This window comes from Schistocerca cancellata, chromosome 10 (assembly GCF_023864275.1).
Source record: "Schistocerca cancellata isolate TAMUIC-IGC-003103 chromosome 10, iqSchCanc2.1, whole genome shotgun sequence".
Taxonomy (NCBI): Eukaryota; Metazoa; Arthropoda; class Insecta; order Orthoptera; family Acrididae; genus Schistocerca; species Schistocerca cancellata.
The window spans coordinates 117,180,716-117,281,948 of NC_064635.1; the positions used below are offsets into that span (position 1 = coordinate 117,180,716).

The 101,233-nt window shown below is 42.4% G+C and overlaps 1 protein-coding gene across 1 annotated transcript; it reads right to left on the reverse strand.

Moving 5' to 3' along the window:
* Positions 1 to 2,613: 2,613 nt before the first annotated feature.
* Positions 2,614 to 74,465, reverse strand: LOC126106176 (luciferin sulfotransferase-like). Its single transcript, XM_049912414.1, has 6 exons — positions 74,264 to 74,465; positions 43,699 to 43,798; positions 26,862 to 27,003; positions 19,398 to 19,518; positions 10,722 to 10,816; positions 2,614 to 2,925 (listed from the first exon to the last, which is right to left on the reverse strand). The coding sequence occupies exons 1-6, from the start codon at positions 74,463 to 74,465 to the stop codon at positions 2,614 to 2,616; spliced, it is 972 nt and encodes a 323-aa protein (XP_049768371.1).
* Positions 74,466 to 101,233: the final 26,768 nt, after the last annotated feature.

The following is a 101,233-nucleotide window of genomic DNA, read 5'->3' on the forward strand; positions in this document are numbered from 1 at the left end:
GGACGTTTTTGTTGCAGTGCAGGAAGGAATTTGTTCTTCAAAACATTTTCGTAGGATGCACCTGTTACTGTAGTGCCCTTTGGAATGTAATGGGCAAGGATTACGCCCTCACTGTCCCAGAACATGGACACCATCATTTTTTCAGCACTGGCGGTTACCCGAAATTTTTTTGGTGGCGGTGAATCTGTGTGCTTCCATTGAGCTGACTGGCGCTTTGTTTCTGGATTGAAAAATGGCATCCACGTCTCATCCATTGTCACAACCGGCGAAAAGAAAGTCCCATTCATGCTGTCGTTGCGCATCAACATTGCTTGGCAACATGCCACAGGGGCAGCCATGTGGTCGTCCGTCAGCATTCGTGGCACCCATCTGGATGACACTTTTCGCATTTTCAGGTCGTCATGCAGGATTGTGTGCACAGAACCCACAGAAATGCCAACTCTGGAGGCGATCTGTTCAACAGTCATTCGGCGATCCCCCAAAAAAATTCTCTCCACTTTCTCGATCATGTCGTCAGACCGGATTGTGCGAGCCTGAGGTTGTTTCGGTTTGTTGTCACACAATGTTCTGCCTTCATTAAACTGTCGCACCCACAATGCACTTTCGACACATCCATAACTCCATCACCACATGTCTCCTTCAACTGTCGATGAATTTCAATTGGTTTCACACCACGCAAATTCAGAAAACGAATGATTGCACGCTGTTCAAGTAAGGAAAACGTCGCCATTTTAAGTATTTAAAACAGTTCTCATTCTGGCCGCTGGCGGTAAAATCCCATCTGCCGTACAGTGCTGCCATCTCTGGGACGTATTAACAATGAACGCAGCCTCATTTTAAAACAATGCACATGTTTCTATCTCTTTCCAGCCTGGAGAAAAAAAATCGGAGGCCTTAGAACTTGAATGCACCTCGTAAAACAAGTATTCTCACAGACACCGAACACATCACACAACATTTCAAGCACTGGTTTGGCGCTCGTGCGATCATGGATTCTTTCAGACCGACGAACGTGCTGGGAGGCGGCAGACTGTGCGTACACCAAATTTGGAGGATCGGGTTCTACAGGGTATTGAAACGAGCCGTAGTACAAGCTCCAGACAAGTGGCCCGCCAAAGCACGATTACACATATCCTGCCTGACAACCGCTGCTATCCCCGTCACCTAATCCAATGGAGGCCACTTTGAACATCTGTTGTGACGTGGACGCTATGCTACTCATTACTGTGTTCATAGTCGAATTGTCGTTGTTGCACCCACACTGTCCACTTCGAGACTCATGTTCGTAGGACCTTCTTTCCTTCATTTCCAGTCAGGAATGCGTCACTGCAGTTTGTTTAGTTCCTGTTTTTTTCTCTGATTTCACTTCCAATCTGTCAACTTTCTGCTAAAATACCTTTCTGTACAAAATATCTGAATAATTTATCTAAGTTTTTTGTAGGTCTTATTTGACCCCTTGTACCCAGGGTATAGTTTTAAGTCCTTCAATGTATTTAAGAATTTTGTGCTTGAGTCTAGTTTTAGGAAGCCTAGAGACGTGTCCATAAAATTTTAATCGCCGTTTTCTAATGTCTGCTGCAAAGTTGGACAAGTTCTCAGTTATATAAATATAGAGTGCAGCAATCAGTCGTCCTTTTTAGATTTTATTACGCAAATCCAGATTTAGGCTGGTAACTAGCCATTCTCAATGCACTATTTGCTATTACAATGCATGTAAGCCCATGTTGCATGACATGCATTGATAATAGCAAATAATGTATTGAGAAGGCCAGCTACTAGCCGAAATCTGGGTCTGCTTAATAAAATCTAAAAAGGACGACTCATTGCTGCACTCTATATTTATGTCACATAACAGTCGCTAAGTGCACCCACCTTTCGAATGGAAGGTAACCTAATGAATTTATCAGTTGCTTGACGAGATTGTAGTCTATATCCCTCTTCTGTTTTCTTTGGCTCTAGTCACCTTTTATGTGGACTGTCGGGGTTTCACTGGCATACTGTATTATAGAGCCTAATTTTAGATTTTTTGGACAAGCATTTTTTATTGTACTATTTTAGATTTTTACGTAAGCTCTCTTTAGTTTTTTGAGGGGAATGTTTTTTGCTATTTTCTCTTGACCCGTAGCTTCAAGGAGTTCACCAAAGTATTTAAAATATGGGACTTTATTGATATGACCATATTTTGTAGTCAAGTTTTGGGTGTCAGTTTTTGTGGTGATGGACTCAGATATTAAGAAAACTAGAGTTCATTAACCGTGGCAGCAGTCTAAAGAATTAAGTAATTGCATCGTAAAATGAGATAGAGCAGAAGGATGTAGCAGAAGCGCAGCTTAAACCTCAGAGATTTTTATTTGGCTCGTTGAAGTACATTTTCATTTACTTCATTGTACAATATGCAGTACTTTCATCATAGTGCTTCTTTACTGATGTTTGGTTTTGCTTTATTAGAAGTTTTGTGCGTGGGTGCGTGTGTGAGTGCGTGCATGTGTGTGTGTGTGTGTGTGTGTGTGTGTGTGTGTGTGTGTGTAGAAGTGTCTTCAGCATAGAGATATGGCCTGTACGTGTTGTACCAGAACAGCACTGACAGCTTCTCCGTGGTAGCGAGGTGTGCAATCATCTGAGCCCATCGAAGTCGGACCCTGCGAGGCAGGCGTCCGTCCAGACGTCGACCTTCCGGCGAACGTCTTCAGAGAGTCGCTGCTGGCCGTCGCCCACAGCGCCGCTACGCATGAACCTGAGGCCCTCGGAGGCGGCGGGTCGGAGGCCCAGATCCTGGCGAGCGTTCTCCACCTTCTCCTCGAAGTTGACGGCCTTGTTGGAGCGCATCTCCTGGAAGCTGAGGTGCTCCAGCAGCGCCGGCAGCTGGTCCTCCGGCACCGGTCTCCCCAGGTGGGCGGCCACTCTGTGCACCACCGAAGACAGGTCCTGCCAACAGACCACAGACGCTCTGTGACAGCAGTTGTGATTAGCATCCAGGGCGTCGTGTGGCCACAGTCACACAACTGGAAGGTCCAGCTCCAGCGACACGACGGACCTAGGACGTCCTCACAACTAATCGCAGATTGATTGTAAGAGCGATCACACCTAGCACCAGGGGCTTCCCGTGATCTCAGCTGCACCAGTCAATGGTGCGGCGCCCATCTCATCTGCTGGGCATTCACTCTGGGGCCAAGGAAAACAAGGTCTGTGAAAAAAGCTCAGATGTTCCGTAGTAGCAATTACAACTAGCAACCAGATGTTATACAACGGTCTGCGGGAAAGCAATGCCTTCGAATCTTCAATGTGAAAACTCTTGTAGCTTTTTAAATTTAAAAAAAGAGTTCTTCATCTTTATATGACGATAGTATCTGTTCCCGAAAGAACAGTTACCGTGGATGACCATGCAGCTTTGCTAGAAATGAAATGATAATTAAATGGACACCCTAGCTGCAAACAGGCGTTGATGTACTTCATTTGCAGCTAGGATGTCCATTTAATTATCATTTCATTTCTAGCAAAGCTCCATGGTCATCCACGGTAACTGTTCTTTCGGGAACAGATACTATCGTCAATATAGTTGAAATATGGCTTCCCAGCCATTGACCTTCTTGTGCGAACGCACACGCTATGCCCGAACTCGTACGGGACTTGGTAGATTAATCTGCCACGAGTAATGAGTATGATGGGCAAACATCTATTAGGCGCACTACGAAAGTAGTGGTGTGGACATGTTGGGAATGTGGATCTCACGGGGAGCGTGCAAGGGGTAAGTCCCTGCAGACGCACTATCCTCTGTGCCCGCGGTGGCTCAGATGGATAGAGCGTCTGCCATGTAAGCAGGAGATCCCGGGTTCGAGCCCCAATGAAGTACATCAACGCCTGTTTGCAGCTAGGGTGTCCATTTAATTATCATTTCAGTTCTTCATCTTTATTTTTCATGTCTACATGTTTATTTCTGAATACAGTCACCCTGGCGACGAACACATTTCTCCCAACGAGAGCGGTCGCAGTCGAATGTTCGATTCTGTTGACGGAGCCACGACCTCACCTCTGCTTGCACCGCTTCGTCATTGTCAAACTGAAATCCTCGAAGCTGTTCTTTAAGTTCTGGAAACAGATGAAAATTGGACGGGCCTGTCGGGCCCGTATGGAGGATGATCCATAACAGTGAACCCGTGGTGTTGTATTGTTGCAGATGTTACAGCGCTCGTGTATGGCTCAAATGGCACTGAGCACCGTGGGACTCAACATCTGAGGTCATCAGTTCCCTAGAACTAATTAAACCTAACTAACCTAAGGACATCACACACATCCATGCCCGAGGCAGGATTCGAACCTGCGACCGTAGCAGTCACACGGTTCCGGACTAACGTGCCTAGAACTGCACGGCCACCGCGGCCGGCCGCTCGTGTATGGACTGGCATTGTCATGCTGAAGGGTGCTTCATGTGTGGACAAAGTTTTCTGGTGTTAGAAACTCGATTATAGAAGGCTGTTTCTCACGGAGGGTTGTTGGGAGGAAGAGACCAAACATCGAGGTCACAGTCTCATCGGATTGAGGGAGGACGGGGAACGAAGTCGGTCGTGCCCTTTCAGAGGAACCATCCCAGAATTTGCCTGGAGCGATTTAGGGAAATCATGGAAAACCGAAATGAGGATGTCCGGACACGGGATTGAACCGTCGTCCTCCAGAATGCAAGTCCTGTGTGTTTCTCACTCGACATAGTCACGTCAAGCGCCGCTATGTTACGTGGGAGCCCTCTAATGGCAGAGGGTTGCAACTTTCGCAAGAGAAGCGGGAAAATGGAGCGAGTAATGTGCGTGACGTATAATACGAGTATCTCAATCGATACTGAGAACAGAATAAAAAATTCTGAGCGTTACTTTCCAGCACGCTTTCGTACATGTACTAATTTCAAAATGCACCTAAAAGTTGAAGAGAGTTTCACAATAAAATAAACTTATTTTACATATTCAGCATAATTTCATTCTAATCACCTGAAAGAAATAAAGTTTAAGGAAATCATTTGTGTTTTGCTTTTCTTTGTTTTTCTGAATCATAAATGAAGGCAGTAACTTTAATAAGAGAATTGGCAGTTTAGAATCTAGTTATTTAAAAAAAATAAAAAGAGCCTGTTATTTTGTAATGTTGTGGGTTGGCAGGAGACCAACACAGTAATATTAGAGGAAGCCGAAAGGCACGCGTTTTAGCTCACGCAGGCTGGCGTGAGGTCTGGAACAGGACAAGGAAATTACACTGTAGAAAAAACTGACATAGCTGGTGGAATACTTAACTTTAATCCATAAATGGTGAACATCGCTCTTGACGGTACGTGTTTTACAGCATCAATAGTAACTGGTAATGGCGCCTTGCTAGGTTGTAGCAAATGACGTAGCTGAAGGCTATGCTAACTATCGTCTCGGCAAATGAGAGCGTATTTTGTCAGTGAACCATCGCTAGCAAAGTCGGTTGCACAACTGGGGCGAGTGCTAGTACGTCTCTCTAGACCTGCCGTGTGGCGGCGCTCCGTCTGCAATCACTGATTTTGGCGACACGCGGGTCCGACGTATACTAACGGACCACGGCCGATTTAAAGGCTACCACCTAGCAAGTGTGGTGTCTGGCGGTGACACCACATGTAACGCAGAGAAAGTTTTCATATATGCCTCTAAAAAAAACGCTTGTATTAATTCTGAATTACCGTCTCTCAGCAACCTTGCATAGGTTCAGCATAGGAATCACACAGCTAACCGTTTGCAAATAGCTGTTTGGTACACTGACCTAAGTTTCGACACCTCTGAGGAGGTCTCCTTCAGAATGAAATTTTAAGAAACCCTACTAAATAGTACATCAAGTTTGTCGCCAGAACAAGCTGCCATGTTGGGAAAAGGGCTTAAATACAATGCAATACCTAAGCTGACAGACAAAAATGTTATAGAAAATATGATTGTAGATCTAAAAATCGGCCTTGTTAGGATGAAATTACACGCTTCTCGTCAAACGAGGGTAGCTCATGATGTATGTAGTATTTTTGAGAAACATGCTGCTAAAAACTCTGTCAATATCATTGCGATAAAAAATTGTTTAAAAATGTTAATGTCAAGCTAAGAAAACAATGCCCTTATAACGAAGTCTGACAAAGGAAATTCTTTAATCGTTTCTACTCAGAACGAATATGTGTCGAAAACTTTACAGTTTTTTGAAGAGAATAATGTTTCGGAGCTAGATGACGATCCGACCCCCAAGATACAAAAAGAAATTACACTTGCCATTAATAGAGCTACCAATTTGCTAAAACCGTTTCTTAAAAAACAGTTTATTAATACGAATGCACGAGTCCCAAAAATGAGTTCTCAGTTTAAAGTACATAAAATTCGCCATCCGATATGTCCGGTGCTGCACAGTATGAATAGGGCGTTTCATGAGTTAGCAAGGTTTCCTTACAAATTTTTTTTTAAAATCCTTTGTTTTTCGAAATAATTGTGCTGTCGTTGATAGTCAAAATCGAGTCAATAAGATCAGATTTGCGCTGCGATTAAGATATTACATTGTTTCCAGTAGCAATTACGAGCCTAAATACAACTATTTTGTTTTCAATGGCAAACTATACCATCAGCCTGACGGCCTGACAATGGGTGATCCACTGGCAGGCGTCTTGGCCGATATTTTCATAAATTCGCTGGAAGAAAAATTCTTCAATAATTTATCAGTTGCTGATCTGAGTATTCTGTCGTATTCTCGGTACGCAGACATTTTGATCATATACAGCGGTTCCGTGGAAGGAATTGAAAGCTGTTTTAATAGTCTTCATTAAAAAATCAACTCACAGTAACAATCGTCAACTTCAGTACTTGAACATTAATGTTCCTATTGACAATGACAGACTTTCCTTCGGTATTTTTCGAAAAAACACTAACACAGATAAGATTGTGCCTGCTAGTTCAATGCATCCTCATTCCTATAAAGATGCAATTTTCCATTCAGCCATTCATCGTGCAGTTTCTATACCTTTGTCATCTGACAAGCTTAATGAAAGATGAATTTAATAAAAACTATTGCAATTAATAACGGCTATGATCCCTCGTAAAGACTTCAAAGTTACAACTAACGCTAAAGTGATTACTATGGGCATCAGCGCTTTTTCTGACAATAACGAGTACAAAAACATTTCTCCATTCCATTTTTAGGCCCTATTTCCTGTAGAATTCGTCGTCTTCTAGTTAAAAAGTATGGATACAAAGTTAATTCTTCCACTAACAATAACTCGAAAAAAAATCTTGTTTATAATCTCAAGTCCACAGTTGCTGCTATACACAGTCACATCACACATGTGATGCGTGTCTAGTTTATTATATACGACAAAATGGAAAATCTTTCAGTGTCAGGTACATCATCATCAATTTTCTGCTATATTAGCATGTCCTTTGCCTCTCCATTTTCTGCGATCCATTGCGTCCTTCTTAAGGCTGTTGTATGTTGTACCTTCCATCACCTCATCAAGTATCTGAAAACTCTTCCTTCCTCGCTTCCTTTTCCCTTCTAGATAACTTTCTAAAACTGTTTTTATCAGTCCATCATTCGTTCTTAATATATGCCCAATATAATTTCTTTTTCTTCTTTTTATTACATCCAGTAACTGTCTTTTCTCTCCCATTCTTCTCAGTACCTTTTCATTTTTTACTCTGTCCACCAAACTTATTATTTCCATCCTCCGCCATGTCCACATCTCAAAAGCCTCCAACCTCTCTCTGTCTTTCTTCCTCAAAGTCCATGTTTGAGCGCCATACAGAAGAACATTCCATACAAAACATTTTCTGAGTCATTTCCTCAGTTCTCTGTCCAGACTGCTGCAGACCCTTTTCGTATAAAATGCCTCTTTTGCCATTGCTATCCTTGTTTTAATTTCTGTGCTGCACTTCCAGTCGGTGTCTATCCTGCTTCCAAGATACTTAAAATTTAACACCTGCTCTGATATTTTTCCATTCAGCATAATTTTTTTCTTTATTTCCTCCTAGTGCCAATATTTTTGTTTTCTTTGTGTTAATTTTTCCGTTAGCTTCAGTGGTATCCACTAAATCTTATAATTCTGATCCTAATTTAATTCTAAGTCCTGTAACCTGACACTGTAAAAGAATTACAGCGTCAGGTACAAGGAACATTTGTTTGGAAAAAGAGGCACCAATGTACACGGAAGAGCCAAAGAAACTGGTACACCAGCCTAATATCGTCTAGGGCCCCCGCGAGCACGCAGGACAGCCGCAACTTGACTTGGCATGGATTCGACTAATGTCTGAAGTACTGCTGGGGGGAATTGACACTATGAATCCTGCAGGGCTGTCCATAAATCCGCAAGAGTATCAGGGGTGGAGGTTTCTTCTGAACAGCACGTTGCAAGGCATCCCAGATATGCTCAATAACGTTCATGTCTGGGGAATTTGGTGGCCAGCGGAAGTGTTTAAACTATGACAAGTGCTCCTGGAGCCACTCTGTAGCAATTATAGACGCGCGAGGTGTCACATTGTCTTGCTGGAATTGTTCAAGTCCGTCGGAATGCACAATGGACATGAATGGAAGCAGGTGATCAGACAGGATGCTGACGTACGTACCACCTGTCACAGTCATATCTAGACGTATCAGAGGTCCCGTATCACTCCAACTGCACACGCCCCGCACCATTACAGAGCCTCCACCAGCTTGAACAGTCCCCTGCTGACATGCAGGATCCATGGATTCATGAGGTTGCCCCCATATCCGTACACATCCATCCGCTCGATTCAATTTGAAACGAGACTCATCTGAGCAGGCAGCATTATTTCCAGTCGTCAACAGTCCAATCTCGGTGTTGACGGGCCCAGGCGGGGTGTAAAGTTTTCTGTCGTCCAGTCATCAAGGGTACATGAGTGGCCCTCGGCTCCGAAAGCCCATATCGATGATGTTTCATTGAATTTTAGACCCCACACCTCCCTCCAATACTAAATTCATGATTCCTTGATGTCTCAGAATGTGTCCTACCAACTGATCCCTTCTTCGAGTCAGGTTGTGCCACAAATTTCTTTGCTCCTCAATTCTATTCAGTATTCCCTAATTAGTTACATGATCTACTCATCTAATCTTCAGCAATCTTCTGTAGCACCACGCTTCAAAAACTTCTATTCTCTTCTTGTCCAAACTCTTAATCGTCCATGTTCCACTTCCGTAAATGGCTACACTCGATACAAATAGTTTCAGAAAAGACTTCCTGACACTTAAATTTATACTTGACCTTAACAAATTTCTCTTCTCCAGAAACGCTTTTGTTGCCATGGCAAATCTACTTTTCATATCCTTTCTACTTCAGCAATCACCAGTTGTTTTGCTGCCCAAAAAGCAAAACTCCTTTACTATTTTAAGTGTCACATTACCTAATCTGAGGTAATACTCATCGTAAATGAGGCTCGCAGTAATTTTCTCGGCGTCTTGGAACACGTTATAAACGCTATATCTTTACAATTACATGTTCGTTTTAAATTTGCTGCAGAAAAATAAACCTGGTTTACATTCATCAAAGTTTCTCTCACATTGCATCGTCTGCACCAAAGCAAGCGTAACGCTGATCGAAGGGCAAAAACAAAATAATAGAATACAAAGTCCCATAGGCTTTAACTACAATCCCTTCTTGGAAAGACATTTTCAGAATCCTGTTGGATGCTACAGGTACAATCCCTTCTTGGAAATTTGTTTGCTATCCCTAAATGTCCTTTGTCTTTCTTTTTCACGCCTTTTATAAAAATATTAAAAATACAACACATTGTGTATTTCGGTTTATTTGCAGTGTAAGTGATGCAAAATTTTAAAATAAATCAGTTGTCAGTAAAAGGACTCACCTCCCCAAGACCCTCGGATTACCATACCGCTGCTCCAACCGCTGCCTGGAAACTACGCTGCGTAAATAGAACATACGTCGCACGACCCGCACCAAAAATGCTGCTTTCTTGTAAACGCTGCCGGCTGCGGTGGTCTAGCGGTTCTGGCGCTGCAGTCCGGAACCGCGGGACTGCTACGGTCGCAGGTTCGAATCCTGCCTCGGGCATGGGTGTGTGTGATGTCCTTAGGTTAGTTAGGTTTAAGTAGTTCTAAGTTCTAGGGGACTTATGACCTAAGATGTTGAGTCCCATAGTGCTCAGAGCCATCTTGTAAACGCTGGCTCATCTGGAGCTACCACTTCCGTCACCCCTGTATCTGGCCAAGCCGTGCACTTACCATTGATTTGGAAGATATCGGGTATAATGAGTAGGCGTGGTCCAGTTGTTAGTGGTGTGTGGAAGCTAACTATGCGGAGAAGACACAAGGAAAAGCGCCGAACTGTTTACGTTCCTACGAGAGCACCAGCACACAGCTTGGCAGTGTGACGTAATGATGACGTTATCGACCAATCTCCCATAGCGTCTTGGGCTGTAAATGGTCAAACAACAGCAGCAACGACAGTCATTTTTTTTTTCCTTACGAGGGCAATGGACGGTTTTGTCGAAAACCAGACTTGACTCGACAAGTAAACCAAAGTTGTTTTATGTAAGGATGTTGTCAAGAGAAACTTCGATTTTATGTTAATAATGAGCTGTCAAAAAAGCTTTTGTCGCAGTCTTTTTAACCTGCGTCATATCTAAGAGCGACACGGCTCCCAAAAGACAGCCGACATCTGTGAAACACATTGATGCTCATGTTTTACCTTGACTCGTTTTATGTTCAATATAAGAAATACTTACCGCCTTCATCTCCTCAAAGCTGTAGACGAGTACGTTCGATTCATTCCTCAACTTCCAGAAAGCGAGGACGTGGTCCCAGAATGGGGTGTACTTTGCTGCAAATAAATAAATTGTTACTAAATTACTAGCAATACTTCTGACATTCACAAATTAGAGCAGCTATTACAAATAGTGAAAGAATTATTGAATACTTATTTCAAGTTACATGAAAATGACGATGACAATGATACTGTTGCGTGCATGACATCATCGTCTCAATGTCTTTGAGACGAGTATGGTTATTAGAAATCCGTAACATCCTTTTCCCTCCTGCCTCCCCCCTTCCCCCCCTCTCTCCCCTCCCACATCGCATCCCCTCTCCCTCTGCCCCTCTCTCCCCATCGCCCGATCTCTGCCATCCCTCACTCCCTCTCCCTCTCTCTCCTTCTCTCTCTCCCCCCCTCACTGTCTCTCTCCCTCCCTGTCCTCCCCTCTCTCTCTCTCTCTCTCTCTCTCTCTCTCTCTCACACACACACACACACACACACACACTCAAATCAGTAGAATCATCACGTCTAAAATAATGAATTAAATGAGAGAAAAAACGAAAGACATAAAAAAGTAAGGGTGCCTGATCGGTGCCTGATCGGTGGACCAATAAAGGATGAGCCATCCACTCTGGAACACTCCAACCTAAGATCTTAGAAATATGGTCCACACGGACCTCGTCAACTGCTAAAATGGATGGCAAGTCCCCACTTAAATCTGCTGCTGCCCACTTGTGAGAATACAAAACACACTGTAGTAAAAGATGACGCTCCATAATGCGTACTCCACATGTGCCATAAATAACTGGGTCTTCCGGAGCGAGGAAATGGTGTAGGGAGGACTGAGTAGGACTTGCCCTGTTCACCTCAGTCCACGTCACAGAGTCCCACAATGCTGAGGCCATCGCCCAAGCAACCCAATGCTACGCACTGCTGTGTGTCGCCCTTGTAGGGCCGTGTTGTCAGGGCTGCACTGGCAGCTGAGTCAGCGGTCTTCTTCCCCGTTGACTCAGCGCCACTCCGCTGGGAGCCGCCGAGCGGCCCACTTCACCCTTCCTTGCTTGTGTAGCTGAGATCATGGTGACCACAAGTGCCTGTGATCTGGCATCCGAATCTGTGGCCCTCACCCCAGGCTGCCTCCAGCATGTGTTGGAAGCTAGGACGACTGCCCGCAATAACGAGCCGAAGAGTGGCCCACTGCTGACTGGTTCGATATGGACCCTGCGTTGGCCTCAGAGGGTCGAACCAACGACCCTGCTGTGAACTGGGACACTGGCGACGGCACCTATTTATACTTGGCTGTGCTCCGCTGTTTTGCTAACGCGCCGCTCCAAGTCACGTTCTCACAACACCTAGGTTGCACCAGTGGGCCCTTTCTGCCTGTAACTTGCGCCATGCAAACCACTCATTGCATTTACGCTTTTCAGTGGTTCGATGGCCCTTTGGCCTCCATTCTCCTTCGCAGCCGCTGGTTAGCATAACTTACTGTCAATAGGCCCATGCCTGGCTGTAACTTGCGTGCTCAGAAATGCTGCACTGAATCTAATAACTTCCCTGTCGTAAACTGTGGTGCCGCTACTTTATTCCCCTCTTCGGAAGACCCGGTCCCTGGGTCGAACTTTAACTAGCTCTTAACTTGTTTGGGTCGGCACGTATGGCATATTTCCTTACTATTAGAAAACTTAAATGTGGTCTAGTTCTCCTTAAAACCATGACATGAAACAAAACGTAAAAATTCCTTACTGGACGACCACTGCTCGATCACCCCTTACCTACTCGTCTCACAATACACTGGGACTTGGACTACCGTTGGTTCCCACTTGGAATTAGCTCTCCACCTGATCAGAAAGAAAACAACACATAACAAAGTTGAGGCTGTGATGACACTTGACACAGAGGTGCGCAAAATGATCATTACTTGCCATTGCCCTTCACTATACTGAGCGACATGTTGCAGAAGCTGTTTGGCTGATATTCTCCCCTCTTGCTCTAAAATGAACTGGTTTATGGATCTCAACGGACCTGGCTCCAGAGTTTGATTTAACAAGATCAAATTCTGCTTTGGCTAAAACTCTAAAGTGGCTTCTGACCCGTACAGCTGTGGCTGTGTAACATTCAATTGCGTGACTACTGAAATTGACGCTGGCAGGTGGAAGGTTGGTCCTATTATGTTACACTTAGTTCCATTGATTAAAATTCCGCTCCCCTTGAGCTCTATACGCTTCGCTTCTGCAAATACTCCCCACTCAAAATAACTTGCTAATACTACCAAATTCTCATAGGTATATAAGATCCAGTGCATTCTGACCAGTTGCAAGCTCAATTTTGGTTCAACAATGTCCCTTGGACAGTCTATTCCTTTCCCCTCTGGCTAAAAGTAACTGCACCATGCACGTGTCCCATATTTCTAGCTTCACAGATTTTCCTCCAACATCCAGGATTTTTATCCAAACACAGCACCAATTGTGTCACTACTTTCATCCTTAAATTTACATTATATGAACTGGTGCGATAAGCACTACTTTGCTGACCGAACACTATCGATAACAAAAAATTTAAACAGGAAATCGTGTTGCAGAGCTCTGCTCTAAACACCTGTTATGAACAACAGTGCAAACGCCTCAACAATGGTGCGTGATGAAGATGGGCAGAATAACAACTGGAGTGAAAACTTTACCAAGCGAGGTGGCGCAGTGGTTAGCATACAGGACTCGCATTCGGAGGACGATGGTTCAAACTCACAGTCTATCTTGATTTGTGTTTTCCGTGACTTCCCTAAATCTCTCTAGGCAAATTCTGGGATGGTTCTTTTGGAAGGGCACGACCGTTTCCTTCCCCAACCCTGAAACAATCAGAGCTTGTGCTCCATCTCTAATGACCTCGATCTCGACGGTACATTAAGCCCTAATCCTCCTTCCTTTGAATGGGACCTGAATAAAAGGCATCAGGTCACTGGCTAAAGCAGGGTTCCCTGGACACTTAATCATCAAGGTTGAAGACTATGAAGGCAGAGCACGTGTCGGGCGTGCAGTCCCCATTGGTTCATCAATGAAGGGCGAGAGTGTTGTTTTGGACTGTTACAATGTGTGGGTGTAAGGCGTCTCTAATCGCGATCTTAGGAGATTTGAAGGATGAGCAGTAGTGAGACAGAATCCTCCAACCTGTTGTCCAGCCCTGCAGTCAACATTTCGGCGATTTGTTCGTCCATTAAGATGGTAAAGCACTTGTAGACACTCAGGTGTGAACGGAATGGGATGCCCTGTATATTGGCTGACATGAAACCGACTGAGCAAGCCTGGGACCAGAAGAAGTCTGCAGAAACCCTCACACACTGGATGGTCTCAGAACGTCAGGTGTCGGCAGGGAGGAGCGGGTGCAGCAATACTACAACCAGTTTGTGGACGGCATGCCAATCGGGATCCTAATACGTTATTGCCGAAAGTGTGGAGCAACATGGTTTTGGGTGTTACCCTGCAACAGAGTTTGATGTCAAAGATGAACGAAAATGTGCTCTTTCGAACTAATTGCCATTATTTCAATTACTTTTCACAGTAGAGTGTCATTACGAGGGCTAGTCAAAACGTATGGTCACTTTTCAAATTGCATGGGTAACGTACATTCGACTATCGGTTTTTTTGTTATGTTGGTACACATGTCCCGAAAGTATGTTCACAGTTTCAAGTGTGCAGCATACTTCGTTTGTTTTTGACAGACGGAAAGGATAAAGGTGTCTTAGTGTGTTCGGCGATTTTCGATTATTATAAAAAATGGAGCAAAGAACTTGCATCAAAATTTGTGTGAAAAACAGAACCAACTGCTCTAAACCACTTGAAATGTTGAAAGTGGCGTACGGTGAGTCTGCTGTAAGTAAAAACAATAATGTTTGCAAGTGGTACAAGCTCTTCCAAGATGGCTGAGAAGATGCCAATGCCGAATCTCACTCTGGACGCCCCAGCACATCGACAACAGGTGATAACGTCGAACCTGTGAAGAAAATTGTTTTGGAAAAATACTATAAGATAAGTTGCAGAGGATGTTGGCATTTCGGTCGACTCATGTCATCTTCTTTGATAAGAAGAACCATCGCATGAGCATCGCTCAGGAGCTCTTGAATGAGGTCAATGATGATCTTGGTTTGGTCAAAAGGGTCATAACTGGTGACGGGACATGGTTTTACGGTTCTGACGTCGAAATCAAAGCCCAATTGTTCCAAAGGAAGCATTCCAGAGAGCCAAGACCGAAAAAAGCAAGCCAAGTTCGATTAAATGTCAGAGTTTTACTCACTTTTTTCAGTTACTGTGGCATAGTGCATCACGAATTTTTGCCTCAAGGTCGTCAGTCAAGTGATGTGGAACAAGACAACACATTTTCCTCTTTCCTAATTCCTGTGTAAGGATCTGCCACACAGATTCATGGTTCATCTGCAGTTCATCGCCTGCCGGAGTGGCCGAGCGGTTCTAGGCGCTACAGTCTGGAACTGCGCCACCACTACAGTCGCAGGTTCGAATCCTGCCTTGGGCATGGATGTGTGTGATGTCCTTAGGTTAGTTAGGTTTAAGTAGTTCTAAGTTCTAGGGGACTGATGACCTCAGAAGTTAAGTCCCATAGTGCTCAGAGCCATTTGAACCATTTTTTTTTTTTTTTTGCAGTTCATCTGCTATCATGCACACAGTTAATCGACGGTCGGTCGTGATTAATGACCTCACTTTCTCAATGTTTTCGTCACTGACGACGGTCGCTGGTCGTCCGCTACGGGGATTGTCAGAAACACTTTCCCGGCCTCCTCGAAAACGGGCGAACCACTCGCACACACACTTCATGGACAGTGCTTGATCTCCATAAACACGCACCAGCATTGCATGCGCTTCTTTCGGTGTCTCGACAAGCTTAAACCAAAACTTTAAATTGATCCTTTGCTCATTCATTGTCCTGTCCACAGTTCAGAACCCACGCACTAAACAAGGTCTAACAGGTCTAACACGGAACACACGATGCTCAACTGAACTACGGTGAGGGCAGGCTGTCAACACCGGCTGCTACGCAGGTGCAGCGTTGTGTGTCGCCAGTTTTGCCTGATCGACCGTTCTGACTTCATTCACCGAACTTTATTGTCAGAGGTTGTATTGTGTGCTCATATAACTTCCTGTTTTTCGCGTAGGATAACATGACTGTTGTCGAACAAGATTTCAAAACATGTTGGACATATGTGTCTATCTTCTGCCTCCTCTTCCCTGACCTTCATCATCCCACGAATAGGAAAGCTATGGTCGTCGATCACCCGTTCAGTACTTCACACTTGGGCTTTAGGCGGCTGCAAGGGAACGAACCGAATGGCAAACCATCTGAGTGCCAGAACTCCCTGCCCTAAACCACCATTTTATCACTTTTTTTTACGTACTGTAACGTTCCCTGGCAGCACACACACTATTAATCAAAGGAAATGACATTTGATTGTACTATGTACGCTATGAAGCAATTCGTATGTACTGTAATTGTTTAACAAAAAATATTATTTAATTTTGTATAAAGGACATTCGTTATTATTGTAATATTTTCTGTAATAATATTCTCGATGTATTTATGATTGTAATATTTCTATACTCACAATGTAATTACGAAATATGTCAATATCTGCGATAAGAAAAATGTAAAATACAGCCACAGGGGGGAGTAATGTTGTAAGATTGCAAAGAGACATTAACGGTCGGCAGTGGTATAAATAGGAATACATAATGTGCATTCTTTGTCGTCTTCCTCGAGAGCTGAGAGAGAGAGGAACCTGTGACGTAGCATTTTATGAATGAGTAGACTTCTTTTGTCTGTATCTATCTTTAGCCGCCATTAGAGGAGAAATTACAAACTAATGTAAGTTGAATTATTGTTGTGGTCTAAATATAATTTATCAAAATTGTGTATTACTAATGTAAATTAGCTTGCCCATGTCATCTATAATATTTCTTTAAAGAATTTTCAGCATTTTTAGCACTTATCGCTGGTGTTGCTGGGCTGTGCCGCGACCGAACGATTTACAGCGGCGGCACATTTAAAAAATTGTTCCGCTAAGAAAAATTAACCAAACCCGTAAATCGGGAGCAGATAAAATTAGCAGTGAATTACGAAAATATTTTCTTTTACAGCAATCCTGAGACTGACGGAATTTATTACTGGTTTCACATTTGTGCATTCATATAGTTAACGTTGAAGTTTAACAATCTGTTGGTTCTTTCAATTTCTAAAGCAAATAACTTAAACGTATAGTGAAGTGTGTTTTATCAATGATAATTAAACGTTCAGGTCGGCTTGGCAATATTTAACCATTTTCTGCTAAGAGAGACAGTCTTGTGTTCCATAGCTAACGCCGGGAAAGAATTCAGTACATATTTAAAAAACAACTGCATTTAGAATATGTGTGCCAAGGCCGAAATACGTAAAAAATTTAATTTATACAATTTTCAACTAAATGTTCTTAATCAGTTAATATGAATTTATCAGCATGAGAGGGTTGACTAAGCTTCACGTAATTTTAAATGTGCTTAATTCTGTCTAAATGAATTTTTATTATCACACGTAAATAAGGGATTCTACAACAAAGTTCGTACTGAAAGAAAAAATAAGAAAATATATAAAGCAACATTTTCAATCCCCTAACATACTCAAATCAAATCTATTCATTTTATTATTTTTTTTTTATTTCATTAAAGTACCAATGCATTCAGTGTGAAACCACCGATGCTTCTGCAAGACAGAGACATCTGTTGACACACTGAGGTAATTCTGCAAATGTCCCTCATTGCAGCAGTCACTTATAGCGTTCGCAGGAAGTCGGCGCGGTGATCGTGCTATGTGACATGCAATTTTTTTACAGGGGCCATGTTGAGGGGATCACTGTTAGTGAAACTAAATACATCTAAAGTTACTTTAATGTAAATTTGAGCCTGTACCACTGCTATCGTGAGTAGTCTCTAAAGCACTGGGGCAGTATGTAGTTTTGATACAAAATTTATGACATTTTAGGCGTCTTCTTGCTTGTTATATAGGACTATAGTTTGTTTTAGGCATTATGAGTTGACGGACGTTTCGAGATATGGGATTGTATCAAGGAAAAATGCGAATTTCTTTTCAAATGTATCACATGAAATGACGCTGATTGAGAACTGTGTATCCTAGTGGTTCCAAAGTGAAAACATCTCCTTAAAACAATTGATTGTTTACCTTTTACCAATTTCTTCTTCTATTCGTTGATTTCTGAGATAATGATGTTTAATTTTGTGAAATTTATTAAAATTGTACTCCAAAGTGGAACCACCTTCTTAAAACAACTAAGCGCTCCCTTTCGACTAATTTCTTCTTCTATGATTGTGAACGTTGATTTTGTGAACATTTTTAAAATTATATTTTTTTCATATTGTTGGGATTCAAAGAATAATGTAACTGATTATTTTTTCTCCTTAACATATGAGGCCAAATTGGCGATTTCCTTGTGAGCCCAAGTGCATTGAGAGGTGTGCAGACGATTCATTGCTTTCTAAGCATTTCACGTTCTCCCTCGGTATGGCTATGCTCACTGCACTCTATTAATATGTTCATCTGTACACACCCACCCATGCGACATCCCTGCTAAACAGTGGTAAACAAACTTATCTTTGCTTGTGCCAACAGTTTCTTCAAGTATTGCTCACCTATGTTTCAAAATGGCAGACCCTGCTCATGGTCAGTGGTGCACGGTCCCAGCTGCAAATTTTCTCACAGTTTTCAAGGGCAACACATCTTAGATTTTTCCATATTTCATGTAATTATTGACCAAATTTATGACTTTGTCACACTCTACTCATTACAAGGTATAATGATATGTTAAAAGTTTAATACAATTAGACAATCGTTAAAGTTAGGACCTGTGTACGTCTCTTGAGTCAGGGTAACTCATGACGCGGAAATCACCCAGACTGTATGTTCATCCAGTATTTGAAGATGAGCGAACTCAGCGAGTTCCAACAAACTTCAAAAGTAATTTCAAACTTTTTCTTGCTTATATGCTTAACCTTTTCAGACCTGAGTTTTTTCTGGAGAAAGGAAAATTTTTCTTTATGTGGTAATGCTTCTCGACGATTTTTTAAAATAATTTTAGTTGCAAGATTTATAAAAAGATGTGTACCCGTTTTCAAATCATACTTTGTACACAAAATTTCATTTTTATGGACTAAAATAAATAAATTACAAAATATACTTTATTGTAACAAACAATAAATTATAGTTCTATAATTACCGTGAAAAATAACAATAACAGTATTCAGTTATACAGTGGAATATAGTAAACCAACCAACTCCGTGTGTTCTGTTGGTCACGTTCCCGCTGGGCACTGCTACATTTATTTGTAGATTTTTTCATAGTGATGTCCAAGAGTTGGCAGCAATTGTGAACATGCACAAATGTGTACCTCAGTTTTCGACCGGCAAAAATACTTCTGTTGCTGCTAAGCCACAAAAAAAGCTAATGTACGCAGTTGTAGCCAGACGATCTGAAAGGGTTAACTTCAAATATTTAACACGTTAATTCATTTGTAACCAGACTTTTGAAGCTGTTTCATGGATGGGAGTTCGACTTTTTAAAGGATTAGAGGTTCACTGACGTATAACGAAAACATTCACTTACGTATGTTTTCCATGAAGCACTCTGCAAATTCGTCAGCCGTGAGAGAGCAGCCGACCCACAGTTGGTGGTGGTTGAGGTAGGACACGATCACATCTTTCACGTTCCGAGTCACGTATATTATCTGGAACATTCCAGAACACGACCATGCCGATACAATTCTATTGAAGGAACCATTACCCTGAAATGATCAATACTGATTTTTAATACACGATCCTCTAAGTAATGGTACTGTCTAAATCACGAATTTTTCATAATTTGCTCTCCACTGCATACGTTTAATATTTGTTGAACCACCCGCGTAACGTTTAGCAGGATACATTAGTTAACTAAGGAAGATGTACTGTTTCGAAATGGGGAGAAAATGAATGTATGGTACGAGTAAATGAGGTGATCCATTGATAGGACATCCTGAGGCAGCAAAGAATAGTCAATTATATACAAGTGTGTGTATGTGTGTGTGTGTGTGTGAGAGAGAGAGAGAGAGAGAGAGAGAATGTGTGCGTGCGTGTGTATGTAGGGGGGGGGGGGGTAGGACGTAAAGATTGTAGGTTGCGCTAGTTGTGCAGAGATGGAAGAGACTTGCACAGGACACACTTGCGTGGATAGAGCTGCATTAAAACCAATCTTCTTCTTAGGTCTTCGGTCCTCCGGTTGGTTAGCAGTAGTTCGTCATGGATTTCTGTCTTCGGTTGTCCTGTTGAGAGTGGTATAGGTGTAGGTGGTGCATTTGGTATCCTCCATGATGCGTTTGATGTATTCGAACCTCAGTCTGCCTTTTGTGTCCTTCCTTTCTACTGTCCCTTCAATAATACCTTTAATGAAGCCATCAACTCTCAGTGTACCTACTGTGTCTGATGAGTTTCAGGAGACAAAGCTTCTCTTCCTCTACTCTCTGGAGAGCCTCATCATTTGGTATCTTCTCTACCCAGGAAACCTTGAGCATTACGCGGTGGCACCACATCTCTAAGATTATTATTTTATGTTTTTCTGCTTCTCCGAGTGTCCACGCTTCACTTCCGTACAGCAGCAGACTCCAAACAAATGTCTTTATATGGTCGTTCCTTAGATATTTGTCTGTACAGCAAGACGTGAAAAGGTTTCTTCTCTAGTTAAAATCAGCTTTTGCCTGACGGATTCAGGTAGCAATATACTCTTTTGATTTATCATCCGATGTAATTCTACTCCCTAGTTAGGCAAAGGATTCGACGTTTTCCTGTCGCTCATTTTTCAGTGGCCATTCATTTTACCTTTATTAACTTTGGCACTATAGGAAGTGCTGAGAGTGGTTTAGCATCTAGGACGACGTCGCTTCTAATTCTTTTGCACATTAACTAAACTAATTAGCACACTGTATTTTATTGTAATATTTTAAGCTATGTTGTAACATTTTACCCATTTTCATCAATTTTTACATTTCTAAATACTCTATAATCTTTCATTAGCCTATTTCATACTTTATTATAACATTTATATTTTTACAGTTGTATAAAAGTTATGTACTCTGATATTGGCCGGCCGGAGTGGCCAAGCGGTTCTAGGCGCTACAGTCTGGAACCGCACCACCGCTACGCTCGCAGGTTTGAATCCTGCCTCGGGCATGGATGTGTGTGATGTCCTTAGGTTAGTTAGGTTTAAGTAGTTCTAAGTTCAAGGGGACTGATGACCTCAGCAGTTAAGTCACATAGTGCTCAGAGCCATTTGAACCATTTGAACTCTGATATTTCAATACCTGTAAATTTTGTTCATTATTTTCTCACCTTCTTTGTATATTCTTACAAAGGCTAGATACTGCGATATAGCGTAGTACTGTATTGCGTGTTACCACAATAGCTCTTACAAAGGTACTATTTGAATTTTATTTTTTCGGTTATATGATCTTGATAATATGTTCATTTGCACATGGTAGACTATAAAGGTAAAATATATGCATAATTTTCGGTAACTTATCATCAGTTTAACTACCCACTGAAGATGTGATAAGAGATAATGGAAATTTTATTACATAAACTATTGAAAACAAAACCATTATGAAGATGACGAAAGATAAACTTAAGTTGGGTAGACATTAGATTTCAAAATTAAAATAACTTACGACTCAACAAATAACTGCAGTATAAAGCAAGGGGAAAAAATTATACAAACGTTCAATAATTTCTTTAAATCAGAAATGTGGATAATTCATAACAGAAAAATGACATTCCAGAAGTAATGTAGGATGGCGTGTACGGAGCCATTCCAGAAATGAAGAATGGAGAGAAGAATAAAGATAATGGTGTTTGAACAGAAAGAATTTAATCTCGGTGCAAAGTAGCACACATGGAAATTCCAGAATTATGTACAGACAGACAACTCCACCAAAGGCGTGCCTGAAATTATAAAATGGAGTAATGAGTAAATATTTTTATCAGTCGAGTTAAATATTCTGTGAAAGCTTCTGAGCCTGTTTCAGCCAAATTTTTACGTAACGTCCTTCGAAACGTGACTTTTACTCAGCTCATGTTAATACATTGAAGGGCTGTATAAATCAATATTACATCTCCACTTTCGGTAGATTTAATCAGTTTAGAAGGAAATTCAGAATAGAAATCACAAAAACTATTCTTAGTAACAGAAATACACAGTAGAATGCGAGGCGTATTCATAATGTTCTGATCATCATCTCGGAAAAATAAAGCTGCACGATTAATTATCTGTCTGTTTGCAGGTACACATCTACAGTCGTGGTGCACATCGAAACTCGGCGTCACAGAACCGCACAACGCCGGTAGAGGACCCAAAATGAAAAAGTGAGTGTCCTGGGGCAATTCCTTTTCGGCAGCAGCATATATGCTGCAACTGTCTGACCAACCGAGACCCCTGGCCTGAAACAGCTGGAGCACGGCACTGAATCCCAGTCGGATAAGGAAAATTTTCTATCTGCTTTTAATCCAACGTTCACCTGTCCGTGATGTAAAAAATTATCAGGAACAACGCATCGCTAGGATTCCATACTAAACCTAGGTCTTCTTTCCCTCGTTGGGTAACTGGGATAGATTAGAGACCTACAAGTTGCCGAAGTAATGTGTAATCTAACGAGTTGCACCTGTCCATCGACATGCATGAAATTACTATTACCTAAATATTTAATTTTTTCTTCTTCTTTCTATTCTTTCCCGCAGTGATGAAGCCTCGGGAAGAACATGTAGCTATGTTTTCCCCTGTCCTTCTTTATCCTCTTTACTAAGCGAGTGGAACAGCAACCGATTCCCGCAACCCTCTCCAGCATGCTTTTTTATAATACATCTGCTTCCTCACTTGCCTCTTCCAACATAAACTGAATGACATTGCATATAACCACACATGCCAACTTGTGAGAATGTTCTCTGCACCTACAATGGACAAAGAGTCTGACAGCGTTCCGCGTAATAATGACAGAACAACAGGAACACCCGAGGTGTGCAGGTCGGCAGGCCTCTCGAAACAGCGGGCTGGATACAAGACGAGAACGTGATACCGCGCAGTGGTCCCACGTTATTTTGCGTGAGTTCAATCACCTGACACTCTGCTTCACCGACGCGCTTCGCCATTTGTTTTGGGTCCCCTACCAGTGCATGTACCAAGATTACACACGTTTGAAAAATGGAAATGAAGTCTCACGCTTCTTTACAGCGCGTAGGGGAACGATGCGGGAGACCCGCACCGCCTTACTAGGCAAGGCCCTAATGGAGGTGGTTTGCCGTTGCCTTCCTCCGACCGTAATGGGGATGAATGATGACGATGAAGACGACACAACAACACCCAGTCATCTCGAGGCAGGAAAAATCCCTGACCCCGCCGGGAATCGAACCCGGGACCCCGTGCTCGGGAAGCGAGAACGCTACCGCGAGACCACGAGGGGCGGACTACACACGTTTACTTGCAGACAAATAGACAAATAATTGCATAACTTTATTTTTTTGAGATGATAATTAAAACTTTATTATTGCTCCTCATAAAAGTTCTGAGATGATAATTAAAACTTCATTATTGCTCCTCATAAAAGTCGAAGTTCACATTTACTGTACATTAGCAGTATCGACTTACGGTTGCGAGACAAAGACTGTTAATGCGAAACCTATGCAGAAAGTGATAGTTGTTCAGCAAGTACTGGAGGAAGAGAAATGACCCGGTACCAATGAGGTGATTACAAACTGTGCGGTTATTGGTTATAAACAGCTGCTCTCCGAATTCCTGTAGTTCCCTTGCATACTGTCGCATCAGTAACCAATACAGAAGTTTATTTGGCCCTGTAACAAGTCAAGCTTATTCAGATGTAGCATTTCGCCTCTGCCTTTCGCCTCTGCTGTTCAGTCTATACATCTAAGAATCAATGACGGAAATAAAGGAAAGCTTCCAGTTTGGGATTAAAATTATGCATGAAAGCATTGAGGCGTGGCGCCTTATATCGCTCCTTTATAGAGGCTGTATGTCATGCGTGCACAGTGACAGATGGCCTGAAGCGCGTTCAGCCGAGTACGCAGTTCTAACTTTCATCCACCATAGTCCAGGAGTATACAGAGACATTCAGGAAACAGGTCAAGAAAATTTTTTATGAATTCTTCTTTTTATTTCTCGAAGGCTTTTTTGCTTATTTAAGTTTGTACAGTTTTGTATATGTTTTTATTAGTGTGAATGTGGTCTGAAGTGAATATGTAGCTCATTGTTCTACTGATGAACGCAGTACGAACTAGTGTGAGAAAGTTTTAAGACAGTGCGAATGAAGACGACGGGAAATTTTGTGCCATATGCTAAGTAAGTTTGCTTGCCGCTGTGGCCGAGCGGTTCTAGGCGCTTCAGTCGGAAACCCCGCTGCTACTACGGTCGCAGGTTCGAATCCTGCCTCGGGCATGGATGTGTGTGATGTCCTCAGGTTAGTTAGGTTTAAGTAGTTCTAGGGGACTGATGACCTCAGATGTTAAGTCCCATAGTGCTCAGGGCCATTTGAACCATTTGGACATGAAGATACATGTGCAACTCAACGGCAATGCGAATAATTACAAAAAGTGGTTCAAATGGCTCTGAGCGCTATGGGAATTAACTTCTAAGGTCATCAGTCCCCTAGAACTTAGAACTATTTGAACCCAACTAATCTATGGACATCACACACATCCATGCCCGAGGCGGGATTCGAACCTCCGACCGTAGCGGTCGCGCGGTTCCAGACGTAGCGCCTAGAACCGCTCGGCCATAACGGCTGGCGAATAATTACAGGATGTATTCGGAGTACGAACACTCTACGACTTCCTGTTCTCAGCAACATCTGTTCTCCAGTTCGGCCGGCCGCGGTGGTCTAACGGTTCTAGGCGCTCAGTCCGGAGCCGCGCGACTGCTACGGTCGCAGGTTCGAATCCTGCCTCGGGCATGGATGTGTGTGATGTCCTTAGGTTAGTTAGGTTTAAGTAGTTCTAAGTTATAGGGGACTGATGACCATAGATGTTAAGTCCCATAGTGCTCAGAGCCATTTGAACCATCTGTTCTCCAGTTCTGAGAAGATCACAAGTTCTCCTGAAGATCTGTGTAACTTGAGATCAGTACTCAGCTACCCTTTTATGGAGACACTGCATAAGCTGAACGCCAACGCTTCAAATCAAGGAAACGGTCGTGACGTACAGTAGACAACCTTGTTGGGTCCCCTTTCAATGCCAACCATTCTCGGAAACCCAAATGGGAGCAGTCATCTGTAGTCAACAAACATAACCTTGAGATCCTTCCCGTGCAAGATACAAAGATTTAGAGATGGTCAAAGTCAGTCATCCTTGGGAACTAGTTCACTGGTGATTGCTCTTTTTTGGGAACCGATCATTTTTATTTGTTCACCGCTCATTGTGCTTGGTATATGGTTGTTATGAAAAATTGAAAATTAGTAGCATAGGTGACTGAACATAGAAGCTGCCAAGAGAGGGCACTTGCCTCCGCCCTGGAGTACAGAGTTTTTATTCATAACAGAATTCTCACACACTTGTAATTTTCGTGATTCTGCAAAACATCTCGTTTAGCAAACTGTAGCTTTAGGTGTCTGATCGCAGTGAAGTAGTATAAGGCGGCGCACAAAAAACCGGCCCCGAGTACAAACGCACGAGCAGAATAGGTAAACATGTTTAATTACGCAGTGAAGAAATAACAAATAAGCTAATTCAAACAACTTCGAAACAGTAGATGACCATTGGTAAGCGACAGTGAGCAGTCTAGTACTCGGGGCCGATTTTTCGTGCACCACCCTGTACCACTGAAATAATATTGTGGGAGTTATCATATTCTCTTTACAAAATAAGACACCATACACTCGGTTACGAAGCGCGGGCTTCGTTTGGTTGTATGTCGGTCTGTCTTCCATGACAATGGACATGCTGTTTTACCTTGGATCAAAAAAAGACGGAAAATGGCCACTCGTGCGTGCCGTGCCGACGTCCTTTGCATGTGTAATAACAAAAAATCTTACATTTTTACAAGTATTTGTTCTGTTGTTTATCGAAATAGTGAAGTAAGGTTACCTGAAAAGATGTATGTATTACATACCACGTAATTTTAATGTATTTTACGTAATTATAAAATACATTTTAATTACCGACTGTGGACGCTGAATAGAATACGAAAAGAACCAGAAGTTCAGAGTTCAAAAAAGGTTTGAAACAAATGTAGAATGGACGTGTGAAGTGAACGAAACAGACAACAAAAACTCGGTACTGAACCAACTATGAGCAGTCAGCAGTAGAACTGCGACGAGTGGCCACCCGAAGAAGGACGAGTCCGGCCGAGTGAGACAGAGACCGAGACAGGCGGGAACGAGACCGAGGCTGGAACGAGACCGGCCGACGTGCCTTTGCGGGAACGAGACCGTCCGTTTCCCATTCTCATGAACTGGAAGTAGAAAGCCGCGACCGAAGTGAAATATGAAAGACCGCTCCTTAGAATTCATTCATCGCTCGTTCATCTTGGTGAACCGTTCCTTTGGATCCGTTAGTTCGCTAATGACCCATCTCTACAAAGATACGATGTCCCCAAACGTTAATGGAGGATCATGAACTGGGTATGTTTACCTAATGCACAAGCGGGGATAGGTTAGTTCTGCAACTGTGGCTGTGAGGCCTCCTTACAGACAATGCGACATACTGTTACTGACTGTCCAGTGTAGAAAAGAAGGATAATGGACAGTCACCATGCATCAGATGAAACCATCGAATGGATAAGGGAACCAGATCAGGAGATGTAGCGTTGAATGAGCTTGTGATTGAGAATATTTGTCCATGAATGTTGTATATATGTATTTGTTTTCACCACACAATAAATAAATAGCTACCATCACACTACCGACAAGTAAAGTACACAGGATGTGGTTGTAGACATTACCGTAAATCGGCTACAATGAGACTGAATGTGGCCAGTCGCTACGATAGACCATTGCTTTGCAGCCTGGCTGTGTGATTTTACGAGAGGCAGGAGACATACCTTGGGTTTGACGGTCCAGAGCTGCCTGGGCAGAAGTTCTACTGGCAGGTGGCTCTTGATCAGCCTCGGCGATCTGGAGTTCTTCACGATGTCGATGAAGTGCGTGGGCGGCTTCTTGCGGCCCGTGGCGAGCGACGACAATCTGGAAAACATACGATGCGTCCTAAGACTGACGTTGAGCATGGCTCCCGTATCTGGAGGGAGGTCAAGAGTTGATGGAAAATAAAAGCAGCGTATGTCCCCGTATGGGAATGTATGCTTTCTCAGGGAATTTCACTGATGAACTCGTCTCAGCGTATGCACCTGTTGCATACGTCGTCCAGGTATGTTGCTACTCTGATCGTTCCTGTACCTTTGGGATGGTCACCCCTGATGTTGTTTGAACACGCAGTTACCACGAGCGCTACGTATGGGTAGCACGCCGCACTTGAATGGATTGCAGCATTTTGGTTGAAAGTAAAACACCAGTAGAGCGAGCATCCGTCATGCTGCGAAGGACAGTCCCGAATTGTGATCGGATATGCAACATCAAATTACGCACAGAAGGCTTGTCAACCATGACTGTTGCTCAACATGTGCATCGGGCACAAAGTGATGTGGTGCAGACATGGAATCGGTCACAGATGACAAGTAGCATCAAGGAATTACACTGCAAAGGCCGTCCACGCTCGACAGGTGACAGAATGATCGACAGCTACGACCTTCCAGTGAAGGGAATCGTGGGATGAGTGATCCAAAAGTGAATATGGCGTTCGAAGAGCCTACAAGACTTCATGTACCGAATCGAACTGCTTTGTGACGATAGCATGAGCCGAACCTCCATTCTCGATGACCATGGGAAGTATCATGTCCTACACAGCAACAGCATGGACTCGGTTACAGATGGGCAAGAGATCATGCACAATGGATGCCCCAGGATTGGCGTGAGGTGTTGTTCACAGAAGAAACTCGTGTCTGTTTGTACCTTTGTAACACTGCTACCGATATTATCTACGAGGGTAAGTCAATTATTATCCGCAAAGTAGTTATAAAATTTTATTGTAATCAAATAGGAAACTTATAAAACATCATTTTTCGACATAGTCTCCTTGCGTTTCAACGCACTTGGACCATCGTTGTACGAGCTTCCTGATGCCCTCATAAAAGAAGGTTCTAGGTTGAGCAGCGAGCCAGGAATGCACCTCTTCTTTCACTACATCGTCCGAGGCAAATCACGGTTCCTTAATGTCTGTTTGAGAGAACCAAACAAGTGATAATCAGAAGGGGCAAGATCAGGACTATATGGAGGATGATCCAGTACATCAAATTTGAGTTTCTGCAGTGTTTCAGCAGTGTGGGCAGCAGTATGCGGACGGTCATTGTCGTGCAACAACACAACACCTTTTGACAGCAATCCTCGGCGTTTGCTTCGAATTGCAGGCTTTAGCCTGGCAGTAAGCATCTCACTGTAACGTACACTGTTTATTGTTGCGCCCCTTTCCCCATAATGTTCCAGCACTGGACCTTGTGCGTCCCAAAATACCGTAAGCATCAGTTTTCCTGCGGACGGTCGGGTCTTGAACTTTTTTTGCATGGCAAATTTGGATGTTTCCATTCCACACACTGTTGTTTACTCTCCGGCTCGTAATGATGGATTCGTGTTTTGTCACCAGTAATGATCCTAAGAAGTTGCCCCCTTCGTTACCATGGCGATCCAAATGTTTTTTGCAGATGTCCAAGCGCGTTTGTTTATGCAAGTGTGTGAGTTGTTTTGGGACCCATCTCGCACAAACTTTATGAAACCCAAGTCTGTCGTGGATGATTTCGTATGCAGAGCAGTGACTAATTGTCAGACGATGTTCCACTTCGTCAATAGTTAATCGTCTGTCTAAGAGAATCGTTTCACGTGAATGCTCAATGGTTTCTTCATTTGTGGCGGTAAACGGTCGTCCGGCTCCTTGATCGTGCGTAACACTTGTGCGACCATTTCGGAAATTTGCAATCAAAATGGTTCAAGTGGCTCTGAGCACTATGCGACTTAACTTCTGAGGTCATCAGTCGCCTAGAACTTAGAACTAATTAAACCTAACTAACCTAAGGACATCACACACATCCATGCCCGAGGCAGGATTCGAACCTGCGACCGGAGCGGGCGCTCGGCTCCAGACTGTAGCGCCTAGAACCGCAGGGCCACTCGGCCGGCATTTGCAATCCATTCGTAGACACTCCATTGTGGCAAAACACTGTTCTCGTACTGTACCGAAAGTCTTCGATAAATTTCGGCCCCTGATACGCCTTCCGACCACAGAAAACGGATCACTGAAATTTGACAACGGAGCAGCCATGATTAACGGCACGGCAGTGGTAACGAAACTAACTTAGCAGCTTTAAAATTGCAAAGATATAACAACAAATAAACAAAGCATGCGTCATCAACGTAAAACGACAGTACTACTAAAATAAACAAAAATATAATTAAATTGCGGATAATAGTTGACTTACCCTCGTTCAATGGTGTCATCAGTCTCCTAGAACTTAGAACTAATTAAACCAAACTAACCTAAGGACATCACACACATCCATGCCCGAGGCAGGATTCGAAACTGCGAGCGGAGCGGCCGCTCGGCTCCAGACTGTAGCCCCTAGAACCGCACGGCCACCCCGGCCGGCCCCCACTTGCGTGTCGATGGGGATGAAATGGTGATGGTAAGGACAACACAACACCCAGTCCCTGAGTGGAGAAAATCTCCGAGCCAGCCGGGAATCGAACCCGGCCCGTTAGGTATGGCATTCCGTCGCGGTAACCACTCAGCTACCAGGGGCGGACTATCTTATCAGTAAAACAGAAGTTTAATATCGAGTAAAGTCAAGCCACACAGTAAACTTCCTTTATTAATATGCTAGTAGGGGTAGAAATTTGCTTAATTAGGCTGCCGACTGTTTCTTTTTACATAATCATAGTTTGCTCGATTGCTAACAGAACCTTGGTTCGATTCTCGTTTATCTTGCTACTGCTTCCTTTCAATAGAAATCTTTAGGGAGCAAAATTTTTCCGATAAATTACCATTACATATCGACACTGTTACAAAATTAAAAATCCTTTCACAGGGGTGACATTACGGGCAAATTGCCCGCCCGGTTAGCCGTGAAGTCTCACACACTAGTTTCCTGACGGGAAGACGGCAGGAATCCGCCCGGCGGATTAGCGTCGAGGTCCGGTGCGCTGGCCAACCTGTGGATGGTTTTTAGGCGGTTTTCCATCTGCCTCGGCGAATGCGAGCTGGTTCCCATTATTCCTCCTCAGTTACGCTATGTTGGCGGTTGCTGCGCAAACAGTCTTCACGTACGCGTACACCATAAATGCTCTACCTCGCAAACATTCAGCTCGTCTGGTGTGAGACGTTCCCGTGGGGGTCCACTGAGGGCCAAACCGCATAATAACCCTGGGTTCGGTGTAGGGCGATTTATTTTCGCCTGGATTGGTAACCATTTCTAACTTTCAGAGAAGCATCATGAGTGACGAATTTCGACTAAAACCTACACATTTCTCTGGTTTTCATGTTAAAATTTGCTTCTGTTGCCAAACCACAGTCTCACCTCACTAACATGCTGTGCAGACGCAGTTGCAAAAGAATTTCGAAAAAGTGGTTTATTAAGTTTATTAAATGAGAAACTAAGGAAAAGCAAAATAAGTGGCGTATGAAAAAGCACATTCTCGGTGCAATATAAACCTGCAGTGTCCACCATTATGTTGTTCGAAAGCTTATAGGATTTCTCGTTCAGCAACTAAGATGATCCTTAAAAATTGCATTCTCTCATCGAAGAAGTCTGTAGTAAATGGAATAACACTGTAGATAATGAAGTTTTGCATAATAATTATTCAGAAAAATACTTTCCTCTTTGCATGCTATCATTGGCCAAAATCTCATTTTGATATCTCAAACCGTTTATGAAATATGAGGAATGTTTTAAATATTTCCTTCTGGCTTTATCGCTGGCGCGGTGCGATTGTTAATAAGTGTGCTACATCAGATCAGTTTTCTCGAGATTGGCGGCGGATAGAGACCTCAAACCAAGTCTGTAGAGGCCTCCAACCAAGTCTAAAGAAAAATTCGATATGTTAGCTAAATTTCATACGCCGCAACATATTGTGTAATACGAACCAAACGCGAAATCATAGCGACCTCTATTTTCCATTACAAACTTTTTTCAAATTTCACGCATTGTCTTACTTCTACGTTAATATTACAATAACTGAGGAGCAACCAATCAAAACGTATATTGTCCACCTGTGGACAAAATTGGGTTTGATATAGTTTCCGGTGGTATTTTACGTGCTCCACATGACCTACCAATCAGATTGCGCCTATCTGTATATTGAAACTCCGAAAAACTATCTTGAAAATGAGCGGTTAAAACAAATCGTACATTGTCCACATCATTGAACGAATGAGAAAATATAATGTCCACCATTTACGTTTCAGTTTGCTTTTGTTTCATCTACTTTGGCAGTACTGTCGAGTTTAACTTTTGTCAATACTTGCGGCTGTTCAAAGCTTTAATCGGCATTGTTGCCTTCTTGTACCGTTTATCATCGTTTTAGCAAAATCGTTATTGTTAGTACTGCATAGGAGCAGTATCCTGTTGTGTTTTGCCTGTGCTGCGTCCTATGTATTTAGAAGAGGAAAGTGTGACTGTAGAGGAAGAGTGTTAAAAATCGTGGAACAATGAAGAAGAAAGCAAAAAGAGAAGTGGAAACTGAAATCAGGTAAATCTTCTGTTTGTACCCTCTGATTAGAAAAATAGTATTTGTTTCTGTAACATTCATCAGTTAATAATGTCACGATAAATAGCACTTTCTTATTCTTTTTGTACTAAATATCGTGATAAAGATCTTCGTTTAATGAATTTTGATCCTAACTGCCAACATAGAGAGGGTCATTTTAATTGCTGCTCTATCCCACTAAACGTTCAATGTTTTCTACACTCCTGGAAATTGAAATAAGAACACCGTGAATTCATTGTCCCAGGAAGGGGAAACTTTATTGACACATTCCTGGGGTCAGATACATCACATGATCACACTGACAGAACCACAGGCACATAGACACAGGCAACAGAACATGCACAATGTCGGCACTAGTACAGTGTATATCCACCTTTCGCAGCAATGCAGGCTGCTATTCTTCCATGGAGACGATCGTAGAGATGCTGGATGTAGTCCTGTGGAACGGCTTGCCATGCCATTTCCACCTGGCGCCTCAGTTGGACCAGCGTTCGTGCTGGACGTGCAGACCGCGTGAGACGACGCTTCATCCAGTCCCAAACATGCTCAATGGGGGACAGATCCGGAGATCTTGCTGGCCAGGGTAGTTGACTTACACCTTCTAGAGCACGTTGGGTGGCACGGGATACATGCGGACGTGAATTGTCCTGTTGGAACAGCAAGTTCCCTTGCCGGTCTAGGAATGGTAGAACGATGGGTTCGATGACGGTTTGGATGTACCGTGCACTATTCAGTGTCCCCTCGACGATCACCAGTGGTGTACGGCCAGTGTAGGAGATCGCTCCCCACACCATGATGCCGGGTGTTGGCCCTGTGTGCCTCGGTCGTATGCAGTCCTGATTGTGGCGCTCACCTGCACGGCGCCAAACACGCATACGACCATCATTGGCACCAAGGCAGAAGCGACTCTCATCGCTGAAGACGACACGTCTCCATTCGTCCCTCCATTCACGCCTGTCGCGACACCACTGGAGGCGGGCTGCACGATGTTGGGGCGTGAGCGGAAGACGGCCTAACGGTGTGCGGGACCACAGCCCAGCATCATGGAGACGGTTGCGAATGGTCCTCGCCGATACCCCAGGAGCAACAGTGTCCCTAATTTGCTGGGAAGTGGCGGTGCGGTTCCCTACGGCACTGCGTAGGATCCTACGGTCTTGGCGTGCATCCGTGCGTCGCTGCGGTCCGGTCCCAGGTCGACGGGCACGTGCACCTTCCGCCGACCACTGGCGACAACATCGATGTACTGTGGAGACCTCACGCCCCACGTGTTGAGCAATTCGGCGGTACGTCCACCCGGCCTCCCGCATGCCCACTATACGCCCTCGTTCAAAGTCCGTCAACTGCACATACGGTTCACGTCCACGCTGTCGCGGCATGCTACCAGTGTTAAAGACTGCGATGGAGCTACGTATGCCACGGCAAACTGGCTGACACTGACGGCGGCGGTGCACAAATGCTGCGCAGCTAGCGCCATTCGACGGCCAACACCGCGGTTCCTGGTGTGTCCGCTGTGCCGTGCGTGTGATCATTGCTTGTACAGCCCTCTCGCAGTGTCCAGAGCAAGTATGGTGGGTCTGACACACCGGTGTCAATGTGTTCTTTTTTCCATTTCCAGGAGTGTATATCAAATAAAAAACACGAAGCTCAAAAAGTATCGTATCTTCTGGACGTAAGCAGTCCAAAGCGTCGGCGCATTCGCGGAGAAAGTGCCAAAGTAAAACCAACAGCTGTCACAATGAAATATCACTGGGGATTTAATACAGATTCGCACTATTTTTCGTTTTAATTTTTCTTCTCAATGAGGTGTATCTTTGTACCGATACTAAACAGGAAATGATGCAATAGACTCTGGAACGTGCCAGTCTAAACAAAGAACATTAATAAGTAAGTAACTGTGTCACGCTGACATTGGTTTTTGTATATTGCAGGTGAAATCAGTACGTGTGAAATTCATGTATGTGCTGAATTTTTTAGGAAACTCTTTGGTACTGGACAAACAAGATCAAATACCATTGCGAAAGGAATTGCATCTGGGAGAGGACTAACAGATAAAAGAGGGGGTGATCATAAGACTACAAAATATGAAACTAAAAGAAAGCACGTGGTAGAATTCTTATCAAAATTGAAAGCCACCGAAATTCAATACAATAGGAACAAAAGGCAAAGACTATATCTCTCGTGTGAATTAAATATGAACAAGGTTTTAAAATTATACAACTCAGAAGCAACAGATCTCAAAGTTAAAAAATCATTCTTCACCAGAATTTTCAACTCCAAATTCAGTTTGGGTTTTGGTTCAGTTGTCAGCGATAGATGCAGTTATTGCCTTAGAACGCAGCATGAAATTCAGAGTGCTGTAGATACACATCAAAAGAAGATGTTAATGACTAAACTTTATGCTCATAGGATGAAAGCTCGAGCTTCTCATAAATTAGTGAGGCAATTGCCACATGAAGGTAAAACTTGCAGTTAGTCTCCAGCCTCTGCCAAAACTGAATATTGGAGAGACGTATTACGCCTGACATATTGCATTTTGTAGGTTCTGTGTAACAAATATAGAAACCACACACCCTGTTTTCTATATATGGAATGAAGCTCAAGCTGGAAGAGAACCACAAGAAATGACATCAGTCATCACAGATTTTCTTTATAAAACATATTTTGACCAGACTACCACATCTCTCAGATTCTTTGCTGATGGATGTTGTGGTCAGAATAAAAATCAGCACCTGATTTATGCTATTGCATTGTGGCTACTGTAAAGTTCTCCATTCGTATAAGGGATGTGTATTTTCCATTTCGAGGGCATTCCTTGTTACCTGCAGAGAGGGTCTTTGGATGAGTTGAGAGAATACTGCGCTAAGTTCTAGAAATGTTGAATCCAGAGAACTATGTACAGATCTATAATAAAGTTGGGGAAACACGGGTAATTGGAGAAGACTGGGAGCTTAAGAATTATAAAGAACTCTCAAAGGAATGGAGAAAGATAGATGGTATCAGTGAAGTAAAAGGAATAATTTTGAAAAAGTCAAAACTGAAGAGTGTCAGTGATCAGGATGTAAAATTTAAAAGAGAAATTCATTATTACTTCGATGACTCTTCTAAATCATTCACAACAATGGCAAAAGTTGACTTACGATGTTGACTGCTGCTGAAAGACCTATACTAGCGTTGTTTAACATGATAAAGGAAGAATAAAGGGAAGATGTAAAGAAACTGCCCACTTTAAGATTCGGCACACAATGGGAAGAAGAAGAACAACATAATCCAGAAGATATCGAATGTGATTGTTTACAAGAAGAATCAGGACCGGACAAAATTTAGGTAACTCTGCCTGTAACAAATTATTGCGTTTAACAGTATTTTTATGTAATTTGAGGCTTTGTAGCATTCCTTCAAGTAAATATTAATGTTACGTTGTTTTAAGTTTTGTAACTAATGTAAAGCAATTGAAAATTGTTGTAATTTAATAATTATTTTCAGGTGTTAAAGTTCGTGTGAATGAATATTTAACACTGAAAACCCATCAATATGTGTAATGTCGTAGGCGACCGATCAAAACGTATATTGTCCAAAACATTGATTGATTTTATAGTCATCCTAATCAAATTTTGTTCTGTTGCAAAGTGGAATCGAGTTCAATATCCCAACACAGAATTAATTGTGGAAACAGCATTAAGTTCCGTTGAATAGTTTGTAGATATCAGATTATCGCTTTTCCTGAAAATTTTGAATTAACGGACATTATACGCTATGATTAGTTGCTCCTCACCTATGAGCATCAGCGAAATGATAGTCACGTCATCATGAAGCTATAAGTAAAGAAATAATGATTTTTTTACCGAGTAGTTTCTATAATATCGTTTGAGAAAGGTTTCATACACTGTCGGTCCCCTCTGCCGAACCAACGAATGAACTGGCCCAGCGCTTTGGACGAAAAATGGTCACTGCGCATTGGCCACTGTATCCTGCGTGAGCTATAAATCCTGAAAATCGTAGACAACGTGTCTGGAGACATTGTGATAATATCGAACTCCTCCAACACGGTGTCCCTCAAAGGCAACAAGGTGGTGGTGGAGTGATGAGTTGTGGTGTCATTACATGGGCCCATAGTGCAGCTCTTGAGGCCTCACTGGTCTACAGTGCAGGGGCGACATTCTCCGGCCAATAATGGGAGCGTATTGCCAATACTTTGCTAACAACTTCATCCTGATAGATGGTAGCTCTCTTGCTCTTCTCGTGAACACGTTCCGTCAGCACGCCAGAAACACCAGAATGGAATGGCCTGCCTGAACCCCGGTCATGAACCCAGTCGAGCATGTGAAGGATCAATCGAAACGGGACGTTTTTGGACATCGACGTGAACCACGTATATTGCGCGATTTACCCAGACTCCCCATTGAAGAGTGGGAGCACTTGGACCATGAGCTCATCGGTGGTGTGCCACGGCGGATTCGAACCTGCATCCAGACAAGAGGACATTGCACAATGTATTGACGTTGTTCAGGAGTACTGCGAAAAACCCCTACGGGAAGCAAACGACTTTATAGCTACACAACATTTTTTTTTTTAATTTGGTGATCTGCACACAATAAAATGAATACATACACATGCCTCAGAGTCAATTTTTGTGTTTTGCGCCACGAATAACGAGTCGCTGCAAAAGTTTTGATGATGTGTGAAGATTTGCGTTATACCTTGTCATTATCTGGTCCTTTCATTCTTATTTAATTTTTTTAAGTACACTTGTTGTAGCTGGGATTTACAGTCATAAAAAAGTTTTTGAAGGACATCATCTTTACGACAGTGACTGTTATAAGTTTTTATTACACTATTGCAATTTCGGCCTTAGGCCATGTCAACGTAATGTAAGCTGACACATTTGTATATCGTTGTCAATCCAGCTAAATATATTCGTGTCGTTGTTACCAGTGCGAACACACATATTTAAAGATCGTAAAACAAGATAATCTGTAAATGCACATGTTCGTTAATCCATAACTAGTCACACATGCATTAGACCACAGCTGCAAACAGTAGTCTGTAGCTGTGGTCTAATGCATGTGTGACTAGTGATGGTTTAACTAACATGTGCATTTACAGATTATGTTGTTTTACAAAGTTTGAATATGTGTACTCGCATTGGGTAAAAACGTCACGAATGTATTTAGCTGGATTGACAATGACATACAAATCCCCACCTGCTTGTCTCTCCCATCCTCTCCCACCCCAATCCACTGCTGCGCCTGTACTCTTGCATCCCACCTGCTCTCCATCTCCACACCCTTGCCCAAGGTGACTTCCGCCGACTTCCTGATGATGTCCTCTCCTCGTTCCTTCCATATACCCCTCCTATCAGCTCTAATCCTCCCCTTCCTTTCCTTCCTTCCCCCTTTTCCTCCAGGGCTCTGTCTCTCCTTCCTCACCCATCTTTCTCCCTCCCCCCTCCTCTCTCCCAGTTCTCCCACTCCCTCCCCCCTCCCTGGGCTTCCACACCCGCCCCTCCCCTCTCCCCTCCCCTCCCCTTCCTTTCTACCAGTGGCATCTCCCCACCCTCCTTCCCCCCTGCTCGTCCCATGCATGCAGTGGCAGCCCCCCCCCCCATCTGATCAGTGTGCCGCAGATGGTCACCAACGTGTTACAGTGTTCTCTTCATCTATATGCATCAGTGTTTTCTTCAGTGTGTTTCTTCATTTGTGTCTAAAACTGTTTGCCTACATTTGTATGCACTGTTGAACTTTCTTGTAAAACCAGTGCCTTCCACGAACGCCTTCATTTTCTTTCTTATGTATGTCTCCTGTTTTTACCATTCATGTATGTAAGTTTTTCTCTCTCCATGTTCACTATCAGTTCTTCTTTCAGCCAAAAAGCGGCGTATGTAGGCTGCTGCTGGCCCGCCTCGTACAAGGCATGAAATTACAATAAAGGAAAAAAAACATACAAATGAATCGCCAACTGTGTTTTTTTACTTTATGTCGACTTTTTTAATTGTCCCCACATGAACGTCTCAATGTCAGTGTATTTTTACCTCCATTATCTCCCCTTACTCTGTTTTTATGTCCTCCTTTTTTATCGCCTTTATATGTGTAATTTTCTTCTTATTAGCTGTCATGTCATTCGGCTGAAGAGCGGCGGATTGAGCTGCTGACAACCCTCCCCAGCCCATATGGGGCAGGGGAATGAAATCACAATAAAGAAAAAAAAAGACATACAAATGTGTCAGCTTACATTACGTTGACATGACTTAAAGCCATAATATCAGCACTTGATAATGGCCTAAGGCCGAAATTGCAATAGTGTAATGAAAACCTCTTAAAGTCACTGACTTACAAACATGATGTCCTTCAAAAATGTTTTAAAAATTTTTTTGATGCTGTTCCTTTATCACAATATTTTTTTCGAGCAGTAACGCATAGAGTTGCAGAATCATAGCGGCAATCTGTTGCCATAGCTGTAGGTCGATCCAGCAGTACATTCGACCTAAGACTGGTACTTGTAGTGGTTTGGCGGATCAAGGGGCACCTCGCTGCGTCAGCAGATATCTTGTATGGTGACATATACTGAAGAAACAAAACATTATGCTGATCTGCTTAGTGATACCGAGTTGGTCTACCTTTGGAATGCAATACAGCAACGACTCTACGTGCCATAGATTCGACAGCTCCTTTGTAGGTTTCCGCGGGTGTGTGGCACCAGATGTCCACGTGGAAGTCTCGCAATACCCTGGCGGTACGGGCAGTTGATACGTGCGCGTGGTGCTGGTGTCCGATTGCGTCGTAGATGTGTCCCATCAGATTCAGATCAGGTGAATTTCGTCATCAAGACATCAACGAGAATTCACTATCATGCTCTTGAAACCACTGTAGCACGATTGTGGCCTTATGAAACGAGGAGTTAACCAAGTGGAAGACGAAGGAATGTAAATGGTCCACAATAATGTTCACGTAACGCGCAGCTGTCATGGTGCCTTGACTTCCTACTATAGCTGCCGCGGACGCCCAGTTTGAATATCGCCCACGGCATAAATTGCGTGGCGCGGGTGCATATTTCGAGCAACCGTTCGCCTTGATGACAGCATATGCGGACGCGACAGTCGACCTGGTGTAACTAGAAGCGTGATTCGTGTGACCAGACGACACGTTTGCTTTGATTCACGATCCAACGTCGATGACGCCTGGCTCACTGCGATCGCAATTGACGATGTCGTTGGGTCAACTTACATGTAGGGGCCATCTGCAGAGGTGCGCATCTCCCTCCCTCCCCCCCCCCCCCCCACACACACACATGTGCAGACGAGACACACATAGGAACAAATTCACAGGTTGGCAACGCTCACAACCTACACAGAAAACAAATGAACAAGCATAAACACTGTACCACTGAGATGATGCGGAACACACGTAACTGTAGTTCTGTCTCCAAATTGGGGCCAACTGAAAAAAATCAATGCAGCGGAAGAAAAAGTGCTTTAAAAAAAGCCAAAACACTGCCAAATGTAAATGTAGAACGTAGCTTCTTTCAACCTCAACCTCTGCCAACAAAGATGGAAATAGCAATGATTTGCAGGAAGTGTGAACAACACGCAGGAACACCGTAAGAAAATTTTATGCCAACTTTATAAGGAAATACTGTTTTTAATCCATAACAATCAAAATTAACAAACTCATCTATCCATATTTCCAGAATCACAACAGAAGATGCTTTGTAAATAAAAGCAAAACGCAGCTGCTCTAAAATTGTCTTTAATTAGTTGCAGTAAACTGAAGATAGAGAAAAAAATAATACTTGATAAAATAGAAAGACCTAGAGATCCCAAAACAGTGCGCAGACTTCGTATCTGCACCGGAATTTAAATAACTGTCTATGAACAAGTGGCTTTGGTTTATACACTGATATTGCCTAATTGTACTTCGTTGCTTTTATCTTATATGATGGATCTAAGTCTATCACACCCCTAAACATCCCTAGGTCCACTGTTTCCGATGTGATAGTGAAGTGGAAACGTCAAGGGACACGTACAGCACAAAAGGAGTCTAGGAATGGTTTTCAAAGCATAGAGATCTGATTGAGTATGACGGGTATATTTTCGTCGTGCAGAGCTACCCGTACTTAATAAATATTCAAACACGCACTGAGAATCTACTTGAACGGTTTATTACTTGGTATTACAGAAAAAGAAGCACAGTTGCTATAGGTAACTTTTAAACAACAAAAATAGTACCCAGGGAACAGAAAAAAATAAAAACAAAAGTTATAACTTTAAGGAGTAGGCAACAATGTTATTCGGCGCTTCAAGCCATACTTCAAGCGACGGATTCAAACTTGGCGGTTTACGCCGTTTATTTGTTGCGTGCAGTCACTGAATTCGCGACACAACTGTATCTATGGATGGCGCGAACGTAAATAACGTATGCGGACACAGCAGTCGATGTGAGTAGCGGTCGCTACAAGTATATCAATGAAACGTTATCAATTTAATTACTCAAGTGGTGCCTAACTTGAACACAAATTACATAATTAAAAATTTCCTGCATATCAGAATTTTAATAAGCTTACCACAGATAACTGTGGTTACGGATCTTGGTTAACAGTTATCCTTGGTTCTAGTAGTAACGGATAAACTAATTGAAGAAGATCTTTGGTTTCAACTTACGTAATTACGCCAAAACATAATTTTTCTGAAGTCTTTAACTATTCGGTGCCCACCATTCGACCGCTAGAACGGAATGAACCTGTCTAAATAATAACTTTACTGATCTTCGGATATATAGAGGTGTCTGCAACATCAAAATTACAATTCAAACGTTCAAAATGACGTTTTACAACATTTGCAGGCTAAACTGCGGAATAATTACATACATCAAAAAATCTTTAAAGAGGGGTGAAAATTAGCGGGACAAAGTCAGAATATTTAGCACTGAAGGATGTGCAGATGAGGTCTTGCAAGATCCAGGATGATGAGCTGAAATCGGTGTGCAAATTTAAATACCTGGGGTCGTACATACAGAGGGACGGAGGACTGGAAAGCGAGATACAACACCGAATAAATTGCGGTTGGAACAATTGGAGGAAAATGAGTGGAGTGTTGTGTGACAAGAAGGTGAGGACTGGGTTGAAAGGGAAACTGTACAAGTCGTTGGTAAGGCCTGCTATGATATACGTGGCAGAGACATGACCAATCACAGTAGCCCAGGAAAGGAAGATGGAAGTGGCGGAAATGAGGATGGTGATGTGGATGTGTAGGGTAACAAGGAAGGACAGGATTAGAAATGAATTTGTTAGAGGAGCTGTGAAAGTGGGATCCATGGGGAAAAAGATACAAGTGAGTAGACTAAGGTGGTACGGTCACATACAGAGAAAAGGGGAAGAGCATAGCGGAAACAGAGTTGAAGATATAAAGACTGAAGGAGCGAGAAGGAGAGGAAGACCGAAGATGAGGTGGAAGGATAAGATATCCGGGGACCTAAGGGTGAAAGGATGGATAGAGTACTATGGGGGAGAAGGATCCAGAAGAGCAACGGCGACCCTACGTGACGTGGGACAAGGCGACAATAAAGAAGAAGAAGAAGAAGAAGAAGAAGAAGAAGATCACAAAATCTTTAAATCGCGTTACAAAAAATTAATGAATAGTTCTTCTAACATTATGATACAAATTGTGTTTCTGAATCAGATTATGTCTCCAGTTTAAACGAATATTCTCTAGTTTTCTTAATATGTGGACATTGCACTGAATTTCTCTGCAGAATGTCCCAGAAACATTTATTACGAGTTTAATTACAGACTTTTAGTTGGTGATTTCCGTAAGAATATGTTGTCCTGAGTTGCAAAGATACATAAATGTTAAGCTTTTTCAAAATTAATACAGTTTATTTGCGTTATGGTAAACAATGAATTTTACTAATTGAATTATAATTACAAAACTGAATGAAAAAGGTTACTAAAATTTATACACTGTTAACACTGATTCCAGAGCTTGATCTTTCTCTTCAAAACATCCCGAAATTCATATCAAAGTGATAATCATTTATCCTAACGGTACATTACTTTACCTGATTAAGAAGATACATTGATTGGTCTGTGACGTTGTTAAAAATTTTCGTTACAACTATTTCACACTGTTGCACTAAGTGACCTTATTCACTAAGTGTCCTAATACACTACACACATCTCTTTTAGCGTGTATCGCATACAACGAAACCTATTGTATCGGGTACTCCACATGACCCAATACAGCCCGCTTCGTTACAATGGTGAACTTTCGTCGATGTCTTCGGCCCGAAATTCGTCGGATCTTAACCTGATGGAACACATCCGGATCGGTATTGGTCGCCATATGCGCGCCCACGAACCAGCGTCCCGTTATTTTCGGGAATCACCTGACCTGTGCGCAGACATCTGGTACTACGTACGAGGGTGAGTCGAATGAAAACCTTAAATTTGTAATAACAAATCGAAAATTTGCGCCGTTATCCTATAAGTTGGTAAGCGTGCTGCAAACAGCGTGCAGAATGGCCTGTATGTGGCAGCACAGTGCAGATGCACACATACCGTTGCAGTATCAGTATAAAGATGGCCGCCCCACTTGCGACTTGCACCAGGGAAGAACAGCGTTCTGCTATTCGGTTTTTGCTTAGTGAAGGTGTGAAATCTATTGAAATTCATCTACGGATTAAGGTTCAGTACGGCGATGCATGTTTGTCACAGCAGCAAGACTACGAATGGAGTAGGAAGTTCGCAAATGGTGAGACTTCAGTGGAAGATGCTCCTCGTCCAGGGCACGCACAACGAGTTGTGACTCCACAGAACATTGCAGCAGTAGACGCCATAGTGAAGGAAAACCGCCGAGTGGCACTGAATGACATTGCAGCAAGTTTACAGATTAGTCATGGGTCAGCACACCACAATGTGCATTATGTGCTCCAGTTTCACAAAGTGTCTGCAAGATGGGTGCCACGGCAGCTGAAATGAGAGAACGACGTGTTGATCCTTGTGAAGAACTTCTTCGGCGCTTTGAACGAGGAGGTGATGGATTCCTTGCAAGAATCGTTACTGCGGACGAAACCTGGATTCACTTCTACCAACCGGAAACGAAGAGAGCGAGCAAGAAATGGCGCCATTCCTCATCACCAAAACCAAAGAAGTTTCGAACAGAACCATCAGCAGGGAAGGTTGTGCTGACTCTTTTGGAGCATTACATGCCTAGAGGGACCACTGTCACCAGTGCATCATACACAGATCTCCTAAAAAATCATCTGCGACGTGGATTGCTGTCAGCAGGTGTCCTTCTGCAACATGACAATGCAAGGCCCCACACTGCCCGTACAACAGTTGCAACAATCACAGACCTGCATTTTGAGTGTCTTCCTCATCCACCATACTCACCAGACCTTGCCCCAAGTGATTTCCAAATGTTTGGACCACTGAAAGACCAAATGGGAGGAAAGAAGTTCCGTTCTGATGAAGAGGTACGCCACGCGGAGCATGAGTGTTTGCGCGGACTAGCAGAAGAATTTCTTTCTAAAGGAATTTATGCACTTTGTAAGCGCTGGAGGACTTGCATTGAGCGTGGGGGAGATTATGTTGAAAACTGAAACAGCTTGTACCACTTCTGCACAATAAATAACATTTAAAAAATGTTTAACGTTTTCATTTGACTCACCCTCGTATCTCTGGTAAACTACCAAGAACTTGTCGAATACATTGCAGGCAGAATAAGTGTCGTACTGCGTTCGAACAGTGGACCAAGACGCTATTAATCAGAGGGCCACAGAGTTTTGTTTCATCGGTGTTTCAGCTGTGCTGCAGAAGACAGGCAAGCAAATTAACGGGAATGCACTAATCATCGTAAACACCACCACGTTTGAGTGAAGAGGGAAATACGAGAATTTGTGTTTTACACAAAGCAGAATCCTCAAAAATGTGAATATTTTACAAAAATCTGCAGCCCGATTGCAAACGTTTAGTACTGCTTTAGTTGAAATCTCGCCTTTCCGTAACTTATGTGGCAGAGTCCTTCCATTGTAAATAATAAATGTCTGTAATATGCTGGCGTCACTCTGTCGTTATACTCACTCGAGGAATGGAAATCTGTCTGTCAGATGAGTCCGCTTGGCCAGTTCAAAGTTGAGGTCGTTCATGAGCAGCCACACCAACTCCTGTGTCCATGTCGTTCCTGCGGCAAAACACAATAATTAATTATTTTCAACTGCTGTGCTATATTTATTAATCTTTATACATGGTCCACCAAATAGATAACTAAATGGATCGTTTTATTCTTGCCTTACATTTTTGAAACTAGTTGTGCAAAAAAGATATAAATGTTTAATTTTACTTAATAAGGTGCCTGATATATACAGCTGTGAGCTAACTGTTACCAATTTATTCATGAAAAAGTACGAGTTACAACTATCCTCCAACTAATATTACAAAAAAGTCTAAAATACGGTAATAAGATAAAACTATAGTAGTAGTAGCTTTATTCATCCGTAGATCTCTTTTCACAAGGATATAGGCCAAGTCAAAGTATTTACAAGTTTATATTAACTTAAAATAAGCTAATTCGTATACATATATATTTACAGACTTCTAGTTAGAGACAATCTTTAGATTTACTTCTGGTATACAATACTTTTTTTTGTAAATAACTTATTAAATAATGTAATGCCACACTGTTCACTTGTATCACATTATCAGTCAGTGCACGCACTATACGTACATTGTTTCATAACACTTCACTCACTAAACACACACACACACACACACACACACACACACACACACACACTCACACACACACACACACTGGTGATCTCTGGGCCATTTTCTGTACCGAAACTTCCCATTTGCTATCCTGAAATACTAAGTCAGCATCCCTCCACAATGAGTGAGCGTTGAGCTCAGAAAGAGGAATAGGTGTTAGTATTGTGCTATGTATTGCTTGGGGATAAGTTTTTCTAGAAAGGAAAAAAGAAGGAAAAATCATAAAGTGAAGGTGTTATGTGGAATGTTCGATGTTTTATAATCATTATTATTATTATTTATTTGTATAACATTTTTTATCAAACCCCTACTCTGTTTTATCTAAGTAAACCTTCAATGTATAAAATGTATTGCATAACAGGTACTGTTTAGCTGCCTTTTTAAATAAGTGTATTTTTGCAATTTCTTTAATATCTTTTGGTAATTTATTGTACAGTTTTATTCCTTGGTAGAAAATGCTGTTTTGAGTTTTATGTTTATTTTTTCTTGGTAAATGTAAGTTGAGTCTATCTTTTGTTGCATGGTCATGGACGGAGCTGTTTTTGTACGGTAATTACCAACGTTATTTTTGATGTGTACAACTGACTAGTAAATGTATTCACATGGAGCAGTTTAAATCCCCAGTGTTTTGAACAGCTCTTCACGATGAGCTCGACTAGCATTTGGTTATTGTTCTGATGGCTCTTTTCTGTAGTTTGAAAATTGTGTTCATATTTTGTACATTTGTCCCCCCCCCTCTTAAAAAAAAAGCCATAGCTAAGAATTGAGTGTACATGAGAATAATATGTAACTCAAAGACACTGCATGTTACACACTGATGATAGGATTCTAAGGGCATAACATGCTGATGACATTCTGTTTGCAAGTACCTTTGTGTATTCAAACCACTTCAAATGAGAATCAATATTCATTCCTAGAAATTTTGCATTTGTTACACAGTCTATAGAGGCGTCATCTATATTTAATTTAACGTTGTCATTTTTCCTCTTCAAACTGAAATTTATGGCATTAGTTTTCCTTATGTTCAATGTCACTTTATTGCTTATTGACCAATCATAAACTTCCTTGAGAGTTCCATTTGATTTCTTGGCAAGGAGTTCTCTTGTTTTCTCAGTTACTATAATATTGCTGTCATCAGCGAAGAGAATTTTTTCACCATGATTAACACTACTGGGAAAGTCATTGATGTATATCTGTAACAGTGTTGGTCCTAATATGCTACCTTGCAGAACCCCTATATTCATGTATTTTGAATCTGATAAGTGTTTTACTAAATGTTTAGATCTATTTGAAGTATGTGTTATCTCTACTCTTTGTACCCTATCTGTTATGTATGATCGTAACCAGTCATTAGCTCCCCTCTTATTCTTAATGATTCCAATTTATTTAATAGAATCTTGTGGTCGACTGTATCAAATGCCTTAGACAGATCCAAAAATATGCCTGTGACACACTCATCTTTATCATGAGCATCAAGTACAACTTTTGTGAATTCTACTATGGCTGACTCCGTATTTTTGCCACTTCAGAAATCAAACTGTGATTAGCTTAAAATATTGTGTTTATCCAGGTAATTCCTTAATCTGTCTTTCATAATTGCTTCTTTTATTTTTGAGAATACTGACAGCAGGGAAATGGGCCAGTAATTTTCTATGCCTTCAGCGTTACCTTTCTTAAGCAAAGGTACAACTCTTGCCAGTTTTTACTGCTCTGGTAATGTCCCTGATGTGGTGGGTTAATTTATTATATTTGTTAAGGGGCCCTGTATAATCCCTATGCATTGTTTCAGTACACACATTGGTACTTCATCTAAGCCTACTGACTTTTTATTTTTTAGTTCTTGAACAGTTTTATTGACTTCATTCTCTGTGGTTGGAAGTAACATCATTGTATTTAGTGCAACTTTATTTACAGATGTTATATTCGTTTTGGGGAATTTGTGCTGTAATTTCTCTGCAAAACTTGAAAAATTCTCGTTTACATAGTTTGCTAAGTGTTGTGGATTATTTATTACCTTATCCCGTTCCCTTATTAGTATATTATTCTGAATTTGTTTGCCTCTTTTATAAGAATAATAAGTGAGAGAGACGAAATGGAAAGAAGAATAGATCACAGGTGTAGTTGCAGATATTTTTATACGTGGTATCTTAATATGTACACACATCAATGAATTTGTTGTTTTGCTCTGTGTCAAACAGTCTTCCCGCAAATCTTTCGACCTGATGTTTTCGACATGACTGTAACAGGACCGCGAAGTGAACGACGCCTAGCAGTATAGATTAACTGTTTTGCGTCCACACATCCACACTTCAGCACCTGACCTGCTGCCCATGGGAAAATAATCATTAATGGCTTGCTCTCGCCATATGTACTTGGAGGTACTACCCAAACTAAAAACATGCGACTTGCAATGGCTATAATTATTAGTCGGCAAATGACATAAATACCAAAGTAATGTTGTTCAGTACATCGTCTGCAATCATCAACAGCAATATCGGCACTTATACCCGTTACGCCTTGTGTAAGACATATATATTCGTTTACGTTGTGACATAAAGTCGCACAGGAGGCCAGCTAATAACATCAGTCACTTCTCCTTGTTAGGAAGCACTGTCACTCAAGACAATAGGTACACTACGGAAATCGGGAGAACTGACCTGGCGAAAGAGGCCTTCAGTAACAAGAAACAGCTTCTAACAAGCAGGCACATAAGTATTAAAACTAGGAAAGGATTCATCAAGACTTTTTTCCGGAGTGTGCTATTATATGACTGTGAAAAATGGGTCCAATTGAAAGAGGATACGCCTGGAAATAACAGAAATGTGGATGTGGAGAAGGATGCTGAAAATGAGCTGCAGCAAGCAAAAGTCGAACGAGTGGGTTCTTAAAGTATGTAATATTAGTAATTTTCACCTCACAAACATTAATATACGCTCAATAGTAAACGCCTGATGGCCTAAAGTTATCGAACAATTGTAAAGTAAAAAAAATGAACCATCGCATAGAAGCGACAGAATCTATTATTCTTTATCTTTGCCTTTCTTGCGCGGTGCCTGTAAATCTCTATGTACATGTATCGATTAATGGTATAAAAAAGAATTCTGTTGTTTCAAGACAAATGAGGCATTGGGCGCCTCACCTTTTACTGTTTGTATTCCATAAAAGGCGGACACAGACTTGCTGAGTTCCGCATCGGTATTTTATATTTTATGTGAAAATATTCAGTAAATATGCTAATTGTTATTTTTACAATCAGGAAACATGTAGTTTCCTGTAATTGATTACGAACAGACAGCATCAAGAGGAGATTTTGACTGTTTTATATAAAGTATTTAACCACAATCGTCGTCTATTGTAATTTAATATGAAAAGGTACGTAGCATTAAAAAACGTGTGTTAAAGATAAATGTGCTTATTTTAGTAAATTAACCTTATTGATTTCCATCTCCTCATTTACTTGAATGTTAATTATTTTGTGTTAGTTCATCACCAGAAATTACGATCACGCTGATAGGCCGAACGCAGCATGAGGCAGAAGGTACATTATCGTTTTCCTATTGTTTCTGAATCACTTCATTTTTTTTTTTAATTGTGCAGTCTTGCATTTCTTTGAAAGTCTATAAATTTTCTTCTCCCTTAGTGTTGTTCCGGGTATGATTACTTCGCGACTATAAAAATGCACAGAAATGATGTTTCTTCGGAACGATCTCAAATAAATCAATCTGCTGCTCTTTTTCAAAATAATCCAACCGGGTATTTAGTGCTCAATGTATGTTATTATAGTAGTGTAATCAATCCCTGATTCTGTTGCCAAGTGGCTCACCAAAATACTTTTTCGACATTTTTCAAAAAATATAAAGTAAAAATTCTTTTTCTTTTCGCCCCCCCCCCCCCAAGAGAAACGCTACAAGTAGCAGACGAAATAAGGGAATTGAACTTCACCATACAAAAGATATAAATAAATTTCTTTGATCATGGATAGGTCACAACGAATTGTTCAGCACGATATTGGAAAGAAAGGTTTCAGAGAAGAAAGTAAGAGGAACAGCGGGAAGAATCGCCTGGATTCTGTGCTCGATGGAGTTAAATCCAAACAGCAGACTGAAGAGAAACGCTCAGCAGAGTCGAGACAATTTGGTTTCAGCGACGAAGTCTATCGTTTAGAAGATGGTGATGATGAATAACAAGAGTCCATTTGTTTAAATTTTACCACTGAACGCGTTTCGGACATAGCCCTTCATCGGAACATCAAATAAAAGTAATTAATATGGCATATCTTGTCACACGATTTCAGACTGAACCTAGGTGCTGAACAAATGTTTAGACTGAAATCATGTGACGCGATGCGCCATATTAAGAACTTTGATTCGATGTTCCGATGACGGACCATGCCCGAAACGCGTACACATATAATGTTTTAACAACAAGTCTGTCATTATCAACGGCCAAAAAGACGGAAACTTGTCAGTATCACAAATGGTATGCAAAGGAGTCCACAAGTACTGCTATAGTTATTGAGTGATCTAATGTAATCTCGTGCTTCCAGGGTCCGGTTCTGTGCGGAGGGTCAAAGTTTGTTACTATTTGTCGCCCACCATTCATCTTCGCCCCCAATAATAAATCGCCGTCACCCCCACTTTTAACGTACCACAGAAGCCTATGGTTTTAATACGAGGGCGGTTCTGAAAGTGAACGACCGCCGTTTTAGTGTGGCACGGAGAGCCACATTGTCACATCTACACGTTCTCTAATTTAGTAAGCTTCCAGCTGTTAAAGAATAAACGTTGTTCCTTCGCGCATTCGCTTGTTACAATCTCAAAACATGGATATAGTAATTTTAAAAAAGTGAAATGCGAAATGTGAGCAGTAATAGCCGGCCGGTGTGGCCGTGCGGTTCTAAGCGCGTCAGTTTGGAACCGCGTGACCGCTACGGTCGCAGGTTCGAATCTTGCCTCGGGCATGGATGTGTATGATGTCCTTAGGTTAGTTAGGTTTAAGTAGTTCTAAGTTCTAGGGGACTGATGACCTCAGTAGTTAAGTCCCATAGTGCTCAGAGCCATTTGAACCATTTGAGCAGTAATATGATTTCTTTCGGCGCAAAACGTTTCAGCGGCAGAAATGTATCGTCAGTTGTATACTGTATGCTGTTCAAATGTTACAAGTAAAGGTGTAATCGGCAATGGGTCCGATTTTTATAAAATGGTGGAACAAACATTTATGACAAAGAAAGGAGTGGTGGGCCTTCTGTTGTGAGTAACGATCTTGCCAAGAAAACGGACGAAACAGTTCGTGAAAATCTAAAATTTGTCAAGAATACCCGCATATTTCTGGTACGATTTTGTATGAGGCTGTCACCGAAAACTTAAGCTACCGAAAGTGGTAAAAAAAATCGTTCAAATGGCTCTAAGCACTATGGGACTTAAAATATGAGGTCATCAGTCGCCTAGACTTAGAACTACCTAAACCTAGGGACATCACATACATCCATGTGCGAGGCAGGATTCGAACCAGCGACCGTAGCAGCAGTGCGGTTCCGGGCTGAAGCGCCTAGAACCGCTCGGACACAGAGGCCGGCCCTGAAAGTGCTCGGTGGGTATCGAAGTTACTCCCAGAGGTTCACAAAACCAAACGTATGGTCTCTGCCTCAAACATCCTTTCACTCTACAACGCAGAAGGATAAGGTTTTTGAAGAGAATTGTGACTTGTGGCGAAACTTGGGTGGCATACGTAAACGCCGAAACGAAACAACAGGCGATGGCTTGGGGCCATACCAACTCCTCATGCCAGTCGAAGAAAGCCCGCCAAACTTTACCATCGAGGTGGCTACGGTTTTCTACGGAGCCGGGGGAGTTAAGCCGATTAAATCGGTAGGGCAGGATTTCCACCGTGAAATTCTGAAGCCATTCAAAACAAAAGTCGCGGTATGCTGACATCCATTGTTGTGTATTTCCATGACAACGCTCTCCTTCACAATGCCCGAAAACTCTTAAGAGATTTTGAAGCAATTCAGATGGGACGTTTTTGATCATCCCCTACTCAGCGCAGACTTGGCAGCAAGCAATTCTCGTCTCTTCGTTCACATACTTCGCAGCACTACGATGACCAACTTCAAAATGCCATGAAGGGCTTTCTACGCCCCAGGCGACAGAATTTTATGAAGAAGGAACTTGTAATCAGTGAAATGCTCTGACAGATCTTTAAATTGAAATGGTGACTGTGTTGAAAAACGACAAAAAAGGCAAAAAGCCAAGTAACCAGTGCAGACCCTCACATACAAGTGAATGGAAAGTGTGCTATGGAAACGTAGCTTGAAGTTTTATACAATAACTCGCCTTAGCTTTCATGCTACTTTATCCTTAAAGCGTGGCCTGTGAAATTTGGAAATTGATAGTGAAACGTGCTTGTTGTCGGATCTTCCATATTCTCGCCTCCTATTTTTCTTTCCCGCGATCTATAACAATTATTTTTATAATTATCTCCGGAATATCTAACTAGCTACCCTCACTATACAGAATGTCGCACATAAAACCGGCCCGAACCGGACTGCGAATGCGCGTGAGTAGCATTACTAGCTTGTCAGTTTCTTTGCCACCCTCCAACAGCAGTAGCGTGTGACTAGTTCATACGGAAAGTAGTCGTTATAAACCGTGTACTTCATTGTAATGCTTTACTCCATTGAAGAATGTGTGTTCCTTGTTGAAGAATATGTGCGGTCTGAAACCATTAAAGTTGTTCGTGACACTTTTCATGAAAAGTAATATTTCTGCAAAATCAACGATTCAGGATCTAGTGAGAAAGTGGCGTTCGACAGGAAGTGTTGTTAATTCAAAGAGAAACAAGGCACCGACTGTACGTACACCTGAAGTTGTGGCAAACGTGACGGCACACACTGAAAGAAGTCCCTACAAGTCAACACGACGATTATCACAGCAATGTGGAATATCTCGCAGGTCATGTCAACGCATCCTTCATGGCTTAAAAATGAAACCTTACCGTCTGAGTTTTGTTCAGCAAATAAAAGGAGCGGACAAGGGTAAGCGTACACATTACTGTAATTTGTTGCTGGAAAATGTCGCTGGGGGACATCCCGAGCCGTTCCTCCTTTTTTCGACGGATGAAGCTTGGCTTCATCTGTCGGGTTACGTAAATTCACAAAATACAAGACGCTGGGCTGCAGAGAATCCCCATGGCATACTGCAAAAGGCGTTACACGATTTAAAAGTTGGTGTATGGTGCGCTGTATCTGGTAACAGAATTATCGGGCTATTGTTCTTCAACGAAACTGTCAACACACATGTTTACTTGCAACTCTACAATGAATTTTCGGCTCTGTTAGCTCTAAACGAAAAAGGTTGTGCATCTTTCCAGCAAGATGGGGTAACTTTTCATACGTCGGATTAGTCCTTAGCTCGAATACATACTGATTTTACAAGTGAGGACCATTAGTAAGGGCTTGTGGCCACCCCAATCTCACGATTTGTCACCATGTGACTTTTACCTCTGGGGATTTCTAAATCCTACCGCAACATCCCAAACACTTGACACATTAAAAGCAACATACGTGAAGAAATTTCGAACATTCCTCAAAGAGTACTGAAAAGTGTTTTCCTTAACACGCATCGACGTGCACAACTTTGCTTGGGTGTTGGCGGAGAACATTTTGAAACCAGACTTTAAATTCCTTTCTAAAATATGCTTATTAAACTAATAAAAGTAAATCTGTTACTTAAACTGTTAATTACATACTTAATAATGAAACTGTACAATAAAAGTGAAAGAAAGCGATGATGTGCGTAGATTTTCTTCATTCATATTCCTTTCAGCGCAGGGACCGGTTTTATGTGCGCCACTCTGTGTATCCATCCTGGTACGTTTGAAACCTCTTTGTACAACCACTGAATCGGAAAGCTTGTCTTAGGTGACTCGTTGGCTGTCAGCAAATTACACGCCTTGACAGGAGAGTGCTTTTCGTTTTCAAGAGGAAGTCTGACGTCAGATTATCTCGTGGGCTTCAGTGAACAGTGCATGGAGTGAGAAGACCTGTTTTGTACCGGAATCATATTTGGAGCAACTGCGTTTTTCGATTAATCATTTTCGTCCGACGGAGAATCATGATTTGGAATAACTTGTACGATCACCAGATTATCCTTCCAAGTTACACTCAAGAAACTGGTATAGGCATGCGGATTCAAATATGGAGATTGCATGGGGGCTTAATTAAAATAAAGATATATGAATGCAATGCAATTACTTTTTAATTTTCTGTCGCTGTATGTCCGATTACGCTGTTTCGTAAACGGCTGGCCCTGACTAGTATTATTACGCAATCTGACTGCATGAAACAACAACAAAGAATGAAAAGAAAATTTCAGTTAATACAATTAATTAATTAAGTCCCCAGCAACTATAAAATCTACGAAGCCAACATAGCACAAGTGTAGCTGTTCTGTGTGTGGAAGTATGACTCAACGTATACATCTGGCATGGTTCTCCTTCAACAAGACAAGAAATTTTAAATACCATTTATACTGACGTGATAAAAGAAAATTAGAAATACTATAATTGTGCAAGAAAACCAAAATTACACTCTAATACAAGAACACAAGCCAGATGCTTTGTTGACTGAACCTGTAATGATGCATTATTTAGGTCACTGAAATAATAAAAGAATAAAAGAAAATACCTCCATATAATTGACGAAATGCACTCTGACCATTACAATATCTCCATTAGAACAACATCTGCTATCTCTCCCATCAAATAGCTGCATAAAACATGGAACAAACACTCACTACTACCCCATCTCACTTCAACTTCAGCTACAAGCAGTGTCCACCACAACTTCTCGGCAAGAACTGCTTGCCGCTACGTCTCAATAATCACTGCCAGTGGAGGCGGCGGAACAATACTCTCTGGCGCGATTTCTGGCGCTGTGGCTCAGTGGAGCCACCTTTCATATGCCCCTCCTCCACGGGCTAGAATTTGATGGTATTTTTGCCAGCATTGGTGGTGAAAATACCACCAAATTCGTCAAAAAAAAATACAGACAAAAATAAAAGATAATATTAATACGTAAATATCATATAACTAGATAAAATTTTGGCTTTGCACTGACCTTACAATAGCCTAATATATAAAATACAGTAAGGAATACAAATTCTTTCATACATATGACTTTACATAATAGTTTACACAAATATCATGTGGTTAAACAATTCAATCGATAGCGTCAGCAATGACGAATATGAGCAGGTAAGAGTCTTATAACTTTTCACAAACAGTAATACACAAAAAATCAGTTTATACAAATATTCACATAAAATTTTTTCATAACAAGTGGTTGACAGTTCCAGCAGTTGGTTGGTTGGTTGGTTTGGGGAAGGAGACCAGACAGCGTAGTCATCGGTCTCATCGGATTAGGGAAGGATGGGGAAGGAAGCCGGCCGTGCCCTTTCAGAGGAACCATCCCGGCATTGGCCTGGAGTGATTTAGGGAAATCACGGAAAACCTAAATCAGGATGGCCGGACGCGGGATTGAACCGTCGTCCTCCCGAATGCGAGTCCAGTGTCTAACCACTGCGCCACCTCGCTCGGTTTCCAGCAGTAGCACCCAGCAATGTTGAGTAGGTGCAGACACCATCAGGTGACATCATTTCAGTAGAAGCAGTCCATCAGTGGCACCCAGCAATGTTGAGTAGGTGCAGACTCCAACAGGTGATATCATTTCAGTAGAAGCAGTTCATCAGTGGCACCCAGCAATCTTGAGTAGGTGCAGACAGCAAGAAGTAACATCATTTCAGTAGAAGCAGTTCCATCTGTGGTACCCAGCAATGTTGAAGAGGTACAGACAGCAAGAAGTAACATCATTTCAGTAGAAGCAGTTCCATTTGTGGTACCCAGCAATGTTGAAGAGGTACAGACAGCAAGAAGTAACATCATTTCAGTAGAAGCAGTTCCATTTGTGGTACCCAGCAATGTTGAAGAGGTACAGACAGCAAGAAGTAACATCATTTCAGTAGAAGCAGTTCCATTTGTGGTACCCAGCAATGTTGAAGAGGTACACACAGCAACAAGTCACATTTCTCAGTAGAAGCAGTTCATCAATGGCACCCAGCAATGTTGAGTAGGTGCAAACAGCAACAGGTGACATCATCTCAGTAGAATCAGTCCATCAGTGGCACCCAGTAATGTTGAGTAGGTGCAGACAGCAAGAAGTAACATCATTTCAGTAGAAGCAGTTCCATCTGTGGTACCCAGCAATGTTAAAGAGGTACACACAGCAACAAGTCACATTTCTCAGTAGAAGCAGTTCATCAATGGCACCCAGCATTGTTGAGTAGGTGCAGACACCGACAGATGACATCATTTCCATAGAAGTAGCTCCATCTGTGGCACCCAGCATTGTGGAGTAGGTGCAGACTCGAACAGGTGACATCATTTCAGTAGAAGCAGTCCATCAGTGGCACCCAGCATTGTGGAACAGGTGCAGACTCCAACAGGTCACATCATTTCAGTAGAAGCAGTCCATCAGTGGCACCCAGCAATGTTGAGTAGGTGCAGACAGCAGTCCATAATATTCACTATCACTGATCACACAGTTCATCAGCAGAAATTAAACATGTCCTAGTGGCACCAATCATGTAGAAAAAGTACAAGTAACAGTCCATAATATTTACTATCACTAATCAGACAGTTCAAGCATGAACAATAGTTTGAATGCACATACAAATGCTTTTACAATGCTCTTACACTAAACATACAAATCATAACAAACACACAAATGATATCAGATAATTGTCATATTACTATTACAAATACACAAACATCAGTAAACCTATAATATTTATGGGTGTCAGTGCAAGCCACTACAAACAAATCAAATAATATTTAGGAGATAGGTGGGTAGGATTAGGAAAGGAAAACACACTAAACACACTCACTCATCTTTCATTCACATTAAGTACTACTGTGTAATTGAATAGTGTTGACTGTGTAAATTCAATTCTGTCAAAATTTTATGTTCAACTTGTGTATCAAGTAGTAGTGGCAGCAATGTATAACAGTCAGTAATAGTTAAGTCAGCGTCATAGTCATCATGTCAAGACCAATGTTTGCCAAGCCAAACAAAAATGTACGGTTGCTGAACAACTGTCAGTGTGCCAAGATATGCAACTTCCTCTCTCCAAAAAAAAAGTACATACTGCTTAGTGATTTAACAAAGTGTGTGTAGACAATCTTCCTTCCATTTTAGTGTTCTAGTCTGCTATCTTCATCCTCCTTGTTCCATATAGACCAACAAAAAAAAAAAATGCACCTCACTTACTTTACCTCTTATACACCAAAACTCCAATCAACTTCATATAATCTCAATACCTCAATAATACCTCTTCAATACGTCGATACATATACACCTTATTGCCAGTATCATTTCACTTCCATAACAACTCTTTCCTCTAGTCAGTCTCCTCGAATAAGTACAGATAAAATCCTAATGCAAACCTCATCATCCCATACAATCCGAAGACACACTGTCAACACACAACCTCTGTGTAATCCATCTGACCAAAATCTTCTACTCATTATGAATTATAAACAAAGAATGCATACATGACCTCTAACAGACTTAGTTCGAATAACTCTCAGTAATTAAGTACGATTACGGAGTGTGAATGATCCTAATTTTTCACAGTGTGGACACCACTTCAAGAATTATGGCAAACAGAAGCAAACATGTGGAGTATTTCTTGTGTCAAGTGTCACTGCCTATTTCAATTGCTCACGAAAAATGCAGTGTAATAACTGTCATGGTCTAAACCTAGTTTTGGTATGTCATGTCGTTAGCTTCCTTCCTATTAGCATAAATTTATACACCTTCCATAAAACCTCCAGCTCATGTGACTTCTATGACGTTTCTTGTACTAAAGTCGCTCGTCGAATTACTGCAGTTCATTTTCTTATGTTAAAATATAAAGCACTGAGCGTAAGCAAAACAAGCAATAGCGAGTAAATATACCAGTAGTGAACAGAATGTCAACAAGTGAATGCAGCACAATTTCTTACAACGAGGCTCTGCCAAGCGAACAATCTGTAACTAATACCATAGTGTAACCTAAACTCTATATTCATACACAGTACAACAGCATTTCTATATACCAAATTAAAGAGTAGTTGTGACAACAAACAGAAATGTATAAATATGCAATCCATACGCATAGCAGCAAACATATCTTACGTAATAAACAGGTCATCAGCATCGTATCACCGTAAGCAAATAAATGTTCATATGTAATCTTAATAAATAGACATGAAGGCGCAAGCAGATAAATCACAAAGTATAACTTACATACCTAACCACATCAGCACAATTAATCAGGTGACAATTATAATTTAAATAAATAAGCACAGCAGGCACATAATAAAATATAATATGACATCAGTGAAAAAGCAGTGCAGTCAAGCGATGCATAATATACACAAGTTACAACCCAGTTCATTAATAATCATTGTCAAAATCAGTTAACGTACGCAAGCACGTCGCTTCACAAGTAAATTCATAGAACATGAAATTAGTACAAAGTATGAATCACGTAATCGCGAGCAGCAAATTACGTCTAAAGTACGTACCTAAATGGAAACATGTTACCTGAAAAATAAACTCAATTAATAGTTACCTTTTTTAGTTTATGAGTTTCTTCTTGGAAATTACATTCTTCCTGAAAATTTCTCGATAGCAAGTCGTCTTAACGTCGGAGACACACAGAATTTACCTGAAGTTCTTAAATATCTTATAGAACCGTATCCTGAAAAATACTGAATGTTAATACATAATTCATCAAGTCATTATAGCTTTATACTGATTTTATTCAGAGAAAGACTGTGTATTTGTTTACGGCTGTCAGTGCATTCGCACTGAGCGCTCGATCAGCTGTAGGCGCGTGACGTAGAAAGCAATTGTTTGCGGTCAACGACTGCCCTGTGCGGCGCGCAGACTTGACTGTTGCTTTGAGTATATGCCGCCATCAAAACACAGCGCGGTATCCTTGTACTCTCCGTGTGTTTACATACAACTGTTAAGTTTCTCAAAAGTATGTCATTCTACAAAAATTTTTCAAAAGTATATCATTCCACAAAAATTTTAACGTTAGATATATGATGTATTCCCTTAGAGCGTCGTGATTTAAGAGTTTCTACTTCGACAGTGTTATCATGAATAATTTTGCGAATTCTATATGGACCGTTATAAAGCAGAAAAAATTTCCGACACAACCCTTTTCCTTTGTGAGACAAACGATGAGCCTTAATTAACACCTTCTGACCAACTGACAAGATTTTTAAACGACCAGGACGCTTAGCTGATTTCTCTCTTCTAGCAGCCGCAGATGCAATATTTTGTAGAGCCAGGTTGACAACTTCAGAATGCCGCAGTTTCCGTGTAGGCGGAAAAGGAACGATTTCAGAAATGCGATTTGTCGGTGCTTTGTTTTTTAATATCAGTATAGGTGGTAAAGAAGTTGAGTCGTTAGGAAGTTCATTCAGAATGTTTTGAAAAATATGAAGATACTGATCCCACGTTCTGTGATTCTGATGACAATAAAGACGCCACAATTTATTGATTTCCTTCATCCATCTCTCTGAAGCGTTAGATTGAGGGTGAAAAAGTGAAATGAAAATTGGTTTAATTTTACGACGCTGTAGAGTACGAAGCCAAATTTTAGAACGAAACTGTGATCCATTATCTGATATAACCTTATCAACATGACCCACTTCTTTAAGAAAATGTTTGATGAAAGCATTAGATACTGAACGAGCTGTTGCTTTGCGTAACGGTGTAAAACACACATATTTTGATGTCAACTCCACTGCTACGAAAACCATTAGTAGATCGAACCACTGGACCGAACAAATCAACTGCAGCCATGTCCTTTAATTTTGCTGGAATGATAGGAAACAACGGTGCTCTGTGAGAAACTGTCGGCGGCTTAGTCTTTTGACATAATTTGCATTTGGCAAGAACAAATCGAATACGTTTTTCCATATTATTGAAGTAGCAATTTTCTCGTAATTTATGAAAGCATTTTCTGGGACCAAAGTGTGCATAACTGAAATGCGTATACCAAATCAGCTTATTAACCCACTCATCAGGAATACAAACTAACCAAACAGAGTTGTCGACCGATTTTCGTTTAAAAAGAACTTTCCAGATAGATCGCAAAAACGAGGTGTGGCCAAATTGTCCAATCTAACAAAGCGTCTAAGAAAATTACAGACACCAAGGAAACTACGAACATCACGTTTTGTGGTAGGAACAGCATAATTACGAATAGCGTCTAGTTTTTCTGGATCAGGAAGAATATCTTCTGTAGAAATAATGTGACCGAGAAATTTCATCTGAGAACGACCAAATTCAGATTTTTCTAAGTTCACCGTAATGCCAACTCTTGCAAAAATACGTAATAATGAATCCAAAATTTTGTTGTGCTCACTCCAAGAATTTTTAGCAATAAGAATGTCGTCAACATATGAAGTAATATTGTCACGAAGATAAACAGGTAAAATTTCATTTATACTACGAATGAATGCTCTGAAAATACAGTAAGTCCAAACGGTAATTTCCAAAGTCACTTTTGGGTAAAATAGTCATATCCGGTTATTTTTTAGCGTCTCTCTAGATAGACTGATAGTCGAAGAGTTGTTTTGATAGATGCAAAGAATAGTAAAAGAGTAGGCAGCGGTGCAGAAAACTAAAAGAGAAATAGCACCACTACAGCTCGAGGCCCTGTGCACGCTACGGCACATATTCACTTAGTGTAGTGAATCCCCTGAGGACTTTAATAGCTGCACATAATTTTCAGTTTGTGACTTAGTGGCAAATTTAGCGGAAGTGCGTACGTAAATTGATCTAACCATGCACATGGATGTATGTCATTCTTAGAATTGCGGAAGATCTTAAATTTCCGAACAGTCAAAAAGTGTTTATAGTCAAAGTTTTCGCCTCGTGGCGACAAAGACCTACCGCGTCTGTCCCAGTCCGAATGTCGATTATTGTCAAGTTCGCGCGCCTGGCGCTCTCTTGTTGCATCCCGTAAATGAAATAAATTACTTTCTTCAAACCCCTCTGCTATCTGTGATTCCAAATTTCTTTTGCTATGTTTTCCTACAATTTCGCCTTCGATTTGTTTGACTTGCTTTCGTAATGCCTCAACTTCCCTTTTAACGCGTTCATTAAATTCTCCCTGATTTTCAACATGCTTATTTATGTTCTGGTACTCTTCGGTTTCTGAAAATGGCAATGGAGTTGTATCATCTGAATCTGTGTCCCCATTTAAACTAAGATTTGACAATTTATCTGAAATCTCCTCCACTCTTTCCGATAAGTCACCAATTTGTTCTTTCTGTTTATTTACGTCTTCCGTAAGTGTCGCGACTCGCGTTTCAGTATTAACACATTTAGTAGTTAACTGTTCATACTGTTGTGTTAGGTTATTTAATCTGTCATCTGGTACGGATTCCTCGATTCTCTCAAATATTTCTTCCTTATCTTTTGCACGTTGTAAATTTAACTCTGAAAATTTCTGTACTATCACGCGATCTCTTTCTTCCTGTTCTCTATCCTGTTCCCTTTGTCTAATCTCTACTGCAACTAATCTATTATTGTGAGCATTCAAAATCGGTTGTACTTCTTCTCTGATTTCTTTCTTTAATTCATCTTTCATATTTTTGAAACATGTCCCTATTCGTGAATCTAACCGTGTTTCCAAAGTTCCCATCTCTGTTTTTAATTCAGATCCTAACTGTGATCCAAGTGAGTCTAACCGTGTTTCCATTGTTCCCATTTGTGATCCCAGAAAGTCTAACCGTGTTGCCATTGTTCCCATATCTGTTTTTAATTCAGATCGTAACTGCTCCATTGTTCCCATTTCAGTTTTAAATTCAGATCGAAAATTTAATATTGCACTCATCAACTGCTCCATATTAACTTGTTTGGAATTCTTTTCGCCCCTAACATTTCCCGCAAAACTAACTTCCTTCTGCATAGCCATAAAGCTATCTGTGTTCGATACTATTTCAGAATCTTCTATCGTTGATCTCGTATTCTGTGAAATTTCTGATTGAGAAAAATTTTGAAATGGTTCCGGACTATTTTCCCGACTTATTAAATTGTTTTCCACTTCATTATTCATCACACTGTTCTCCTGTGTTGGCGAGTTCGCCATGTTAACAATTTCATCATTCTCACTATCCATCATTTTTGCCTTTTTCATCGATCGCGTAATCATTTACAAAATATACAAAGCTCGTCACTATATGAAAATTGCACACAATGACACTTATCTCCAACAATACCATTCACTCGAAATGTTTCCCTCAAACACGATTAACGAACAATTGAAATAATCGCACTAGATTGACAAACCCGTATACAAGACAACAAAATTAAATTTTGAAAAATACCATTAGAAGAATGCCGATTACCAAATCTACAATGCAATACAGACTACAATTACTAAACTCAAATTACTACAACAATACTACGGTCTACTATTTTTACAATCAGAAGAATTCCAAGGGACGATCCGAAGCAGCGGTCGCCACGTGCATGGGGGCTTATTTTATATAAAAAATGCAATTACTTTTTAATTTTCTGTCGCTGTATGTCCGATTACGCTGTTTCGTAAACGGCTGGCCCTGACTAGTATTATTACGCAATCTGACTGCATGAAACAACAACAAAGAATAAAAAGAAAATTTCAGTTAATACAATTAATTAATTAAGTCCCCAGCAACTATAAAATCTACGAAGCCAACATAGCACAAGTGTAGCTGTTCTGTGTGTGGAAGTATGACTCAACGTACACATCTGGCACGGTTCTTCTTCAACAAGACAAGAAATTTTAAATACCATTTATACTGACGTGATAAAAGAAAATTAGAAATACTATAATTGTGCAAGAAAACCAAAATTACACTCTAATACAAGAACACAAGCCAGATGCTTTGTTGACTGAACCTGTAATGATGCATTATTTAGGTCACTGAAATAATAAAAGAATAAAAGAAAATACCTCCATATATATTGACGAAATGCACTCTGACCATTACAATATCTCCATTAGAACAGCATCTGCTATCTCTCCCATCAAATAGCTGCATAAAACATGGAACAAACACTCACTACTACCCCATCTCACTCCAACTTCAGCTACAAGCAGTGTCCACCACAACTTCTCGGCAAGAACTGCTTGCCGCTACGTCTCAATAATCACTGCCAGTGGAGGCGGCGGAACAATACTCTCTGGCGCGATTTCTGGCGCTGTGGCTCAGTGGAGCCACCTTTCAAGATATGTAAACGGGTAGAATATGGCGCTGCGGTGGACAACGCCTACATAAGACAACAAGTGTTTGGTGGATTTGTTAAACTGGTTAACGCTGCTGCAATGAGCGGTTATCAAGATTTAAGTGAGTTTGAACGTGGTGTTATAGTCGGTACACGAGCGACGGGACACAGCATCTCCGAGGTAGCGTTGAAGAGGAGATTTTCCCGTACGATTATTTCACGAGTGTACTGTGAATATCAGGAATTTGGTAAAACATCAAATCTCCGACATCGCTGCGGTCAGAAAAATATCCTGCAAGGACGGGACCAACAACGACTGAAGAGAATCGGTCAACGTGACAGAACTGCAACCCTTCCGCAAATTACTGCAGATTTCAATGCTGGGCCATCAAAAAGGGTCAGCGTGCGAACCATTCAACGGAACATAATCGATACGGGCTTTCGGAGCCGATGGCTCAGCCTTGATAACTGCACGACACAAAGCTTTACACCTCGTCTGGGCTCGTCAACACCGATGTTGGACTGCTGATGACTGGAAACATGTTCTCTGGTCGGATGAGTCTCGTTTCAAATCGTATCGAGCAGATGGACGTGGAGACAACCTCAAGAATCCATGGACCCTGCATGTAATCAGGGGACTGTTCAAGATGGTGGAGACTCTGTAATGTTGTGGGGCGTGTGCAGTTTTAGTGATATGGGACCCCTGAAAGGCCTAGATAAGATACTGACAGGTCAAACGCACCTAAGCATCCTGTCTGATTACCTGCATCCATTCATGTCCATTGTGCTTTCCGACGGACTTGGGGAATTCCAGTAGGACAGTGCGACACCCCATACGTCCAGGATTGCTACAGAGTGGCTCCATGAACACTCTTCTGAATTTCAACACTTCCACTGGTCACCAGACTCCCCATACATGAACATTATTGAGCGTATCTGGGATGCCTTGCAACGTGCTATTCAGAAGAAATCTTGTTGTTGTTGTTGTCGTGGTCTTCAGTCCTGAGACTGGTTTGATGCAGCTCTCCATGCTACTCTATCCTGTGCAAACTTCTTCATCTCCCAGTACCTACTGCAACCTACATCCTTCTGAATCTGCTTAGTGTATTCGCCTCTTGGTCTCCCTCTACGATTTTTAACCTCCACGCTGCCCTCCAATACTAAATTGGTGATCCCTTTACGCCTCAGAACAGGTCCTACCAACCGATCCCTTCTTCTAGTCAAGTTGTGCCACAAACTTCTTTTCTCCCCAATCCTATTCAACACTTCCTCATTAGTTATGTGATCTACCCATCTAATCGTCAGCATTCTTCTGAAACACCACATTTCGAAAGCTTCTATTCTCTTCTCGTCCAAAATATTTATCGTCCATAATGAGATTTTCACTCTGCAGCGGAGTGTGCGCTGATATGAAACTTCCTGGCAGATTAAAACTGTGTGCCCGACCGAGACTCGAACTCGGGACCTTTGCCTTTCGCGGGCAAGTGCTCTACCAACTGAGCTACCGAAGCACGCCTCACGCCCGGTACTCACAGCTTTACTTCTGCCAGTACCTCGTCTCCTACCTTCCAAACTTTACAGAAGCTCTCCTGCGAAACTTGCAGAACTAGCACTCCTGAAAGAAAGGATATTGCGGAGACATGGCTTAGCCACAGCCTGGGGGATGTTTCCAGAATGAGATTTTCACTCTGCAGCGGAGTGTGCGCTGATATGAAACTTCCTGGCAGATTAAAACTGTGTGCCCGACCGAGACTCGAACTCGGGACCTTTGCCTTTCGCGGGCAAGTGCTCTACCAACTGAGCTACCGAAGCACGACTCACGCCCGGTAATCACAGCTTTACTTCTGCCAGTACCTCGTCTCCTACCTTCCAAACTTTACAGAAGCTCTCCTGCGAAACTTGCAGAACTAGCACTCCTGAAAGAAAGGATATTGCGGAGACATGGCTTAGCCACAGCCTGGGGGATGTTTCCAGAGTTCGAGTCTCGGTCGGGCACACAGTTTTAATCTGCCAGGAAGTTTCATATCAGCGCACACTCCGCTGCAGAGTGAAAATCTCATTCTGGAAACATCCCCCAGGCCGTGGCTAAGCCATGTCTCCGCAATATCCTTTCTTTCAGGAGTGCTAGTTCTGCAAGTTTCGCAGGAGAGCTTCTGTAAAGTTTGGAAGGTAGGAGACGAGGTACTGGCAGAAGTAAAGCTGTGAGTACCGGGCGTGAGTCGTGCTTCGGTAGCTCAGTTGGTAGAGCACTTGCCCGCGAAAGGCAAAGGTCGCGAGTTCGAGTCTCGGTCGAGCACACAGTTTTAATCTGCCAGGAAGTTTCATATCAGCGCACACTCCGCTGCAGAGTGAAAATCTCATTCTGGAAACATCCCCCAGGCTGTGTCTAAGCCATGTCTCCGCAATATCCTTTCTTTCAGGAGTGCTAGTTCTGCAAGTTTCGCAGGAGAGCTTCTGTAAAGTTTGGAAGGTAGGAGACGAGGTACTGGCAGAAGTAAAGCTGTGAGTACCGGGCGTGAGTCGTGCTTCGGTAGCTCAGTTGGTAGAGCACTTGCCCGCGAAAGGCAAAGGTCCCGAGTTCGAGTCTCGGTCGGGCACACAGTTTTAATCTGCCAGGAAGTTTCATATCAGCGCACACTCCGCTGCAGAGTGAAAATCTCATTCTGGAAACATCCCCCAGGCTGTGGCTAAGCCATGTCTCCGCAATATCCTTTCTTTCAGGAGTGCTAGTTCTGCAAGTTTCGCAGGAGAGCTTCTGTAAAGTTTGGAAGGTAGGAGACGAGGTACTGGCAGAAGTAAAGCTGTGAGTACCGGGCGTGAGTCGTGCTTCGGTAGCTCAGTTGGTAGAGCACTTGCCCGCGAAAGGCAAAGGTCCCGAGTTCGAGTCTCGGTCGGGCACACAGTTTTAATCTGCCAGGAAGTTTCATATCAGCGCACACTCCGCTGCAGAGTGAAAATCTCATTCTGGAAACATCCCCCAGGCTGTGGCTAAGCCATGTCTCCGCAATATCCTTTCTTTCAGGAGTGCTAGTTCTGCAAGTTTCGCAGGAGAGCTTCTGTAAAGTTTGGAAGGTAGGAGACAAGGTACTGGCAGAAGTAAAGCTGTGAGTACCGGGCGTGAGTCGTGCTTCGGTAGCTCAGTTGGTAGAGCACTTGCCCGCGAAAGGCAAAGGTCCCGAGTTCGAGTCTCGGTCGGGCACACAGTTTTAATCTGCCAGGAAGTTTCATATCAGCGCACACTCCGCTGCAGAGTGAAAATCTCATTCTGGAAACATCCCCCAGGCTGTGGCTAAGCCATGTCTCCGCAATATCCTTTCTTTCAGGAGTGCTAGTTCTGCAAGTTTCGCAGGAGAGCTTCTGTAAAGTTTGGAAGGTAGGAGACGAGGTACTGGCAGAAGTAAAGCTGTGAGTACCGGGCGTGAGTCGTGCTTCGGTAGCTCAGTTGGTAGAGCACTTGCCCGCGAAAGGCAAAGGTCCCGAGTTCGAGTCTCGGTCGGGCACACAGTTTTAATCTGCCAGGAAGTTTCATATCAGCGCACACTCCGCTGCAGAGTGAAAATCTCATTCTGGAAACATCCCCCAGGCTGTGGCTAAGCCATGTCTCCGCAATATCCTTTCTTTCAGGAGTGCTAGTTCTGCAAGTTTCGCAGGAGAGCTTCTGTAAAGTTTGGAAGGTAGGAGACGAGGTACTGGCAGAAGTAAAGCTGTGAGTACCGGGCGTGAGTCGTGCTTCGGTAGCTCAGTTGGTAGAGCACTTGCCCGCGAAAGGCAAAGGTCCCGAGTTCGAGTCTCGGTCGGGCACACAGTTTTAATCTGCCAGGAAGTTTCATTTATCGTCCATGTTTCACTTCCATACAAATACTTTCAGAAACGACTTCCTGACACTTAAATCTATACTCGATGTTAACAAATTTCTCTATTTCAGAAATGCTTTCCTTGCCATTGCCAGTCTACATTTTATATCCTCTCTCCTTCGACCATCATCAGTTATTTTGCTCCCCAAATAGCAAAACTCCTTTATTACTTTAAGTGTTTCATTTCCTAATCTAATTCCCTCAGCATCACCTGACTTAATTCAACTACATTCCATTATCCTCGTTTTGCTTTTGTTGATGTTCATCTTATATCCTCCTTTCAAGACACTATCCATTCCGTTCAACTGCTCTTCCAAGTTCCTTGCTGTCTCTGACAGAATTACAATGTCATCGGCAAACCTCAAAGTTATTATTTCTCCTCCATGGATTTTAATACCTACTCCGAATTTTTCTTTTGTTTACTTCACTGCTTGCTCAATATAGAGATTGAATAACATCGGGGAGAGGCTACAACCCTGTCTCACTCCCTTCCCAACCACTGCTTCCCTTTGATGTCCCTCGACTCTTATAAGTGACATCTGGTTTCTGTACAAATTGTAAGTAGCTTTTCGCTCCCTGTATTTTACCCCTACCACCTTCAGAATTTGAAAGAGTGTATTCCAGTCAACATTGTCAAAAGCTTTCTCTTAGTCTACAAATGCTAGAAACGTAGGTTTGCCTTTCCTTAATCTAGCTTCTAAGATAAGTCGTAGGGTCAGTATTGCCTCACGTGTTCCGATATTTCTACGGAATCCAAACTGATCTCCCCCGAGGTCGGCTTCTACCCGTTTTTCCATTCGTCTCTAAAGAATTCGCCTTAGTATTTTGCAGCCGTGACTTATTAAACTGATAGTTCGGTAATTTTCACATCTGTCAACACCTGCTTTCTTTGGGATTCTTCTTGAAGTCTGAGGGTATTTCGCCTGTCTCATACATCTTGCTCACCAGATGGTAGAGTTTTGTCAGGACTGGCTCTCCCAAGGCCGTCAGTAGCTCTAATGAAATGTTATCTACTCCCGGGGCTTTGTTTCGACTCAGGGCTTTCAGTGTTCTGTCGAACTCTTCACGCAGTATCATGTCTCCCATTTCATCTTCATCTACATCCTCTTCCATTTCCATAATATTGTCCTCAAGTACATCGCCCTTGTATAGACCCTCTATATACTCCTTCCAAATTTCTGCTTTCCCTTCTTTGTTTAGAACTGAGTTTCCATCTGAGCTCTTGATATTCATACAAGTGGCTCTCTTTTCTCCAAAGGTCTCTTTAATTTTTCTGTAGGCAGTATCTATCTGACCCCTAGTGAGATAAGCCTCAACATCCTTACATTTGCACTTCCTGTCGATCTAATTTTTGAGACGTCTGTATTCGTTTTTGCCTGCTTCATTTACTGCATTTTTATATTTTCTCCTTTCATCAATTAAATTCAATATTTCTTCTGTTGCCCAAGGATTTCTTCTAGCCCTCGTCTTTTTTCCTACTTGATCCTCTGCTCCCTTCACTACTTCATCCCTCAAAGCTACCCATTCTTCTTCTACTGTATTTCTTTCCCCCATTCTTGTCAATTGTTCCCTTATGCTCTCCCTGAAACTCTCTACAACCTCTGGTTCTTTCCGTTTATCCAGGTCCCATCTCCTTAAATTCCCACCTTTTTGCAGTTTCTTCAGTTTTAATCTACAGTTCATAACCAATAGATTGTGGTCAGAGTCCACATCTGCGCCTGGAAATGTCTTACAATTTAAAACCTGGTTCCTAAATCTCTGTCAGTATCTCCAGGCTTCTTCCATGTATACAGTCTTCTTTTATGATTCTTGAACCAAGTGTTAGCTATGATTAAGTTGTGCTCTGTGCAAAATTCTACCAGGCGGCTTCCTCTTTCATTTCTTACCCCCAATCCATATTCACCTACTACGTTTCCTTCTCTCCCTTTTCCTACTGACGAATTCCAGTCACCCATGACTATTAAATTTTCGCCCCCCTTCACTATCTGAATAATTTCTTTTATTTCATCATACATTTCTTCAATTTCTTCGTCATCTACTGAGCTAGTTGGCATATAAACTTGTAATACTGTAGTAGGTGTGGGCTTCTTATCTATTTTGGCCACAATAATGCGTTCACTATGCTGTTTGTAGTAGCTTACCCGCATTCCTATTTTCCTATTCATTATTAAACCTACTCCTGCATTACCCCTATTTGATTTTGTGTTTATAACCCTGTAATCACCTGACCAGAAGTCTTGTTCCTCCTGCCACCGTACTTCGCTAATTCCCACTATATCTAACTTTAACCTACCCATTTCCCTTTTTAAATTTTCTAACCTACCTGCCCCATTAAGGGATCTGCCATTCCACGCTCCGATCCGTAGAACGCCAGTTTTCTTTCTCCTGTTAACGACATCCTCTTGAGTAGTCCCCGCACGGAGATCCGAATGGGGGACTGTTTTACCTCCGAAATCTCGGAGTCTATAGCGTCCCCAGTGCTATATTACGAAAAGACTTAAAAAACAGTATTTATAAAGAAGAGACATTAAAAAACTGAATAATATACACTCCTGGAAATGGAAAAAAGAACACATTGACACCGGTGTGTCAGACCCACCATACTTGCTCCGGACACTGCGAGAGGGCTGTACAAGCAATGATCACACGCACGGCACAGCGGACACACCAGGAACCGCGGTGTTCGCCGTCGAATGGCGCTAGCTGCGCAGCATTTGTGCACCGCCGCCGTCAGTGTCAGCCAGTTTGCCGTGGCATACGGAGCTCCATCGCAGTCTTTAACACTGGTAGCATGCCGCGACAGCGTGGACGTGAACCGTATGTGCAGTTGACGGACTTTGAGCGAGGGCATATAGTGGGCATGCGGGAGGCCGGGTGGACGTACCGCCGAATTGCTCAACACGTGGGGCGTGAGGTCTCCACAGTACATCGATGTTGTCGCCAGTGGTCGGCGGAAGGTGCACGTGCCCGTCGACCTGGGACCGGACCGCAGCGACGCACGGATGCACGCCAAGACCGTAGGATCCTACGCAGTGCCGTAGGGGACCGCACCGCCACTTCCCAGCAAATTAGGGACACTGTTGCTCCTGGGGTATCGGCGAGGACCATTCGCAACCGTCTCCATGAAGCTGGGCTACGGTCCCGCACACCGTTAGGCCGTCTTCCGCTCACGCCCCAACATCGTGCAGCCCGCCTCCAGTGGTGTCGCGACAGGCGTGAAAGGAGGGACGAATGGAGACGTGTCGTCTTCAGCGATGAGAGTCGCTTCTGCCTTGGTGCCATTGATGGTCGTATGCGTGTTTGGCGCCGTGCAGGTGAGCGCCACAATCAGGACTGCATACGACCGAGGCACACAGGGCCAACACCCGGCATCATGGTGTGGGGAGCGATCTCCTACACTGGCCGTACACCACTGGTGATCGTCGAGGGGACACTGAATAGTGCACGGTACATCCAAACCGTCATCGAACCCATCGTTCTACCATTCCTAGACCGGCAAGGGAACTTGCTGTTCCAACAGGACAATGCACGTCCGCATGTATCCCGTGCCACCCAACGTGCTCTAGAAGGTGTAAGTCAACTACCCTGGCCAGCAAGATCTCCGGATCTGTCCCCCATTGAGCATGTTTGGGACTGGATGAAGCGTCGTCTCACGCGGTCTGCACGTCCACCACGAACGCTGGTCCAACTGAGGCGCCAGGTGGAAATGGCATGGCAAGCCGTTCCACAGGACTACATCCAGCATCTCTACGATCGTCTCCATGGGAGAATAGCAGCCTGCATTGCTGCGAAAGGTGGATATACACTGTACTAGTGCCGACATTGTGCATGCTCTGTTGCCTGTGTCTATGTGCCTGTGGTTCTGTCAGTGTGATAATGTGATGTATCTGACCCCAGGAATGTGTCAATAAAGTTTCCCCTTCCTGGGACAATGAATTCACGGTGTTCTTATTTCAATTTCCAGGAATGTATTTTTATCATGTAGCCGTAAAATAATAATTTCTCTATGTAAGTTTCGATTGCAAAGAAATAATTTATGACAAAATGATCTAAAAAGACGACAAGATACGCTCTTTTGTTAATTTTTTAGTCGACTTCACCTCTTCTCTTGTCTTGATTGTGTATAGACGGATATCTTGCGAGTGCTGGCAAATGTAAGCATATTTGTATGAGTTAAGCATATAATATATTCATTTAATATTATTGTGCACGTTTAATTTGTAAGCGGTGATCCCGATTTCATGTCCGCCTTCCTTGAATTAACCTGCATTCAAGTAATTTACGGTTCAACAATCGCAGCGGCCGATGCTGCCAATGACGCCATTACGTGGCGATATTAACTTATGAAAAATTAGCGGAAGCGGAAAACTCGCCCACTATTAACATAATATTAATTTTTATCCACAGCCGCACGAAGTTGCAGAAAATACGTAGCTTTAAGATTCTTATTTTCAGTACCATAGCCGACAGCCAGAACCATGACTCCGACTACAATACAATGGTTAACGGAGGTAAGAAAAATAAAAAATGGGCCGCAATTGTAATTAATAACTAAAGATTTCTTGCTGTAAAGTGAACTGACTAGCCGAGGAAATTAATATGAAAAGTTTATTACATTGTTCAACTTATATGCTCATGTTTTAAGATTCAGCGAGTCTAACATTCATTAACGTAACAAATTAATTTGAGATTAATGTTGTTAAAAAGGAGAAATTCAGGAAAGCATTTAATCGTAAATCAAAATTAAATGAAATATCATTTTTATTAAGGCCCACCATGTAAGTCGGCAACAATCAAAATAATAATAATAATATATTAAATTACGACGGCCGATGGCCGACGGACGCGAGAAGTCTTACGGATTTATGGATAGCCCTGCAAGATTCATGGTGTCAGTTCCCTCCACCACTACTTCAGAGATTAGTCGAGTCCATGCCACGTCACGCGGCGGCTTCTGCGATATTAGGCAGGTGTATCTGTTGCTTTAGCTCTTCAATGTATTTTGTAGGGCTGAAATCTATACAACCATTTTCGGTGAATTAGGTCGCGATTTTGTATTCGACTACTTAACGATGTATTTATTCGAGTTCACATGCTTTACACTAAGCTTAGAGAAGGAGGGAATCGTTATATGTTGAGAGGCTGGTTAGCGCGTCATTTGTAATTTTAATACGTTCTTTCTTGTATTCTTTTCTTCCATGGTGAGTTTTATCAGAAAGAGGTTAGTTTGGAAATCAGTTTATGCTTCCGATGTTGTAAGCCTGTTTGTAAAGGTGATTACGTGTACAATTCGCAGTGTAAACTTCTACTTTGCGTTGCATACATTTTTAACTACAAGTGTTTAACAGTCATTCCCAGCCATTATGAATGTTTACTCAAATACGGTGCACACTGGGCGCAGCTATCTCGTTGAGCTAAGGTCGCGTGTGTGATATGCGAACAGGAAGTTTTCTTATTCCATCATTTTTCGGGAGTGCATCCACAACATTTTGGATCTTGTACCGATATTTCGGCTGACAACCTTTCAGCCATTTTCAGGGTGAGTCGCTTGCAAGATATTTGAGGCACTTTACACTGTGAAATATACGCACGTTCGTCAGAGGTAAGATTGTTTGTAACGAGAGCGTTAGTGAACTTTACGCCCCTAAGATTAAGACAAAGGAAATGCAGAATCAGCAAATCCGCATTGCTTACGAAGTACTTGGTTAATGATTATCGATGGCATATGTTGGAATGCCAGGCACTGAAGACCAGCAAAAATATATATATATATATATATTTTTTTTTTTTTTTTTTTTTTTTTTTTTTTTTTTTTTTTTTTGAGAGCGCAGTCGTGAAATGAGGGATTTCCGTGATTTGGCGACCTGGTAGCCCTCGTCTCGGTTGAGGAAGCTGTATGCTAATCGTATTTTCACAGCTTCCTTGACCACTGAATCCCCGTGGGATGAGGCTGTCTCTACGTCTTAAATTTCTCAAAATATAGTATACTGTTCTGCGCTTCACTGCCTGGCATTCCAACATTCGGCAACTATAATAATAAACCGAATACATCGTAAACAGTGTGGATTCGCTGATTATGCGCTTGCTTTCTTTTTACTCTAGGAGGTGTAGACTTTTATCTATGATTGACGTTCTTGTTATGAAAAGTGTTGCCTCAGACGTATACGTGTTTACTTCACAGGGTAAAGTGCCTCAAAAATATTGCAAGCGACTCTCCTTGAGAATGGCTGAAGAGGAGTCAGCCGAAATATCGATGCAAGAGTTAATAATATCCCGAATTCACTCCCGAAAATTAATGTAATATTCGATCCGCCGGAAAACTTCAAAAGACACAAGAAATTTTTTTGTTTATATAAGATCCTGGATTTCGATCGATTAATTCTCATGCGGATGATTAGCCTTTGCATCTAACGTGTGTAGATGTGTACATTCTTGAGGAAACAGTTCCATAGCATTGCCTATCACTAAATGCGTGAAACTAACGCAAATTATCCATGCCTGCTACTTTCATGAAGTTGTTTACTCTCGTATTCTGGAGAATATTAGGATGTACTGGTCCTTTACTACTCGTTGCGTTCATTTTGTGAAAGTGTGTGTTGCGGTGAATTTTAAGATATTATTTCGGATTAGACGGCGTTAGGAATCAATGCAGGATCACTTGAATTTTTATTCTTGCTTATCACTAGCGCTTGTACATCAGTACCTCCAAGAGGGGTGATGCATTCCAAACACACGCACGCACGCTCACACACACACACACACACACACACACACACACACACACACACACACGCTGTGCCGAAAGGGACGAAAATGGATAAATGTAATGTACATGTACCGACAAACAAATGATTATAGTTTCAGAAATATTGGATGGTTTATTCAAGAGAACGAGCTTCACAAATTGAGCAAGTCAGAAACCTGTTGGTTCACCTCTGGCACGTACGCAAGCATTCATTGATTGACAGAGTTACTGGATGTCATACTGAGGGATATCGTACCAAATTCTGTACAGTTGGCTCGTTCGATCGTGAAAATCTTGAGATATTGGAGGGACCTACCCACAATGCTCCACACTTTGTCATTTGGGGAGAGACGGTGATCTTGCTGGCCAAGTTAAGGTATGGGAAGAACGTAGAACGGAGTAGCAGAAACTCTTGTCGTGTGAGGGCGTGCATTATCTTGTTGACATGTGAGCCCAGGATGGTTAGCCATGAAGGGCAACAAAACGAGGCGTAGAATAACATCGACTTACTGCTCTGCTGTAAGACTGCCGCAGATACGATTCTGACAGGTGACACGTTCGTAAGCATTCGGTCTGATCTCCCGCACCCATTGATGTCCATTGTGCATGGCGACGGACTTAGGCAATTCCAGCAGGACAATGCCACACTCCACACGTCCAAAATTATTACAGAGTGGTCCCAGGAACACTCTTCTGAGTTCAAACACATTCGCTGGCCAGCAAACTCCCCAGCCATGAACATTATTGAACATACCTGGGATGCCTTGGAACGTGAAGTTCAGAAGAGAGCTCCACCCCCTTGCACTCTTACGGATTTATAGACAGCCCTGCAGGATTCATGGCGTCAGCTCCCTCCAGCACTACTTCAGACATTAGTCGAGTCCTTGCCACGTCGTGTTGCGGCAATTCTGCGTGCTCGTGGGGGCCCTAGATGATATTAGGCAGCTGTACCAGTTTCTTTGGCTCTTCAGTGTATCTGTAGTGGTCATAGTACGCGCTCGTGTTTTAGAGAAAAATGTAATTGTAAATTAATTTCGATGTTGATCAAAACCAAAGAAAGATGTGTTATTAAAAATTAAGTTATTTGTAACATCCAGCTTCAGTTTTTTCTTGTTCTTGAAAATGTATCTTAAGTGCTTGACACAGTTTCAGATGGATATAAGTGCTGAAACTTCCTGGCAGATTAAAACTGTGTGCCCGACCGAGACTCGAACTCGGGACCTTTGCCTTTCGCGGGCAAGTGCTCTACCAACTGAGCTACCGAAGCACGACTCACGCCCGGTACTCACAGCTTTACTTCTGCCAGTACCTCGTCTCATACCTTCCAAACCTTACAGAAGCTCTCCTGCGAACCTTGCAGAATTAGCACTCCTGAAAGAAAGGATATTGCGGTGACATGGCTTAGCCACAGCCTGGGGGATGTTTCCAGAATGAGATTTTCACTCTGCAGCGGAGTGAGCGCTGATATGACACTTCCTGGCAGATTAAAACTGTGTGCCCGACCAAGACTCGAACTCGGGACCTTTGCCTTTCGCTGCAGAGTGAAAATCTCATTCTGGAAACATCCCCAGGCCGTGGCTAAGCCATGTCTCCGCAATATCCTTTCTTTCAGGAGTGCTAGTTCCGCAAGGTTCGCAGGAGAGCTTCTGTAAAGTTTGGAAGGTAGGAGACGAGGTACTGGCAAAAGTAAAGCTGTGAGTACCGGGCGTGAGTCGTGCTTGGGTAGCTCAGATGGCAGAGAACTTGCCCGCGAAAGGCAAAGGTCCCGAGTTCGAGTCTCGGTCGGGCACACAGTTTTAATCTGCCAGGAAGTTTTATATCAGCGCATACTCCGCTGCAGAGTGAAAATCTCATTCTGGATATAAGTGCTATTCTCTCTGAAGGTCTGTCAACTGCAGACGTAGTACGCTAGAAGTAACGTAACACACTGACAGATCCGCTCACCGCTTTTTGGAAACGTAACCACCCAGACGTCGTCTGGTTTCACCTCGAGGTCTAGGATCGCCTGCGCGTCCTCCATGAACTCCACGGGCAACGTACAGTTGGAGGGCGTGATTTTCACCAGGCCTTTGTCGTAGATGTTATTCACATTCTGGTTGAAGCTCCTCACGCGTGGCGAAGACAGGAACTCCACGGTGGGTGCCATGGCTGCGTTGCGGGTAGATCTGTGGAAAATCAAAACAAACAGAAAGTTGATTACAGTAAAGCAGCCGGCCGCGGTGGTCTAGCGGTTCTAGGCGCTCAGTCCGGAACCGCGCGACTGCTGCGGTCGCAGGTTCGAATCCTGCCTCGGGCATGGATGTGTGTGGTGTCCTTAGGTTAGTTAGGTTTAAGTAGTTCTAAGTTCTAGGGGACTGATGACCACAGATGTTAAGTCCCATAGTGCTCAGAGCCATTTGAAACATTTGAACAGTAAAGCATGGCGGTTAGACACTCAGTCCTCGCGTGTGATAAACACTCCACAGTTATACGGATTAATGACGGTCGCAGATTCTGTTCTAGAGCTGAAGGAAACGTTAATAGCCCACTGACTAGAAACTGAGTGTATGTTTGAGAAGCCACTGTCTAACAGGTTTAAACTGGCCACACACCAGCGGATTTTGGCCACAATAACGAAGGACCACCGATATTTCCGGCAGACTCTGGAACACCTGCAGTCCCCCAACTGTAGGTCAGTGGAGAATCGACCCTCAGGCAGTCAGTTGAAATCCCCGGAACAGCCGATCCGTCCTCATTATCTGGGCACACAAGTGCCTGTTTCTGCGATGGACCACGTCTAGGAACAGTTTTCCTATGGTTTTCGTGTGCCAGCGAACCCTAGTTGCTTCCAGTGTGGCGAAGAAGTGGACCAATGACTACATCGAAAAACTTTTCCAACTGTGCGGCGAAAATGCCACACGAAAATCACACGAATAAGAATATAAAGAACTGGGAGTACAAACAGATTGCTGAAACATTTATAGAAGATATTCCAACTGTGGGCCGAAGCGTAGTAAAAATTAAGCAACAGACTTTGAAATCAAGCTTTAGAAAGACGTGGAGGCCTCTGAAAGATGCGGAAAACGATGGGATGGATTGAATAAACGAAAAAAGTTCCTTGTACAGGGTCCGGAAACAAAACCATCCTCATTTCAATACTCTGTCACAAAAAACTAAATATGATAGAGAAAAATTACTTTTATTTATGAAAAACACATACTTTGCCACTTTGGACTATTTGCTTTTAAAAATTATATCTGCTAAATGCCATCCTCCACTGCTGACACTTAGGCGAAGTCTATCCCGAAAGTTGTCCATACATCTTCATGTTATTTCTCTTGGAATGGCTGCCACTTCTTGGGCAATGGTCTCTTTAAGCGCTTGGAATGTTGTGGGACGATGTTTGAACACTAGAGCCTTTAAGTGTCTCCAAAGAAAAGTATCACAAGGTGATAAATCAGGTGACCTTGAGGATCACGTTATGTCTCCTGGCAAAGAGACAAGATGACCAGAAACCAACCCGAGGAACATTTTCATAGAACGCCGAGAGATGTGGGATGTTGCACCGTCTTGCTGGAACCACACTACTTGACCTTCATGATCTGCAATAAATTGGTTTAGCCTAGGTTGGAGGAAGATTTCTAGCATTCGACAATAATGGTTTGAATTATCCGTTACCATGTGACCACGTGCTTAAAAAAATATACGGTACCCACACAAAATATTCAGCAACGCCGCACCAAACTGTCACATGAGGGCTGTGTATTGGTCGCTGATGAATTTCACGAGAGTTTTCTGCAGCCCAGTGCCGAAAATTCTGTTTGCTTACATTTTCTGATAATTGGAAATGGCCCTCACCGTGTAACAACAACGTCGCTTTACTATTGTACATATAAATAATTTTTTTCTTCTGATTTTTCGATAAACTTGTGTAATTGATGTCCTGATTTCATTTCTTTTTTGTTTCATGTCATTATGTTAAGAAAAATGCAAATAAGTTTCAATATGAATATTAATGCTTATGTCAAATGTCAAGTAATATTGTGATAGAATTGAAATGTGGCAAATGTTGAAACTGTTGTAAGATGTTTGAAATTGTAACTGTGCGTCTGGTCCATACGTAGGCAATGTGTTAGGATATGTAGAATGCAAAACCTCTGGTGAATACCCTGTCTGTAGGGAGCGGTAAAAGGTGGATGGCAGGCGAGCGCGGAAAAATGCGCACGGGCACTGCACGGCACAACGGGCTCAGTAGTAGTAGTTGGAGTTTGGCACTGGTCTGAGCAACACCTTCTGGAGCGAGGAGGCTCTCCTGCAAGACGTAGCTTCACTGAGCCTTGGGTATGCTGTTACAACGCCCACACAGCATGGCAAAATTCGATAGGCACTAAATGGAAAAGTATTGCGACGCTAAGAAGAATTAAAGTGCCGATACATCAAGAGCCATAGCTGTGGTTGTATGTGTGCTCTGTGCCTCGCCATCTCGCCGCCCGCCAACCGCCGCATCGATACAAGCAGGTTGAAACTTTTAGTACTGTATTCGTATGGACCAGAGAGTAAACTGTGCAATAATAACCTAAATTTTACCAGAACTTTCCCATCATTTAATTATCCTCAGAACTAACCTAGACAGGGTCCTTTCCAAATGTTATGCAATCCGAGTGTCCCGAAATGAAAATTAAAATTTGTGCTAATAATAACTATTTGCAGAACTAGCTATGTTAGAATGGTGTTTAAAGAAATGTTTTGTTAATGTACCAGTAACTGAATAACGAAAGTCTAACGAAGTTGAAAGATAACTTTAATATTGATATAGTAATGAAGTTTATTATTTCGAGACAGATTTAAAGGCATTTAAATGAGCAGTAAATAAGATATGAAGAGTAGTAATTTATATACTGGCAATCTTGAACGCATAATAAACTCAGTAATCAATTTTTTTAATACAGTGATCATAACAGTTTCAGGGTCCTCCCTCCCCCCCTTTTATTCATTTGAATTTTTGAAGTGTTCTAAATTGGTTTGACCAGCAAAAGTTAAAGTCAATATAAAAGTCAAAATTTATCAGTGTTTTATCTTTATCAAAATTGACATTTTGTGTGTGGCACGAAAGTGATATTTCTAGGGTAACCTATGCCCGAGTTTAATCAGATTAATAGACAGTATAAAGTTTTGTAGTATACATTGTAGTGTAGTTTTATGTATTCATGGTTTTTCCATATCAGTACAGAACGTGAAACTATCAGTTCAATAGGTTTTCTGGTTCTAAAATACTACTATATTATGCAGTGTTACTACGTGTTGTTTTGCATGAATATATACCAACTTGTACTGGGAAGAAACTCAGTTAATGCCTAATTAGGCTGGCGACCGAATTATTATCAAATCGGTAGCATCTTCAGTGTTGCTTTTGGTCGATTCTGACGTGTAATTGCATTTCGGACTTGCTTGACGGATCATTGTTATTACAGAGTGGGTGTAAGTCTGATTTGCCACCATTCCGGTACACGCGATCGATATCTATACGAAAATCCTTTCTCATAAGGTGAACCCCGCTCACTTACCATAGTACCGGCTTTAACGAGTATTGTGTGCCCCACGCGCACATTACAACCCGAAGAGACAAAGCGCCAGGAGGAATGTTTTGAAGAATTTCCTCACATGAGCTCTGCGAGTTTCAAAATTTCTTTCACTTAATTCCTGGGTAACCATCATTCTGAATGAGTGCATATGAAGTGCTCTATGAAGAATTCTTCTTACACTCCTATCAGATAATACGAGGGCAGCTGCATGTTTAAGTGCTGAACGCATTGGTGATTGTTGCACAGACACTTTCACATGCGCCACGTTTTCCGGCGTTGTTGCAGTCCGAGAACGGCCAGTAGGTTTCCTTTCCACTGCTGAACCTGTCTCTCTGAAGTTTGACGCCCACAGTTGAATAACTTTTCTATCCGGGAAAAGACCATGTCGGCCAAGTTCGAATCGTCTCCGAAACGCTCACTGAGTACTAATAACAGAACCACCGTTACGAATAAATTCCTCCACAAGAAACGCAGGATGCTCAGCAAACCACGCCACGGCGCACATTGAAAATGGCACGGACATCGCTTTCAAGCAAAACTCACTCCACATCGGTATCCTCATCACAACTCGCACGCCGGCTACGTCAAATGCAGGAGGTTTTATTGCTGCACTCTGTACTTAACTGTATTACGCGTTAATGTGTTACATCTAGTATTTAACAAGAATTACGAGTTTCTTTTTGTTGTGGATGTGGTAACTGAAAGCTACTATTAATTGAGCCGAGTTGTCCACAGTAGAACGAAAGTGTTTTCCTGCTATGTTGTTGTTGTGGTCTTCAGTCCAGAGACTGGTTTGATGCAGCTCTCCATGCTACTCTATCATGCGCAAGCTTCATCATCTCCCAGTACTTACTGCAAACTACATCTTTCTGAATCTGCCTAGTGTGTTCATCTCTTGGTCTCCCTCTACGATTTTTACCCTCCATGCTGCCCTCGAATACTAAATTGGGGATCCCTTAATGCCTCAGAACATGTCCTACCAACCGATCCCTTCTTCTAGTCAATTTGTGCCACAAATTTCTCTTCTCCCCAATTCTATTCAATACCTCCTCATTAGTTATGTGATCTACCCATCTTATCTTCAGCATTCTTCTATAGCACCACATTTCAAAAGTTTCTATTCTCTTCTTGTCTAAACTATTTATCGTCCATGTTTCACTTCGATACATGGCAACACTCCACACAAATACTTTCAGAAACGACTTCCTGACATTTAAATCTATACTCGATGTTAACAAATTTCTCCTCTTCAGAAACGCTTTCCTTGCCATTGCCAGTCTACATTTTATATACTCTCTACTGCGATATCATCAGTTAATTTGCTCCCCAAATAGCAAAACTCATTTACTACTGTAATGTGTCTCATTTCCTGTTATAATTCCCTCAGCATCACCCGATTTACTTCGACTACATTCCATTATCCTCGTTTTACTTTTGTTGATGTTCATCTTATATCCTCCTTTCAAGACACTGTCCATTCCGTTCAACTGCTCTTCCAGGTCCTTTGCTGTCTCTGACAGAATTACAATGTCATCGGCGAACCTCAAAGTTTTTATTTCTTCTCCATGGATTTTGATTCCTGCTCCGAATTTTTCTTTTGTTTCGTTTACTGCTTGGTCAATATACAGATTGAATAACACTGGGGATAGGCTACAACCCTGTCTCATTCCCTTCCCAACCACTGCTTCCCATTCATGCCCCTCAACTCTTAGAACTGCCATCTGGTTTCTGTACAAATTGTAAATAGCCTTTCGATCCCTGTATTTTACCCCTGCCACCTTCAGAATTTGAAAGAGAATATTCCAGTCAACATTGCCAAAAGCTACTCTAAGTCTACAAATGCTAGAAAAGTAGGTTTGCCTTTCCTTAATATATCTTCTAAGATAGATTGTAGTTGAATTAAATCAGGTGATGCTGAGAGGATTAGATTACGAAATAGGGCACTGAACGCATTAGATACAAGTGGTGAGAAGAACAGCTGATGATCGCCGAACTAGAGACGATATAAAGCACACCACTGGCAATAGCGAGAAAATTCTTTTCTGGAGATATTTATCTGGAGTGCAGACTTGTACAGAAAAGAATGATAAACATTTCAGACAAATGAAATATGGTGATAGAGAAAAATGCTGAATATTAGATGAGTACATCCAGAAACTAATGAGGTGCTAAATGGGTTGAAATGAAATCTATGACACAAATGGACTAAAATAACGGATCGTGCGATATGCCACAGCCTGAGACGTCAGGGGATTGTCAGTTTGGTAACAGAGGGAAATGTGTGTGAGGAGGGGGTAAAATTGTAAAGGGAGACCAAAGGATAGCTACAGCAAGCAGGTGTAAATGGATGGAGACTGCAGTAGCTATGCCAGGATGAAGAGGCCTGGACGGGATAGAGTGATGTGGAAAGCTGCATCAGAACAGTCTTCGGGCTAAAGACGAGCGCGAGCGCAACTCAAAATGAAGACAATGAACGTGCAATGACGGGAAACGATATCCTTAAAGTAGTACTGAGAAATAGTGAACTCTACATGTACGAGGTGCATTCAAGTTCTAAGGCCTCCGATTTTTCTTCTCCGTACTGGGAAGAGATAGAAACATGCGCATTGTTTAAAATGAGGCCGCGTTCATTGCAAATACGTCCCAGAGATGACAGCACCGTACGGCAGATGGAATTTTACCTCCAGCGGCGAGAATGGGAACTGTTGAAAATACTTAAAATGGTGACGTTTTCCTTACTTGAACAGCGTGCAAATTTTCGTTTTCTGAATATGCGTGGTGTGAAACCAATTTAAATTCATCGACAGTTGAAGGAGACATGTGGTGATGGAGTTATGGATGCGTCAAAAGTGCGTTCGTGAGTCCGACAGTTTAATGAAGGCAGAACATCGTGTGACAACAAACCGAAACAACCTCGGGCTCGCACAAGCCGGTCTGACGACATGATCGAGAAAGTGGAGAGAATTGTTTTGGGGGATCGCCGAATGACTGTTGAACAGATCGCCTCAAGAGTTGGCATTTCTGTGGGTTCTGTGCACACAATCCTGCATGACGACCTGAAAATGCGAAAAGTGTCATCCAGGTGGGTGCCACGAATGCTGACGGACGACCACACGGCTGCCCGTGTGGCATGTTGCCGAGCAATGTTGACGCGCAACGACAGCACGAATGGGACTTTCTTTTCGTCGGTTGTGACAATGGATGAGACGTGGATGCCATTTTTCAATCCAGAAACAAAGCGCCAGTCAGCTCAATGGAAGCGCACAGATTCACCGCCACCAAAAAAATTTCGGGTAACCGCCAGTGCTGAAAAAATGATGGTGTCCATGTTCTGGGACAGCGAGGGCGTAATCCTTACCCATTGCGTTCCAAAGGGCACTACGGTAACAGGTGCATCCTACGAAAATGTTTTGAAGAACAAATTCCTTCCTGCACTGCAACAAAAACGTCCGCGAAGGGCTGCGCGTGTGCTGTTTCGCCAAAACAACGCACCCGCACATCGAGCTAACGTTACGCAACAGTTTCTTCGTTATAACAACTTTGAAGTGATTCCTCATGCTCCCTACTCACCTGACCTCGCTTCTAGTGACTTTTGGCTTTTTCCGACAATGAAAGACACTCTCCGTGGCCGCACATTCACCAGCCGTGCTGCTATTGCCTCAGCGATTTACCAGTGGTCAAAACAGACTCCTAAAGAAGCCTTCGCCGCTGCCATGTAATCATGGCGTCAGCGTTGTGAAAAATGTGTACGTCTGCAGAGCGATTACGTCGAGAAGTAACGCCAGTTTCATCGATTTCGGGTGAGTAGTTAATTTAAAAAAAATCGGAGGCCTTAGAACTTGAATGCACCTCGTACATCAACATGCATACGGTGTACGGCGGAGTGTACTTTCTACCACTACCGGTCATTGCCATTCCTATTTTCCACTCGCAAATGGAGAGAGTGGGAAACGACCCTTTATACGTCTCAGTATGATCCTTAATTTCCCTAATCTTGTCTTCGGGTCCTTGCGCGAAAAGTATGTTGGCTGCAGTAAAATAGTTTTTCAGTCGGCCTCACATGCCGCTTATCTAAATTTCCGCAGCAGTGTTTCACGAAAAAGAAAAAACATCGCCTTTCCTCCAGGGATTTTCATTTGTGTACACAGTCTAGCAGCCCGCCTATGAATTGCTTCGACGTCCCCCTTCAATCATACCTGGTTGGGATTCCAAACACAAGAGCAATGCTCAAGAGTGGGTCGCATTAGTCTTCTACTTCGGTCTTCTTTCCGACAAATTCTCCCAAGTCGACCACTCGCCTCGGCTACCACTGTCCTTACGTCCTCGTTCCGTTTCCAATCGCTTTGCAGCGTTACGCCAGATAAATAAGCGACGTTACTCTGTCAAGGAGCACTCCACTAATACGGTTATCGGAACGCTGCCGGGTTGTTTTTCTTACTCGTCTGCATTAACTTACTTTTTTCTACTTTTAGAGCAAGCTGCCATTCATCACACCAAACAGAAATTATGTCTAACTCATTCTGTGTCTCCCTACAGTCACACAAAAACGAGAATTTCCCGTACGCCGCAGCGTCATCAGCAAACAGCCACCGACTGCTGCTCAACCTATCTGTCAGCTGTCAGCTGATTTTTGTACACAGAGAACAAGAAAAGTCCTATCATATTTCCCTGGGACACTTCTGACGAGATTCTTGTCACTGATGAACAAACCCCCCCCTCCCCTCACCCCAGTGACTACAGTTGCATGAGTATGTCACGGTTAATGAAAATGTGAGCCTCACGGGTGATTACAATTTCATGAGTATGTCACGGTTAATGAAAATGTGAGCCTCACTGGCACATTAGTAACAAAATATTCATTGTATTGTAATGTCTGTGAATTTCTTCAATAATGTTTCATGTCATTGGGTTTTCATCGATTTCATCCATGTCATCTGCACATTCATTTATTGTCAGAGCGAAATACAGTTCTTTCAACAACTGTCTTTATTTCATTCCGCTAGTGCAACATGCAAATGTGTTTTTTTTTCTGTGGTACACATGCAGAGAACTCCACAACGTGTTTACCGACACAGTGGCTGGCTCGCATCGGTAGCTTTGGTCAGTTACGGTTGAACCCGTGTTACCTGTACGTTAAGTGTGTTGCATAGCTGTCGGTCATTATCTTATAACGATCGCTTTCTTTACATTTAAGACCAGTGTCTTGCCTGATTCTCCTAAAAACTGGAAGTGGTGAGCCTAAGAACATCACACACATCCATGCCCGAAGCAGGATTAGAACCTGCGACCGTAGCAGCAGCGCGGTTCCGGACTGAAGTGCCTAGAACCGCTCGGCCACAGTGACCGTCTATTCATTAATATTTTTCGTATTTATAAATAAGCAAGTAACAACAATATATATATATATATATATATATATATATATATATATATATATATATATGTTTGCCAATGTAAACTGTACTTGCATCAAAAGTAATTGCTTTGGTTACGTAAAAGTGCAGAATTTACACAACCAACCAATTTTTTATTACTTATAAAATGCAAATTTATATTCTGTAGAGATAAGAAATACACAACGGACTAACGCTGAACGATGCACAGTTCTAATTATGTGCAAAACAAAGAAACAAAGGAAAAGAAAGAGAACTCGTAGACTCGTAGTTTCTCTCAAATACATTCACATATGTTTCTTTCTGTACCAGTGCTGCCAATGCTACCGGGAATCCTACCAGTGAATACGTCATTTGTGTAATGTACCAAAACTACCGAACTGTGCAACTATAACACTCACCGTTTGGAAGCGACGTCTCGATGGTACATGGTAAGTCCTACACTAGAAGACAGTAACTGTTTATACGAGTCTAAAGCGATCCCGAACCGTGTAGTTGATGTCCCCTTATCTCGGCAGGAGAGTTGACGTTGGTTCCTGGTAAACACAACGGAACCACTCGGGAACACGGGTTGCGTAAAGCCAGAGTCCGCCTGCCCTTACAACAGCCCAATAGAAGCGGTTGTTCTGTGGAAAGGAGAGGAAATTTAAAGGACGGACCTAACATAGGACTCGATGCTACTGTAAAACTTGGATACCGGAGCAATTTTCGACGCGAATAGTACGGAGGCTCGGAAGAGAGAGCGTGGAGCGTTCGCAGACCTTTATTTTCATTTGTGCACCAAAACGTTCACAGTAATTCATCTGTCACTGGCTTGGCTAATTTTATTATTTTTTATTGAAGTGTGGAAAGTTCACTTACGGATTTCGTTCTGCTAATTGGATGACTTTCATCAGGGGCTGTTTCGACAAATAGTCGCTCATACCGAGCAATGAAGAAGAGAAAAGACATACAACACTTGCTGATCAGGATATCATTAATATTCGGAATTCGCGATCGTTCGGACTTGGTTTTTTTTATTTTTATTTTCTTTCCGCGAAGTAAATCGCCGCCTTATTGTACTGGAAATCATTCGCTCCAAGTTCGTCACTTGCCGAAGCCCACACGACGAGTTGTGTTAAATTCTATTTCTGTGATCTCTGAAAAGTGCGTCAAAGCGCCGTAAGACTTACGTATCCGGAGTTTTCTAATGACATCGTTTTTCTGGCCATCAAACTGATTCAATGGCCAGTTCTCTAGGGCTTAAAACAAATGGTGATAAGACAAGCAAAACGCACAGAAAAGTATAAATATATCTACTCAAATTGTAGTGAAACCGAATTTTGGTCGATTTCCATTCTTCGGCTAACTTGTCTGTAATAATGGCGACGTAGATGCAGAGATCAGGAGCAGAATTGGGAAGGCTTATGCTGTCTTCCAACGTATACGGTGTGTATGACATTTAAACTCTACCTGTACACCTCCGATTCTTTAAAGAATCTAACTCCGATCTACAAAAAAAGCTCCAAAGTTATGATTACTTAATGTCTTAAATCTCTGACGTTTAGCTCGTAAGCGACTCAAAGATTAGAAAAGGTTTGGAAGACACTAAGTGCTGTTTTTGTCAAATACTAGATTTATTAGACAAAAACTATTTTCTTGCGTATCTCAATGTTTATGACGTCATACCTGCAGAACTATGTGCCGTAGAATGTTATAATTTTGTAGGTACGTAGTATGGTATACAGGGTTATTCACGAAGATATGCAAATAATGTAATATGTTATTCTACATGTAAAACTAAATAAAAAATTTCATGTAAACATAGGTCCGCAACTGTTTAGTTACGGAATTACGGATAATAAAAGATTTTACCTGAAATTTAGCAACTTCGCTAATATGAAGCCGTGATTTTTGTGTATGGGGACGGATGAAAGAGATAGTTTATGAGGACAAAGTCAATACACGTGAGGCATTACTTGCTCACATTGTGAATGCAATAGACGAAATTAAGAACAACCCCATGAAACTGAAACGAGCAACAAAATCTGTTCATTCAGATGCAGCTAAATGCTTTGAACTCGGTGGAGACATTTTTGAACATATATTGTGAATGTATTGTGAAATTGTATGTACACTGTGCAACTTGTTTTTTCAGGTTTAACATGAATTCACGTGTGCTATGGTATTAATAAAAGCAGATGGTTCAAATGGCTCTGAGCACTATGGGACTTAACATCTATGATCATCAGTCCCCTAGAACTTAGAACTACTTAAACCCAACTAACCTAAGGACAGCACACAACACCCAGCCATCACGAGGCAGAGAAAATCCCTGACCCCGCCGGGAATCGAACCCGGGAACCCGGGCGTGGGAAGCGAGAACGCTACCGCACGACCACGAGATGCGGGCTAAAAGCAGATCATCTGACATATTTATACAGTTTGCGTTAACATTATTACCATCATATTTCCAAAAATGAAATTCTCTACGACTTCTGTTGAAAACTTTGTGAAATTCTCTGGAATTTAAGAAACAAATAGGGGCCAAGTAGTTAATAAATTAAAAATTTTACGAAATTCCGTCTTTGCTTCTAAGGGTATTCTGGAAAACGATTGCAGACACACGTCTGTGACATGTTTTATTAGAAACACCAGATCAAAAAGAGAAAAAATATGGAAATCGTGCTTTACTTTAACATCGTACAGTTTTACGATGGCTTAATATTAGCAAAGTTGCTAAATTTCAGGCAAAATATTTTATTAGCCGTAACTTCGTAACTAAATATTTGTGGACCCATGTTTATATGAACTTTTTTCTTTAGTTTTACTCGTAGAATAACATATTAAAATATTTGCATACCTTCGTGAATAATCCTGTATTTGGATACTATCTGCAATATTTCTTCCGAACAATATTGCGGATAGAGAAGTCATAAATTAAAAGATCATGCCCGATGTTGAAGTAAAACCATGTGAACAGTATAAAACGTAGTAAGCGACAAACTTTTTTCCTTTCATCATTTTGTGGTGGACGTCCCAACGCAGAATGTGGACGAAGATCGGAGCTTACAGATTATGTTCCCTGATAAGTGAATGGCTCAAAGACTTCTTAAGTAATAGAACCCCAAATGGAGAGACAAGGGTATCGCCAGAGAGCCTCTGGGCAGTGTGATAGGGCCATCCTTTTTTCTGTATACATAAATAATCTGACGGACAGGGTGAACAGCAATTTGCGGCTGTTTGTTGATGGCGTTGTGATGTACAGGAAGGTGTCGTCGTTGTGTGACTATAGGAGATGACTTCAGAATTTCTAGTTGCTGTAATGAATGGCAGCTCCCTCTAAATGTAGAAAAATGTTACTTAATGAGAATGAGTACGAAAAACATTCCTGTAACGTCCTAATACAGCATTAGCAGTCTGCTGCTTGACTCAGTCACATGGATTAAATATCTAGGCGCAACACTGTAAAGCGATAAGGAGCCGAACGAACACAACATGTTGGTAGTAGGGACGGCGAATCTCGATTTGGTTTTATTGGGAGAATTTTGAGAAACGGTAGTTCATCTACAAAGGAGACGGAGACTACAATGCTAGTGCGACACCTTCTTGAGGACAGCTCGAGTGTTTGGACCTCACCAGGTCTAACTGAATGAAGACATCAGACGAGCGTTTGGGTCCCCACCACGACTAATTGAATGAAGACATCGGACGAACATTAGCGACCCCACCAGGTCTAACTGAACGAACACATCGGTCAAGTGTTTGGGACTCCTCCAGGTCTAACTGAATGAAGACATCCGACGTGTATTTGGGACCCTACCAGGTCTAACTGAATGAAAACATCCGACGTGTATTTGGGACCCTACCATGTCTAACTGAATGAAAACATCCGACGTGTATTTGGGACCCTACCAGGTCTAAGTGAATGAAGACATCAGACGAGCGTTTGTCACCCCACCAGGTCTAACTGAATGAAGACATCGGACGAGCTAACTGAATGAAGACATCGGACGAGCGTCAGCGACCCCACCAGGTCTAACTGAACGAACACATCGGATGAATTTTTGGGACCCCACCAGGTCTAACTGAATGAAGACATTGGACGTGTATTTGGGACCCTACCAGGCCTAACTGAATGGAGACATCGGACGAACCTTTTGGGCCCCAACAGGTCTAACAGAACGAAGACACTGGACGAACATTAGCGACCCCACCAGGTCTAACTGAACGAAGACATCGGACGAGTGTTTGGGACCCCACCAGATCTAACGGAATGAAGACATTGGACGAGCGTTATGGACCCCACCAGGTCTAACTGAATGAATACATCGGACGAGGGTTTAGGACCCCACCAGGTCTGATTGGATGAAGACACCGAATTAATTCAGAGGCAGGCTGCTAGGTTTATTACTGGCAGGTTCGATCAGCATGTAGATATCACAGAGATGCTTCGTGAACTGGAACTGAAATCCCTTGAGTGAAGAAGAGCTCTTTTAGCGATGCACTGTATTGGGAGATCCGCTATTGAGACTGTTGTGTTGGCAGAAGATCCAACACCGTGTTACTAGAGGAGGCCGAAATGCACGCGTTTTAGCTCACGCAGGCTGGCGTGAGGAGGGAAGAACTATACTGACGTGAGGTCTGGAACATGACAAGGAATTAGAATTCAGAAAGCGGACGTAATTAGTTTGATACTTAACTTTGATCCATTAATGATGAACGTCGCTCTTGACGGTACATGATTCACAATATTATCTGTTCAGAGTACATTCTTGAAGTAACTGAATATGGCGCCTTGCTAGGTCGTGGCAAATGACGTAGCTGAAGGCTATGCTAAACTCTCGTCTCGGCAAATGAGAGCGTATGTAGACAGTGAACCATCGTTAGCAAAGTCGGCTGTACAACTGGGGCGAGTGCTAGGGAGTCTCTCTAGACTAGACTTGCCGTGTGGCGGCGCTCGGTCTGCAATCACTGATAGTGGCGACACGTGGGTCCGACGTATACTAACGGACCGCGGTCGATTTAAAGGCTACCACCTAACAAGTGTGGTGTCTGGCGGTGACACCACAGAGGCCGACTGCAGAATGATTCTAATGCCCTCATACGTAGATGACCACGAAGATTAGATGACAAAAATTAAGGCTCATACGGATTCTTATAGTCAGTCGTTTCTTTCGCGCTCTATTTGCAAGTGGAACGAAAGGGAATGACTACTAGTGGTACAAGATATCCTCCGCCATACACCTTATGGTGGCCTGCGGAGTATGTATGTAGACGTAGATGTGTCACCGAGGAAGAGTTTTGAAAACGTTTGAAATTGTGTGTAAAGTTTGTTGGATGTCGCTATGTTCTCTCATTCTCAAAGACTGCATGAATATAGTCTGGGTCATTTTCACTCCATGATTTACACTGCATCCATACACGTACACCGTTTCCGACGCTAATGAATGATTAATAGTGTTAAACGTGTAACAAAACTACACCTCTTAATGAGTACCTGATAGTTGTGAAAATTACCAAACTATAGTTATGGTTCCAAAATACTAACACGATTTCTTTATAGAAGAATGGAAAATTTGGTGGAAGCTGACCTCGAGGAAGATCAGTTTGGATTCCGTAGAAATGTTGGAACACGTGAGACAATACTGACCCAACGACTTATCTTAGAAGACAGAGTAAGGAAAGGCAAACCTACGTTTCTAGCTTTTGTAGACTTAGAGAAAGAGATGTTGAATATTTTCTAAGAAAAAAGATATAACAATATTTTTTGAAAATAAAATTTTTAAATTTCATAAAAAAGTTAAATAAATGTAATCCAAGGAAATTAACCTTAAATGTGTTAATTTCATGTAAAACATGGTACAAAATTTAACTGCCTTCTCTTCAAAATAATGTATTTGGTGGATGTGTTTTTAATGGCAGTCACCCTTAATTGTTGTGTTTACTGTTGTTGGGATGTCTGTACTGTCGTGAACACAAAAGGTCCAATGGATTTTCTTTCCTCTTCCACACACATGAGAGCGTACTACTGCACAATTGATACGGTGGAATATGATTTCCTGCTACGGGTTAGGACATGTACTTAGCCTGCAAGCCTGCGCTCTATACGCAGAAAAATATCCACGTCGCAGACTACCATCCGGTAATCCGTTCGGCCAACTTTTCCAACGTCGGAAGGACACATGTTCTGGAGCACCCCACAAGGTAAACAGTGGAAGGCAGTCCGCAGACCGCAGATGCAGGAACATGTGCTACATTTGCTGGAAGAAGGATCTGGAGCTACTTGGGGCGACTGTTAGCAGCAGAAGGCGTGAGTCATTCTCTTGTTTGGACGGTACTGCGTGAACAGTTACTGTATCCACACCATTTTCAGCTCGTCCAGGCACTAAGGCCAGAACACTACTGCAGCGGATTGCAGTTCTGTCAATATCTGTCGCAGAAATATGCTGCAGATTCCCTTTTTTATTTACCGACGAGGCAGGGTTCACAGTATTTGTAAGCTGATAAAAATCCCTATGCAGCTGCAGAAAGAGGACATCAACATCGTTTCTCCATCGACGTATGGGCAGGCGCTCTTGATGACAAATTATAAGGGCCATACATCCTACCACTGACGTTAAATGGGACTCATTCTCATCAATTTTTTGTTAACATAGTGCCTACTTTGTTGGAGGATGTGTCATGTCTACAAAGACTGGAGTTGAGGTATATGCACGATGAAGGACTGTCACTTTTATTTATTTATTTATTTATTGTTCCGTGGGACCACATTAAGGACAAGTCTCCATGGTCATGGAACGAGTGAATACATGAAATTATAACACGATTGTAGAAACAGATAAAATGAAATATAAGAAACATATTCAGTTGTAGATTGTAGAAACAGATAAAATGAAATATAATAAACATATTCACGCGACAAGTCGTAAGTGTAAATAAAGAAAATCAACAATGTAACACTGGGATTTTCTTAATTTTTTAGCTCTTCCAGGAGCTCCTCGACAGAATAGAAGGAGTGAGCCATGAGGAAACTCTTCAGTTTAGACTTAAAAGTGTTTGGGCTACTGCTAAGATTTTTGAGTTCTTGTGGTAGCTTATTGAAAATGGATGCAGCAGAATACTGCACTCCTTTCTCCACAAGAGTCAAGGAAGTGCAGTCCACATGCAGATTTGATTTCTGCCTAGTATTAACTGAGTGAAAGCTGCTAACTCTTGGGAATAATCTAATATTGCTAACAACAAACGACATTAAAAAAAATATATACTGTGAAGGCAATGTCAAAATTCCCAGACTGTTGAACAGGGGTCGACAAGAGGTTTTCGAACTTACACCACACATAGCTCGAACAGCCCGTTTTTGAGCCAAAAATACCCTTTTTGAATCAGAAGAATTACCCCAAAAAATAATACCATATGACATAAGCGTATGAAAATATGCGAAGTAGACTACTTTTCGTGTTGAAATGTCACTTATTTCGGATACTGTTCTAATAGTAAATAAAGCGGCATTTAGTTTCTGAACAGGTTCCTGAAAATGGGCTTTCCACAACAGCTTACTATCTATCCGAACGCCTAGGAACTTGAACTGTTCCGTCTCGCTTATAATATGCCCATTCTGTCTGATCAAAATATCAGTTCTTGTTGAATTGTGAGTTAGAAACCGTAAAAACTGAGTCTTACTGTGATTTAGCATCAAATTATTTTCCACAAGCCACGAACTTATTTCATGAACTACATTATTTGATAATGTTTCAATATTACACACAAGATCCATCACTACGAAGCTGGTGTCATCAGCAAACAGAAATATTTTTGAATCACCTGTAATACTAGAAGGCATATCATTTATATAAATAAGAAACAGCAGTGGCCCCAGCACCGACCCTTGGGGAACGCCCCATTTAACAATGCCCCATTGGGACTGATCATCACTACCACTCTCAATATTGCGGAGAATTACCTTCTGCTTTCTGTTCTTAAAGTAAGAGGCGAACCAATTGTAAGCTACTTCCCATACTTCATAATGCTCCAACTTCTGCAGTAATATTTTGTGGTCAACACAGTCAAAAGCCTTCGTTAAATCAAAGAAAACACCTAACGTTCGCAACCTTTTATTTAATCCGTCCAAAACCTCACAGAGAAAAGAGAATGTAGCATTTTCAGTTGTTAAGCCATTTCTAAAACCAAACTGTACATTTGGCAGCAAATTATGTGAATTTAAATGCTCCAGTAACCTTGTATATACAACCCTCTCGATAACTTTAGCAAACACCGATGGCATAGAAACATTATCCCTGTCTCCCTTTTTATAAAGTGGCTCCACTACCGAGTACTTTAATCGGCCAGGAAACCGACCACTCCTCACAAAGTTCGTGAAAAAGCGACGCTGACATTTCATGGTCGGTGGATTCGTCGGGAAGACAGCACACGATGGCCTCCCCGTGCCCCAGACTTGAATCCCCTAAATCAGTTCAGGCAAATCCATGAATGGTTACATTAAAAGGGCACGGCCGACTTTCTTCCCCATCCTTCTGTAATCCGATGAGACCGATGATCTCGCTGTTTTGTCTCTTCCACCAAACCAACCCACCAACTTCAATCCCCTAGATTTTTAATTATGGGCACGCTTCAAGACATTAGTCTACGCTACACTGCAGGATCGCGTTTTCGACGTATGTCAGCGCTTGCAACAACAACCGGGTATATTTCATTGAATGCGTGATTCCTTACGCCGAAGAGCATAGGGGACCATTTCCATGGACGGACGCTCCTGTTGAGCACCTTCTACACATGTGTCACGAGTCGACGTCACGCAGAACCTCTCCTTTGGTCATGTACAATGTGTACATGTCGCACAAAGTATGCGTTTCAGGATTCATGTGTAGAGGTCTTCTTTTCATGTTGTGATGTGTGCTACCACCTCTCATCATACGAGGTGCATTCAAGTTCTAAGGCCTCCAATTTTTTTTTCTAATTAACTACTCACCCGAAATCGATGAAACTGGCGTTACTTATCGACGTAATCGCCCTGCAGACGTGCACATTTTTCACAACGCTGACGCCATGATTCCATGGCAACGGCGAAGGCTTCTTTAGGAGACTTTTTTGACCACTGGAAAATCGCTGAGGCAATAGCAGCACGGCTGGTGAATGTGCGGCAACGGAGAGTGTCTTTCATTGTTGGAAAAAGCCAAAAGTCACTAGGAGCCAGGTCAGGTGAGTAGGGAGCATGAGGAATCACTTCAAAGTTGTTATCACGAAGAAACTGTTGCGTAACGTTAGCTCGATGTGCGGGTGCGTTGTCTTGGCGAAGCAGCACACGCGCAGCCCTTCCCGTACGTTTTTGTTGCAGTGCAGGAAGGAATTTTTTCTTCAAAACATTTTCGTAGGATGCACCTGTTACCGTAGTGCCCTTTGGAACGCAATGGGTAAGGATTACGCCCTCGCTGTCCCAGAACATGGATACCATCATTTTTTCAGCACTGGCGGTTACCCGAAATTTTTTTGGTGGCGGTGAATCTGTGTGCTTCCATTGAGCTGACTGGCGCTTTGTTTCTGGATTGAAAAATGGCATCCACGTCTCATCCATTGTCACAACCGACGAAAAGAAAGTCCCATTCGTGCTGTCGTTGCGCGTCAACATTGCTTGGCAACATGCCACACGGGCAGCCGTGTGGTCGTCCGTCAGCATTTGTGGCACCCACCTGGATGACACTTTTCGCATTTTCAGGTCGTCATGCAGGATTGTGTGCACAGAACCCACAGAAATGCCAACTCTGGAGGCGATCTGTTCAACAGTCATTCGGCGATCCCCCAAAACAAATCACTCCACTTTCTCGATCGTGTCGTCAGACCGGCTTGTGCAAGCCGGAGGTTGTTTCGGTTCGTTGTCACATGATGTTCTGCCTTCATTAAACTGTCGCACCCACGAACGCACTTTCGACAGACACATCCATAACTCCATCACCACATGTCTCCTTCAACTGTCGATGAATTTCAATTGGTTTCACACCACGCAAATTCAGAAAACGAATGATTGCATGCTGTTCAAGTAAGGAGAACGTCGCCATTTTAAGTATTTCAAACAGTTCTCATTCTCACCGCTGGCGGTAAAATTCCATCTGCCGTATGGTGCTGCCATCTCTGGGACGTATTGACAATGAATGCGGTCTCATTTTAAAACAATGCGCATGTTTTTATCTCTTTCCAGTCCAGAGAAAAAAATTCGGAGGCCTTAGAACTTGAATGCACCTCGTACTGGACACTTTTTATTTCGCTAGCGCTTACAAGTGTACAGATCTCAGACAGCCCATCTCGGCATTGCTGTCAGGAATCATCTGAGAACCACCTTCGGGAATCGACGGAACGGCTGAGGTGAACCTGTGGCCTGGCCTCCCAGGTCACGTGAACTCATGTGTCTGGATCTCTACCTCTGGGGACATATGAAGCAGCTGGTGTATGAAACCATTGTAGAAGCAGAAGAGGATCTCGTCTCTAGAATTGCTGTCGTTGCTGGTGCCGCTGTGGACATGCCACGACTCTTTGGACGGACACAACAATCAATGGTCTGACGATGTTCGGTGTGCCTACACGCCAATGATAGCGCATTCGAGCACGTCCTCTGAATGCCACTACCGTAATTGGCATGCTAAACTACCTTCTGTGTTCATTGTCCATAGCATCAGAAACTGTCGTCGGGAACCATACGTATCACAAATAAATATACACTGATGCACCAAAGAAACTGGCATAGGCATGCGTATTCAAATACAGAGATATGTAAACAGGCAGAATACGGCGCTACCGTCAGCAACGCCTCTATAAGACAAGAAGTGTCTGCCACAGTTGTTAGATCGGATACTGCTACTGCAGCGACAGGTTATCAAGATTTAAGTGAGTTTGAACGTAAAGTTACAGTCGGCGCACGAGCGGTGGGACACAGCATCTCCGAGGTAGCGATTTTCCCGTACGACCATTTCACGAGTGTACCATGAATATCAGGAATTCGCTAAAACCTCAAATCTCCGACATCGCTGCGGACTGAGAATGATCCTCCAAGAACGGGATCAACGCTGCCAGAAGAGAATCGTTCAATGTGGCGGAAGTGCAACCTTTCCACAAATTGCTACAGATTTCAATGCTGGGCCATCAACGAATGTCAGCGTGCGAACCATTCAAGGAAACATCATCGATATGGCTCTTGTGGTGACTGCGAGACACAAAGCTTTAAGCCCCGCCTGAGCCCGTCAACATCCATACTGTTGATGACTGGAAACATGTTGCGTATCGGAAGAGTCTCGATTCAGATTGTGTCGAGTGGATGGACGTGTATGCACATAGAAACAATCTCATGAAGGACTCTGCATGTCAGCAGGGACTGTTCAAGCTGGGGGAGGCTCTGTAATGGCGTGGGGCGTGTGCAGTCGGAGTGATATGGGACCCCTGATACGTCTATATGCAACTTTGACAGATGACACATACGTAAGCATCATGTTTGATCACCTGCATCCATTCATGTCCATTGTGCATTCCGACGGACTTGAGCAATTCGAGCAGGACAATGCGACACTCCGTACGTCAAGAACTGCCACAGAGGAACTCTTCTGAGTTTAAACACTTCCGCTGGCCACCAAATTCCCCATAAATGAACGTTATTGAGCATATCTGGGATGCCTTGCAACGTGCTGTTCAGAAGAAATGTACACCCCCTCGTACTCTTACGGATTTATGGACAGCCCTGCAGGATTCATGGTGTCAATTCCCTCCAGTACTACTTCAGACATTAGTCGAATTCATGCCACGTCGTCCTGAGGTACTTCTGCGTACTGGCGGGGACCCTACACGATGTTAGGCAGGTGTAACAGTTCCTTTGGCTCTTCAGTGTATTTTTTTATGTTCTCTACCTGCTGTATTAATTGGCACGAATGGTTTCGGAACATTCTGTGTATAAATTTCCTTTAACGTAATCTTAGAATATGTCTTGTTTCTGTAATATATTATCCTGTTGTTCATTACCGTGATTTATACCAACGGAAAAATGTTGCTATAAGAGCACAAAAATGCGAGTATGTTTCTGTTTACTTAAAAGACTGACCGAAAAGTGGGGTACCAGCTGCCTCATTCTATCTTCCTCAACAATTTTAAAATTTTTCCCAAAAATTTGGCATACGAACATATTCGCTCGTTCTTATAGTGAGGGAGCGTTATCTTATATATACCGTACTACAGAAGTGGAAATCAGTATAAAGGCAGCGTTTCACGAAAGTAATAGTGCAATGTCTGAAGTACACATGTAATATGTAAGTAATACGTACATATAAGACATAACCAATCATGATGCCCTTACATAGTTTCTTTCGTAACACGAGTAACAAAAGAAAACGTTCGCATTTCCTGCATGGAAATTAGTATGAAGGCAGTTACTGTGCTGTTGTGTTGTACCACTGGTGGTACTTTGTTCAACCTCCGTTCTTCCTAATTTCTTCAAAAATCCTCTTCGGCATTGATTCTGTTAGAGTTTGTAGCTCTTGCAATGAAATTGTCATCCACTCTTTTCCGTATCGCTATTTTTAGCTCACGTATGGCCTCTAATTGCCTTCCATAGCGATAAATACACCTTGTAAGTATTCCCCAAAAGTTTCCCTCGGGGTTAAAATCCATGCTACGTGCAAGCCAGAGCACAACATCGTCATCTTTACCTTTAGACCACTTTTTTGCTGTAGCAGAAACATGTACAGATGCATTATCTTGTTAAAACATCAGTTTTGTCCCTTAGATCGTTACACACACAAATCCATTGTCTCCAGCATCTCAGTGTATATATTAAACTTAATTCAAAGTGTTCAGCCAAGCAATGCCTGGCTTACCTTTAGTGCAGAAGGCTGCCCGAGTCATAACACTTCTACCATCAAAACTTCAACTCATTCTTACCTGCTGCTCTGTTCTCAGATCATGCCAATAATATTGCAGTCCATCCATCTTAAACTTTTTCTCATCACTGAAGATCATTTTATCTCACACGTTTTTCGCTAAACTCCGAACTAGCCTGTTTATGTTTGGGTATCAGAGCGGATTTCTGCTTCGTTTCTTGTACGTAATATATTCGCTACGTGACAAAATTTGTCGTACACGTCTGGCAGTTATTGGCAGCTATAAGTCAACAACAAGCTGAGAAGAAGGCGGTTCGTAGAGGTTGCTTTGTGGAAAAGTAATCCTTCCTATTGCTCAGATAACTTTCTACTTTGGCTATCTTTTACGTTCTGTCCATATGGTGCGCCCAGTAAGGAAATTGTCAATCACTGTAACTGAACAATTCAACTTCTTGGCCGTCTCTAATGACCTCGTTGTTGATGGGGCGTCTCCTCCTCCTTCCCTGAACTTCTTCGCAATTTGACGATTAGAAAGTCCCATTTTCTTGTACGGATGGATTTTTGCTTTTCATCACACGATAACTGTCTTCGGCAAGGCACTGTCACGATCGTGGTTTATATGCACAACATACACAGTCACTAATGAAGTCTGATTCCGATCTGCAGTAAAAACACGTACGCACACTCTAACACCGCATAGTTCCGACTAGAGATGGGTCGTTCGCGAACTAACGGATCCAAAGCAACGGTTCATCAAGATGGCTTCTACTTATAGTTCCTGGGAACGGGAAACTGTCGGTCTCTTTCCCGCAACGGCACGTCGGCCGGTCTCGTTCCAGCCTTGGTCCCGTTCCCGTCTGTCTCGGTCTCCCTCGGCCAGACTCGTCCTTCCTCGCGTGGCCACTCGCCGCAGTTCCACTGTCAACTGCTCATAGTTAGTTCAGTATCGAGTTGTTCGTATTGTTCGCTTGACACGCCCATTCTAGAACTGTTTCTAACCTTTATTGAACTCTGAACTTCTGATTCTTTTCGTACTCTATTCGGCGTCCATGACCGGTAATTAAAATGTATTGTAGAATTACGTAAATTACATTAAAATTACGTGGTATGTAATACATACATATTTACAGGTAACATAACGGCATATCAGGTAACTTCACTATTTCGATAAACAGCAGAAGAAATACTTGTAAAAAGGCAACATTTTTTGTTATTACACATGCAAAGGAAGTCGGCTCGGCACACACGAATGGCTATTTTCCGTCTTTTTGATCCAAGGTAAAACAGCATGTTCATTGTTATTGAAGGCAGACCGACTTACAACCGAATGAAGTCCACGTTCCATAATCGAGTGCTTGGTGTCACATTTTGTAAAGAAAATACGATAACCTCTACTATATCATTTCAATGGTACAGGGTGGCGCACGAAAAATTGGCCCCGAGTACTAGACTGCTCATTGTCGCCCACCAATCTTCATCTATTGTTTCGAAGTTGTTGTTTGCATTAGCTTATTTGTTATTTCTTCACTGCCTAATTATTACATGTTTACCTATTCTGCTCCTAGCGGTCAACAAATCCTGCGTAATTGGCGAGCAGTCTGTACTCGGGGCCGGTTTTTCGTGCGCCACCTCATGTCACTGCGATCAGCCACGTAACGCTACAGTTGGCTAAACGAGAGGTTTTGCACAATCACGAAAATTACAATTGTGTGAGAATTCTGTTATGAATAAATCCATCTTTTGTCACCTAAGCTACTAATTTTCAATTTTTCATAAGAACCGAATACCAAGTACAAATGAACGGTGAACGAGTTAAAATGAACGGTTCCCGAAAAAGAGCGATCACCAGTGAACAAGTTCCGAAGGATGAACGAGTTTGCCCATCTCTAGTTCCGACTGCGTTTATACCAAGCTCTGCCCTCTACCACCCGAATAGTTTATGTCTTGTTAAATACTGTACTACTGACATCAGATGCAATGCCATTTGACTGCATTTGTCGCTATACCGAATTTCGTACTATTGCATATACATTGTGCACAACTATTCCAGCCGAGAACGTTTATTTTCCTGGAATTATCCAGGCCTTTTTATTGTTTTCCACTACTGTACTAAATGGGACAAGGGTTCGCTTTCCTCCCATGTTCGATAACGTGCATCGAATGCTCGTCTTCACAATAGCGTTACTCGGAGTTGTTTTCATACAACGAGGCTTAAAATTTTAATTCTTTACTAATCCAAGTCCTTTGAGAAATTTATTTGCCTACGTTGTTACTATTCCTCGCTGATTTACCTACCATATTAAAACTCCTATGCATATCAATTTCAAGGCGGAAAAACACAGAAATGAAAAAAAAAAATTGCACTTGGCACTTGAACACAGATTCCCTGCTTCCCAACCAGATGTTTTGGTCGCGACGCCAGCTGCGCCTTCGTGGCACAGCGTGTACCTTACAAACATACTCCCATAAGCAGCAATAAAAAGAAGTTCTTCTCTCGATTTAGTGGAAAATATACGTTTGCAGAACTCATATACTGTAATAAAAAATGCCCATTTCTCAGTTATTTGCCGATCTCGATAACATACGAGTGACAAGTATTGAACTATATGAAACAAAGTGTCATAATTTCTAAACGGTTTGCGTTAGGACGTTGAAAATGCACGGTTCGCCGTGGGGCCTGATGGGAATTATAATGTGAATATCATTTGGTTTTACGACGAAGCCCACTGCCATCTGGATGGGTTCGTCAATAAGCAAAATTGGGGCATTTTGAGGACTGAGAGTCCGCATTTCGCAATCGAGAAGTCTCTTCACCCTTAACAGGTGACTGTATGGTGTGCAATGTCCAGTGACGGAATAATCGGTACGATATTCCATGATGGCACGGTGACTTCTGAACGTTACGTGAAGGTTTTGGAAGATGATTTCATCCCCATTATCCAAAATGATCCTGATTTCGACAATAAGTGGTTCATGCAAGACGGACTCGGCTCCATCGAAGCAGGAGTATGTTTGATATCCTGGACGAGCATTTTACGAACCGCATTCTGGCTCTGGGATACCCAGAGGACACTGGCATGGGCTTCGATTGGCTACCATATTCTCCTGATCTGAATACATATGACTCCTTTTTGTGGGGCTAAATTAAAGACAAAGTGTACAGCAATAACCTCCAAACCTTTGCTGAGCCGAAAACAGCCATTCAGGATGTCATCGACACTTCAGCGGTTCATGCAGAATTTCGCTATTCGTCTGTGTCACATCATCGCCAATGATGGCAGGCATATGGAACATGTCATAACCTAAATCCGAATATCTGTAGTGATGTTTAAATTTTGAATAAAGTAGTTTGTAACTAATTTACGTTCTTTTTTTCGTATAGTTCAATAACTGTCTCACTGTATGATTCGACTGCGCATTATGAACTTTATGCGTATTTTTCTCCACAAATCTTAGTGTTTCATTTTAGGTTGTACACAAGCGACCTGCCCAGTGTTGGTTGCTTTTGAGGCCTCCTTCTTGTCTGCATCAGGCATTGCCATAAACTGATAACTGGATCTCTCCATGAGCTAATAGATATCTATGCTGCTGTTGGTTGTTGCTTTTCTTTTTACTGACACTGGTTGTTGAAAGATAGAAGATTCAGCTTTTCGCACGCCACTACGTTAATGGTCTGATGAGAAACACATAGAATCTGTGGAAGATCATCGTCCATTCCCTTACTTGAGGTGACAGCACATGCACAGCGGAACACATACGTTGCTCATTTCCAGGTGCCAGCTCATAACAGTCTGTCTTTGTCGAAGTTGCTTATGTCAGTGCACTTCCCCATTTATCTGGTACACCGTGTAACAGCAACTGTGATCAGCATCCAAGGGCTCATGTGAGCACTGTTACCTAAGTGGAAGATCCAGTTCCAGCCACATTTGGACCAAGGGCGACAGGATCCGTCAACAAGTCATGGATTCACTGTAACCTCAATCACAACTAGCATCATGGGTGACTGCTGACCTTGACTCCACCAGATGATGATTCAACACCGGGCGCACTGTGTGTATCGTCGACAGAGGAATTCGTCATTCTTATCTGCTCCGGTTATTCACTTTCCTTTGAGCGTGACGTATCCGCAAACTCGAAAACGGCATTCAGTCTGGCAGTTGAGAGTGGTCATAACATAGGGCGACAATTATTGAACTACACGAGAAAAACTGTAAATTAGTTACGAACTACAACGCGCACACACTTTATTCAACATGTAAATATCAGCTGGCCGCTGTGACCGAGCGGTTCTAAGCGCTTCAGTCTGAAACCGCGCTGATGCTATGGTCTCAGGTTCGAATCCTGCCTCCGGCATGGATGTGTGTGATGTCCTTAGGTTAGTTAGGTTTAAGTAGTTCTAAGTTCTAGGGGACTGATGACCAAAGATGTTAAGTCCCATAGCGCTTAGAGCCATTTGAACCCCATTTGTAAACATCACTACAGGTCTTCTGATTTAGGTTATGACATGTTCGATATGCCTGCCATCATTGGCGATAATATGGCACAGAAGAACAGCGAAATTCTGCATCACCCGCTGAAGCGTCGGAACGTCGATGCTGTCGATGACCTCCTGAATGGTTGTTTTCAGCTCAGCAACGGTTTGGATGTTATTGCTGAACACCTTGTCTTTAATATAGCCCCACGAAAAGGAGTCACATGCGTTCAGATCTGGAGAATATGGCGGGCAATCGAGGCCCATGCCAGTGGCCTCTGGGTACTCCAGAGCCAAAATGCGTTTCCAAAGTGGTCCTCCAGGACGTCAAACACACTTCTGCTTCGATGGGGTCGATCTCCGTCTTGCATGAACCACGTCTTGCCGAAATCAGGGTCACTTTGGATAATGGGGATGAAATCATCTTCCAAAACCTTCACGTACTGTTCGGTAGTCACCGTGCCGTCAAGGAATATCGCACGATTATTCCGTGACTGGACATCGCACACCACACAGTCACCCGTTGAGGGTGAGAGACTTCTCGATCGGAAAATGAGGATTCTCAGTCCCCCAAAAGCGCTAATTTTGCTTATTCACGAACCCATCCAAATGAAAGTGGGCTTCGTCGTTAAACCAAA

What these genes read in the sequence shown, in the direction of transcription:
- LOC126106176 (XM_049912414.1), bottom strand. Translation starts at nt 74,465, where the DNA reads ATGGCACCCACCGTGGAGTTCCTGTCTTCGCCACGCGTGAGGAGCTTC. An exon ending in GGTTACGTTTCCAAAAAGCG is followed by an intron (nt 43,799 to 74,263) that starts GTGAGCGGATCT and finishes GTTTTGCCGCAG; the next exon opens with GAACGACATGGACACAGGAG. An exon ending in GTGCTTCATGGAAAACATAC is followed by an intron (nt 10,817 to 19,397) that starts GTAAGTGAATGT and finishes ATTTATTTGCAG; the next exon opens with CAAAGTACACCCCATTCTGG.